Source organism: Schistocerca americana, chromosome 8 (genome assembly GCF_021461395.2).
Source record: "Schistocerca americana isolate TAMUIC-IGC-003095 chromosome 8, iqSchAmer2.1, whole genome shotgun sequence".
In the NCBI taxonomy this organism is placed as follows: domain Eukaryota; kingdom Metazoa; phylum Arthropoda; class Insecta; order Orthoptera; family Acrididae; genus Schistocerca; species Schistocerca americana.
In genome coordinates this window covers 11131689-11275867 of record NC_060126.1, presented here as the reverse complement: position 1 = coordinate 11275867, position 144179 = coordinate 11131689, and positions in this window count along the sequence as shown.

The window sequence follows — 144179 nt, the reverse complement described above, 5'->3', positions numbered from 1 at the left end:
CATATAAGAATGTAGCATTTTATTTCCATAGTGTAGTAAGTCTTTGTTTTCTCACAGCAGGGTGATCGCACTACAAGGCTGTAATTTTTTTTCCCCATCAAGTGGGCTTTTGGTGGAAATGACACACCACCAGCAGCATGTTGACCACGAGAGGGGGGGGGGGGGAAATGGGGGGGAGGCGAGCAGAAGAGGACAAGTTGTTCCTCTATTGGTATGTACTCAGGCTTTATAGTGTTTTAAAGAATATTCTTTCAAGTTCATATAAGAATGTAGCATTTTATTTCCAAAGTGTAGTAAATCTTTGTTTTCTCACAGCAGGGTGATCGCACTACAAGGCTGCAATTTTTATTTGCCCATCAAGTGGGCTTTTGGTGGAAATGACACACCACCAGCAGCATGTTGTCCACGAGAGGGGGGGTGGGATGGGGGGGCGAGCGGAAGAGGACAAGTTGTTCTTCTATTGGTCTGTACTCTGGCTTTATAGTGTTTTAAAGAATGTTCGTTCATGTTCATATAAGAATGTAGCATTTTATTTCCAAAGTGTAGTAAGTCTTTGTTTTCTCACAGCAGGGTGATCACACTACAAGGCTGTATTTTTTTTGCACATCAAGTGGGCTTTTGGTGGAAATGACACACCACCAGCAACGATTTGTCCACGAGAGGGGGGGTGGGATGGGGGGGCGAGCAGAAGAGGACAAGTTGTTCTTCTATTGGCATCTACTCAAGCTTTATAGTGTTTCAAAGAATGTTCGTTCAGGTTCATATAAGAATGTAGCATTTTATTTTCAAAGTGTAATAAATCTTTGTTTTCTCAGAGCAGGGTGATCGCACTACAAGGCTGCAATTTTTATTTGCCCATCAAGTGGGCTTCATGTGGAAATGACACACCACCAGCAGCATGTTGTCCAGGAGAGGTGGGGTGGGATAGGGGGGCGAGCACGAGAGGACAAGTTGTTCTTCTATTGGTATGTACTTAGGCTTTATAGTGTTATAAAGATTGTTCGTTCAAGTTCACATAATAACGTAGTATTTTATTTCCTAAGTGCAGTAAATCTTTGTTTTCTCAGAGCAGGGTGATCGCACTACAAGGCTGCAATTTTTATTTGCCCATCTAGTGGGCTTTTGGTGGAAATAACACACCAACAGCAACGATTTGTGCACGTGAGGGGAGGTGGGATGGGGGGGCGAGCAGAATAGGACAAGTTGTTCTTCTATTGGTATCTACTCAAGCTTTATAGTGTTTTAAAGAATGTTCGTTCAGGTTCATATAAGAATGTAGCATTTTATTTTCAAAGTGTAATAAATCTTTGTTTTCTCACAGCAGGGTGATCGCACTACAAGGCTGCAATTTTTATTTGCCCATCAAGTGGGCTTTATGTGGAAATGACACACCACCAGCAGCATGTTGCCCACGAGAGGTGGGGTGGGATAGGGGGGCGAGCACGAGAGGACAAGTTGTTCTTCTATTGGTATGTATTCAGGCTTTATAGTGTTTGAAAGAATGTTCATTCAAGTTCATATAAGAATGTAGCATTTTATTTCCAAAGTGTAGTAAGTCTTTGTTTTCCCACAACAGGGTGATCGCACTACAAGGCTGTAATTTTTTTTGCCCATCAAGTGGGCTTTTGGTGGAAATGACTCACCACCAGCAGCATGTTGGCCACGAGACGGAGGGTGGGGGGAAGGGGGGGGGGGAGGGCGGAAGTGGACAAGTTGTTGTTCTATTGGTATGTACTCAGGCTTTATGGTGTTTTAAAGAATGTTCATTCAAGTTCATATAATAACGTAGCATTTTCTTTCCTAAGTGCAGTAAATCTTTGTTTTCTCACAGCAGGGTGATCGCACTACAAGGCTGCAATATTTATTTGCCCATCAAGTGGGCTTTTTGTGGAAATGACACACCACCAGCAGCATGTTGTCCACGATAGGGGGGGTGCGATGGTGGGGCGAGCGGAAGAGGACAAGTTGTTCTTCTATTGGTCTGTACTCTGGCTTTATAGTGTTTTAAAGAATGTTCGTTCAAGTTCATATAAAAAAATAGCATTTTATATCCAAAGTGTAGTAAATCTTTGTTTTCTCACAGCAGGGTGATCGCACTACAAGGCTGCAATTTTTATTTGCCCATCAAGTGGGCTTTTGGTGGAAATGAGACACCACCAGCAGCATGTTGTCCACGAGAGGGGGTGTGGGATGGGGGGGCGAGCGGAAGAGGACAAGTTGTTCTTCTATTGGTATGTACTCAGGCTTTATAGGGTTTTAAGGAAAGTTCCTTCGAGTTCATATAAGAATGTAGCATCTTATTTCCAAAGTGTAGTAAGTCTTTGTTTTCTCACAGCAGCGCGATCGCACTACAAGGCTGTAATTTTTATTTACCCATCAAGTGGGCTTTTGGTGGAAATGACACACCACCAGCAGCGATTTGTCCACGAGAGGGGGGTTGGGATGGGGGGGCGAGCGGAAGAGGACAAGTTGTTTTTCTATTGCTATGTACTCAGGCTTAATAATGTTTTAAAGAATGTTCGTTCAAGTTCATATAAGAATGTAGCATTTTATTTCCAAAATGTAGTAAGTCATTGTTTTCTCACTGCAGGGTGATCTCAGTACAAGGCTGCAATTTTTATTTGCCCATCAAGTGGGCTTTTGGTGGAAATGACACACCACCAGCAGCATGTTTGCCACGAGAGGGGTGGTGTGGAGGGGGGGTGAGCGAGCGGAAGAGGACAAGTTGTTCTTCTATTTGTATGTACTAAGGCTTTATAGTGTTTTGAAGAATGTTCATTCGAGTTCATATAAGAATGTAGCATTTTATTTCCAAAGTGTAGTAAATCTTTGTTTTCTCACAGAAGGGTGATCGCACTACAAGGCTGCAATTTTTATTTGCCCATGTAGTGGGCTTTTGGTGGAAATGACACACCAGCAGCAGCATGATGTCCACACGAGTGTGGTGGGAGGGGGGGGGGGGGGGGGCGAGCGGAAGAAGACAAGTTGATCTTCTATTGGTATGTACTAAGGCTTTATAGGATTTTAAAGAATGTTCGTTCAAGTTCGTATAAGAATGTTGCATTTTATTTCCAAAGTGTAGTAAAATTTTGTTTTCTCACAGCAGGGTGATCGCACTACAAGGCTGCAATTTTTATTTGCCCATCAAGTGGGATTTTGGTGGAAATTTCACACCACCAGCAGCATGTTGTCCACGAGAGGGGGGGTGGGATGGGCGGGGGACCAGGAGAGGACAACTTGTTCTTCTAGTGGTATGTACTCAGGCTTTATAGTGTTTTAAAGAATGTTCGTTCAAGTTCATATAAGAATGTAGCATTTTATTTCCAAAGTGTAGTAAGTCATTGTTTTCTCAAAGCAGGGTGATTGCACTAGAAGGCTGCAATTTTTATTTGCCCATCAAGTGGGCTTTTAGTGGAAATGACACACCACCAGCAGCATGTTGTCCAAGGGAGGGGGGGTGGGATAGGGGGGCGAGTGGAAGACGAAAAGTTATTCTTCTATTGGTATGTACTCAGGGTGTATAGTATTTTAAAGAATGGTCGTTCAAGTTCATATAAGAATGTAGCATTTTAATCCAAAGTGTAGTAAATCATTGTTTTCTCACAACAGGGTGATCGCACTATAAGGCTGCAATTTTTATTTGCCCATCAAGTGGGCTTTTGGTGGAAATTACACACCACCAGCAGCATGTTGTCCGCGAGAGGGGGGGTGGGATAGGGGGGCGAGCACGAGAGGACAAGTTGTTCTTCTATTGGTATGTACTCAGGCTTAATAGTGTTTTATAGAATGTTCGTTCAAGTTCATATAAGAATGTAGCATTTTATTTCCAAAGTGTAGTAAATCTTTGTTTCCTCACAGCAGGGTAATCGCACTACAAGGCTGTAAATTTTATTTGCACATCAAGTGGGCTTTTGGAGGAAATGACACACCACCAGCAGCATGTAGTCCACGAGAGGGAGGGGGGGGGGGGGGAGGGGCGAGCGGAAGAGGACAAGTTGTTCCTCTATTAGTATGTACTCAGGCTTTATGGTGTTTTAAAGAATGTTCGTTCAATTTCATATAAGAATGTAGCATTTTATTTCCTAAGTGTAGTAAATCTTTGTTTCCTCACAGCAGGGTGATCGCACTACAAGGCTGCAATTTTGATTTGCCCATCAAGTGGGCTTCTGGTGGAAATGACACACCACCAGCTGCATGTTGTCCACGAGAGGGGGGGGGGGCGGGAATGGGGGGGGGCGAGCAGAAGATGACAAGTTGTTCTTTTATTGGTATGTACTCAGGCTTTACAGTGTTTTAAAGAAAGTTGGATCAAGTTCATATAAGAACGTAGCATTTTATTTCCAAAGTGCAGTAAATCTTTGTTTTCTCACAGCAAGGTGATCGCATTACAAGGCTTCAATTTTTATTTGCCCATCAAGTGGGCTTCTGGTGGAAATGACATACAACCAGCAGCATGTAGTCCACGAGAGGGAGGGGGGGGGGGGGGTGGGGGACGAGCGGAAGAGGACAAGTTGTTCCTCTATTGGTATGTACTCAGGCTTTATGGTGTTTTAAAGAATGTTCGTTGATTTTCATATAAGAATGTAGCATTTTATTTCCTAAGTGTAGTAAATCTTTGTTTTCTCACAGCAGGGTGATCGCACTACAAGGCTTCTATTTTTAATTGCCCATCAAGTGGGCTTTTGGTGGAAATGACACACCACCAGCTGCATGCTGACCACGAGAGGGGGGGGGGGGGGTAATGTAGGGGGGGGTGTGAGCGGAAGTGGACAAGATGTTGTTCTATTGGTATGTACTCAGGATTTACAGTGTTTTAAAGAAAGTTCGTTCATGTTCATATAATAATGTAGCATTTTATTTCCAAAGTGCAGTAAATCTTTGTTTTATCACAGCTAGGTGATCGCACTACAAGGCTGCAATTTTTATTTGCCCATCAAGTGGGCTTTTGGTGGAAATGACACACCACCAGCAGCATGTTGTCCGCGAGAGGAGGTGGGATGGGGGGGCGAGCAGGAGAGGACAAGTTGTTCTCCTATTGGTATCTACTCAGGCTTTATAGTGTTTGAAAGAATGTTCTTTCAAGTTCATATAAGAATGTAGCATTTTATTTCCAAAGTGCAGTAAATCTTAGTTTTCTCACAGCAAGGTGATCGCACTACAAGGCTGCAATTTTTATTTGCCCATTAAGTGGGCTTTTGGTGGAAATGACACACCACCAGCAGCATGTTGTCCGCGAGAGGGGGTGGGAGGGGGGGGCGAGCAGGAGAGGACAAGTTGTTCTCCTATTGGTATCTACTCGGGCTTTATAGTGTTTGAAAGAATGTTCTTTCAAGTTCATATAAGAATGTAGCATTTTATTTCCAAAGTGTAGTAAATCTTTGTTTTCTCACAGCAGGGTGATCGCACTACAAGGCTGCAATTTTTATTTGCCCATCAATAGGGCTTTTGGTGGAAATGACACACCACCAGCAGCATGTTGTCCACGAGAGGGGGGGTGGGATGGGGGGGCGTGCGGAAGAGGACAAGTTGTTCTTCTATTGGTATGTACTCAGGCTTTATCATGTTTTAAGGAATGTTTCTTCAAGTTCATATAAGAATGTTGCATTTTATTTCCAAAGTGTAGTAAGTCTTTGTTTTCTCACAACAGGGCGATCGCACTACAAGGCTGCAATTTTTATTTACCCATCAAGTGGGCTTTTGGTGAAAATGACACACCACCAGCAGCGATTGTCCACGAGAGGGGGGGTGAGATGGGGGGGCGATCGGAAGAGGACTAGTTGTTTTTCTATTGGTATGTACTCAGGCTTTATAGTGTTTTAAAGAATGTTCGTTCTAGTTCATATAAGAATGTAGCATTTTATTTCCAAAGTGTAGTAAATCATTGTTTTCTCACAGCAGGGTGATTTCAGTACAAGGCTGCAATTTTTATTTGCCCATCAAGTGGCCTTTTGGTGGAAATGACACACCACCAGCAGCATGTTGACCACGAGAGGGGGGGGGGGGGGATGGGGGGGCGAGCAGAAGAGGATAAGTTGTTGTTCTATTGGTAACTACTCAAGCTTTATAGTGTTTTAAAGAATCTTCGTTCAGGTTCATATAAGAATATAGCATTTTATTTCCAAAGTGTAATAAATCTTTGTTTTCTCACAGCAGGGTGATCGCACTACAAGGCTGCAATTTTTATTTGCCCATCAAATGGGCTTTTGGTGGAAATGACTCACCACCAGCAGCATGTTGTCCCACGAGAAGGAGGGGGTGGGTGGAAAGGGGGGATGGGGGGGGGGGCGGAAGTGGACAAGTTGTTGTTCAATTGGTATGTACTCAGGCTTTATGGTGTTTTAAAGAATGTTCGTTCAAGTTCATATAATAACGTAGCATTTTATTTCCTAAGTGCAGTAAATCTTTGTTTTCTCACAGCAGGGTGTTCGCACTACAAGGCTGCAATATTTATTTGCCCATCAAGTGGGCTTTTGGTGGAAATGACACACCACCAGCAGCATGTTGTCCATGAGAGAGGGGGGGTGCGACGGGGGTGCGAGCGGAAGAGGACAAGTTGTTCCTCTATTGGTTTGTACTCTGGCTTTATAGTGTTTTAAAGAATATTCTTTCAAGTTCATATAAGAATGTAGCATTTTATTTCCAAAGTGTAGTAAATCTTTGTTTTCGCACAGCAGGGTGATCGCACTACAAGGCCGCAATTTTTATTTGCCCATCAAGTGGGCTTTTGGAGGAAATGACACACCACCAGCAGCATGTTGTCCACCAGAGGGGTGGTGGGATGGGGGGGCGAGCGGAAGAGGACAAGTTGTTCTTCTATTGGTCTGTACTCTGGCTTTATAGTGTTTTAAAGAATGTTCGTTCAAGTTCATATAAGAATGTAGCATTTTATTTCCAAAGTGAAGTAAGTCTTTGTTTTCTCACAGCAGGGTGATCGCACCACAAGGCTGCAATATTTATTTGCCCATCAAGTGGGCTTCAGGTGGAAATGACGCACCATCAGCATCATGTTGTCCACGAGTGGCGAGGGGGGGGGGGGGGCGAGCGGTACAGGACAAGTTGTTCTTCTATTGGTATGTACTTAGGCTTTATAGTGTTTTAAAGAATGTTCGTTCAAGTTCATATATGAATGTAGCATTTTATTTCCAAAGTGTAGTAAGTCTTTGTTTTCTCACAGCAGGGTGATCACACTACAAGGCTGTATTTTTTTTGCACATCAAGTGGGCTTTTGGTGGAAATGACACACCACCAGCAACGATTTGTCCACGAGAGGGGTGGTGGGATGGGGGGGCGAGCAGAAGAGGACAAGTTGTTCTTCTATTGGCACCTACTCAAGCTTTATAGTGTTTTAAAGAATGTTCGTTCAGGTCCATATAGGAATGTAGCATTTTATTTTCAAAGTGTAATAAATCTTTGTTTTCTCAGAGCAGGGTGATCGCACTACAAGGCTGCAATTTTTATTTGCCCATCAAGTGGGCTTCATGTGGAAATGACACACCACCAGCAGCATGTTGTCCGGGAGAGGTGGGGTGGGATAGGGGGGCGAGCACAAGAGGACAAGTTGTTCTTCTATTGGTATGTACTCAGGCTTTATAGTGTTTTAAAGATTGTTCGTTCAAGTTCACATAATAACGTAGCATTTTATTTCCTAAGTGCAGTAAATCTTTGTTTTCTCAGAGCAGGGTGATCGCACTACAAGGCTGCAATTTTTATTTGCCCATCTAGTGGGCTTTTGGTGGAAATAACACACCAACAGCAACGATTTGTGCACGAGACTGGGGGTGGGATGGGGGGGCGAGCAGAAGTGGACAAGTTGTTCTTCTATTGGTATCTACTCAAGCTTTATAGTGTTTTAAAGAATGTTCGTTCAGGTTCATATAAGAATGTAGCATTTTATTTTCAAAGTGTAATAAATCTTTGTTTTCTCACAGCAGGGTGATCGCACTACAAGGCTGCAATTTTTATTTGCCCATAAAGTGGGCTTTATGTGGAAATAACACACCTCCAGCAGCATGTTGTCCACGAGAGGTGGGGTGGGACAGGGTGGCGAGCAAGAGAGGACAAGTTGTTCTTCTATTGGTATGTACTCAGGCTTTATAGTGTTTTAAAGAATGTTCGTTCAAGTTCATATAAGAATGTAGCATTTTATTTCCAAAGTGTAGTAAAGTGTAGTAAATCTTTGTTTCCTCACAGCAGAGTGATCGCTCTACAAGGCTGCAATTTTTATTTGCCCATCAAGTGGGCTTTTGGTGGAAATGACACACCACCAGCGGCATGTTTTCCACGAGAGGGGTGGTGGGGGGGGGGGGGGGGGGGGGGGAAAGGGGCGTGCAGAAGAGCACAAGTTGTTCTTTTATTGATATGTACTCAGGCTCTATAGTGTTTTAAAGAATGTTCGTTCAAATTCATATAAGAACGTGGCATTTTATTTCCAAAGTGCAGTTAATCTTTGTTTTCTCACAGCAGGGTGAACGCACTACAAGGCTGCAATTTCTATTTGCCCATCAAGAGGGCTTCTGGTGAAAATGACACACCACCAGCACCATGTTGTCCACGAGGGGGGGGGGGGGGGGGCAAGCGGAGGAGGACAAGTTGTTCTTCTATTGGTATGTATTCAGGCTTTATAGTGTTTGAAAGAATGTTCATTCAAGTTCATATAAGAATGTAGCATTTTATTTCCAAAGTGTAGTAAGTCTTTGTTTTCCCACAACAGGGTGATCGCACTACAAGGCTGTAATTTTTTTTGCCCATCAAGTGGGCTTTTGGTGGAAATGACTCACCACCAGCAGCATGTTGGCCACGAGGCGGAGGGTGGTGGGAAGGGGGGGGGGGAGGGCGGAAGTGGACAAGTTGTTGTTCTATTGGTATGTACTCAGGCTTTATGGTGTTCTAAAGAATGTTCATTCAAGTTCATATAATAACGTAGCATTTTATTTCCTAAGTGCAGTAAATCTTTGTTTTCTCACAGCAGGGTGATCGCACTACAAGGCTGCAATATTTATTTGCCCATCAAGTGGGCTTTTGGTGGAAATGACACACCACCATTAGCAAGTTGTCCACGAGAGGGGGGTGGGATGGGGGGGGCGGGCAGAAGAGGACAATTTGTTTTTCTATTGGTATGTACTCAGGCTTTATAGTGTTTGAAAGAATGTTCTTTCAAGTTCATATAAGAATGTAACATTTTATTTCCAAAGTGTAGTAAATCTTTGTTTTCTCACAGCAGGGTGATCGCTCTACAAGGCTGCAATTTTTATTTGCCCATCAAGTGGGCTTTTGGTGGAAATGACACACCACCAGCGGCATGTTTTCCACGAGAGGGGTGGGGGGGGGTGGGGGGAGGGGCGTGCAGAAGAGCACAAGTTGTTCTTTTATTGATATGTACTCAGGCTCTATAGTGTTTTAAAGAATGTTCGTTCAAATTCATATAAGAACGTGGCATTTTATTTCCAAAGTGCAGTTAATCTTTGTTTTCTCACAGCAGGGTGAACGCACTACAAGGCTGCAATTTCCATTTGCCCATCAAGAGGGCTTCTGGTGAAAATGACACACCACCAGCAGCATGTTGTCCACGAGGGGGGGGGGGGGGGCGAGCGGAGGAGGACAAGTTGTTCTTCTATTGGTATGTATTCAGGCTTTATAGTGTTTGAAAGAATGTTCATTCAAGTTCATATAAGAATGTAGCATTTTATTTCCAAAGTGTAGTAAGTCTTTGTTTTCCCACAACAGGGTGATCGCACTACAAGGCTGTAATTTTTTTTGCCCATCAAGTGGGCTTTTGGTGGAAATGACTCACCACCAGCAGCATGTTGGCCACGAGGCGGATGGTGGGGGGAAGGGGGGGGGGGGGAGGGCGGAAGTGGACAATTTGTTTTTCTATTGGTATGTACTCAGGCTTTATAGTGTTTTAAAGAATGTTTGTTCAAGTTCATATAAGAATGTAGCATTTTATTTCCAAAGTGTAGTAAATCTTTGTTTTCTCACAGCAGGGTGATCGCACTACAAGGCTGCAATTTTTATTTGCCCATCAAGTGGGCTTTTGGTGGAAATGAGACACCACCAGCAGCATGTTGTCCACGAGAGGGGGTGTGGGATGGGGGGGCGAGCCGAAGAGGACAAGTTGTTCTTCTATTGGTATGTACTAAGGCTTTATAGGGTTTTAAGGAAAGTTCCTTCAAGTTCATATAAGAATGTAGCATTTTATTTCCAAAGTGTAGTAAGTCTTTGTTTTCTCACAGCAGCGCGATCGCACTACAAGGCTGTAATTTTTATTTACCCATCAATTGGGCTTTTGGTGGAAATGACACACCACCAGCAGCGATTTGTCCACGAGAGGGGGGGTGGGATGGCGGACCGAGCGGAAGAGGACAAGTTGTTTTTCTATTGGAATGTACACAGGCTTAATAGTGTTTTAAAGAATGTTCGTTTAAGTTCATATAAGAATGTAGCATTTTGTTTCCAAAGTGTAGTAAATCATTGTTTTCTCACAGCAGGGTGATCTCAGTACAAGGCTGCAATTTTTATTTGCCCATCAAGTGGGCTTTTGGTGGAAATGACACACCACCAGCAGCATGTTTGCCACGAGAGGGGCGGTGTGGAGGGGGGGGGTGAGCGAGCGGAAGAGGACAAGTTGTTCTTCTATTTGTATGTACTAAGGCTTTATAGTGTTTTGAAGAATGTTCATTCGAGTTCATATAAGAATGTAGCATTTTATTTCCAAAGTGTAGTAAATCTTTGTTTTCTCACAGAAGGGTGATCGCACTACATGGCTGCAATTTTTATTTGCCCATGTAGTGGGCTTTTGGTGGAAATGACACACCAGCAGCAGCATGTTGTCCACGCGAGTATGGTGGGAGGGGGAGGGGGGGGGGGCGAGCGGAAGAAGACAAGTTGTTCTTCTATTGGTATGTACTAAGGCTTTATAGGGTTTTAAAGAATGTTCGTTCAAGTTCGTATAAGAATGTAGCATTTTATTTCCAAAGTGTAATAAAACTTTGTTTTCTCACAGCAGGGTGATCGCACTACAAGGCTGCAATTTTTATTTGCCCATCAAGTGGGCTTTTGGTGGAAATGTCACACCACCAGCAGCATGTTGTCCACGAGAGGGGGGGTGGGATGGGGGGGCGACCAGGAGAGGACAACTTGTTCTTCTAGTGGAATGTACTCAGGCTTTATAGTGTTTTAAAGAATGTTCGTTCAAGTTCATATAAGAATGTAGCATTTTATTTCCAAAGTGTAGTAGGTCATTGTTTTCTCAAAGCAGGGTGATTGCACTAGAAGGCTGCAATTTTTATTTGCCCATCAAGTGGGCTTTTAGTGGAAATGACACACCACCAGCAGCATGTTGTCCACGGGAGAGGGGGTGGGATAGGGGGGCGAGTGGAAGACGAAAAGTTATTCTTCTATTGGTATGTACTCAGGGTTTATAGTATTTTAAAGAATGGTCGTTCAAGTTCATATAAGAATGTAGCATTTTAATCCAAAGTGTAGTAAATCATTGTTTTCTCACAACAGAGTGTTCGCACTATAAGGCTGCAATTTTTATTTGCCCACCAAGTGGGCTTTTGGTGGAAATTACACACCACCAGCAGCATGTTGTCCACGAGAGGGGGGGTGGGATAGGGGGGCGAGCACAAGAGGACAAGTTGTTCTTCTATTGGTATGTACTCAGGCTTTATAGTGTTTTAAAGAATGTTCGTTCAAGTTCATATAAGAATGTAGCATTTTATTTTCAAAGTGTAGTAAATCTTTGTTTCCTCACAGCAGGGTGATCGCACTACAAGGCTGTAATTTTTATTTGCCCGTTAAGTGGAATTTTGGAGGTAATGACACACCACCAGCAGCATGTAGTCCACGAGAGGGAGAGGCGGGGGGGGGGGGGGGGGGGGGGGGGGGGGGGAGGGGCGAGCGGAAGAGGACAAGTTGTTCCTCTATTAGTATGTACTCAGGCTTTATGGTGTTTTAAAGAATGTTCGTTCAATTTCATATAAGAATGTAGCATTTTATTTCCTAAGTGTAGTAAATCTTTGTTTCCTCACAGCAGGGTGATCGCACTACAAGGCTGCAATTTTTATTTGCCCATCAAGTGGGCTTCTTGTGGAAATGACACACCACCAGCTGCATGTTGTCCACGAGTGGGGGGGGGGGGGCGGGAATGGGGGGGGGCGAGCAGAAGATGACAAGTTGTTCTTTTATTGGTATGTACTCAGGCTTTACAGTGTTTTAAAGAAAGTTCGTTCATGTTCATATAATAATGTAGCATTTTATTTCCAAAGTGTAGTAAATCTTTGTTTTATCACAGCTAGGTGATCGCACTACAAGGCTGCAATTTTTATTTGCCCATCAAGTGGGCTTTTGGTGGAAATGACACACCACCAGCAGCATGTTGTCCGCGAGAGGAGGTGGGATGGTGGGGCGAGCAGGAGAGGACAAGTTGTTCTCCTATTGGTATCTACTCAGGCTTTATAGTGTTTGAAAGAATGTTCTTTCAAGTTCATATAAGAATGTAGCATTTTATTTCCAAAGTGTAGTAAATCTTTGTTTTCTCACAGCAGGGTGATCGCACTACAAGGCTGCAATTTTTATTTGCCCATCAAGTGGGCTTTTGGTGGAAATGACACACCACCAGCAGCATGTTGTCCGCGAGAGGGGGTGGGAGGGGGGGGCGAGCAGGAGAGGACAACTTGTTCTCCTATTGGTATCTACTCGGGCTTTATAGTGTTTGAAAGAATGTTCTTTCAAGTTCATATAAGAATGTAGCATTTTATTTCCAAAGTGTGGTAAATCTTTGTTTTCTCACAGCAGGGTGATCGCACTACTAGGCTGCAATTTTTATTTTCCCATCAAGTGGGCTTCACGTGGAAATGACACAACACCAGTATCATGTTGTCCACAAGTGGTGGGGGGGGGGGGGGGGGCAGCGGAACAGGACAAGTTGTTGTTCTATTGGTATGTACTAAGGCTTTATAGTGTTTTAAAGAATGTTCGTTCAAGTTCGTATAAGAATGTAGCATTTTATTTCCAAAGTGTAGTAAAACTTTGTTTTCTCACAGCAGGGTGATCGCACTACAAGGCTGCAATTTTTATTTCCCATCAAGTGGGCTTTTGGTGGAAATGTCACACCACCAGCAGCATGTTGTCCACGAGAGGGGGGGTGGGATGGGGGGGGCGACCAGGAGAGGACAACTTGTTCTTCTAGTGGTATGTACTCAGGCTTTATAGTGTTTTAAAGTATGTTCGTTCAAGTTCATATAAGAATGTAGCATTTTATTTCCAAAGTGTAGTAAATCTTTGTTTCCTCACAGCAGGGTGATCGCACTACAAGGCTGCAATTTTTATTTGCCCATCAAGTGGGCTTTTGAAGGAAATGACACACCACCAGCAGCATGATGTCCACGAGAGGGAGGGTGTGGGGTAGGGGGGGGGGGGGGCGAGCAGAAGATGACAAGTTGTTCTTTTATTGGTATGTACTCAGGCTTTACAGTGTTTTAAAGAAAGTTCGATCAAGTTCATATAAGAATGTAGCATTTTATTTCCATAGTGCAGTACATCTTTGTTTTCTCTCAGCAAGGTGATCGCATTAGAAGGCTGCAATTTTTATTTGCCCATCAAGTGGGCTTCTGGTGGAAATGACACCCAACCAGCAGCGTGTAGTCCACGAAAGGATGGGGAGGGGGGGGGGGGCCGGAGGGGCGAGCGGAAGAGGACAAGTTGTTCCTCTATTGGTATGTACTCAGGCTTTATGGTGTTTTAAAGAATGTTCGTTCAATTTCATATAAGAATGTAGCATTTTATTTCCAAAGTGCAGTAAATCTTTGTTTTCTCACAGCAAGGAGATCGCATTACAAGGCTGCAATTTTTATTTGCCCATCAGGTGGGCTTCTGGTAGAAATGACACACCACCAGCTGCATGTTGTCCACGAGAGGGGATGGTGGGGATTGGGGGATGGGGGGCGAGCAGAAGTGGACAAGTTGTTGTTCTATTGGTATGTACTCAGGCTTTATAGTGTTTGAAAGAATGTTCCTTCAAGTTCATATAAGAATGTAGCATTTTATTTCCAAAGTGCAGTAAATATTTGTTTTCTCATATCAAGGTGATCGCACTACAAGGCTGCAATTTTTATTTGCCCATCAAGTGGGCTTTTGGTGGAAATGACACACCAACAGCAGCATGTTGTCCGCGAGAGGGGGTGGGATGGGGGGGCGAGCAGGAGAGGACAAGTTGTTCTCCTATTGGTATCTACTCAGGCTCCATAGTGTTTGAAAGAATGTTCTTTCAAGTTCATATAAGAATGTAGCATTTTATTTCCAAAGTGTAGTAAATCTTTGTTTTCTCACAGCAGGGTGATCGCACTACAAGGCTTCTATTTTTATTTGCCCATCAAGTGGGCTTTTGGTGGAAATGACACACCACCAGCTGCGTGCTGACCACGAGAGGGGGAGGGGGGGGGGGGAATGTAGGGTGGGGGGGTGAGCGGAAGTGGACAAGATGTTGTTCTATTGGTATGTACTCAGGATTTACAGTGTTTTAAAGAAAGTTCGTTCATGTTCATATAATAATGTAGCATTTTATTTCCAAAGTGCAGTAAATCTTTGTTTTATCACAGCTAGGTGATCGCACTACAAGGCTGCAATTTTTATTTGCCCATCAAGTGGGCTTCTGGTGGAAATGACACACCACCAGCAGCATGTTGTCCGCGAGAGGAGGTTCGATGGGGGGGCGAGCAGGAGAGGACAAGTTGTTCTCCTATTGGTATCTACTCAGGCTTTATAGTGTTTGAAAGAATGTTCTTTCAAGTTCATATAAGAATGTAGCATTTTATTTCCGAAGTGTAGTAAATCTTTGTTTTCTCACAGCAGGGTGATCGCACTACAAGGCTGCAATTTTTATTTGCCCATCAAGTGGGCCTTTGGTGGAAATAACACACCACCAGCAGCATGTTGTCCATGAGAAGGGGGTGGGATGGGGGGGACGAGCAGTATAGGACAAGTTGTTTTTCTATTGGTATGTACTCAGGCTTTATAGTGTTTGAAAGAATGTTCTTTCAAGTTCATATAAGAATGTAGCATTTTATTTCCAAAGTGCAGTAAATCTTAGTTTTCTCACAGCAAGGTGATCACACTACAAGGCTGCAATTTTTATTTGCCCATTAAGTGGGCTTTTGGTGGAAATGACACACCACCAGCAGCATGTTGTCCGCGAGAGGGGGTGGGAGGGGGGGGGCGAGCAGGAGAGGACAAGTTGTTCTCCTATTGGTATCTACTCGGGCTTTATAGTGTTTGAAAGAATGTTCTTTCAAGTTCATATAAGAATGTAGCATTTTATTTCCAAAGTGTAGTAAATCTTTGTTTTCTCACAGCAGGGTGATCGCACTACTAGGCTGCAATTTTTATTTGCCCATCAAGTGGGCTTCACGTGGAAATGACACAACACCAGCATCATGTTGTCCACAAGTGGTGGGGGGGGGGGGGGGGGGGCGAGCGGAACAGGACAAGTTGTCTTCTATTGGTATGTACTAAGGCTTTATAGTGTTTTGAAGAATGTTCATTCGAGTTCATATAAGAATGTAGCATTTTAATTCCAAAGTGTAGTAAATCTTTGTTTTCTCACAGAAGGGTGATCACACTACAAGGCTGCAATTTTTATTTGCCTATCTAGTGGGCTTTTGGTGGAAATGACACACCACCAGCAGCATGTTGTCCCCACGAGTGTGGGGGGGGGGGGGGGGGGGAGGGGACTGGGGCGAGCGGAAGAGGACAAGTTGTTGTTCTATTGGTATGTTCTAAGGCTTTATAGTGTTTTAAAGAATGTTCGTTCAAGTTCGTATAAGAATGTAGCATTTTATTTCCAAAGTGTAGTAAAACTTTGTTTTCTCACAGCAGGGTGATCGCACTACAATGCTGCAATTTTTATTTGCCCATCAAGTGGGCTTTTGGTGGAAATGTCACACCACCAGCAGCATGTTGTCCACGAGAGGGGGGGTGGGATGGGGGGGCGACCAGGAGAGGACAACTTGTTCTTCTAGTGGTATGTACTCAGGCTTTATAGTGTTTTAAAGAATGTTCGTTCAAGTTCATATAAGAATGTAGCATTTTATTTCCAAAGTGTAGTAAGTCCTTGTTTTCTCAAAGCAGGGTGGTTGCACTAGAAGGCTGCAATTTTTTTTTGCCCATCAAGTGGGCTTTTGGTGGAAATGACACACCACCAGCAGCATGTTGTCCACGGGAGGGGGGTGGGATAGGGGGGCGGGTGGAAGAGGACAAGTTGTTCCTCTATTGGTATGTACCCAGGCTTTATAGTGTTTTAAAGTATGTTCGTTCAAGTTCATATAAGAATGTAGCATTTTATTTCCAAAGTGTAGTAAATCTTTGTTTCCTCACAGCAGGGTGGTCGCACTACAAGGCTGCAATTTTTATTTGCCCATCAAGTGGGCTTTTGGAGGAAATGACACACCACCAGCAGCATGATGTCCACGAGAGGGAGGGTGTGGTGTAGGGGGGGGGGGGGGGGGGGGGGGCGAGCAGAAGATGACAAGTTGTTCTTTTATTGGTATGTACTCAGGCTTTACAGTGTTTTAAAGAAAGTTCGATCAAGTTCATATAAGAATGTAGCATTTTACTTCCATAGTGCAGTAAATCTTTGTTTTCTCTCAGCAAGGTGATCGCATTAGAAGGCTGCAATTTTTATTTGCCCATCAAGTGGGCTTCTGGTTGAAATGACACCCAACCAGCAGCGTGTAGTCCACGAGAGGATGGGGGTGGAAGGGGGGGCGGAGGGGCGAGTGGAAGAGGACAAGTTGTTCCTCTATTGGTATGTACTCAGGCTTTATGGTGTTTTAAAGAATGTTCGTTCAATTTCATATAAGAATGTAGCATTTTATTTCCAAAGTGGAGTAAATCTTTGTTTTCTCACAGCAAGGTGATCGCATTACAAGGCTGCAATTTTTATTTGCCCATCAAGTGGGCTTTTGGTGGAAATGACACACCACCAGCAGAATGTTGTCCGCGAGAGGAAGGGGGGGGGGGGGGGAGGGGCGAGCGGAAGAGGACAAGTTGTTCTTCTATTGGTATGTACTCAGGCTTTATAGTGTTTTAAAGATCGTTCGTTCAAGTTCATATAAGAATGTAGCATTTTATTTCCAAAGTGTAGTAAGTCTTTGTTTTCTCAAAGCAGGGTGGTTGCACTAGAAGGCTGCAATTTTTATTTGCCCATCAAGTGGGCTTTTGGTGGAAATGACACACCACCAGCTGCATGTTGTCCACGAGAGGGGATGGTGGGGATTGGGGGATGGGGGGCGAGCGGAAGTGGACAAGTTGTTGTTCTATTGGTATGTACTCAGGCTTTATAGTGTTTGAAAGAATGTTCCTTCAAGTTCATATAAGAATGTAGCATTTTATTTCCAAAGTGCAGTAAATCTTTGTTTTCTTATATCAAGGTGATCGCACTACAAGGCTGCAATTTTTATTTGCCCATCAAGTGGGCTTTTGGTGGAAATGACACACCACCAGCTGCATGCTGACCACGAGAGGGGGAGGGGGGGGGGAATGTAGGGTGGGGGGGTGAGCGGAAGTGGACAAGATGTTGTTCTATTGGTATGTACTCAGGATTTACAGTGTTTTAAAGAAAGTTCGTTCATGTTCATATAATAATGTAGCATTTTATTTCCAAAGTGCAGTAAATCTTTGTTTTATCACAGCTAGGTGATCGCACTACAAGGCTGCAATTTTTATTTGCCCATCAAGTGGGCTTTTGGTGGAAATGACACACCACCAGCAGCATGTTGTCCGCGAGAGGAGGTGGGATGGGGGGGCGAGCAGGAGAGGACAAGTTGTTCTCCTATTGGTATCTACTCAGGCTTTATAGTGTTTGAAAGAATGTTCTTTCAAGTTCATATAAGAATGTAGCATTTTATTTCCAAAGTGTAGTAAATCTTTGTTTTCTCACAGCAGGGTGATCGCACTACAAGGCTGCAATTTTTATTTGCCCATCAAGTGGGCTTTTGGTGGAAATAACACACCACCAGCAGCATGTTGTCCATGAGAAGGGGGTGGGATGGGGGGGACGAGCAGTATAGGACAAGTTGTTTTTCTATTGGTATGTACTCAGGCTTTATAGTGTCTGAAGGAATGTTCTTTCAAGTTCATATAAGAATGTAGCATTTTATATCCAAAGTGTAGTAAATCTTTGTTTTCTCACAGAAGGGTGATCACACTACAAGGCTGCAATTTTTATTTGCCTATCTAGTGGGCTTTTGGAGGAAATGACACACCACCAGCAGCATGATGTCCACGAGAGGGAGGGTGCGGTGAAGGGGGGGGGGGGGGGGGGGGCGAGCAGAAGATGACAAGTTGTTCTTTTATTGGTATGTACTCAGGCTTTACAGTGTTTTAAAGAAAGTTCGATCAAGTTCATATAAGAATGTAGCATTTTATTTCTATAGTGCAGTAAATCTTTGTTTTCTCACAGCAAGGTGATCACACTACAAGGCTGCAATTTTTATTTGCCCATTAAGTGGGCTTTTGGTGGAAATGACACACCACCAGCAGCATGTTGTCCGCGAGAGGGGGTGGGAGGGGGGGGGCGAGCAGGAGAGGACAAGTTGTTCTCCTATTGGTATCTACTCGGGCTTTATAGTGTTTGAAAGAATGTTCTTTCAAGTTCATATAAGAATGTAGCATTTTATTTCCAAAGTGTAGTAAATCTTTGTTTTCTCACAGCAGGGTGATCGCACTACTAGGCTGCAATTTTTATTTGCCTATCAAGTGGGCTTCACGTGGAAATGACACAACACCAGCATCATGTTGTCCACAAGTGGTGGGGGGGGGGGGGGGGGGGGCGAGCGGAACAGGACAAGTTGTCTTCTATTGGTATGTACTAAGGCTTTATAGTGTTTTGAAGAATGTTCATTCGAGTTCATATAAGAATGTAGCATTTTATTCCAAAGTGTAGTAAATCTTTGTTTTCTCACAGAAGGGTGATCACACTACAAGGCTGCAATTTTTATTTGCCTATCTAGTGGGCTTTTGGTGGAAATGACACACCACCAACAGCATGTTGTCCCCACGAGTGTGGGGGGGGGGGGGGGGGGGGAGGGGACTGGGGCGAGCGGAAGAGGACAAGTTGTTGTTCTATTGGTATGTTCTAAGGCTTTATAGTGTTTTAAAGAATGTTCGTTCAAGTTCGTATAAGAATGTAGCATTTTATTTCCAAAGTGTAGTAAAACTTTGTTTTCTCACAGCAGGGTGATCGCACTACAATGCTGCAATTTTTATTTGCCCATCAAGTGGGCTTTTGGTGGAAATGTCACACCACCAGCAGCATGTTGTCCACGAGAGGGGGGGTGGGATGGGGGGGCGACCAGGAGAGGACAACTTGTTCTTCTAGTGGTATGTACTCAGGCTTTATAGTGTTTTAAAGAATGTTCGTTCAAGTTCATATAAGAATGTAGCATTTTATTTCCAAAGTGTAGTAAGTCCTTGTTTTCTCAAAGCAGGGTGGTTGCACTAGAAGGCTGCAATTTTTTTTTGCCCATCAAGTGGGCTTTTGGTGGAAATGACACACCACCAGCAGCATGTTGTCCACGGGAGGGGGGTGGGATAGGGGGGCGAGTGGAAGAGGACAAGTTGTTCCTCTATTGGTATGTACCCAGGCTTTATAGTGTTTTAAAGTATGTTCGTTCAAGTTCATATAAGAATGTAGCATTTTATTTCCAAAGTGTAGTAAATCTTTGTTTCCTCACAGCAGGGTGGTCGCACTACAAGGCTGCAATTTTTATTTGCCCATCAAGTGGGCTTTTGGAGGAAATGACACACCACCAGCAGCATGATGTCCACGAGAGGGAGGGTGTGGTGTAGGGGGGGGGGGGGGGGGGGGCGAGCAGAAGATGACAAGTTGTTCTTTTATTGGTATGTACTCAGGCTTTACAGTGTTTTAAAGAAAGTTCGATCAAGTTCATATAAGAATGTAGCATTTTACTTCCATAGTGCAGTAAATCTTTGTTTTCTCTCAGCAAGGTGATCGCATTAGAAGGCTGCAATTTTTATTTGCCCATCAAGTGGGCTTCTGGTTGAAATGACACCCAACCAGCAGCGTGTAGTCCACGAGAGGATGGGGGTGGAAGGGGGGGCGGAGGGGCGAGTGGAAGAGGACAAGGTGTTCCTCTATTGGTATGTACTCAGGCTTTATGGTGTTTTAAAGAATGTTCGTTCAATTTCATATAAGAATGTAGCATTTTATTTCCAAAGTGGAGTAAATCTTTGTTTTCTCACAGCAAGGTGATCGCATTACAAGGCTGCAATTTTTATTTGCCCATCAAGTGGGCTTTTGGTGGAAATGACACACCACCAGCAGAATGTTGTCCGCGAGAGGAAGGGGGGGGGGGGGAGGGGCGAGCGGAAGAGGACAAGTTGTTCTTCTATTGGTATGTACTCAGGCTTTATAGTGTTTTAAAGATCGTTCGTTCAAGTTCATATAAGAATGTAGCATTTTATTTCCAAAGTGTAGTAAGTCTTTGTTTTCTCAAAGCAGGGTGGTTGCACTAGAAGGCTGCAATTTTTATTTGCCCATCAAGTGGGCTTTTGGTGGAAATGACACACCACCAGCTGCATGTTGTCCACGAGAGGGGATGGTGGGGATTGGGGGATGGGGGGCGAGCGGAAGTGGACAAGTTGTTGTTCTATTGGTATGTACTCAGGCTTTATAGTGTTTGAAAGAATGTTCCTTCAAGTTCATATAAGAATGTAGCATTTTATTTCCAAAGTGCAGTAAATCTTTGTTTTCTTATATCAAGGTGATCGCACTACAAGGCTGCAATTTTTATTTGCCCATCAAGTGGGCTTTTGGTGGAAATGACACACCACCAGCTGCATGCTGACCACGAGAGGGGGAGGGGGGGGGGAATGTAGGGTGGGGGGGTGAGCGGAAGTGGACAAGATGTTGTTCTATTGGTATGTACTCAGGATTTACAGTGTTTTAAAGAAAGTTCGTTCATGTTCATATAATAATGTAGCATTTTATTTCCAAAGTGCAGTAAATCTTTGTTTTATCACAGCTAGGTGATCGCACTACAAGGCTGCAATTTTTATTTGCCCATCAAGTGGGCTTTTGGTGGAAATGACACACCACCAGCAGCATGTTGTCCGCGAGAGGAGGTGGGATGGGGGGGCGAGCAGGAGAGGACAAGTTGTTCTCCTATTGGTATCTACTCAGGCTTTATAGTGTTTGAAAGAATGTTCTTTCAAGTTCATATAAGAATGTAGCATTTTATTTCCAAAGTGTAGTAAATCTTTGTTTTCTCACAGCAGGGTGATCGCACTACAAGGCTGCAATTTTTATTTGCCCATCAAGTGGGCTTTTGGTGGAAATAACACACCACCAGCAGCATGTTGTCCATGAGAAGGGGGTGGGATGGGGGGGACGAGCAGTATAGGACAAGTTGTTTTTCTATTGGTATGTACTCAGGCTTTATAGTGTCTGAAGGAATGTTCTTTCAAGTTCATATAAGAATGTAGCATTTTATATCCAAAGTGTAGTAAATCTTTGTTTTCTCACAGAAGGGTGATCACACTACAAGGCTGCAATTTTTATTTGCCTATCTAGTGGGCTTTTGGAGGAAATGACACACCACCAGCAGCATGATGTCCACGAGAGGGAGGGTGCGGTGAAGGGGGGGGGGGGGGGGGGGGGCGAGCAGAAGATGACAAGTTGTTCTTTTATTGGTATGTACTCAGGCTTTACAGTGTTTTAAAGAAAGTTCGATCAAGTTCATATAAGAATGTAGCATTTTATTTCTATAGTGCAGTAAATCTTTGTTTTCTCTCAGCAAGGTGATCGCATTAGAAGGCTGCAATTTTTATTTGCCCATCAAGTGGGCTTCTGGTGGAAATGACACCCAACCAGCAGCGTGTAGTCCACGAGAGGATGGGGGGGGGGGGGGGGGGGGCGGAGGGGCGAGTGGAAGAGGACAAGTTGTTCCTCGGTTGGTATGCACTCAGGCTTTATGGTGTTTTAAAGAATGTTCGTTCAATTTCATATAAGAATGTAGCATTTTATTTCCAAAGTGCAGTAAATCTTTGTTTTCTCACAGCAAGGTGATCGCATTACAAGGCTGCAATTTTTATTTGCCCATCAAGTGGGCTTTTGGTGGAAATGACACACCACCAGCAGAATGTTGTCCACGAGAGGAAGGGTGGGGGGGGAGGGGCGAGCGCAAGAGGACAAGTTGTTCTTCTATTGGTATGTACTCAGGCTTTATAGTGTTTTAAAGATCGTTCGTTCAAGTTCATATAAGAATGTAGCATTTTATTTCCAAAGTGTAGTAAGTCTTTGTTTTCTCAAAGCAGGGTGGTTGCACTAGAAGGCTGCAATTTTTATTTGCCCATCAAGTGGGCTTTTGGTGGAAATGACACACCACCAGCTGCATGCTGACCACGAGAGGGGGGGGGGAATGAAGGGGGGGGGGGGGGGGTGAGCGGAAGTGGACAAGTTGTTGTTCTATTGGTAAATACTCAGGCTTTACTGTGTTTTAAAGAAAGTTCGTTCAAGTTCATATAAGAATGTAGCATTTTATTTCCAAAGTGAAGTAAATCTTTGTTTTCTCACAGTAAGGTGATCGCACTACAAGGCTGCAATTTTTATTTGCCCATCAGGTGGGCTTCTGGTAGAAATGACACACCACCAGCTGCATGTTGTCCACGAGAGGGGATGGTGGGGATTGGGGGATGGGGGGCGAGCGGAAGTGGACAAGTTGTTGTTCTATTGGTATGTACTCAGGCTTTATAGTGTTTGAAAGAATGTTCCATCAAGTTCATATAAGAATGTAACATTTTATTTCCAAAGTGCAGTAAATCTTTGTTTTCTCATATCAAGGTGATCGCACTACAAGGCTGCAATTTTTATTTGCCCATCAAGTGGGCTTTTGGTGGAAATGACACACCACCAGCAGCATGTTGTTCGCGAGAGCTGGTGGGATGGGGGGGCGAGCAGGAGAGGACAAGTTGTTCTCCTATTGGTATCTACTCAGGCTCTATAGTGTTTGAAAGACTGTTCTTTCAAGTTCATATAAGAATGTAGCATTTTATTTCCAAAGTGTAGTAAATCTTTGTTTTCTCACAGCAGGGTGATCGCACTACAAGGCTGCAATTTTTATTTGCCCATCAAGTGGGCTTTTGGTGGAAATGACACACCACCAGCAGCATGTTATCCACGAGAAGGGGGTGGGATGGGGGGGCAAGCAGGATGGGACAAGTTGTTCTTCTATTGGTATGTACTCAGGGTTTATAGTTTTTATAAGAATGTTCTTTCAAGTTCATATAAGAATGTAGCATTTTATTTCCAAAGTGCAGTACATCTATGTTTTCTCACAGCAAGGTGATCGCACTACAAGGCTGCAATTTTTATTTGCCCATCAAGTGGGCTTTTGGTGGAAATGACACAACACCAGCAGCATGTTGTCCGCGAGAGGGGTGGGATGGGGGGGCGAGCAGGAGAGGACAAGTTGTTCTCCTATTGGTATCTACTCGGGCTTTATAGTGTTTGAAAGAATGTTCTTTCAAGTTCATATAAGAATGTAGCATTTTATTTCCAAAGTGTAGTAAATCTTTGTTTCTTCACAGCAGGGAGTTCGCACTACAAGGCTACAATTTTTATTTGCCCATCAAGTGGGCTTTTGTTGGAAATGACACACCACCAGCAGCATGTTGTCCACGAGAGGGGGGTGGGATGGGGGGGGCGAGCAGGATAGGACAAGTTGTTCATCTATTGGTATGTACTCAGGCCTTATAGTGTTTGAAAGAATGTTCTTTCAAGTTCATATAAGAATGTAGCATTTTATATCCAAAGTGTAGTAAATCTTTGTTTTCTCACAGCAGGGTGATCGCACTACAAGGCTGCAATTTTTATTTGCCCATCAAGTGGGCTTTTGGTGGAAATAACACACCACCAGCAGCATGTTGTCCACGAGAGGGGGGTGGGATGGGGGGGCGAGCAGAGTAGGACAAGTTGTTCTTCTATTGGTATGTACTCAGGCATTATAGTGTTTGAAAGAATGTTCTTTCAAGTTCATATAAGAATGTAGCATTTTATTTCCAAAGTGTAGTAAATCATTGTTTTCTCACAGCAGGGAGATGGCACTACAAGGCTGCAATTTTTATTTACCCATCTAGTGGGCTTTTGGTGGAAATGACACACCACCAGCAGCATGTTGTCCACGAGAGTGGGGTGGGATGGGGGGGCGAGCAGGAGAGGACAAGTTGTTCTTCTATTGGTATGTACTCAGGCTTTATAGTGTTTGAAAGAATGTTCTTTCAAGTTCATATAAGAATGTAGGATTATATTTCCAAAGTGTAGTAAATCTTTGTTTTCTCACAGCATGGTGGTCGCACTACAAGGCTGCAATACTTATTTGTCCATCAAGTGGGCTTTTGGTGGAAATGACACTCCACCAGCAGCATGTTGTCCACGAGAGGGGGGTGGGATGTGGGGGCGAGCAGGATAGGACAATTTGTTCTTCTATTGGTATGTACTCAGGCTTTATCGTGTTTGAAGGAATGTTCTTTCAAGTTCATATAAGAATGTAGCATTTTATTTCCAAAGTGTAGTAAATCTTTGTTTTCTCACAGCAGGGTGATCGCACTACAAGGCTGCAATTTTTGTTTGCCCATCAAGTGGGCTTTTGGAGGAAATGACACACCACCAGCAGCATGTTGTCCACGAGAGGGGGGTGGGATAGGGGGCGAGCAGGAGAGGACAAGTTATTCTTCTATTGGTATGTACACAGGCTTTATAGTGTTTGAAAGAAAGATGTTTCAAGTTCATATAATAATGTAGCATTTTATTTCCAAAGTGTAGTAAATCTTTGTTTTCCCACAGCAGGGTGATCGCACTACAAGGCTGCAATTTTTATTTGCCCATCAAGTGGGCTTTTGGTGGAAATGACACACCACCAGCAGCATGTAGTCCACGAGAGGGGGGTGGGATGGGGGGGCGAGCAGGAGAGGACAAGTTGTTCTTCTATTGGTATGTACTCAGGCTTTATAGTGTTTGAAAGAAAGTAGTTTCAAGTTCATATAAGAATATAGATTTTTATTTCCAAAGTGTAGTAAATCTTTGTTTTCTCACAGCAGGGTGATCGCACTACAAGGCTGCAATTTTTATTTGCCCATCAAGTGGGCTTTTGGTGGAAATGACACACCACCAGCAGCATGTTGTCCACGAAAGGGTGGTGCGGGGAGGGAGGGGGCGAGCGTAAGAGGACAAGTTGTTTTTCTATTGGTATGTACTAAGGCTTTATAGTGTTTTAAAGAATGTTCTTTCAAGTTCATATAAGAATGTAGCATTTTATTTCCGAAGTGTAGTAAATCTTTGTTTTCTCACAGCAGGGTGATCGCACTACAAGGCTGCAATTTTTATTTGCCCATCAAGTGGGCTTTTGGTGGAAATGTCACACCACCAGCAGCACGTTGTCCACGAGAGAGGGGTGGGATTGGGGGGCGAACAGGAGAGGACAAGTTGTTTTTCTATTGGTATGTACTCAAGTTTTATAGTTTTTGAAAGAATGTTCATTCAAGTTCATGTAAGAATGTAGCATTTTATTTACAAAGTGAAGTAAATCTTTGAATTCTCACAGCAGGGTGATCGCACTACAAGGCTGCAATTTTTATTTGCCCATCAAATGGGCTTTTGGTGGAAATTATACACCACCAGCAGCATGTTGTGCACGAGAAGGGGGTGGGATAGGGGCGCTAGCAGGATAGGACAAGTTGTTCTTCTATTGGTATGTACTCAGGCTTTATAGTGTTTGAAAGAATGTTCTTTAAAGTTCAAATAAGAATGTAGCATTTTATTTCCAAAGTGTAGTAAATCTTTGTTTTCTCACAGCAGGGTGATCGCACTACAAGGCTGCAATTTTTATTTGCCCATCAAGTGGGCTTTTGGTGGAAATGACACACCACCAGCAGCATTTTGTCCACGAGAGGGGGGTGCGATGGGGGGGCGAGCAGGAGAGGACAAGTTGTTCTTCTATTGGTATGTACTCAGGCTTTATAGTGTTTGAAAGAAAGTTCTTTCAAGTTCATATATGAATGTAGCATTTTATTTCCAAAGTGTAGTAAATCTTTGTTTTCTCACAGCAGGGTGATCGCACTACAAGGCTGCAATTTTTCTTTGCCCATCAAGTGGCCTTTTGGTGGAAATGACACACCACCAGCAGCATGTTGTCCACAATAGGGGGGTGGGATAGGGGGCGAGCAGGAGAGGACAAGTTATTCTTCTATTGGTATGTACTCAGGCTTTATAGTGTTTCAAAGAATGTTCTTTCACGTTCATATAAGAATGTAGCATTTTATTTCCAAAGTGTAGTAAATCTTTGTTTTCTCACAGCAGGGTGATCGCACTACAAGGCTGCAATTCTTATTTGTCCATCAAGTGGGCTTTTGGTGGAAATGACACACCACCAGCAGCATGTTGTCCACGAGAGGGGGGTGGGATGGGGGGGCGAGCAGGATAGGACAAGTTGTTCTTCTATTGGTATGTACTCAGGCTTTATAGTGTTTGGAAGAATGTTCTTTCAAGTTCATATAAGAATGTAGCATTTTATTTCCAAAGTGTAGTAAATCTTTGTTTTCTCACAGCATGGTGATCGCACTAGAAGGCTGCAATTTTTGTTTGCCCATCAAGTGGGCTTTTGGCGGAAATGACACACCACCAGCAGCATGTTGTCCACGAGAGCGAGGTGGGATGGGGGGGCGAGCAGGAGAGGACAAGTTGTTCTTCTATTGGTATGTACTCAGGCTTTATAGTGTTTGAAAGAATGTTCTTTCAAGTTCATATAAGAATGTAGCATTTTATTTCCAAAGTGTAGTAAATCTTTGTTTTCTCTCAGCAGGGTAGTCCCACTACAAGGCTGCAATTATTATTTGCCCATCAAGTGGGCTTTTGGTGGAAATGACACACTACCACCAGCATGTTGTCCAAGAGAGGGGGGTGGGATGGGGGGGGCAAGCAGGAGAGGACAAGTTGTTCTTCTATTGGTATGTACTCAGGCTTTATAGTGTTTGAAAGAATGTTCTTTCAAGTTCATATAAGAATGTAGCATTTTATTTCCAAAGTGTAGTAAATCTTTGTTTTCTCATGGCAGGGTGACCGCACTACAAGGCTGCAATTTTTATTTGCCCATCAAGTGGGCTTTTGGTGGAAATGACACACCACTAGCAGCATGTTGTCCACGAGAGGGGGGTGGGATGGGGGGTCGAGCGGGAGAGGACAAGTTGTTCTTCTATTGGTATGTACCCAGGCTTAATAGTGTTTGAAATAATTTTCTTTCAAGTTCAAATAAGAATGTAGCATTTTATTTCCAAAGTGTAGTAAATCTTTGTTTTCTCACAGCAGGGTGATCGCACTACAAGGCTGCAATTTTTATTTGCCCATCAAGTGGCCTTTTGGTGGAAATGACACACCACCAGCAGCATGTTGTCCACAATTGGGGGGTGGGATAGGGGGCGAGCAGGAGAGGACAAGTTATTCTTCCATTGGTATGTACACTGGCTTTATAGTGTTTCAAAGAATGTTCTTTCAAGTTCATATAAGAATGTAGCATTTTATTTCCAAAGTGTAGTAAATCTTTGTTTTCTCACAGCAGGGTGATCGCACTACAAGGCTGCAATTTTTATTTGCCCATCAAGTGGGTTTTGGTGGAAATGACACACCACCAGCAGCATGTTGTCCACGAGAGGGGAGTGGAATGGGGGGGCGAGCAGGAGAGGACAAGTTGTTCTTCTATTGGTATGTTCTCAGGCTTTATAGTGTTTGAAAGGATGTTCTTTCAAGTTCATATAAGAATGTAGCATTTTATTTCCAAAGTGTAGTAAATCTTTGTTTTATCACAGCAGGGTGATCGCACTACAAGGCTGCAATTTTTATTTGCCCATCAAGTGGGCTTTTGGTGGAAATGACACTCCACCAGCAGCATGTTGTCCACGAGAGGGGGGTGGGATGGGGGGGCGAGCAGGATAAGACAAGTTGTTCTTCTATTGGTATGTACTCAGGCTTTATAGTGTTTTAAAGAATGTTCGTTCAAGTTCATTTAAGAATGTAGCATATTATTTCCAAAGTGTAGTAAATCTTTGTTTCCTCACAGCAGGGTGATCGCACTACAAGGCTGCAATTTTTATTTGCCCATCAAGTGGGCTTTTAGAGGAAATGACACACCACCAGCAGCATGATGTCCACGAGAGGGTGGGTGTGGGGAATGAGGGGGGGGGGGGGGGGCGGGGCGAGCGGAAGAGGACATGTAGTTCTGTTATTAGTATGTACTCAGGGTTTATAGTGTTTTAAAGAATGTTTGTTCAATTTCATATAAGAATGTAGCATTTTATTTCCAAACTGTAGTAAATCTTTGTTTTCTCACAGCAAGGTGATCGCATTACAAGGCTGCAATTTTCGTTAAAGTTCATATAAGAATGTAGCATTTTATTTCCAAAGTGTAGTAAATCTTTGTTTTCTCACAGCAGGGTGATCGCACTACAAGGCTGCAATTCTTATTTGTCCATCAAGTTGGCTTTTGGTGGAAATGACACACCAACAGCAGCATGTTGTCCACGAGAGGGGGGTGGGATGGGGGGGCGAGCAGGAGAGGACAAGTTGTTCTTCTATTGGTATGTACTCAGGCTTTATAGTGTTTGAAAGAAAGTTCTTTCAAGTTCATATATGAATGTAGCATTTTATTTCCAAAGTGTAGTAAATCTTTGTTTTCTCACAGCAGGGTGATCGCACTACAAGGCTGCAATTTCTCTTTGCCCATCAAGTGGCCTTTTGGTGCAAATGACACACCACCAGCAGCATGTTGTCCACAATAGGGGGGTGGGATAGGGGGCGAGCAGGAGAGGACAAGTTATTCTTCTATTGGTATGTACTCAGGCTTTATAGTGTTTCAAAGAATGTTCTTTCACGTTCATATAAGAATGTAGCATTTTATTTCCAAAGTGTAGTAAATCTTTGTTTTCTCACAGCAGGGTGACCGCACTACAAGGCTGCAATTCTTATTTGTCCATCAAGTGGGCTTTTGGTGGAAATGACACACCACCAGCAGCATGTTGTCCACGAGAGGGGGGTGGGATGGGGGGGCGAGCAGGATAGGACAAGTTGTTCTTCTATTGGTATGTACTCAGGCTTTATAGTGTTTGAAAGAATGTTCTTTCAAGTTCATATAAGAATGTAGCATTTTATTTCCAAAGTGTAGTAAATCTTTGTTTTCTCACAGCATGGTGATCGCACTAGAAGGCTGCAATTTTTGTTTGCCCATCAAGTGGGCTTTTGGAGGAAATGACACACCACCAGCAGCATGTTGTCCACGAGAGCGAGGTGGGATGGGGGGGCGAGCAGGAGAGGACAAGTTGTTCTTCTATTGGTATGTACTCAGGCTTTATAGTGTCTGAAAGAATGTTCTTTCAAGTTCATATAAGAATGTAGCATTTTATTTCCAAAGTGTAGTAAATCTTTGTTTTCTCACAGCAGGGTAGTCCCACTACAAGGCTGCAATTATTATTTGCCCATCAAGTGGGCTTTTGGTGGAAATGACACACTACCACCAGCATGTTGTCCAAGAGAGGGGGGTGGGATGGGGGGGGCAAGCAGGAGAGGACAAGTTGTTCTTCTATTGGTATGTACTCAGGCTTTATAGTGTTTGAAAGAATGTTCTTTCAAGTTCATATAAGAATGTAGCATTTTATTTCCAAAGTGTAGTAAATCTTTGTTTTCTCATGGCAGGGTGACCGCACTACAAGGCTGCAATTTTTATTTGCCCATCAAGTGGGCTTTTGGTGGAAATGACACACCACTAGCAGCATGTTGTCCACGAGAGGGGGGTGGGATGGGGGGTCGAGCGGGAGAGGACAAGTTGTTCTTCTATTGGTATGTACCCAGGCTTAATAGTGTTTGAAATAATGTTCTTTCAAGTTCAAATAAGAATGTAGCATTTCATTTCCAAAGTGTAGTAAATCTTTGTTTTCTCACAGCAGGGTGATCGGACTACAAGGCTGCAATTTTTATTTGCCCATCAAGTGGCCTTTTGGTGGAAATGACACACCACCAGCAGCATGTTGTCCACAATTGGGTGGTGGGATAGGGGGCGAGCAGGAGAGGACAAGTTATTCTTCTATTGGTATGTACACTGGCTTTATAGTGTTTCAAAGAATGTTCTTTCAAGTTCATATAAGAATGTAGCATTTTATTTCCAAAGTGTAGTAAATCTTTGTTTTCTCACAGCAGGGTGATCGCACTACAAGGCTGCAATTTTTATTTGCCCATCAAGTGGGTTTTGGTGGAAATGACACACCACCAGCAGCATGTTGTCCACGAGAGGGGAGTGGAATGGGGGGGCGAGCAGGAGAGGACAAGTTGTTCTTCTATTGGTATGTTCTCAGGCTTTATAGTGTTTGAAAGGATGTTCTTTCAAGTTCATATAAGAATGTAGCATTTTATTTCCAAAGTGTAGTAAATCTTTGTTTTATCACAGCAGGGTGATCGCACTACAAGGCTGCAATTTTTATTTGCCCATCAAGTGGGCTTTTGGTGGAAATGACACTCCACCAGCAGCATGTTGTCCACGAGAGGGGGGTGGGATGGGGGGGCGAGCAGGATAAGACAAGTTGTTCTTCTATTGGTATGTACTCAGGCTTTATAGTGTTTTAAAGAATGTTCGTTCAAGTTCATTTAAGAATGTAGCATATTATTTCCAAAGTGTAGTAAATCTTTGTTTCCTCACAGCAGGGTGATCGCACTACAAGGCTGCAATTTTTATTTGCCCATCAAGTGGGCTTTTAGAGGAAATGACAAACCACCAGCAGCATGATGTCCACGAGAGGGTGGGTGTGAGGAATGGGGGGGGGGGGGGGGCGGGGCGAGCAAAAGAGGACATGTAGTTCTGTTATTAGTATGTACTCAGGGTTTATAGTGTTTTAAAGAATGTTTGTTCAATTTCATATAAGAATGTAGCATTTTATTTCCAAACTGTAGTAAATCTTTGTTTTCTCACAGCAAGGTGATCGCATTACAAGGCTGCAATTTTTATTTGCCCATCAAGTGGGCCTTTGGTGGAAATGACACACCACCACCAGAATGTTGTCCATGAGAGGGGGGGTGGGGGGGGACCGGCGAGCGGAAGAGGACAAGTTGTTCATCTATTGGTATGTACTCAGGCTTTATAGTGTTTTAAAGAATGTTCGTTCAAGTTCATATAAGAATGTAGCATTTTATTTCCAAAGTGTAGTAAATCTTTGTTTTCTCACAGCAGGGTGATCGCACTACAAGGCTGCAATTCTTATTTGTCCATCAAGTGGGCTTTTGGTGGAAATGACACACCACCAGCAGCATGTTGTCCACGAGAGGGGGGTGGGATGGGGGGGCGAGCAGGATAGGACAAGTTGTTCTTCTATTGGTATGTACTCAGGCTTTATAGTGTTTGAAAGAATGTTCTTTCAAGTTCATATAAGAATGTAGCATTTTATTTCCAAAGTGTAGTAAATCTTTGTTTTCTCACAGCATGGTGATCGCACTAGAAGGCTGCAATTTTTGTTTGCCCGTCAAGTGGGCTTTTGGAGGAAATGACACACCACCAGCAGCATGTTGTCCATGAGAGCGAGGTGGGATGGGGGGGCGAGCAGGAGAGGACAAGTTGTTCTTCTATTGGTATGTACTCAGGCTTTATAGTGTTTGAAAGAATGTTCTTTCAAGTTCATATAAGAATGTAGCATTTTATTTCCAAAGTGTAGTAAATCTTTGTTTTCTCACAGCAGGGTAGTCCCACTACAAGGCTGCAATTATTATTTGCCCATCAAGTGGGCTTTTGGTGGAAATGACACACTACCACCAGCATGTTGTCCAAGAGAGGGGGGTGGGATGGGGGGGGCGAGCAGGAGAGGACAAGTTGTTCTTCTATTGGTATGTACTCAGGCTTTATAGTGTTTGAAAGAATGTTCTTTCAAGTTCATATAAGAATGTAGCATTTAATTTCCAAAGTGTAGTAAATCTTTGTTTTATCACAGCAGGGTGATCGCACTACAAGGCTGCTATTTTTATTTGCCCATCAAGTGGGCTTTTGGTGGAAATGACACTCCACCAGCAGCGTGTTGTCCACGAGAGGGGGGTGGGATGGCGGGGCGAGCAGGATAGGACAAGTTGTTCTTCTATTGGTATGTACTCAGGCTTTATAGTGTTTTAAAGAATGTTCGTTCAAGTTCATTTAAGAATGTAGCATATTATTTCCAAAGTGTAGTAAATCTTTGTTTCCTCACAGCAGGGTGATCGCACTACAAGGCTGCAATTTTTATTTGCCCATCAAGTGGGCTTTTAGAGGAAATGACACACCACCAGCAGCATGATGTCCACGAGAGGGTGGGTGTGGGGAATGGGGGGGGGGGGGGGGGGGGCGGGGCGAGCGGAAGAGGACATGTAGTTCTGTTATTAGTATGTACTCAGGGTTTATAGTGTTTTAAAGAATGTTTGTTCAATTTCATATAAGAATGTAGCATTTTATTTCCAAACTGTAGTAAATCTTTGTTTCATCACAGCAGGGTGATCGCACTACAAGGCTGCAATTTTTATTTGCCCATCAAGTGGGCTTCTGGTGGAAATTGCACACCACCAGCTGCATGTTGTCCACGAGAGGGGGGGGGGGGTGGGAATAGGGGGGGGGGGCCAGCAGAAGATGACAAGTTGTTCTTTTATTGGTATGTACTCAGGCTTTACAGTGTTTTAAAGAAAGTTCGATCAAGTTCATATAAGAATGTAGCATTTTATTTCCAAAGTGCAGTAAATCTTTGTTTTCTCACAGCAAGGTGATCGCATTACAAGGCTGCAAATTTTATTTGCCCATCAAGTGGGCTTTTGGTGGAAATGACACACCACCAGCAGAATGTTGTCCATGAGAGTGTGGGTGGGGGGGGAGGGGCGAGCGGAAGAGGACAAGTTGTTCATCTGTTGGTATGTACTCAGGCTTTATAGTGTTTTAAAGAATGTTCGTTCAAGTTCATATAAGAATGTAGCATTTTATTTCCAAAGTGTAGTAAGTCTTTGTTTTCTCAAAGCAGGGTGGTTGCACTAGAAGGCTGCAATTTTTATTTGCCCATCAAGTGGGCTTCTGGTGGAAATGACAACCCACCAGCTGCATGTTGTCCACGAGAGGGGATGGGGGGGATTGTGGGATGGGGGGCGAGCCGAAGGGGACAAGTTGTTGTTCTATTGGTATGTACTCAGGCTTCATAGTGTTTGAAAGAATGTTCTTTCAAGTTCATATAAGAATGTAGCATTTTATTTCCAAAGTGCAGTAAATCTTTGTTTTCTCATAGCAAGGTGATCGCACTACAAGGCTGCAATTTTATTTGCCCATCAAGTAGGCTTTTGGTGGAAATGACACACCACCAGCAGCATGTTGTCCGCGAGAGGGGGTGGGATGGGGGGGGCGAGCAGGAGAGGACAAGTTGTTCTCCTATTGGTATCTACTCAGGCTTTATAGTGTTTGAAAGAATGTTCTTTCAAGTTCATATAAGAATGTAGCATTTTATTTCCAAAGAGTAGTAAATTTTTGTTTTCTCACAGCAGCGTGATCACACTACAAGGCTGCAATTTTTATTTGCCCATCAAGTGGGCTTTTGGTGGAAATGACACACCACCAGCAGCATGTTGTCCACGAGAAGGGGGTGGGATGGGGGGGCGAGCAGGATAGGACAAGTTATTCTTCTATTGGTATGTACTCAGGCTTTATAGTGTTTGAAAGAATGTTCTTTCAAGTTCATATAAGAATGTAGCATTTTATTTCCAAAGTGCAGTAAATCTTTGTTTTCTCACAGCAAGGTGATCGCACTACAAGGCTGCAATTTTTATTTGCCCATCAAGTGGGCTTTTGGTGGAAATGACACACCACCAGCAGCATGTTGTCCACGAGAGGGGGGTGGGATGGGGGGCGAGCAGGATAGGACAAGTTGTTCATCTATTGGTATGTACTCAGGCCTTATAGTGTTTGAAAGAATGTTCTTTCAAGTTCATATAAGAATGTAGCATTTTATTTACAAAGTGTAGTAAATCTTTGTTTTCTCACAGCAGGGTGATCGCACTACAAGGCTGCAATCTTTATTTGCCCATCAAGTGGGCTTTTGGTGGAAATGACACACCACCAGCAGCATGTTGTCCACGAGAGGGGGGTGGGATGGGGGGGCGAGCAGAGTAGGACAAGTTGTTCTTCCTATTGGTATGTACTCAGGCTTTATATTGTTTGAAAGAATGTTCTTTCAAGTTCATATAAGAATGTAGCATTTTATTTCCAAAGTGTAGTAAATCTTTGTTTTCTCACAGCAGGGTGATCGCACTACAAGGCTGCAATTTTTATTTGCCCATCAAGTGGGCTTTTGGTGGAAATGACACACCACCAGCAGCATGTTGTCCGCGAGAGGGGGTGGGATGGGGGGGCGAGCAGGAGAGGACAAGTTGTTCTCCTATTGGTATCTACTCGGGCTTTATAGTGTTTGAAAGATTGTTCTTTCAAGTATATATAAGAATGTAGCTTTTTATTTCCAAAGTGTAGTAAATCTTTGTTTTCTCACAGCAGGGTGTTCGCACTACATGGCTGCAATTTTTATTTGCCCATCAAGTGGGCTTTTGGTGGAAATGACACACCACCAGCAGAATGTTGTTCACGAGAGGGGGGTGGGATGGGGGAGCGAGCAGGGTAGGACAAGTTGTTCATCTATTGGTATGTACTCAGGCCTTATAGTGTTTGAAAGAATGTTCTTTCAAGTTCATATAAGAATGTAGCATTTTATTTCCAAAGTGTAGTAAATCATTGTTTTCTCACAGCAGGGTGATCGCACTACAAGGCTGCAATTTTTATTTGCCCATCAAGTGGGCTTTTGGTGGAAATGACACACCACCAGCAGCATGTTGTCCACGAGAGGGGGGTGGGATGGGGGGGCGAGCAGAGTAGGACAAGTTGTTCTTCTATTGGTATGTACTCAGGCTTTATAGTGTTTGAAAGAATGTTCTTTCAAGTTCATATAAGAATGTAGCATTTTATTTCCAAAGTGTAGTAAATTTTTGTTTTCTCACAGCAGGGTGATCGCACTACAAGGCTGCAATTTTTATTTACCCAACAAGTGGGCTTTTGGTGGAAATGACACACCACCAGCAGCATGTTGTCCACGAGAGGGGGGTGGGATGGGGGGGCGAGCAGGAGAGGACAAGTTGTTCTTCTATTGGTATGTACTCAGGCCTTATAGTGTTTTAAAGAATGTTCTTTCAAGTTCATATAAGAATGTAGCATTTTATTTCCAAAGTGTAGTAAATCTTTGTTTTCTCACAGCAGGGTGGTCGCACTACAAGGCTGCAATTTTTATTTGCCCATCAAGTGGGCTTTTGGTGGAAATGGCACACCACCAGCAGCATGTTGTCCACGAGAGGGGGGTGGGATGGGGGGGCGAGCAGGAGAGGACAAGTTGTTCTTCTATTGGTATGTACTCAGGCTTTACAGTGTTTGAAAGAATGTTCTTTCAAGTTCATATAAGAATGTAGCATTTTTTTTCCAAAATGTAGTAAATCTTTGTTTTCTCAGAGCAGGGGGATCGCACTAGAAGGCTGCAATTTTTATTTGCCCATCAAGTGGGCTTTTGGTGGAAATGACACACCACCAGCAGCATGTTGTCCACGAGAGGGGGGTGGGATGGGGGGGGGCGAGCAGGAGAGGACAAGTTGTTCTTCTATTGGTATGTACTCAGGCTTTATATTGCTTGAAAGAATGTTCTTTCAAGTTCATATAAGAATGTAGCATTTTATTTCCAAAGTGTAGTAAATCTTTGTTTTCTCACAGCAGGGTGATCGCACTACAAGGCTGCAATTTTTATTTGCCCATGAAGTGGCCCTTTGGTGGAAATGACACACCACCAGCAGCATGTTGTCCATGGGAGGGGGTGGGATGGGGGGGCGAGCAGGAGAGGACAAGTTGTTCTTCTAGTGGTATGTACTCAGGCTTTATAGTGTTTGAAAGAATGTTCTTTCAAGTTCAAATAAGAATGTAGCATTTTTTTCCAAAGTGTAGTAAATCTTTGTTTTATCACAGCAGGGTGATCGCACTACAAGGCTGCAATTTTTATTTGCCCATCAAGTGGGCTTTTGGTGGAAATGACACACCACCAGCAGCATGTTGTCCACGAGAGGGGGGTGGGATGGAGGGCCGAGCAGGATAGGACAAGTTGTTCTTCAATTGGTATGTACTCAGGCTTTATAGTGTTTTAAAGAATGTTCGTTCAAGTTCATATAAGATTGTAGCATTTTATTTCCAAAGTGTAGTAAATCTTTGTTTCCTCACAGCAGGGTGATGGCACTACAAGGCTGCAATTTTTATTTGCCCATCAAGTGGGCTTTTATAGGAAATGACACACCACCAGCAGCATGATGTCCACGAGAAGGAGGGTGGGGCGGAAGGGGGGGGGGGGCGGGGCGAGCGGAATAGGACATGTAGTTCTATTATTAGTATGTACTCAGGGTTTATAGTGTTTTAAAGAATGTTTGTTCAATTTCATATAAGAATGTAGCATTTTATTTCCAAAGTGTAGTAAATCTTTGTTTCCTCACAGCAGGGTGATCGCACTACAAGGCTGCAATTTTTATTTGCCCATCAAGTGGGCTTCTGGTGGAAATTGCACACCACGAGCTGCATGTTGTCCACGAGAGGGGGGGGGGGGGGGGATCTGGGGTGGGGGGGCCAGCAGAAAATGACAAGTTGTTCCTTTATTGGTATGTACTCAGGCTTTACAGTGTTTTAAAGAAATATCGATCAAGTTCATATAAGAATGTAGCATTTTATTTCCAAAGTGTAGTAAGTCTTTGTTTTCTCAAAGCAGGGTGGTTGCACTAGAAGGCTGGAATTTTAATTTGCCCATCAAGTGGGCTTCTGGTGGAAATGACACACCACCAGCTGCATGCTATCCACAAGAGGGGCTGGGGGGGATTGGGGGATGGGGGGCGAGCCGAAGGGGACAAGTTGTTGTTCTATTGGTATGTACTCAGGCTTTATAGTGTTTGAAAGAATGTTCATTCAAGTTCATATAAGAATGTAGCATTTTATTTCCAAAGTGTAGTAAATCTTTGTTTTCCCACAGCAGGGTGATCGCACTACAAGGCTGCAATTTTTATTTGCCCATCAAGTGGGCTTTTGGTGGAAATGACACACCACCAGCAGCATGTAGTCCACGAGAGGGGGGGGGATGGGGGGGCAAGCAGGAGAGGACAAGTTGTTCTTCTATTGGTATGTACTCAGGCTTTATAGTGTTTGAAAGAAAGTTGTCTCAAGTTCATATAAGAATATAGATTTTTATTTAGAAAGTGTAGTATATCTTTGTTTTCTCACAGCAGGGTGATCGCACTACAAGGCTGCAATTTTTATTTGCCCATCAAGTGGGCTTTTGGTGGAAATGAGACACTACCAGCAGCATGTTGTCCACGAGAAGGGGGTGGGATAGGGGGGCGAGCAGGATAGGACAAGTTGTTGTTCTATTGGTATGTACTCAGGCTTTATAGTGTTTGAAAGAATGTTCATTCAAGTTCATATAAGAATGTAGCATTTTATTTCCGAAGTGTAGTAAATCTTTGTTTTCTCATAGCAGGGTGATCGCACTACAAGGCTGCAATTTTTATTTGCCCATCAAGTGGGCTTTTGGTGGAAATGACACACCACCAGCAGCATGTTGTCCACGAGAGAGGGGTGGGATTGGGGGGCGAACAGGAGAGGACAAGTTGTTCTTCTATTGGTATGTACTCAAGTTTTATAGTGTTTGAAAGAATGTTCTTTCAAGTTCATATAAGAATGTAGCATTTTATTTACAAAGTGTAGTAAATCTTTGATTTCTCACAGCAGGGTGATCGCACTACAAGGCTCCAATTTTTATTTGCCCATCAAGTGGGCTTTTGGTGGAAATGAGACACTACCAGCAGCATGTTGTCCACGAGAAGGGGGTGGGATAGGGGGGCGAGCAGGATAGGACAAGTTGTTCTTCTATTGGTATGTACTCAGGCTTTATAGTGTTTGAAAGAATGTTCTTTCAAGTTCATATAAGAATGTAGCATTTTATTTCCAAAGTGTAGTAAATCTTTGTTTTCTCACAGCAGGGTGATCACACTACAAGGCTGCAATTTTTATTTGCCCATCAAGTGGGCTTTTGGTGGAAATGACACACCACCAGCAGCATGTTGTCCACGAGAGGGGGGTGGGATGGGGGGGCTAGCAGGAGAGGACAAGTTGTTCTTCTATTGGTATGTACTCAGGCTTTATAGTGTTTGAAAGAATGTTCTTTCAAGTTCATATAAGAATGTAGCATTTTATTTCCAAAGTGTAGTAAATCTTTGTTTTCTCACAGCAGGGTGGTCGCACTACAAGGCTGCAATTTTTATTTGCCCATCAAGTGGGCTTTTGGTGGAAATGACACACCACCAGCAGCATGTTGTAAACGAAAGGGTGGTGCGGGGGGGGGGGGGGGGGGCAACCAGGAGAGGACAAGTTGTTCTTCTATTGGTATGTACTCAGGCTTTATAGTGTTTGAAAGAATGTTCTTTCAAGTTCATATAAGAATGTAGCATTTTATTTCCAAAGTGTAGTAAATCTTTGTTTTCTCACAGCAGTTTGATCGCACTACAAGGCTGCAATTTTTATTTGCCCATCAAGTGGGCTTTTGGTGGAAATGACACACCACCAGCAGCATGTTGTCCACGAGAGGGGGGTGGGATGGGAGGGCGAGCAGGAAAGGACAAGTTGTTCTTCTATTGGTATGTACTCAGGCTTTATAGTGTTTGAAAGAATGTTCTTTCAAGTTCATAAAAGAATGTAGCATTTTATTTCCAAAGTGTAGTAAATCTTTGTTTTCTCGCAGCAGGGTGATCGCACTACAAGGCTGCAATTTTTATTTGCCCATCAAGTGGGCTTTTGGTGGAAATGACACACCACCAGCATCATGATGTCCACGTGAGGGGGGTGAGATGGGTGGGCGAGCAGGAGAGGACAAGTTGTTCTTCTATTGGTATGTACTCAGGCTTTATAGTGTTTGAAAGAATGGTCTTTCAAGTTCATATAAGAATGTAGCATTTTATTTCCAAAGTGTAGTAAATCGTTGTTTTATCACAGCAGGGTGATCGCACTACAAGGCTGCAATTTTTATTTGCCCATCAAGTGGGCTTTTGGTGGAAATGACACACCACCAGCAGCATGTTGTCCACGAGAGGAAGGTGGGATGGGGGGGCGAGCAGGAGAGGACAAGTTGTTCTTCTATTGGTATGTACACAGGCTTTATAGTGTTTGAAAGAATGTTCTTTCGAGTTCATATAAGAATGTGGCATTTTATTTCCAAAGTGTAGTAAATCTTTGTTTTCTCACAGCAGGGTGATCGCACTACAAGGCTGCAATTTTTATTTGCCCATCAAGTGGGCTTTTGGTGGAAATGACACACCACCAGCAGCATGTTGTCCACGAGAGGGGGGTGGGATGGGGGGCGAGCAGGAGAGGACAGGTTGTTCTTCTATTGGTATGTACTCAGGCTTTTTAGTGTTTGAAAGAATGTTGTTTCAAGTTCGTATAAGAATGTAGCATTTTATTTCCAAAGTGTAGTAAATCTTTGTTTTCTCACAGCAGGGTCATCGCACTACAAGGCTGCAATTTTTATTTGCCCATCAAGTGGGCTTTTGGTGGAAATGACACACCACCAGCAGCATGTTGTCCACAAAAGGGTGGTGCGGGGGGGGGGGGGGGCGAGCGTAAGAGGACAAGTTGTTCTTCTATTGGTATGTACTCAGGCTTTATAGTGTTTTAAAGAATGTTCTTTCAAGTTCATAAAAGTATGTAGCATTTTATTTCCAATGTGTAAAAAATCTTTGTTTTCTCACAGCAAGCTGATCGCACTACCAGGCTGCAATTTTTATTTGCCCATCAAGTGGGCTTTTGGTGGAAATGACACACCACCAGCTTCATGATGTCCACGAGAGGGGGGTGGGATGGGTGGGCGAGCAGGAGAGGACAAGTTGTTCTTCTATTGGTATGTACTCAGGCTTTATAGTGTTTGAAAGAATGTTCTTTCAAGTTCATATAAGAATGTAGCATTTTATTTCCAAAGTGTAGTAAATCTTTGTTTTCTCACAGCAGGATGATCGCACTACAAGGCTGCAATTTTTATTTGCCCATCAAGTGGGCTTTTGGTGGAAATGACAAACCACTAGCAGCATGTTGTCCACGAGAGGGGGTGGGATGGGGGGGAGAGCAGGAGAGGACAAGTTATTCTTCTATTGGTAAGTACTCAGGCTTTATATTGTTTGAAAGAATGTTCTTTCAAGTTCATATAAGAATGTAGCATTTTATTTCCAAAGTGTAGTAAATCATTGTTTTCTCACAGCAGGGTGATCGCACTACAAGGCTGCAATTTTTATTTGCCCATCAAGTGGGCTTTTGGTAGAAATGACACACCACCAGCAGCATGTTGTCCACGAGAGGGGGGTGGGATGGGGGGGCGAGCAGGAGAGGACAAGTTGTTCTTCTATTGGTATGTACTCATGCTTTATAGTGTTTGAAAGAATGTTCTTTCAAGTTCATATAAGAATGTGGCATTTTATTTCCAAAGTGTAGTAAAACTTTGTTTTATCACAGCAGGGTGATCGCACTACAAGTCTGCAATTTTTATTTGCCCATCAAGTGGGCTTTTGGTGGAAATGACACACCACCAGCAGCATGTTGTCCACGAGAGGGGGGTGGGATGGGGGGGCGAGCAGGAGAGGACAAGTTGTTCTTCTATTGGTATGTACACAGGCTTTATAGTGTTTTAAAGAATGTTCTTTCAAGTTCATATAAGAATGTGGCATTTTATTTCCAAAGTGTAGTAAATCTTTGTTTTCTCACAGCAGGGTGATTGCACTACAAGGATGCAATTTTTATTTGCCCATCAAGTGGGCTTTTGGTGGAAATGACACACCACCAGCAGCATGTTGTCCACGAGAGGGGGGTGGGATAGGGGGGCCAGCAGGAGAGGACAAGTTGTTCTTCTATTGGTAAGTACTCAGGCTTTATAGTGTTTCAAAGAATGTTCTTTCAAGTTCATATAAGAAAGTAGCAATTTATTTCCAAAGGGTAGTAAATCTTTGTTTTCTCACAGAAGGGTGATCGCACTACAAGGCTGCAATTTTTATTTGCCCATCAAGTGGGCTTTTGGTGGAAATGACACACCACCAGCAGCATGTTGTCCACGAGAGGGTGGTGAGAAAGGGGGGGGGGGGGGGGCGAGCGAAAGAGGACAAGTTGTTCTTCTATTGGTATGTACTAAGGCTTAATAGTGTTTTAAAAAATGTTCTTTCAAGTTCATATAAGAATGTAGCATTTCATTTCCAAAGTGTAGTAAATCTTTGTTTTCTCACAGCAGGGTGATCGCACTACAAGGCTGCTATTTTTATTTGCCCTTCAAGTGGGCTTTTGGTGGAAATGACACACCACCAGCAGCATGTGTCCACGAGAGGGGGGTGGGATGGGGGGGCGAGCAGGAGAGGACAAGTTGTTCTTCTATTGGTATGTACTCAGGCTTTATAGTGTTTGAAGAACGTTCTTTCAAGTTCATATAAGAATGTAGCATTTTGTTTCCAAAGTGTAGTAAATCTTTGTTTTCTCACAGCAGGGTGATCGCACTACAAGGCTGCAATTTTTATTTGCCCATCAAGTGGGCTTTTGGTGGAAATGACACACCACCAGCACAATGTTGTCCATGAGAGGGGGGTGGGATGGGGGGCGAGCAGAAGAGGACAGGTTGTACTTCAATTGGTATGTACTGAGGCTTTATAGTGTTTGAAAGAATGTTCTTTCAAGTTCATATAAGAATGTAGCATTTTATTTCCAAAATGTAGTAAACCTTTGTTTTCTCACAGCAACGTGATCGCACTAGAAGGCTGCAATTTTTATTTGCCCATCAAGTGGGCTTTTGGTGGAAATGACACACCACCAGCAGCATGTTGTCCACGAGAAGGGGTAGGATGGGGGGGCAAGCAGGTGAGGACATGTTGTTCTTCTATTGGTATGTACTCAGGTTTTATAGTGTTTGAAAGAATGTTCTTTCAAGTTCATATAAGAATGTAGCATTTTCTTTCCAAAGTGTAGTTATTCTTTGCTTTCTCACAGCAGGTTGATCGCACTACAAGGTTGCAATTTTTATTTGCCCATCAAGTGGGCTTTTGGTGGAAATGACACACCAGCAGCAGCATGTTGTCCACGAGAGGGTGGTTTGGAAGGGGGGGGGGGGGGCGAGCGTAAGAGGACAAGTTGTTCTTGTGTTGGTATGTACTAAGGCTTTATAGTGTTTTAAAGAATGTTCGTTCAAGTTCATATAAGAATGTAGCATTTTATTTCCAAAGTGTAGTAAATCTTTGTTTTCTCACAGCAGGGTGATCGCACTACAAGCTGCAATTTTTATTTGCCTAACAAGTGGGCTTTTGGTTAAAATGACACACCACCAGCAGCATGTTGTCCACGAGAGAGGGTGGGATGGGGGGGCGAGCAGGTGAGGACATGTTGTTCTTCTATTGGTATGTACTCAGGTTTTATAATGTTTGAAAGAATGTTCTTTCAAGTTCATATAAGAATGTAGCATTTTATTTCCAAAGTGTAGTAAATTTTTGTTTTCTCACAGCAGGGTGCTCGCACTACAAGGCTGCAATTTTTATTTGCCCATCAAGTGGGCTTTTGATGGATATGACACACCACCAGCAGCATGTTGTCAGCGAGAGGGGGGGTGGGATGTGGGGGCGAGCAGGAGAAGATAAGTTGTTCTTCTATTCGTATGTACTGAGGCTTTATAGTGTTTGAAAAAATGTTCGTCCAAGTTCATATAAGAATGTACCATTTTATTTCCAAAGTGTAGTCAATCTTTGTTTTCTCACAGCAGGGTGATCGCAATAGAAGGCTGCAAATTTTTATTTGCCCATCAAGTGGGCTTTTGGTGGAAATGACACACCACCAGCAGCATGTTGTCCACGAGAAGGGGTAGGATGGGGGGGCGAGCAGGTGAGGACATGTTGTTCTTCTATTGGTATGTACTCAGGTTTTATAATGTTTGAAAGAATGTTCTTTCAAGTTCATATAAGAATGCAGCATTTTATTTCCAAAGTGTAGTAAATCTTTGCTTTCTCACAGCAGGTTGATCGCACTACAAGGTTGCAATTTTTATTTGCCCATCAAGTGGGCTTTTGGTGGAAATGACACACCACCAGCAGCATGTTGTCCACGAGAGGGTGGTGTGGAAGGGGGGGGGGGGGGGCGAGCGTAAGAGGACAAGTTGTTCTTCTGTTGGTATGTACTAAGGCTTTATAGTGTTTTAAAGAATGTTCGTTCAAGTTCATATAAGAATGTAGCACTTTATTTTCAAAGTGTAGTAAATCTTTGTTTTCTCACAGCAGGGAGATCGCACTACAAGCTGCAATTTTTATTTGCCTATCAAGTGGGCTTTTGGTGGAAATGACACACCACCAGCAGCATGTTGTCCACGAGAGAGGGTGGGATGGGGGGGCGTGCAGGTGAGGACATGTTGTTCTTCTATTGGTATGTACTCAGGTTTTATAGTGTTTGAAAGAATGTTCTTTCAAGTTCATATATGAATGTAGCATTTCATTTCCAAAGTGTAGTAAATCTTTGCTTTCTCACAGCAGGGTTATCACACTACAAGGTTGCAATTTTTATTTGCCCATCAAGTGGGCTTTTGGTGTAAATGACACACCACCAGCAGCATGCTGTCCACGAGAGGGTGGCGTGGAAGGGGGGGGGGGGGGGGCGAGCGTAAGATGACAAGATGTTCTTCTATTGGTATGTAATAAAGCTTTATAGTGTTTTAAAGAAAGTTCGTTCAAGTTCATATAAGAATGTAGCATTTTATTTCCAAAGTGTAGTAAATTTTTGTTTTCTCACAGCAGGGTGCTCGCACTACAAGGCTGCAATTTTTATTTGCCCATCAAGTGGGCTTTTGATGGATATGACACACAACCAGCAGCATGTTGTCAGCGAGAGGGGGGTGGGATGGGGGGGCGAGCAGGAGAGGATAAGTTGTTCTTCTATTGGTATGTACTGAGGCTTTATAGTGTTTGAAAAAATGTTCGTCCAAGTTCATATAAGAATGTACCATTTTATTTCCAAAGTGTAGTAAATCTTTGTTTTCTCACAGCAGGGTGATCGCAATAGAAGGCTGCAATTTTTTATTTGCCCATCAAGTGGGCTTTTGGTGGAAATGACACACCACCAGCAGCATGTTGTCCACGAGAGGGGGACGGGGTGGGGGGGGGGAGCAGGAGAGGACAAGTTGTTCTTCAATTGCTATGTACTCAGGCTTTATAATGTTTGAAAGAATGTTCTTTCAAGTTCATATAAGAATGTAGCATTTTATTTCCAAAGTGTAGTAAATTTTTGTTTTCTCACAGCAGGGTGCTCGCACTACAAGGCTGCAATTTTTATTTGCCCATCAAGTGGGCTTTTGATGGATATGACACACCACCAGCAGCATGATGTCAGCGAGAGGGGGGTGGGATGTGGGGGCGAGCAGGAGAGGATAAGTTGTTCTTCTATTCGTATGTACTGAGGCTTTATAGTGTTTGAAAAAATGTTCGTCCAAGTTCATATAAGAATGTACCATTTTATTTCCAAAGTGTAGTAAATCTTTGTTTTCTCACAGCAGGGTGATCGCAATAGAAGGCTGCAATTTTTTATTTGCCCATCAAGTGGGCTTTTGGTGGAAATGACACACCACCAGCAGCATGTTGTCCACGAGAGGGGGACGGGGTGGGGGGGGGGGGAGCAGGAGAGGACAAGTTGTTCTTCAATTGCTATGTACTCAGGCTTTATAATGTTTGAAAGAATGTTCTTTCAAGTTCATATAAGAATGTAGCATTTTATTTCCAAAGTGTAGTAAATCTTTGTTTTCTCACAGCAGGGTGATCGCACTACAAGGCTGCAATTTTTATTTGCCTATCAAGTGGGCTTTTGGTGGAAATGACACACCACCAGCTGCATGTTGTCCACGAAAGGGTGGTGCGGGGAGGGGGGGTGCCGCGAGCGTAAGAGGACAAGTTGTTCTTCTATTGGTATGTACTAAGGCTTTATAGTGTTTTAAATAATGTTCTTTCAAGTTCATATAAGAATGTAGCATTTTATTTCCAAAGTGTAGTAAATCTTTGTTTTCTCACAGCAGGGTGATCGCACTACAAGGCTGCAATTTTTATTTGCCCATCAAGTGGGCTTTTGGTGGAAATGACACACCACCAGCAGCATGTTGTCCACGAGAGAGGGGTGGGATTGGGGGGCGAGCAGGAGAGGACAAGTTGTTCTTCTATTGGTATGTACTCAAGTTTTATAGTGTTTGAAAGAATGTTCTTTCAAGTTCATATAAGAATGTAGCATTTTATTTCCAAAGTGTAGTAAATCGTTGATTTCTCGCAGCAGGGTGATCGCACTACAAGGCTGCAATTTTTATTTGCCCATCAAGTGGGCTTTTGGTGGAAATGACACACCACCATCAGCACGTTGTCCACGAGAGGGGGATGGGATGGGGGGGCGAGCAGGAGAGGACAAGTTGTTCTTCTATTGGTATGTACTCAGGCTTTATAGTGTTTGAAAGAATGTTCTTTCAAGTTCATAAAAGAATGTAGCATTTTGTTTCCAAAGTGTAGTAAATCTTTGTTTTCTCACAGCAGGCTGATCGCACTACAAGGCTGCAATTTTTATTTGCCCATCAGGTCTGCTTTTGGTGGAAATGAAACACCACCAGCTTCATGATGTCCACGAGAGGGGGGTGGGATGGGTGGGCGAGCAGGAGAGGACAAGTTGTTCTTCAATTGCTATGTACTCAGGCTTTATAGTGTTTGAAAGAATGTTCTTTCAAGTTCATATAAGAATGTAGCATTTTATTTCCAAAGTGTAGTAAATCTTTGTTTTCTCACAGCAGGGTGCTTGCACTACAAGGCTGCAATTTTTATTTGCCCATCAAGTGGGCTTTTGATGGAAATGACACACCACCAGCCGCATGTTGTCAGTGGGAGGGGGGTGGGATGGGTGGGCGAGCAGGAGAGGACAAGTTGTTCTTCTATTGGTATGTACTCAGGCTTTATAGTGTTTGAAAGAATGTTCGTCCAAGTTCATATAAGAATGTAGCATTTTATTTCCAAAGTGTAGTAAATCTTTGTTTTCTCACAGCAGGGTGATCGCACTACATGGCTGCAATTTTTATTTGCCCATCAAGTGGGCTTTTGGTGGAAATGACACACCACCAGCAGCATGTTGTCCACGAGAGGGGGGTGGGGTGGGGGGGCGAGCAGGAGAGGACAAGTTGTTCTTCAATTGGTATGTACTCAGGCTTTATAATGTTTGAAAGAATGTTCTTTCAAGTTCATATAAGAATGCAGCATTTTATTTCCAAAGTGTAGTAAATCTTTGTTTTCTCACAGCAGGTCGATCGCACTACAAGGCTGCAATTTTTATTTGCCCATCAAGTGGGCTTTTGGTGGAAATGACACACCACCAGCAGCATGTTGTCCACGAAAGAGTGGTTTGGGGAGGGGGGGGGCAGCGTAAGAGGACAAGTTGTTCTTCTATTGGTATGTACCAAGGCTTTATAGTGTTTTAAAGAATGTTCTTTCAAGTTCATATAAGAATGTAGCATTTTATTTCCAAAGTGTAGTAAATCTTTGTTTTCTCACAGCAGGGTGATCGCACTACAAGGCTGCAATTTTTATTTGCCCATTAAGTGGGCTTTTGGTGGAAATGACACACCACCAGCACCATGTTGTCCATGAGAGGGGGGTGGGATGGGGGGGCGAGCAGGAGAGGACAAGTTATACTTCAATTGGTATGTACTCAGGCTTTATAGTGTTTCAAAGAATGTTCTTTCAAGTTCATATAAGAATGTAGCATTTTATTTCCAAAATGTAGTAAACCTTTGTTTTCTCACAGCAGGGTGATGGCACTACAAGGCTGCAATTTTTATTTGCCCATCAAGTGGGCTTTTGGTGGAAATGACACACCACCAGCAGCATGTTGTCCACGAGAAGGGGTAGGATGGGAGTGCGAGCAGGTGAGGACATGTTGTTCTTCTATTGGTATGTACTCAGGTTTTATAATGTTTGAAAGAATGTTCTTTCAAGTTCATATAAGAATGCAGCATTTTATTTCCAAAGTGTAGTAAGTCTTTGTTTTCTCACAGCAGGTTGATCGCACTACAAGGTTGCAATTTTTATTTGCCCATCAAGTGGGCTTCTGGTGGAAATGACACACCACCAGCAGCATGTTGTCCACGAGAGGGTGGTGTGGAAGGGGGGGGGGGGCGAGCGTAAGAGGACAAGTTGTTCTTCTGTTGGTATGTACTAAGGCTTTATAGTGTTTTAAAGAGTGTTCGTTCAAGTTCATATAAGAATGTAGCATTTTATTTCCAAAGTGTAGTAAATTTTTGTTTTCTCACAGCAGGGTGCTCGCACTACAAGGCTGCAATTTTTATTTGCCCATCAAGTGGGCTTTTGATGGATATGACACACAACCAGCAGCATGTTGTCAGCGAGAGGGGGGTGGGATGGGGGGGCGAGCAGGAGAGGATAAGTTGTTCTTCTATTGGTATGTACTGAGGCTTTATAGTGTTTGAAAAAATGTTCGTCCAAGTTCATATAAGAATGTACCATTTTATTTCCAAAGTGCAGTAAATCTTTGTTTTCTCACAGCAGGGTGATCGCAATAGAAGGCTGCAATTTTTTATTTGCCCATCAAGTGGGCTTTTGGTGGAAATGACACACCACCAGCAGCATGTTGTCAACGAGAGGGGGACGGGGTGGGGGGGGGGGGGGGAGCAGTAGAGGACAAGTTGTTCTTCTATTGGTATGTACACAGGCTTTATAGTGTTTTAAAGAATGTTCTTTCAAATTCATATAAGAATGTGGCATTTTATTTCCAAAGGGTAGTAAAACTTTGTTTTCTCACAGCAGGGTGATTGCACTACAAGGATGCAATTTTTATTTGCCCATCAAGTGGGCTTTTGGTGGAAATGACACACCACCAGCAGCATGTTGTCCACGAGAGGGAGGTGGGATGGGGGGGCCAGCAGGAGAGGACAAGTTGTTCTTCTATTGGTATGTACTCAGGCTTTATAGTGTTTCAAAGAATGTTCTTTCAAGTTCATATAAGAATGTGGCATTTTATTTCCAAAGGGTAGTAAATCTTTGTTTTCTGACAGCAGGGTGATCGCACTACAAGGCTGCAATTTTTATTTGCCCATCAAGTGGGCTTTTGGTGGAAATGACACACCACCAGCAGCATGGTGTCCAAGAGAGGGGGGTGGGATGGGGGGGCGAACAGGAGACGACAAGTTGTTCTTCTATTGGTATGTACTCAGGCTTTATAGTGTTTGAAAGAAAGTTCTTTCAAGTTCATATAAGAATATAGCATTTTATTTCCAAAGTGTAGTAAATCTTTGTTTTCTCACAGCAGGGTGATCGCACTACAAGGCTGCAATTTTTATTTGCCCATCAAGTGGGCTTTTGGTGGAAATGACACACCACCAGCAGCATGTTGTAAACGAGCGGGTGGTGTGGAAGGGGGGGGGGGGGGCGAGCGTAAGAGGACAAGTTGTTCTTCTATTGGTATGTACTAAGGCTTTATAGTGTTTTACAGAATGTTCTTTCAAGTTCATATAAGAATGTAGCATTTTATTTCCAAAGTGTAGTAAATCTTTGTTTTCTCACAGCAGGGTGCTTGCACTACAAGGCTGCAATTTTTATTTGCCCATCAAGTGGGCTTTTGATGGAAATGACACACCACCAGCAGCATGTTGTCAGTGAGAGGGGGGTGGGATGGGTGGGCGAGCAGGAGAGGACAAGTTGTTCTTCTATTGGTATGTACTCAGGCTTTATATTGTTTGAAAGAATGTTCGTCCAAGTTCATATAAGAATGTAGCATTTTATTTCCAAAGTGTAGTAAATCTTTGTTTTCTCACAGCAGGGTGATCGCACTACATGGCTGCAATTTTTATTTGCCCATCAAGTGGGCTTTTGGTGGAAATGACACACCACCAGCAGCATGTAGTCCACGAGAGGGGGGTGGGGTGGGGGGGCGAGCAGGAGAGGACAAGTTGTTCTTCAATTGGTATATACTCAGGCTTTATAATGTTTGAAAGAATGTTCTTTCAAGTTCATATAAGAATGCAACATTTTATTTCCAAAGTGTTGTAAATCTTTGTTTTCTCACAGCAGGTCGATCGCACTACAAGGCTGCAATTTTTATTTGCCCATCAAGTGGGCTTTTGGTGGAAATGACACACCACCAGCAGCATGTTGTCCACGAAAGAGTGGTTTGGGGAGGGGGGGGGGGGGGGGGGGGCAGCGTAAGAGGACAAGTTGTTCTTCTATTGGTATGTACTAAGGCTTTATAGTGTTTTAAAGAATGTTCTTTCAAGTTCATATAAGAATGTAGCATTTTATTTCCAAAGTGTAGTAAATCTTTGTTTTCTCACAGCAGGGTGATCGCACCACAAGGCTGCAATTTTTATTTGCCCATCAAGTGGGCTTTTGGTGGAAATGACACACCACCAGCAGCATGTTGTCCACGAGGGGGGGTGGGATGGGGGGGCGAGCAGGAGAGGACAAGTTGTTCTTCTATTGGTATGTACTCAGGCTTTATAGTGTTTGAAGAATGTTCTTTCAAGTTCATATAAGAATGTAGCATTTTATTTCCAAAGTGTAGTAAATCTTTGTTTTCTCACAGCAGGGTGATCGCACTACAAGGCTGCAATTTTTATTTGCCCATCAAGTGGGCTTTTGGTGGAAATGACACACCACCAGCACCATGTTGTCCATGAGAGGGGGGTGGGATGGCGGGGCGAGCAGGAGAGGACAAGTTGTACTTCAATTGGTATGTACTCAGGCTTTATAGTGTTTGAAAGAATGTTCTTTCAAGTTCATGTAAGAATGTAGCATTTTATTTCCAAAATGTAGTAAACCTTTTTTTTCTCACAGCAGGGTGATCGCACTACAAGGCTGCAATTTTTATTTGCCCATCAAGTGGGCTTTTGGTGGAAATGACACACCACCAGCAGCATGTTGTCCACGAGAAGGGGTAGGATGGGGGGGCGAGCAGGTGAGGACATGTTGTTCTTCTATTGGTATGTACTCAGGTTTTATAATGTTTGAAAGAATGTTCTTTCAAGTTCATATAAGAATGCAGCATTTTATTTCCAAAGTGTAGTAAATCTTTGCTTTCTCACAGCAGGTTGATCGCACTACAAGGTTGCAATTTTTATTTGCCCATCAAGTGGGCTTTTGGTGGAAATGACACACCACCAGCAGCATGTTGTCCACGAGAGGATGGTGTTGAAGGGCGGGGGGGGGGGGGGGGGGGGCGAGCATAAGAGGACAAGTTGTTCTTCTGTTGGTATGTACTAAGGCTTTATAGTGTTTTAAAGAGTGTTCGTTCAAGTTCATATAAGAATGTAGCATTTTATTTTCAAAGTGTAGTAAATCTTTGTTTTCTCACAGCAGGGAGATCGCACTACAAGCTGCAATTTTTATTTGCCTATCAAGTGGGCTTTTGGTGGAAATGACACACCACCAGCAGCATGTTGTCCACGAGAGAGGGTGGGATGGGGGGGCGGGCAGGTGAGGACAAGTTGTTCTTCTATTGGTATGTACTCAGGTTTTATAGTGTTTGAAAGAATGTTCTTTCAAGTTCATATAAGAATGTAGCATTTTATTTTCAAAGTGTAGTAAATCTTTGCTTTCTCACAGCAGGGTTATCACACTACAAGGTTGCAATTTTTATTTGCCCATCAAGTGGGCTTTTGGTGTAAATGACACACCACCAGCAGCATGCTGTCCACGAGAGGGTGGTGTGGAAGGGGGGGAGGGGGGGGCGAGCGTAAGATGACAAGATGTTCTTCTATTGGTATGTAATAAAGCTTTATAGTGTTTTAACGAAAGTTCGTTCAAGTTCATATAAGAATGTAGCATTTTATTTCCAAAGTGTAGTAAATTTATGTTTTCTCACAGCAGGGTGCTCGCACTACAAGGCTGCAATTTTTATTTGCCCATCAAGTGGGCTTTTGATGGATATGACACACAACCAGCAGCATGTTGTCAGCGAGAGGGGGGTGGGATGGGGGGGGCGAGCAGGAGAGGATAAGTTGTTCTTCTATTGGTATGTACTGAGGCTTTATAGTGTTTGAAAAAATGTTCGTCCAAGTTCATATAAGAATGTACCATTTTATTTCCAAAGTGTAGTAAATCTTTGTTTTCTCACAGCAGGGTGATCGCAATAGAAGGCTGCAATTTTTTATTTGCCCATCAAGTGGGCTTTTGGTGGAAATGACACACCACCAGCAGCATGTTGTCCACGAGAGGGTGACGGGGGGGGGGGGGGGGGGGGAGCAGGAGAGGACAAGTTGTTCTTCAATTGCTATGTACTCAGGCTTTATAATGTTTGAAAGAATGTTCTTTCAAGTTCATATAAGAATGTAGCATTTTATTTCCAAAGTGTAGTAAATCTTTGTTTTCTCACAGCAGGGTGATCGCACTACACGGCTGCAATTTTTATTTGCCCATCAAGTGGGCTTTTGGTGGAAATGACACACCACCAGCAGCATGTTGTCCATGAAAGGGTGGTGGGGGGCGGGGGGGGCGAGCGTAAGAGGACAAGTTGTTCTTCTATTGGTATGTACTAAGGCTTTATAGTGTTTTAAAGAATGTTCTTTCAAGTTCATATAAGAATGTAGCATTTTATTTCCAAAGTGTAGTAAATCTTTGTTTTCTCACAGCAGGGTGATCACACTACAAGGCTGCAATTTTTATTTGCCCATCAAGTGGGCTTTTGGTGGAAATGACACACCACCAGCAGCATGTTGTCCACGAGAGACGGGTGGGATTGGGGGGCGAGCAGGAGAGGACAAGTTGTTCTTCTATTGGTATGTACTCAAGTTTTATAGTGTTTGAAAGAATGTTCTTTCAAGTTCATATAAGAATGTAGCATTTTATTTCCAAAGTGTAGTAAATCTTTGATTTCTCACAGCAGGGTGATCGCACTACAAGGCTGCAATTTTTATTTGCCCATCAAGTGGGCTTTTGGTGGAAATGACACACCACCATCAGCACGTTGTCCACGAGAGGGGGATGGGATGGGGGGGCGAGCAGGAGAGGACAAGTTGTTCTTCTATTGGTATGTACTAAGGCCTTATAGTGTTTGAAAGAATATTCTTTCAAGTTCATATAAGAATGTAGCATTTTATTTCCAAAGAGTAGTAAATCTTTGCTTTCTCACAGCAGGGTGATCGCACTACAAGGCTGCAATTTTTATTTGCCCATCAAGTGGGCTTTTGGCGGAAATGACACACCGCCAGCAGCATGTTGTCCACGAGAGGGTGGTGTGGAAGGGGGGGGAGGGGGGGGGGGCGAGCGTAAGAGGACAAGTTGTTCTTCTATTGGTATGTACTAAGGCCTTATAGTGTTTGAAAGAATGTTCTTTCAAGTTCATATAAGAATGTAGCATTTTATTTCCAAAGTGTAGTAAATCTTTGTTTTTTCACAGCAGGGTGATCGCACTACAAGGCTGCAATTTTTATTTGCCCATCAAGTGGGCTTTTGGTGGAAATGACACACTGCCAGCAGCATGTTGCCCACGAGAGGGTGGTGTGGAGAGGGAGGGGGGGGAGGGGGGGGCGGGGCGAGCGTTAGAGGACAAGGTGTTCTTCTATTGGTATGTACTAAGGCTTTATAGTGTTTGAAAGAATGTTCTTTCAAGTTCATATAAGAATGTAGCATTTTATTTCCAAAAACGTAGTAAATCTTTGCTTTCTCACAGCAGGGTGACCGCACTACAAGGCTGCAATTTTTATTTGCCCATCAAGTGGGCTTTTGGTGGAAATGACACACCACCAGCAGCATGTTGTCCACGAGAGGGGGGTGGGGTGAGGGGGCGAGCAGGAGAGGACAAGTTGTTCTTCAATTGGTATGTACTCAGGCTTTATAATGTTTGAAAGAATGTTCTTTCAAGTTCATATAAGAATGCAGCATTTTATTTCCAAAGTGTAGTAAATCTTTGTTTTCTCACAGCAGGTCGATCGCACTACAAGGCTGCAATTTTTATTTGCCCATCAAGTGGGCTTTTGGTGGAAATGACACACCACCAGCAGCATGTTGTCCACGAAAGAGTGGTTTGGGGAAGGGGGGGGGGGGGCAGCGTAAGAGGACAAGTTGTTCTTCTATTGGTATGTACTAAGGCTTTATAGTGTTTTAAAGAATGTTCTTTCAAGTTCATATAAGAATGTAGCATTTTATTTCCAAAGTGTAGTAAATCTTTGTTTTCTCACAGCAGGGTGATCGCACTACAAGGCTGCAATTTTTATTTGCCCATCAAGTGGGCTTTTGGTGGAAATGACACACCACCAGCACCATGTTGTCCATGAGAGGGGGGTGGGATGGCGGGGCGAGCAGGAGAGGACAAGTTGTACTTCAATTGGTATGTACTCATGCTTTATAGTGTTTGAAAGAATGTTCTTTCAAGTTCATATAAGAATGTAGCATTTTATTTCCAAAATGTAGTAAACCTTTGTTTTCTCACAGCAGGGTGATCGCACTACAAGGCTGCAATTTTTATTTGCCCATCAAGTGGGCTTTTGGTGGAAATGACACACCACCAGCAGCATGTTGTCCACGAGAAGGGGTAGGATGGGGGGGCGAGCAGGTGAGGACATGTTGTTCTTCTATTGGTATGTACTCAGGTTTTATAATGTTTGAAAGAATGTTCTTTCAAGTTCATATAAGAATGCAGCACTTTATTTCCAAAGTGTAGTAAATCTTTGCTTTCTCACAGCAGGTTGATCGCACTACAAGGTTGCAATTTTTATTTGCCCATCAAGTGGGCTTTTGGTGGAAATGACACACCACCAGCAGCATGTTGTCCACGAGAGGATGGTGTTGAAGGGCGGGGGGGGGGGGGGGGGCGAGCGTAAGAGGACAAGTTGTTCTTCTGTTGGTATGTACTAAGGCTTTATAGTGTTTTAAAGAGTGTTCGTTCAAGTTCATATAAGAATGTAGCATTTTATTTTCAAAGTGTAGTAAATCTTTGTTTTCTCACAGCAGGGAGATCGCACTACAAGCTGCAATTTTTATTTGCCTATCAAGTGGGCTTTTGGTGGAAATGACACACCACCAGCAGCATGTTGTCCACGAGAGAGGGTGGGATGGGGGGGGCGAGCAGGTGAGGACATGTTGTCCTTCTATTGGTATGTACTCAGGTTTTATAGTGTTTGAAAGAATGTTCTTTCAAGTTCATATAAGAATGTAGCATTTTATTTTCAAAGTGTAGTTAATCTTTGCTTTCTCACAGCAGGGTTATCACACTACAAGGTTGCAATTTTTATTTGCCCATCAAGTGGGCTTTTGGTGTAAATGACACACCACCAGCAGCATGCTGTCCACGAGAGGGTGGTGTGGAATGGGGGGGGGGGGGGGGGGGGGGGCAGCGTAAGATGACAAGATGTTCTTCTATTGGTATGTACTAAGGCTTTATAGTGTTTTAAAGAATGTTCTTTCAAGTTCATATAAGAATGTAGCATTTTATTTCCAAAGTGTAGTAAATTTATGTTTTCTCACAGCAGGGTGCTCGCACTACAAGGCTGCAATTTTTATTTGCCCATCAAGTGGGCTTTTGATGGATATGACACACAACCAGCAGCATGTTGTCAGCGAGAGGGGGGTGGGATGGGGGGGGCGAGCAGGAGAGGATAAGTTGTTCTTCTATTGGTATGTACTGAGGCTTTATAGTGTTTGAAAAAATGTTCGTCCAAGTTCATATAAGAATGTACCATTTTATTTCCAAAGTGTAGTAAATCTTTGTTTTCTCACAGCAGGGTGATCGCAATAGAAGGCTGCAATTTTTTATTTGCCCATCAAGTGGGCTTTTGGTGGAAATGACACACCACCAGCAGCATGTTGTCCACGAGAGGGGGACGGGGTGGGGGGGGGGGGGGGGAGCAGGAGAGGACAAGTTGTTCTTCAATTGCTATGTACTCAGGCTTTATAATGTTTGAAAGAATGTTCTTTCAAGTTCATATAAGAATGTAGCATTTTATTTCCAAAGTGTAGTAAATCTTTGTTTTCTCACAGCAGGGTGATCGCACTACACGGCTGCAATTTTTATTTGCCCATCAAGTGGGCTTTTGGTGGAAATGACACACCACCAGCAGCATGTTGTCCACGAAAGGGTGGTGCGGGGGGGGGGGGGGGGCGAGCGTAAGAGGACAAGTTGTTCTTCTATTGGTATGTACTAAGGCTTTATAGTGTTTTAAAGAATGTTCTTTCAAGTTCATATAAGAATGTAGCATTTTATTTCCAAAGTGTAGTAAATCTTTGTTTTCTCACAGCAGGGTGATCACACTACAAGGCTGCAATTTTTATTTGCCCATCAAGTGGGCTTTTGGTGGAAATGACACACCACCAGCAGCATGTTGTCCACGAGAGAGGGGTGGGATTGGGGGGCGAGCAGGAGAGGACAAGTTGTTCTTCTATTGGTATGTACTCAAGTTTTATAGTGTTTGAAAGAATGTTCTTTCAAGTTCATATAAGAATGTAGCATTTTATTTCCAAAGTGTAGTAAATCTTTGATTTCTCACAGCAGGGTGATCGCACTACAAGGCTGCAATTTTTATTTGCCCATCAAGTGGGCTTTTGGTGGAAATGACACACCACCATCAGCACGTTGTCCACGAGAGGGGGATGGGATGGAGGGGCGAGCAGGAGAGGACAAGTTGTTCTACTATTGGCATGTACTCAGGCTTTATAGTGTTTGAAAGAATGTTCTTTCAAGTTCATAAAAGAATGTAGCATTTTATTTCCAAAGTGTAGTAAATCTTTGTTTTCTCACAGCAGGCTGATCGCACTACAAGGCTGCAATTTTTATTTGCCCATCAAGTGGGCTTTTGGTGGAAATGACACACCACCAGCTTCATGATGTCCACGAGAGGGGGGTGGGATGGGTGGGCGAGCAGGAGAGGACATGTTGTTCTTCTATTGGTATGTTCTCAGGCTTTATAGTGTTTGAAAGAATGTTCTTTCAAGTTCATATAAGAATGTAGCATTTTATTTCCAAAGTGTAGTAAATCTTTGTTTTCTCGCGGCAGGATGATCGCACTACAAGGCTGCAATTTTTATTTGCCCATCAAGTGGGCTTTTGGTGGAAATGACAAACCACCAGCAGCATGTTGCCCACGAGAGGGGGGTGGGATGGGGGGGAGAGCAGGAGAGGACAAGTTATTCTTCTATTGGTAAGTACTCAGGCTTTATATTGTTTGAAAGAATGTTCTTTCAGGTTGATATAAGAATGTAGCATTTTATTTACAAAGTGTAGTAAATCTTTGTTTTCTCACAGCAGGGTGATCGCACTACAAGGCTGCAATTTTTATTTGCCCATCAAGTGGGCTTTTGGTAGAAATGACACACCACCAGCAGCATGTTGTCCACGAGAGGGGGGTGGGGTATGGGGGCGAGCAGGAGAGGACAAGTTGTTCTTCAATTGGTATGTACTCAGGCTTTATAATGTTTGAAAGAATGTTCTTTCAAGTTCATATAAGAATGCAGCATTTTATTTCCAAAGTGTAGTAAGTCTTTGTTTTCTCACAGCAGGTCGATCGCACTACAAGGCTGCAATTTTTATTTGCCCATCAAGTGGGCTTTTGGTGGAAATGACACACCACCAGCAGCATGTTGTCCACGAAAGAGTGGTTTGGGGATGGGGGGGGGGGCAGCGTAAGAGGACAAGTTGTTCTTCTATTGGTATGTACTAAGGCTTTATAGTGTTTTAAAGAATGTTCTTTCAAGTTCATATAAGAATGTAGCATTTTATTTCCAAAGTGTAGTAAATCTTTGTTTTCTCACAGCAGGGTGATCGCACCACAAGGCTGCAATTTTTATTTGCCCATCAAGTGGGCTTTTGGTGGAAATGACACACCACCAGCAGCATGTTGTCCACGAGGGGGGGTGGGATGGGGGGGCGAGCAGGAGAGGACAAGTTGTTCTTCTATTGGTATGTACTCAGGCTTTATAGTGTTTGAAGAATGTTCTTTCAAGTTCATATAAGAATGTAGCATTTTATTTCCAAAGTGTAGTAAATCTTTGTTTTCTCACAGCAGGGTGATCGCACTACAAGGCTGCAATTTTTATTTGCCCATCAAGTGGGCTTTTGGTGGAAATGACACACCACCAGCACCATGTTGTCCATGAGAGGGGGGTGGGATGGCGGGGCGAGCAGGAGAGGACAAGTTGTACTTCAATTGGTATGTACTCAGGCTTTATAGTGTTTGAAAGAATGTTCTTTCAAGTTCATATAAGAATGTAGCATTTTATTTCCAAAATGTAGTAAACCTTTGTTTTCTCACAGCAGGGTGATCGCACTACAAGGCTGCAATTTTTATTTGCCCATCAAGTGGGCTTTTGGTGGAAATGACACACTACCAGCAGCATGTTGTCCACGAGAAGGGGTAGGATGGGGGGGCGAGCAGGTGAGGACATGTTGTTCTTCTATTGGTATGTACTCAGGTTTTATAATGTTTGCAAGAATGTTCTTTCAAGTTCATATAAGAATGCAGCATTTTATTTCCAAAGTGTAGTAAATCTTTGCTTTCTCACAGCAGGTTGATCGCACTACAAGGTTGCAATTTTTATTTGCCCATCAAGTGGGCTTTTGGTAGAAATGACACACCACCAGCAGCATGTTGTCCACGAGAGGGGAGTGGGATGGGGGGGCGAGCAGGAGAGGACAAGTTGTTCTTCTATTGGTATGTACTCAGGCTTTATAGTGTTTGAAAGAATGTTCTTTCAAGTTCATATAAGAATGTAGCATTTTATTTCCAAAGTGTAGTAAATCTTTGTTTTATCACAGCAGGGTGATCGCACTACAAGGCTGCAATTTTTATTTGCCCATCAAGTGGGCTTTTGGTGGAAATGACACACCACCAGCAGCATGTTGTCCACGAGAGGGGGGTGGGATGGGGGGGGGCGAGCAGGAGAGGACAAGTTGTTCTTCTATTGGTATGTACACAGGTCTATAGTGTTTCAAAGAATGTTCTTTCAAATTCATATAAGAATGTGGCATTTTATTTCCAAAGGGTAGTAAATCTTTGTTTTCTCACAGCAGGGTGATTGCACTACAAGGATGCAATTTTTATTTGCCCATCAAGTGGGCTTTTGGTGGAAATGACACACCACCAGCAGCATGTTGTCCATGAGAGGGGGGTGGGATGGGGGGGCCAGCAGGAGAGGACAAGTTGTTCTTCTATTGGTATGTACTCAGGCTTTATAGTGTTTCAAAGAATGTTCTTTCAAGTTCATATAAAAATGTGGCATTTTATTTCCAAAGGGTAGTAAATTTTTGTTTTCTGGCAGCAGGGTGATCGCACTACAAGGCTGCAATTTTTATTTGCCCATCAAGTGGGCTTTTGGTGGAAATGACACACCACCAGCAGCATGGTGTCCACGAGAGGGGGGTGGGATGGTGGGGCGAACAGTAGAGGACAAGTTGTTCTTCTATTGGTATGTACTCAGGCTTTATAGTGTTTGAAAGAAAGTTCTTTCAAGTTCATATAAGAATATAGCAATTTATTTCCAAAGTGTAGTAAATCTTTGATTTCTCACAGCAGGGTGATCGCACTACAAGGCTGCAATTTTTATTTGCCCATCAAGTGGGCTTCTGGTGGAAATGACACACCAACAGCAGCATGTTGTAAACGAGCGGGTGGTGTGGAAGGGGGGGGGGGGGCGAGCGTAAGAGGACAAGTTGTTCTTCTATTGGTATGTACTAAGGCTTTATAGTGTTTTAAAGAATGTTCGTTCAAGTTCATATAAGAATGTAGCATTTTATTACCAAAGTGTAGTAAATCTTTGTTTTCTCACAGCAGGGTGCTTGCACTACAAGGCTGCAATTTTTATTTGCCCATCAAGTGGGCTTTTGATGGAAATGACACACCACCAGCAGCATGTTGTCAGTGAGAGGTTGGTGGGATGTGTGGGCGAGCAGGAGAGGACAAATTGTTCTTCTATTGGTATGTACTCAGGCTTTATAGTGTTTGAAAGAATGTTCGTCCAAGTTCATATAAGAATGTAGCATTTTATTTCCAAAGTGTAGTAAATCTTTGTTTTCTCACAGCAGGGTGATCGCACTACATGGCTGCAATTTTTATTTGCCCATCAAGTGGGCTTTTGGTGGAAATGACACACCACCAGCAGCATGTTGTCCACGAGAGGTGGGTGGGGTGGGGGGGCGAGCAGGAGAGGACAAGTTGTTCTTCAATTGGTATGTACTCAGGCTTTATAATGTTTGAAAGAATGTTCTTTCAAGTTCATATAAGAATGCAGAATTTTATTTCCAAAGTGTAGTAAATCTTTGTTTTCTCACAGCAGGTCGATCGCACTACAAGGCTGCAATTTTTATTTGCCCATCAAGTGGGCTTTTGGTGGAAATGACACACCACCAGCAGCATGTTGTCCACGAAAGAGTGGTTTGGGGAGGGGGGGGGGCAGCGTAAGAGGACAAGTTGTTCTTCTATTGGTATGTACTAAGGCTTTATGGTGTTTTAAAGAAAGTTCTTTCAAGTTCATATAAGAATGTAGCATTTCATTTCCAAAGTGTAGTAAATCTTTGTTTTCTCACAGCAGGGTGATCGCACCACAAGGCTGCAATTTTTATTTGCCCATCAAGTGGGCTTTTGGTGGAAATGACACACCACCAGCAGCATGTTGTCCACGAGAGGGGGGTGGGATGGGGGGGCGAGCAGGAGAGGACAAGTTGTTCATCTATTGGTATGTACTCAGGCTTTATAGTGTTCGAAGAATGTTCCTTCAAGTTCATATAAGAATGTAGCATTTTATTTCCAAAGTGTAGTAAATCTTTGTTTTCTCACAGCAGGGTGATCGCACTACAAGGCTGCAATTTTTATTTGCCCATCAAGTGGGCATTTAGTGGAAATGACACACCACCAGCACCATGTTGTCCATGAAAGGGGTGTGGGATGGGGGGGCGAGCAGGAGATTACAAGTTGTTCTTCTATTGTTATATACTCAGGCTTTATAGTGTTTGAAAGAATGTTCTTTCAAGTTCATATAAGAATGTAGCATTTTATTTCCAAAGTGTAGTAAATCTTTGTTTTCTCACAGCAGGGTGATCGCACTACAAGGCTGCAATTTTTATTTGCCCATCAAGTGGGCTTTTGTTGGAAATGACACACCACCAGCAGCATGTTGTAAACGAGCGGATGGTGTGGAAGGGGGGGGGGCGAGCGTAAGAGGACAAGTTGTTCTTCTATTGGTATGTACTAAGGCTTTATAGTGTTTTAAAGAATGTTCGTTCAAGTTCATATAAGAATGTAGCATTTTATTTCCAAAGTGTAGTACATCTTTGTTTTCTCACAGCAGGGTGCTTGCACTACAAGGCTGCAATTCTAATTTGCCCATCAAGTGGGCTTTTGGTGGAAATGACACACCACCAGCAGCATGTTGTCCACGAGAGGGTGGTGTGGAAGGGGGGGGGGGGGGCGAGCGTTAGAGGACAAGTTGTTGTTCTATTGGTATGTACTCAGGCTTTATAGTGTTTGAAGAATGTTCGTTCAAGTTCATATAAGAATGTAGCATTTTATTTCCAAAGTGTAGTAAATCTTTGTTTTCTCACAGCAGGGTGATCGCACTACAAGGCTGCAATTTTTATTTGCCCATCAAGTGGGCTTTTGGTGGAAATGACACACCACCAGCAGCATGTTGTCCACGAGAGGGTGGTGTGGGAGGTGGGGGGGGGGGGGAGGGGCGAGCGTTAGAGGACAAGTTGTTCTTCTATTGGTATATACTCAGGCTTTATAGTGTTTGAAAGAATGTTCTTTCAAGTTCATATAAGAATGTAGCATTTTATTTCCAAAGTGTAGTAAATCTTTGTTTTCTCACAGCAGGGTGATCGCACTACAAGGCTGCAATTTTTATTTGCCCATCAAGTGGGCTTTTGGTGGAAATGACAAACCACCAGCAGCATGTTGCCCACGAGAGGGGGGTGGGATGGGGGGGAGAGCAGGAGAGGACAAGTTATTCTTCTATTGGTAAGTACTCAGGCTTTATATTGTTTGAAAGAATGTTCTTTCAGGTTGATATAAGAATGTAGCATTTTATTTACAAAGTGTAGTAAATCTTTGTTTTCTCACAGCAGGGTGATCGCACTACAAGGCTGCAATTTTTATTTGCCCATCAAGTGGGCTTTTGGTAGAAATGACACACCACCAGCAGCATGTTGTCCACGAGAGGGGGGTGGGATGGGGGGGCGAGCAGGAGAGGACAAGTTGTTCTTCAATTGGTATGTACTCAGGCTTTATAGTGTTTGAAAGAATGTTCTTTTAAGTTCATATAAGAATGTAGCATTTATTTCCAAAGTGTAGTAAATCTTTGTTTTATCACAGCAGGGTGATCGCACTACAAGGCTGCAATTTTTATTTGCCCATCAAGTGGGCTTTTGGTGGAAATGACACACCACCAGCAGCATGTTGTCCACGAGAGGGGGGTGGGATGGGGGGGCGAGCAGGAGAGGACAAGTTGTTCTTCTATTGGTATGTACACAGGCTTTATAGTGTTTTAAAGAATGTTCTTTCAAATTCATATAAGAATGTGGCATTTTATTTCCAAAGGGTAGTAAATCTTTGTTTTCTCACAGCAGGGTGATTGCACTACAGGGATGCAATTTTTATTTGCCCATCAAGTGGGCTTTTTGGTGGAAATGACACACCACCAGCAGCATGTTGTCCACGAGAGGGGGGTGGGATGGGGGGGCCAGCAGGAGAGGACAAGTTGTTCTTCTATTGGTATGTACTCAGGCTTTATAGTGTTTCAAAGAATGTTCTTTCAAGTTCATATAAAAATGTGGCATTTTATTTCCAAAGGGTAGTAAATCTTTGTTTTCTGACAGCAGGGTGGTCGCACTACAAGGCTGCAATTTTTATTTGCCCATCAAGTGGGCTTTTGGTGGAAATGACACACCACCAGCAGCATGGTGTCCACGAGAGGGGGGCGGGATGGGGGGGTGAACAGGAGAGGACAAGTTGTTCTTCTATTGGTATGTACTCAGGCTTTATAGTGTTTGAAAGAAAGTTCTTTCAAGTTCATATAAGAATATAGCATTTTATTTTTAAAAAGTGTAGTAAATCTTTGTTTTCTCACAGCAGGGTGATCGCACTACAAGGCTGCAATTTTTATTTGCCCATCAAGTGGGCTTCTGGTGGAAATGACACACCACCAGCAGCATGTTGTAAACGAGCGGGTGGTGTGGAAGGGGGGGGGGGGGGGGGGGGCGAGCGTAAGAGGACAAGTTGTTCTTCTATTGGTATGTACTAAGGCTTTATAGTGTTTTAAAGAATGTTCGTTCAAGTTCATATAAGAATGTAGCATTTTATTACCAAAGTGTAGTAAATCTTTGTTTTCTCACAGCAGGGTGCTTGCACTACAAGGCTGCAATTTTTATTTGCCCATCAAGTGGGCTTTTAATGGAAATGACACACCACCAGCAGCATGTTGTCAGTGAGAGTTTGGTGGGATGTGTGGGCGAGCAGGAGAGGACAAGTTGTTCTTCTATTGGTATGTACTCAGGCTTTATAGTGTTTGAAAGAATGTTCGTCCAAGTTCATATAAGAATGTAGCATTTTATTTCCAAAGTGTAGTAAATCTTTGTTTTCTCACAGCAGGGTGATCGCACTACATGGCTGCAATTTTTATTTGCCCATCAAGTGCGCTTTTGGTGGAAATGACACACCACCAGCAGCATGTTGTCCACGATAGGGGGGTGGGGTGGGGGGGCGAGCAGGAGAGGACAAGTTGTTCTTCAATTGGTATGTACTCAGGCTTTATAATGTTTGAAAGAATGTTCTTTCAAGTTCATATAAGAATGCAGAATTTTATTTCCAAAGTGTAGTAAATCTTTGTTTTCTCACAGCAGGTCGATCGCACTACAAGGCTGCAATTTTTATTTGCCCATCAAGTGGGCTTTTGGTGGAAATGACACACCACCAGCAGCATGTTGTCCACGAAAGAGTGGTTTGGGGAGGGGGGGGGGGGGGCAGCGTAAGAGGACAAGTTGTTCTTCTATTGGTATGTACTAAGGCTTTATGGTGTTTTAAAGAATGTTCTTTCAACTTCATATAAGAATGTAGCATTTCATTTTCAAAGTGTAGTATATCTTTGTTTTCTCACAGCAGGGTGATCGCACCACAAGGCTGCAATTTTTATTTGCCCATCAAGTGGGCTTTTGGTGGAAATGACACACCACCAGCAGCATGTTGTCCACGAGAGGGGGGTGGGATGGGGGGGCGAGCAGGAGAGGACAAGTTGTTCTTCTATTGGTATGTACTCAGGCTTTATAGTGTTTGAAGAATGTTCTTTCAAGTTCATATAAGAATGTAGCATTTTATTTCCAAAGTGTAGTAAATCTTTGTTTTCTCACAGCAGGGTGATCGCACTACAAGGCTGCAATTTTTATTTGCCCATCAAGTGGGCATTTGGTGGAAATGACACACCACCAGCACCATGTTGTCCATGAAAGGGGTGTGGGATGGGGGGGCGAGCAGGAGATTACAAGTTGTTCTTCTATTGTTATATACTCAGGCTTTATAGTGTTTGAAAGAATGTTCTTTCAAGTTCATATAAGAATGTAGCATTTTATTTCCAAAGTGTAGTAAATCTTTGTTTTCTCACAGCAGGGTGATCGCACTACAAGGCTGCAATTTTTATTTGCCCATCAAGTGGGCTTTTGGTGGCAATGACACACCACCAGCAGCATGTTGTCCACGAGAGGGTGGTGTTGAGTGGGGGGAGGGGGGGGCGGGGCGAGCGTTAGAGGTCAAGTTGTTCTTCTATTGGTATGTACTCAGGCTTTATTGTGTTTGAAAGAATGTTCTTTCAAGTTCATATAAGAATGTAGCATTTTTTTTCCAAGGTGTAGTAAATCTTTGTTTTCCCACAGCAGGGTGATCGCACTACAAGGCTGCAATTTTCATTTGCCCATCAAGTCTGCTTTTGGTGGAAATGACACACCACCAGCAGCATGTTGTCCACGAGAGGGTGGTGTGGAAGGGGGGGGGGGGGGGCGAGCGTTAGAGGGCAAGTTGTTCTTCTATTGGTATGTACTCAGGCTTTATAGTGTTTGAAAGAATGTACGTTCAAGTTCATATAAGAATGTAGCATTTTATTTCCAAAGTGTAGTAAATCTTTGTTTTCCCACAGCAGGGTGATCGCACTACAAGGCTGCAATTTTAATTTGCCCATCAAGTGGGCTTTTGGTGGAAATGACACACCACCAGCAGCATGTTGTCCACGAGAGGGTGGTGTGGGAGGTGGGGGGGGGAGGGGCGAGCGTTAGAGGACAAGTTGTTCTTCTATTGGTATGTACTCAGGCTTTATAGTGTTTGAAAGAATGTTCTTTCAAGTTCATATAAGAATGTAGCATTTTATTTCCAAAGTGTAGTAAATCTTTGTTTTCTCACAGCAGGGTGATCGCACTACAAGGCTGCAATTTTTATTTGCCCATCAAGTGGGCTTTTGGTGGAAATGACACACCACCAGCAGCATGTTGTCCACGAGAGGGTGGTGTGGAAGCGGGGGGGGGGGGAGGCGAGCGTTAGAGGACAAGTTGTTCTTCTGTTGGTATGTACTCAGGCTTTATAGTGTTTCAAAGAATGTTCGTTCAAGTTCATATAAGAATGTAGCATTTTATTTCCAAAGAGTAGTAAATCTTTGTTTTCTCACAGCAGGGTGATCGCACTACAAGGCTGCAAATTTTATTTGCCCATCAAGTGGGCTTTTGGTGGAAATGACACACCACCAGCAGCATGTTGTCCACGAGAGGGGGGTGGGATGGGGGGGCGAACAGGAGAGGGCAAGTTGTTCTTCTATTGGTGTGTACTCAGGCTTTATAGTGTTTGAAAGAAAGTTCTTTCAAGTTCATATAAGAATATAGCATTTTATTTCCAAAGTGTAGTAAATCTTTGTTTTCCCACAGCAGGGTGATCGCACTACAAGGCTGCAATTTTTATTTGCCCATCAAGTGGGCTTTTGGTGGAAATGACACACCACCAGCAGCATGTTGTCCACGAGAGGGTGGTGTGGAAGGGGGGGGGGGGGGGGCGGGCGTAAGAGGACAAGTTGTTCTTCTATTGGTATGTACTAAGACTTTATAGTGTTTTAAAGAATGTTCTTTCAAGTTCATATAAGAATGTAGCATTTTATTTCCAAAGTGTAGTAAATCTTTGTTTTCTCACAGCAGGGGGATCGCACCACAAGGCTGCAATTTTTATTTGCCTATCAAGTGGGCTTTTGGTGGAAATGACACACCACCAGCAGCATGTTGTCCACGAGAGGGGGGTGGGATGGGGGGGCGAGCAGGAGAGGACAAGTTGTTCTTCTATTGGTATGTACTCAGGCTTTATAGTGTTTGAAGAATGTTCTTTCAAGTTCATATAAGAATGTAGCATTTTATTTCCAAAGTGTAGTAAATCTTTGTTTTCTCACAGCAGGGTGATCGCACTACAAGGCTGCAATTTTTATTTGCCCATCAAGTGGGCATTTGGTGGAAATGACACACCACCAGCACCATGTTGTCCATGAAAGGGGTGTGGGATGGGGGGGCGAGCAGGAGATTACAAGTTGTTCTTCTATTGTTATATACTCAGGCTTTATAGTGTTTGAAAGAATGTTCTTTCAAGTTCATATAAGAATGTAGCATTTTATTTCCAAAGTGTAGTAAATCTTTGTTTTCTCACAGCAGGGTGATCGCACTACAAGGCTGCAATTTTTATTTGCCCATCAAGTGGGCTTTTGGTGGAAATGACATACCACCAGCAGCATGTTGTCCACGAGAGGGTGGTGTGGAAGGGGGGGGGGGGGGGCGAGCGTTAGAGGGCAAGTTGTTCTTCTATTGGTATGTACTCAGGCTTTATAGTGTTTGAAAGAATGTACGTTCAAGTTCATATAAGAATGTAGCATTTTATTTCCAGAGTATAGTAAATCTTTGTTTTCCCACAGCAGGGTGATCGCACTACAAGGCTGCAATTTTAATTTGCCCATCAAGTGGGCTTTTGGTGGAAATGACACACCACCAGCAGCATGTTGTCCACGAGAGGGTGGTGTGGAAGGGGGGGGGGGGGCGAGCGTTAGAGGACAAGTTGTTCTTCTATTGGTATGTACTCAGGCTTTATAGCGTTTGAAAGAATGTTCGTTCAAGTTCATATAAGAATGTAGCATTTTATTTCCAAAGTGTAGTAAATCTTTGTTTTCTCACAGCAGGGTGATCGCACTACAAGGCTGCAATTTTTATTTGCCCATCAAGTGGGCTTTTGGTGGAAATGACACACCACCAGCAGCATGTTGTCCACGAGAGGGTGGTGTGGGAGGTGGGGGGGGGAGGGGCGAGCGTTAGAGGACAAGTTGTTCTTCTATTGGTATGTACTCAGGCTTTATAGTGTTTGAAAGAATGTTCTTTCAAGTTCATATAAGAATGTAGCATTTTATTTCCAAAGTGTAGTAAATCTTTGTTTTCTCACAGCAGGGTGATCGCACTACAAGGCTGCAATTTTTATTTGCCCATCAAGTGGGCTTTTGGTGGAAATGACACACCACCAGCAGCATGTTGTCCACGAGTGGGTGGTGTGGAAGCGGGGGGGGGGGGGGGGGGGGGCGAGCGTTAGAGGACAAGTTGTTCTTCTGTTGGTATGTACTCAGGCTTTATAGTGTTTCAAAGAATGTCCGTTCAAGATCATATAAGAATGTAGCATTTTATTTCCAAAGAGTAGTAAATCTTTGTTTTCTCACAGCAGGGTGATCGCACTACAAGGCTGCAAATTTTATTTGCCCATCAAGTGGGCTTTTGGTGGAAATGACACACCACCAGCAGCATGTTGTCCACGAGAGGGGGGTGGGATGGGGGGGGCGAACAGGAGAGGGCAAGTTGTTCTTCTATTGGTGTGTACTCAGGCTTTATAGTGTTTGAAAGAAAGTTCTTTCAAGTTCATATAAGAATATAGCATTTTATTTCCAAAGTGTAGTAAATCTTTGTTTTCCCACAGCAGGGAGATCGCACTACAAGGCTGCAATTTTTATTTGCCCATCAAGTGGGCTTTTGGTGGAAATGACACACCACCAGCAGCATGTTGTCCACGAGAGGGTGGTGTGGAAGGGGGGGGGGGGGGCGGGCGTAAGAGGACAAGTTGTTCTTCTATTGGTATGTACTAAGACTTTATAGTGTTTTAAAGAATGTTCTTTCAAGTTCATATAAGAATGTAGCATTTTATTTCCAAAGTGTAGTAAATCTTTGTTTTCTCACAGCAGGGGGATCGCACTACAAGGCTGCAATTTTTATTTGCCCATCAAGTGGGCTTTTGGTGGAAATGACACACCACCAGCAGCATGTTGTACACGAGAGGGGGGTGGGATGGGGGGGCGAGCAGGAGAGGACAAGTTGTTCTTCTATTGGTATGTACTCAGGCTTTATAGTGTTTGAAGAATGTTCTTTCAAGTTCATATAAGAATGTAGCATTTTATTTCCAAAGTGTAGTATATCTTTGTTTTCTCACAGCAGGGTGATCGCACTACAAGTCTGCAATGTTTATTTGCCCATCAAGTGGGCTTTTGGTGTAAATGTCACACCACCAGTAGCATGTTGTCCACGAGAGGGTGTTGTGGAAGGGGGGGGGAAGGGGGCGAGCGTAAGAGGACAAGTTGTTCTTCTGTTGGTATGTACTAAGGTTTTATAGTGTTTTAAAGAATGTTCGTTCAAGTTCATATAAGAATGTAGCATTTTATTTCCAAAGTGTAGTAAATCTTTGTTTTCTCACAGCAGGGTGATCGCACTACAAGGCTGCAATTTTTATTTGCCCATCAAGTGGGGTTTTGGTGGAAATGACACACCACCAGCAGCGTGTTGCGCATGAGAAGGGGGTGGGATGGGGGGGCGAGCAGGAGAGGACAAGTTGTTCTTCTATTGGTATGTACTCACGCTTTATAGTGTTTGAAAGAATGTTCTTTCAAGTTCATATAAGAATGTAGCATTTTATTTCCAAAGTGTAGTAAATCTTTGTTTTCTCACAGCAGGGTGATCGCATTACAAGGCTGCAATTTTTATTTGCCCATCAGGTGGGCTTTTGGTGGAAATGACACACCACCAGCAGCATGTTGTCCACGAGAGAGGGGTGTGGAAGGGGGGCGGGGGGGGCGGGGCGAGTGTAAGAGGACAAGTTGTTCTTCTATTGGTATGTACTAAGGCTTTATAGTGTTTTAAAGAATGTTCGTTCAAGATCATATAAGAATGTAGCATTTTATTTCCAAAGTGTAGTAAATCTTTGTTTTCTCACAGCAGGTCGATCGCACTACAAGGCTGCAATTTTTATTTGCCCATCAAGTGGGCTTTTGGTGGAAATGACACACCACCAGCAGCATGTTGTCCACGAGAGGGGGGTGGGATGGGGGGGCGAACAGGAGAGGGCAAGTTGTTCTTCTATTGGTGTGTACTCAGGCTTTATAGTGTTTGAAAGAAAGTTCTTTCAAGTTCATATAAGAATATAGCATTTTATTTCCAAAGTGTAGTAAATCTTTGTTTTCCCACAGCAGGGAGATCGCACTACAAGGCTGCAATTTTTATTTGCCCATCAAGTGGGCTTTTGGTGGAAATGACACACCACCAGCAGCATGTTGTCCACGAGAGGGTGGTGTGGAAGGGGGGGGGGGGGGCGGGCGTAAGAGGACAAGTTGTTCTTCTATTGGTATGTACTAAGACTTTATAGTGTTTTAAAGAATGTTCTTTCAAGTTCATATAAGAATGTAGCATTTTATTTCCAAAGTGTAGTAAATCTTTGTTTTCTCACAGCAGGGGGATCGCACTACAAGGCTGCAATTTTTATTTGCCCATCAAGTGGGCTTTTGGTGGAAATGACACACCACCAGCAGCATGTTGTCCACGAGAGGGGGGTGGGATGGGGGGGGCGAGCAGGAGAGGACAAGTTGTTCTTCTATTGGTATGTACTCAGGCTTTATAGTGTTTGAAGAATGTTCTTTCAAGTTCATATAAGAATGTAGCATTTTATTTCCAAAGTGTAGTATATCTTTGTTTTCTCACAGCAGGGTGATCGCACTACAAGTCTGCAATGTTTATTTGCCCATCAAGTGGGCTTTTGGTGTAAATGTCACACCACCAGTAGCATGTTGTCCACGAGAGGGTGTTGTGGAAGGGGGGGGGAAGGGGGCGAGCGTAAGAGGACAAGTTGTTCTTCTGTTGGTATGTACTAAGGTTTTATAGTGTTTTAAAGAATGTTCGTTCAAGTTCATATAAGAATGTAGCATTTTATTTCCAAAGTGTAGTAAATCTTTGTTTTCTCACAGCAGGGTGATCGCACTACAAGGCTGCAATTTTTATTTGCCCATCAAGTGGGGTTTTGGTGGAAATGACACACCACCAGCAGCATGTTGCGCATGAGAAGGGGGTGGGATGGGGGGGCGAGCAGGAGAGGACAAGTTGTTCTTCTATTGGTATGTACTCACGCTTTATAGTGTTTGAAAGAATGTTCTTTCAAGTTCATATAAGAATGTAGCATTTTATTTCCAAAGTGTAGTAAATCTTTGTTTTCTCACAGCAGGGTGATCGCATTACAAGGCTGCAATTTTTATTTGCCCATCAGGTGGGCTTTTGGTGGAAATGACACACCACCAGCAGCATGTTGTCCACGAGAGAGGGGTGTGGAAGGGGGGCGGGGGGGGCGGGGCGAGTGTAAGAGGACAAGTTGTTCTTCTATTGGTATGTACTAAGGCTTTATAGTGTTTTAAAGAATGTTCGTTCAAGTTCATATAAGAATGTAGCATTTTATTTCCAAAGTGTAGTAAATCTTTGTTTTCTCACAGCAGGTCGATCGCACTACAAGGCTGCAATTTTTATTTGCCCATCAAGTGGGCTTTTGGTGGAAATGACACACCACCAGCAGCATGTTGTCCACGAAAGAGTGGTTTGAGGGGGGGGGGGGGGGGGCAGCGTAAGAGGACAAGTTGTTCTTCTATTGGTATGTACTAAGGCTTTATAGTGTTTTAAAGAATGTTCTTTCAAGTTCATATAATAGTGTAGCTTTTATTTCCAAAGTGTAGTAAATCTTTGTTTTCTCACAGCAGGGTGATCGCACTACAAGGCTGCAATTTTTATTTGCCCATCAAGTGGGCTTTTGGTGGAAATGACACACCACCAGCAGCATGTTGTCCACGAGAGGGGGGTGGGATGGGGGGGCGAGCAGGAGAGGACCAGTTGTTCTTCTATTGGTATGTACTCAGGCTTTATAGTGTTTGAAAGAATGTTCTTTCAAGTTCATATAAGAATGTAGCATTTTATTTCCAAAGTGTAGTAAATCTTAGTTTTCTCACAGCAGGGTGATCGCACTACAAGGCTGCAATTTTTATTTGCCCATCAAGTGGGCTTTTGGTGGAAATGACACACCACCAGCAGCATGTTGTCCACGAGAGGGGGGTGGGATGGGGGGGCGAGCAGGAGAAGACAAGTTGTTCTTCTATTGGTACGTACTCAGGCTTTATAGTGTTTGAAAGAATGTTCTTTCAAGTTCATATAAGAATGTAGCATTTTATTTCCAAAGTGTAGTAAATCTTTGTTTTCTCAGAACAGGATGATCGCACTACAAGGCTGCAATTTTTATTTGCCCATCAAGTGGGCTTTTGGTGGAAGTGACACACCACCAGCAGCATGTTGTCCACGAGAGGGAGGTGTGGAGAGGGGGGGGGGGGGGCGGGGCGAGCGTTAGAGGACAAGTTGTTCTTCTATTGGTATGGACTCAGGCTTTATAGTGTTTGAAAGAATGTTCTTTCAAGTTCATATAAGAATGTAGCATTTTATTTCCAAACTGTAGTAAATCTTTGTTTTCTCACAGCAGGGTGATCGCACTACAAGGCTGCAATTTTTATTTGCCCATCAAGTGGGCTTTTGGTGGAAATGACACACCACCAGCAGCATGTTGTCCACGAGAGGGTGGTGTGGAGAGGGGGGGTGGGGGCGGGGCGAGCGTTAGAGGACAAGTTGTTCTTCTATTGGTATGTACTCAGGCTTTATAGTGTTTGAAAGAATGTTCTTCCAAGTTCATATAAGAATGTAGCATTTTATTTCCAAAGTGTAGTAAATCTTTGTTTTCTCACAGCAGGGTGATCGCACTACAAGGCTGCAATTTTTATTTGCCCATCAAGTGGGCTTTTGGTGGAAATGACACACCACCAGCAGCATATTGTCCACAAGAGGGTGGCGTGGAGAGGGGGGGGGGGGGGCGGGGCGAGCGTTAGAGGACAAGTTGTTCTTCTATTGGTATGTACTCAGGCTTTATAGTGTTTGAAAGAATGTTCTTTCAAGTACATATAAGAATGTAGCATTTTATTTCCAAAGTGTAGTAAATCTTTGCTTTCTCACAGCAGGGTGATCGCACTACAATGCTGCAATTTATATTTGCCCATCAAGTGGGCTTTTGGTGGAAATGACACACCACCAGCAGCATGTTGTCCACGAGAGGGTGGTGTGGAAAGGGGGGGAGGGTGGGGGGGCGGGGCGAGCGTTAGAGGACAAGTTGTTCTTCTATTGGTATGTACTCAGGCTATATAGTGTTTGAAAGAATGTTCTTTCAAGTTCATATTATAATGTAGCATTTTATTTCCAAAGTGTATTAAATCTTTGCTTTCTCACAGCAGGGTGATCGCACTACAGGGTTGCAATTTTTATTTGCCCATCAAGTGGGCTTTTGGTGGAAATGACACACCACCAGCAGCATGTTGTCCACGAGATGGTGTTGTGGAGAGGGGGGGGGGGGGGGCGGGGCGAGCGTTAGAGGACAAGTTGTTCTTCTATTGGTATGTACTCAGGCTATATAGTGTTTGAAAGAATGTTCTTTCAAGTTCATATAAGAATGTAGCATTTTATTTCCAAAGTGTAGTAAATCTTTGCTTTCTCACAGCTGGGTGATCGCACTAGAAGGTTGCAATTTTTATTTGCCCATCAAGTGGGCTTTTGGTGGAAATGACACACCACCAGCAGCATGTTGTCTACGAGATGGTGGTGTGGAGAGGGGGGGGGGCGGGGCGAGCGTTAGAGGACAAGTTGTTCTTCTATTGGTATGTACTCAGGCTTTATAGTGTTTGAAAGAATGATCTTTCAAGTTCATATAAGAATGTAGCATTTTATTTCCAAAGTGTAGTAAATCTTTGCTTTCTCACAGCAGGGTGATCGCACTACAAGGTTGCAATTTTTATTTGCCCATCAAGTGGGCTTTTGGTGGAAATGACACACCACCAGCAGCGTGTTGTCCACGAGATGGAGGTGTGGAGAGGGGGGGAGGGGGGCGGGGGGTGCGTTAGAGGACAAGTTGTTCTTCAATTGGTATTTACTCAGGCTTTATAGTGTTTGAAAGAATGTTCTTTCAAGTTCATATAAGAATGTAGCATTTTATTTCCAAAGTGTAGTAAATCTTTGCTTTCTCACAGCAGGGTGATCGCATTACAAGGTTGCAATTTTTATTTGCCCATCAAGTGGGCTTTTGGTGGAAATGACACACCACCAGCAGCATGTTGTCCACGAGATGGTGGTGTGGAGAGGGGGGGGGGGCGGGGCGGGGCGAGCGTTAGAGGACAAGTTGTTCTTCTATTGGTATGTACTCAGGCTTTATAGTGTTTGAAAGAATGTTCTTTCAAGTTCATATAAGAATGTAGCATTTTATTTCCAAAGTGTAGTAAATCTTTGCTTTCTCACAGCAGGGTGATCGCACTACAACGTTGCAATTTTTATTTGCCCATCAAGTGGGCTTTTGGTGGAAATGACACACCACCACCAGCATGTTGTCCACGAGATGGTGGTTTGGTGAGGGGGGGGGGCGGGGCGAGCGTTAGAGGAGAAGTTGTTCTTCTATTGGTATGTACTCAGGCTTTATAGTGTTCTAAAGAATGTTCTTTCAAGTTCATATAAGAATGTAGCATTTTATTTCCAAAGTGTAGTAAATCTTTGCTTTCTCACAGGAGGGTGATCGCACTACAAGGTTGCAATTTTTATTTGCCCATCAAGTGGGCTTTTGGTGGAAATGACACACCACCAGCAGCATGTTGTCCACGAGATGGTGGTGTGGAGAGATGTGGGGGGGGGGGGGGGGGCGGGGCGAGCGTTAGAGGACAAGTTGTTCTTCTATTGGTATGTACTCAGGCTTTATAGTGTTTGAAAGAATGTTCTTTCAAGTTCATATAAGAATGTAGCATTTTATTTCCAAAGTGTAGTAAATCTTTGTTTTCTCACAGCAGGGTGATCGCACTACAAGGCTGCAATTTTTATTTGCCCATCAAGTGGGCTTTTGGTGGAAATGACACACCACCAGCAGCATGTTGTCCACGAGAGGGGGGTGTGGAAGGGGGGGGGGCGAGCGTAAGAGGACAAGTTGTTCTTCTGTTGGTATGTACTAAGGCTTTATAGTGTTTTAAAGAATGTTCGTTCAAGTTCATATAAGAATGTAGGATTTTATTTCCAAAGAGTAGTAAATCTTTGCTTTCTCACAGCAGGGTGATCACACTACAAGGCTGCAATTTTTAATTGCCCATCAAGTGGGCTTTTGGTGGAAATGACACACCACCAGCAGCATGTTGTCCACGAGAGGTTGGAGTGGAGGGGGGGGGGGGGGGGGCGAGCGTAAGAGGACAAGTTGTTCTTCTGTTGGTATGTACTAAGGCTTTATAGTGTTTGAAAGAATGTTCTTTCAAGTTCATATAAGAATGTAGCATTTTATTTCCAAAGTGTAGTAAATCTTTGTTTTCTCACAGCAGGGTGATCGCACTACAAGGCTGCAATTTTTATTTGCCCATCAAGTGGGATTTTGGTGGAAATGACACACCACCAGCAGCATGTTGTCCACGAGAGGGTGGTGTGGAGAGGGGGGGGGGGGCGGGGCGAGCGTTAGAGGACAAGTTGGTCTTCTATTGGTATGTACTCAGGCTTTATAGTGTTTGAAAGAATGTTCTTTCAAGTTCATATAAGAATGTAGCATTTTATTTCCAAAGTGTAGTAAATCTTTGTTTTCTCACAGCAGGGTGATCGCACTACAAGGCTGCAATTTTTATTTGCCCATCAAGTGGGATTTTGGTGGATATGACACACCACCAGCAGCATGTTGTCCACGAGAGGGTGATGTGTTGAGGGGGGGGGGGGGGGGGCGGGGCGAGCGTTAGAGGACAAGTTGTTCTTCTATTGGTATGTACTCAGGCTTTATAGTGTTTGAAAGAATGTTCGTTCAAGTTCATATAAGAATGTAGCATTTTATTTCCAAAGAGTAGTAAATCTTTGTTTTCTCACAGCAGGGTGATCGCACTACAAGGCTGCAATTTTTATTTGATCATCAAGTGGGATTTTGGTGGAAATGACACACCACCAGCAGCATGTTGTCCACGACATGGTGGTGTGGAGAGGGGGGGGGGGGCGGGCCGAGCGTCAGAGGACAAGTTGTTCTTCTATTGGTATGTACTAAGGCTTTATAGTGTTTGAAAGAATGTTCTTTCAAGTTCATATAAGAATGTAGCATTTTATTTCCAAAGTGTAGTAAATCTTTGTTTTCTCACAGCAGGGTGATCGCACTACAAGGCTGCAATTTTTATTTGCCCATCAAGTGGGATTTTGGTGGAAATGACACACCACCAGCAGCATGTTGTCCACGAGAGGGTGGTGTGGAGAGGGGGGGGGGGGCGGGGCGAGCGTTAGAGGACAAGTTGGTCTTCTATTGGTATGTACTCAGGCTTTATAGTGTTTGAAAGAATGTTCTTTCAAGTTCATATAAGAATGTAGCATTTTATTTCCAAAGTGTAGTAAATCTTTGTTTTCTCACAGCAGGGTGATCGCACTACAAGGCTGCAATTTTTATTTGCCCATCAAGTGGGATTTTGGTGGAAATGATACACCACCAGCAGCATGTTGTCCACGAGAGGGTGGTGTGGAGGGGGGGGGGGCGAGCGTAAGAGGACGAGTTGTTCTTCTGTTGGTATGTACTAAGGCTTTATAGTGTTTGAAAGAATGTTCTTTCAAGTTCATATAAGAATGTAGCATTTTATTTCCAAAGTGTAGTAAATCTTTGTTTTCTCACAGCAGGGTGATCGCACTACAAGGCTGCAATTTTTATTTGCCCATCAAGTGGGCTTTTGGTGGAAATGACACACCACCAGCAGCATGTTGTCCACGAGAGGGTGGTGTTGAGGGGGGGGGGGGGCGAGCGTAAGAGGACAAGTTGTTCTTCTGTTGGTATGTACTAAGGCTTTATAGTGTTTGAAAGAATGTTCTTTCAAGTTCATATAAGAATGTAGCATTTTATTTCCAAAGTGTAGTAAATCTTTGTTTTCTCACAGCAGGGTGATCGCACTACAAGGCTGCAATTTTTATTTGCCCATCAAGTGGGATTTTGGTGGAAATGACACACCACCAGCAGCATGTTGTCCACGAGAGGGTGGTGTGGAGAGGGAGGGGGGGGGGGGGCGGGGCGAGCGTTAGAGGACAAGTTGTTCTTCTATTGGTATGTACTCAGGCTTTATAGTGTTTGAAAGAATGTTCTTTCAAGTTCATATAAGAATGTAGCATTTTATTTCCAAAGTGTAGTAAATCTTTGTTTTCTCACAGCAGGGTGATCGCACTACATGGCTGCAATTTTTATTTGCCCATCAAGTGGGATTTTGGTGGAAATGACACACCACCAGCAGCATGTTGTCCACGAGAGGGTGGTGTGGAGAGGGGGGGGGGGGGGGGCGGGGCGAGCGTTAGAGGAAGGAGAAGTTGTTCTTCTATTGGTATGTACTCAGGCTAAATAGTGTTTGAAAGAATGTTCGTTCAAGTTCATATAAGAATGTAGCATTTTATTTACAAAGAGTAGTAAATCTTTGTTTTCTCACAGCAGGGTGATCGCACTACAAGGCTGCAAATTTTATTTGCCCATCAAGTGGGATTTTGGTGGAAATGACACACCACCAGCAGCATGTTGTCCACGAGAGGGTGGTGTGGAGAGGGGGGGGGGGGGCGGGGCGAGCGTTAGAGGACAAGTTGTTCTTCTATTGGTATGTACTAAGGCTTTATAGTGTTTGAAAGAATGTTCTTTCAAGTTCATATAAGAATGTAGCATTTTATTTCCAAAGTGTGGTAAATCTTTGTTTTCTCACAGCAGGGTGATCGCACTACAAGGCTGCAATTTTTATTTGCCCATCAAGTGGGATTTTGGTGGAAATGACACACCACCAGCAGCATGTTGTCCACGAGATGGTGGTGTGGAGAGGGGGGGGGGGGGCGGGGCGAGCGTTAGAGGACAAGTTGTTCTTCTATTGGTATGTACTCAGGCTTTATAGTGTTTGTAAGAATGTTCTTTCAAGTTCATATAAGAATGTAGCATTTTATTTCCAAAGTGTAGTAAATCTTTGATTTCTCACAGCAGGGTGATCGCACTACAAGGCTGCAATTTTTATTTGCCCATCAAGTGGGCTTTTGGTGGAAATGACACACCACCAGCAGCATGTTGTCCACGAGAGGGTGGTGTTGAGAGGGGGGGGGGGGGGGGCGTGCGTAAGAGAACAAGTTGTTCTGCTGTTGGTATGTACTAAGGCTTTATAGTGTTTTAAAGAATGTTCGTTCAAGTTCATATAAGAATGTAGCATTTTATTTCCAAAGAGTAGTAAATCTTTGCTTTCTCACAGCAGGGTGATCACACTACAAGGCTGCAATTTTTATTTGCCCATCAAGTGGGCTCTTGGTGGAAATGACACACCACCAGCAGCATGTTGTCCACGAGAGGGTGGTGTGGAGGGGGGTGGGGCAAGCGTAAGAGGACAAGTTGTTCTTCTGTTGGTATGTACTAAGGCTTTATAGTGTTTGAAAGAATGTTCTTTCAAGTTCATATAAGAATGTAGCATTTTATTTCCAAAGTGTAGTAAATCTTTGTTTTCTCACAGCAAGCAGGGTGATCGCACTACAAGGCTGCAATTTTTATTTGCCCATCAAGTGGGCTTTTGGCGGAAATGACACACCACCAGCAGCATGTTGTCCACGAGAGGGTGGTGTTGAGGGGGGGGGGGGGGCGAGCGTAAGAGGACAAGTTGTTCTTCTGTTGGTATGTACTAAGGCTTTATAGTGTTTGAAGGAATGTTCTTTCAAGTTCATATAAGAATGTAGCATTTTATTTCCAAAGTGTAGTAAATCTTTGTTTTCTCACAGCAGGGTGATCGCACTACAAGGCTGCAATTTTTATTTGCCCATCAAGTGGGATTTTGGTGGAAATGACACACCACCAGCAGCATGTTGTCCACGAGAGGGTGGTGTGGTGTGGGAGGGGGGGGGGGGGCGGGGCGAGCGTTAGAGGACAAGTTGTTCTTCTATTGGTATGTACTCAGGCTTTATAGTGTTTGAAAGAATGTTCTTTCAAGTTCATATAAGAATGTAGCATTTTATTTCCAAAGTGTAGTAAATCTTTGTTTTCTCACAGCAGGGTGATCGCACTACATGGCTGCAATTTTTATTTGCCCATCAAGTGGGATTTTGGTGGAAATGACACACCACCAGCAGCATGTTGTCCACGAGAGGGTGGTGTGGAGAGGGGGGAGGGGGGGCGGGGCGAGCGTTAGAGGAGAAGTTGTTCTTCTATTGGTATGTACTCAGGCTAAATAGTGTTTGAAAGAATGTTCGTTCAAGTTCATATAAGAATGTAGCATTTTATTTCCAAAGAGTAGTAAATCTTTGTTTTCTCACAGCAGGGTGATCGCACTACAAGGCTGCAAATTTTATTTGCCCATCAAGTGGGATTTTGGTGGAAATGACACACCACCAGCAGCATGTTGTCCACGAGTGGGTGGTGTGGAGAGGGGGGGGGGGGGGCGGGGCGAGCGTTAGAGGACAAGTTGTTCTTCTATTGGTATGTACTAAGGCTTTATAGTAATTGAAAGAATGTTCTTTCAAGTTCATATAAGAATGTAGCATTTTATTTCCAAAGTGTAGTAAATCTTTGTTTTCTCACAGCAGGGTGATCGCACTACAAGGCTGCAATTTTTATTTGCCCATCAAGTGGGATTTTGGTGGAAATGACACACCACCAGCAGCATGTTGTCCACGAGATGGTGGTGTGGAGAGGGGGGGGGGGGGCGGGGCGAGCGTTAGAGGACAAGTTGTTCTTCTATTGGTATGTACTCAGGCTTTATAGTGTTTGAAAGAATGTTCTTTCAAGTTCATATAAGAATGTAGCATTTTATTTCCAAAGTGTAGTAAATCTTTGTTTTCTCACAGCAGGGTGATCGCACTACAAGGCTGCAATTTTTATTTGCCTATCAAGTGGGATTTTGGTGGAAATGACACACCACCAGCAGCATGTTGTCCACGAGAGGGTGGTGTGGTGAGGGGGGGGGGGGGGCGGGGCGAGCGTTAGAGGACAAGTTGTTCTTCTATTGGTATGTACTCAGGCTTTATAGTGTTTGAAAGAATGTTCTTTCAAGTTTCATATAAGAATGTAGCATTTTATTTCCAAAGTGTAGTAAATCTTTGTTTTCTCAGAGCAGGGTGATCGCACCACAAGGCTGCAATTTTTATTTGCCCATCAAGTGGGCTTTTGGTGGAAACGACACACCACCAGCAGCATGTTGTCCACGAGAAGGTGGTGCAGAGAGGGGGGGGGGAGGGGCGAGCGTTAGAGGACAAGTTGTTCTTCTATTGGTATGTACTCAGGCTTTATAGTGTTTGTAAGAATGTTCTTTCAAGTTCATATAAGAATGTAGCATTTTATTTCCAAGTGTAGTAAATCTTTGTTTTCTCACAGCAGGGTGATCGCACTACAAGGCTGCAATTTTTATTTGCCCATCAAGTGGGCTTTCGGTGGAAATGACACACCACCAGCAGCATGTTGTCCACGAGAGGGTGGTGTTGAGAGGGGGGGGGGGGGGGGGGGGGGAGAGCGTGTTTGAAAGAATGTTCTTTCAAGTTCATATAAGAATGTAGCATTTTATTTCCAAAGTGTAGTAAATCTTTGCTTTCTCACAGCAGGGTGATCGCACTACAAGGTTGCAATTTTTATTTGCCCATCAAGTGGGCTTTTGGTGGAAATGACACACCACCAGCAGCACGTTGTCCACGAGATGGTGCTGTGGTGGAGGGGGGGGGGGGGGCGGGGCGAGCGTTAGTGGACAAGTTGTTCTTCTATTGGTATGTACTCAGGCTTTATAGTGTTTGAAAGAATGTTCTTTCAAGTTCATATAAGAATGTAGCATTTTATTTCCAAAGTGTAGTAAATCTTTGCTTTCTCACAGCAGGGTGATCGCACTACAAGGTTGCAATTTTTATTTGCCCATCAAGTGGGCTTTTGGTGGAAACGACACACCACCAGCAGCATGTTGTCCACGAGATGGTGGTGTGGTGAGGGGGGGGGGGGGCGGGGTGAGCGTTAGAGGACAAGTTGTTCTTCTATTGGTATGTACTCAGGCTTTATAGTGTTTGAAAGAATGTTCTTTCAAGTTCATATAAGAATGTAGCATTTTATTTCCAAAGTGTAGTAAATCTTTGCTTTCTCACAGCAGGGTGATCGCACTACAAGGTTGCAATTTTTATTTGCCCATCAAGTGGGCTTTTGGTGGAAATGACACACCACCAGCATCATGTTGTCCACGTGATGGTGGTGTGGAGAGGGGGGGTGGGGGGGGGGCGGGGCGAGCGTTAGAGGACAAGTTGTTCTTCTATTGGTATGTACTAAGGCTTTATAGCGTTTGAAAGAATGTTCTTTCAAGTTCATATAAGAATGTAGCATTTTATTTCCAAAGTGTAGTAAATCTTTGTTTTCTCACAGCAGGGTGATCGCACTACAAGGCTGCAATTTTTATTTGCCCATCAAGTGGGCTTTTGGTGGAAATGACACACCACCAGCAGCATGTTGTCCACGAGATTGGGGTGTGGTAGGGGGGGGGGGCCAGCGTAAGAGGACAAGTTGTTCTTCTGTTGGTATGTACTAAGGCTTTATAGTGTTTTAAAGAATGTTCGTTCAAGTTCATATAAGAATGTGGCATTTTATTTCCAAAGAGTAGTAAATCTTTGCTTTATCACAGCAGGGTGATCGCACTACAAGGCTGCAATTTTTATTTGCCCATCAAGTGGGCTTTTGGTGGAAATGACACACCACCAGCAGCATGTTGTCCACGAGAGGGTGGTGTGGAGGGGGGGGAGGGGGGCGAGCGTAAGAGGACAAGTTGTTCTTCTGTTGGTATGTACTAAGGCTTTATAGTGTTTGAAAGAATGTTCTTTCAAGTTCATATAAGAATGTAGCATTTTATTTCCAAAGTGCAGTAAATCTTTGTTTTCTCACAGCAGGGTGATCGCACTACAAGGCTGCAATTTTTATTTGCCCATCAAGTGGGATTTTGGTGGAAATGACACACCACCAGCAGCATGTTGTCCACGAGAGGGTGGTGTGGAGAGGGAGGGGGGGGGCGGGGCGAGCGTTAGAGGACAAGTTGTTCTTCTATTGGTATGTACTCAGGCTTTACAGTGTTTGAAAGAATGTTCTTTCAAGTTCATATAAGAATGTAGCATTTTATTTCCAAAGTGTAGTAAATCTTTGTTTTTGCACAGCAGGGTGATCGCACTACATGGCTGCAATTTTTATTTGCCCATCAAGTGGGATTTTGGTGGAAATGACACACCACCAGCAGCATGTTGTCCACGAGAGGGTGGTGTGGAGGGGGGTGGAAGGGGGGGCGGGGCGAGCGTTAGAGGACAAGTTGTTCTTCTATTGGTATGTACTCAGGCTTTATAGTGTTTGAAAGAATGTTCTTTCAAGTTCATATAAGAATGTAGCATTTTATTTCCAAAGTGTAGTAAATCTTTGTTTTCTCACAGCAGGGTGATCGCACTACAAGGCTGCAATTTTTATTTGCCCATCAAGTGGGATTTTGGTGGTAATGACACACCACCAGCAGCATGTTGTCCACGAGAGGGTGGTGTGGAGAGGGGGGGGGGGGGCGGGGCGAGCGTTAGAGGACAAGTTGTTCTTCTATTGGTATGTACTCGGGCTTTATAGTGTTTGAAAGAATGTTCGTTCAAGTTCATATAAGAATGTAGCATTTTATTTCCAAAGAGTAGTAAATCTTTGTTTTCTCACAGCAGGGTGATCACACTACAAGGCTGCAATTTTTATTTGCCCATCAAGTGGGATTTTGGTGGAAATGACACACCACCAGCAGCATGTTGTCCACGAGAGGGTGGTGTGGTGAGGGGGGGGGGGGGGGGCGGGGCGAGCGTTAGAGGACAAGTTGTTCTTCTATTGGTATGTACTAAGGCTTTATAGTGTGTGAAAGAATGTTCTTTCAAGTTCATATAAGAATGTAGCATTTTATTTCCAAAGTGTAGTAAATCTTTGTTTTCTCACAGCAGGGTTATCGCACTACAAGGCTGCAATTTTTATTTGCCCATCAAGTGGGATTTTGGTGGAAATGACACACCACCAGCAGCATGTTGTCCACGAGAGGGTGGTATGGAGAGGGGGGGGGGGGGGCGGGGCGAGCGTTAGAGGTTATGTTGTTCTTCTATTGGTATGTACTCAGGCTTTATAGTGTTTGAAAGAATGTTCTTTCAAGTTCATATAAGAATGTAGCATTTTATTTCCAAAGTGTAGTAAATCTTTGTTTTCTCACAGCAGGGTGATCGCACTACAAGGCTGCAATTTTTATTTGCCCATCAAGTGGGATTTTGGTGGAAATGACACACCACCAGCAGCATGTTGTCCACGAGAGGGAGGTGTGGAGAGGGGGGGGGGGGGGCGGGGCGAGCGTTAGAGGACAAGTTGTTCTTCTATTGGTATGTACTCAGGATTTATAGTGTTTGAAAGAATGTTCTTTCAAGTTCATATGAGAATGTAGCATTTTATTTCTAAAGTGTAGTAAATCTTTGTTTTCTCACAGCAGGGTGATCGCACTACAAGGCTGCAATTTTTATTTGCCCATCAAGTGGGCTTTTGGTGGAAATGACACACCACCAACAGCATGTTGTCCACGAGAGGGTGGTGTGGTGAGGGGGGGGGGGAGGGGCGAGCGTTAGAGGACAAGTTGTTCTTCTATTGGTATGTACTCAGGCTTTATAGTGTTTGTAAGAATGTTCTTTCAAGTTCATATAAGAATGTAGCATTTTATTTCCAAAGAGTAGTAAATCTTTGCTTTCTCACAGCAGGGTGATCGCACTACAAGGCTGCAATTTTTATTTGCCCATCAAGTGGGCTTTTGGTGGAAATGACACACCACCAGCAGCATGTTGTCCACGAGAGGGTGGTGTGGAAGGGGGGGGGGGGGGGGGGGGGGGGCGAGCGTAAGAGGACAAGGTGTTATTCTGTTGGTATGTACTAAGGCTTTATAGTGTTTTAAAGAATGTTCGTTCAAGTTCATATAAGAATGTAGCATTTTATTTCCAAAGAGTAGTAAATCTTTGCTTTCTCACAGCAGGGTGATCGCACTACAAGGCTGCAATTTTTACTTGCCCATCAAGTGGGCTTTTGGTGGAAATGACACACCACCAGCAGCATATTGTCCACGAGAGGGTGGTGCGGAGAGGGGGGGGGGGGCGGGGCAGGCGTTGAGGACAAGTTGTTCTTCTATTGGTATGCACTCAGGCTTTATAGTGTTTGAAATAATGTTCTTTCAAGTTCATATAAGAATGTAGCATTTTATTTCCAAAGTGTAGTAAATCTTTGTTTTCTCACAGCAGGGTGATCGCACTACAAGGCTGCAATTTTCATTTGCCCATCAAGTGGGCTTTTGGTGGAAATGACACACCACCACCAGCATGCTGTCCACGAGAGGGGGGTGGGATGGGGGGGCGGGCAGGTGAGGACAAGTTGTTCTTCTATTCGTATGTACTCAGGCTTTATAGTGTTTGAAAGAATGTTCTTTCAAGTTCATATAAGAATGTAGCATTTTATTTCCAAAGTGTAGTAAATCTTTGTTTTCTCACAGCAGGGTGATCGCACTACAAGGCTGCAATTTTTATTTGCCCATCAAGTGGGCTTTTGGGGGAAATGACACACCACCAGCAGCATGTTGTCCACGAGAGGGTGGTGTGGAAGGGGGGGGGGCGGGGCGAGCGTTAGAGGACAAGTTGTTCTTCTGTTGGTATGTACTAAAGCTTTATAGTGTTTGAAAGAATGTTCTTTCAAGTTCATATAAGAATGTAGCATTTTTTTTCCAAAGTGTAGTAAATCGTTGTTTTCTCACAGCAGGGTGATCGCACTATAAGGCTGCAATTTTTATTTGCCCATCAAGTGGGCTTTTGGTGGAAATGACACACCACCAGCAGCATGTTGTCCACTCCACGAGAGGGTGGTGTGGAGAGGGGGGGGGGGGGGGAGGCGGGGCGAGCGTTAGAGGACAAGTTGTTCTTCTATTGGTATGTACTCAGGCTTTATAGTGTTTGAAAGAATGTTCTTTCAAGTTCATATAAGAATGTAGCATTTTATTTCCAAAGTGTAGTAAATCTTTGTTTTCTCACAGCAGGGTGATCGCACTAAAAGGCTGCAATTTTTATTTGCCCATCAAGTGGGCTTTTGGTGGAAATGACACACCACCAGCAGCATGTTGTCCACGAGAGGGTGGTGTGGAAGGGGGGGGGGGGGGGGGGCGAGCGTAAGAGGACAAGTTGTTCTTCTGTTGGTATGTACTAAGGCTTTATAGTGTTTGAAGAATGTTCTTTCAAGTTCATATAAGAATGTAGCATTTTATTTCCAAAGTGTAGTAAATCTTTGTTTTCTCACAGCAGGGTGATCGCACTACAAGGCTGCAATTTTTATTTGCCCATCAAGTGGGCTTTTGGTGGAAATGACACACCACCAGCAGCATGTTGTCCACGAGAGGGTGGTGTGGAAGGGGGGGGGGGGGGGGCGAGCGTAAGAGGACAAGTTGTTCTTCTGTTGGTATGTACTGAGGGTTTATAGTGTTTGAAAGAATGTTCTTTCAAGTTCATATAAGAATGTAGCATTTTATTTCCAAAGTGTAGTAAATCTTTGTTTTCTCACAGCAGGGTGATCGCACTACAAGGCTGCAATTTTTATTTGCCCATCAAGTGGGCTTTTGGTGGAAATGACACACCACCAGCAGCATGTTGTCCACGAGAGGGTGGTGTGGAAGGGGGGGGGGGGGGGTGGGGGCGAGCGTAGGAGGACAAGTTGTTCTTCTGTTGGTATGTACTAAGGCTTTATAGTGTTTGAAGAATGTTCTTTCAAGTTCATATAAGAATGTAGCATTTTATTTCCAAAGTGTAGTAAATCTTTGTTTTCTCACAGCAGGGTGATCGCACTACAAGGCTGCAATTTTTATTTGCCCATCAAGTGGGCTTTTGGTGGAAATGACACACCACCAGCAGCATGTTGTCCACGAGAGGGTGGTGTGGAAGGGGGGGGGGGGCGAGCGTAGAGGACAAGTTGTTCGTCTGTTGGTATGTACTAAGGCTTTATCGTGTTTGAAGAATGTTCTTTCAAGTTCATATAAGAATGTAGCATTTTGTTTCCAAAGTGTAGTAAATCTTTGTTTTCTCACAGCAGGGTGATCGCACTACAAGGCTGCAATTTTTATTTGCCCATCAAGTGAGCTTTTGGTGGAAATGACACACCACCAGCAGAATGTTGTCCTCGAAAGGGTGGTGTGGAGAGGGGGTGGGGGGCGGGGCGAGCATAAGAGGACAAGTTGTTCTTCTGTTGGTATGTACTAAGGCTTTATAGTGTTTGAAGAATGTTCTTTCAAGTTCATATAAGAATGTAGCATTTTATTTCCAAAGTGTAGTAAATCTTTGTTTTCTCACAGCAGGGTGATCGCACTACAAGTCTGCAATTTTTATTTGCCCATCAAGTGGGCTTTTGGTGGAAACGACACACCACCAGCAGCATGTTGTCCACGAGAGGGTGGTGTGGAAGGGGGGGGGGGGGGCGAGCGTAAGAGGACAAGTTGTTCTTCTGTTGGTATGTACTAAGGCTTTATAGTGTTTGAAGAATGTTCTCTCAAGTTCATATAAGAATGTAGCATTTTATTTCCAAAGTGAAGTAAATCTTTGTTTTCTCACAGCAGGGTGATCGCACTACAAGGCTGCAATTTTTATTTGCCCATCAAGTGGGCTTTTGGTGGAAATAGACACCACCAGCAGCATGTTGTCCACGAGAGGGTGGTGTGGAGAGGGGGGGGGGGGGCGGGGCGAGCGTTAGAGGACAAGTTGTTCTTCTGTTGGTATGTACTAAGGCTTTATAGTGTTTGAAAGAATGTTCTTTCAAGTTCATATAAGAATGTAGCATTTTATTTCCAAAGTGTAGTAAATCTTTGTTTTCTCACAGCAGGGTGATCGCACTACAAGGCTGCAATTTTTATTTGCCCATCAAGTGGGCTTTTGGTGGAAATGACACACCACCAGCAGCATGTTGTCCACGAGAGGGTGGTGTGGAAGGGGGGGGGGGGGGGGGGGGCGAGCGTAAGAGGACAAGTTGTTCTTCTGTTGGTATGTACAAAGGCTTTATAGTGTTTGAAGAATGTTCTTTCAAGTTCATATAAGAATGTAGCATTTTATTTCCAAAGTGAAGTAAATCTTTGTTTTCTCACAGCAGGGTGATCGCACTATAAGGCTGCAATTTTTATTTGCCCATCAAGTGGGCTTTTGGTGGAAATGACACACCACCAGCAGCATGTTGTCCACGAGAGTGTGGTGTGGAAGGGGGCGGGGGGGGGGGGCGGGGGGGCGAGCGAAAGAGGACAAGTTGTTCTTCTGTTGGTATGTACTAAGGCTTTATAGTGTTTGAAGAATGTTCTTTCAAGTTCATATAAGAATGTAGCATTTTATTTCCAAAGTGTAGTAAATCTTTGTTTTCTCACAGCAGGGTGATCGCACTACAAGGCTGCAATTTTTATTTGCCCATCAAGTGGGCTTTTGGTAGAAATGACACACCACCAGCAGCATGTTGTCCACGAGAGTGTGGTGTGGAAGGGGGGGGGGGGGGCGAGCGTAAGAGGACAAGTTGTTCGTCTGTTGGTATGTACTAAGGCTTTATAGTGTTTGAAGAATGTTCTTTCAAGATCATATAAGAATGTAGCATTTTATTTCCAAAGTGTAGTAAATCTTTGTTTTCTAACAGCAGGGTGATCGCACTACAAGGCTGCAATTTTTATTTGCCCATCAAGTGAGCTTTTATTGGAAATGACACACCACCAGCAGAATGTTGTCCTCGAAAGGGTTGTGTGGCGAGGGGGGGGGGGGGCGGGGCGAGCGTAAGAGGACAAGTTGTTCTTCTGTTGGTATGTACTAAGGCTTTATAGTGTTTGAAGAATGTTCTTTCAAGTTCATATAAGAATGTAGCATTTTATTTCCAAAGTGTAGTAAATCTCTGTTTTCTCACAGCAGGGTGATTGCACTACAAGGCTGCCATTTTTATTTGCCCATCAAGTGGGCTTTTGGTGGAAATGACACACCACCAGCAGCATGTTGTCCACGAGAGGGTGGTGTGGAAGGGTGGGGGGGGGGGCGAGCGTAAGAGGACAAGTTGTTCTTCTGTTGGTATGTACTAAGGCTTTATAGTGTTTGAAGAATGTTCTTTCAAGTTCATATAAGAATGTAGCATTTTATTTCCAAAGTGTAGTAAATCTTTGTTTTCTCACAGCAGGGTGATCGCACTACAAGGCTGCAATTTTTATTTGCCCATCAAGTGGGCTTTTGGTGGAAATGACACACCACCAGCAGCATGTTGTCCACGAGAGGGTGGTGTGGAGAGGGGGTGGGGGCAGGGCGAGCGTTAGAGGACTAGTTGTTCTTCTGTTGGAATGTACTAAGGCTTTATAGTGTTTGAAGAATGTTCTTTCAAGTTCATATAAGAATGTAGCATTTTATTTCCAAAGTGTAGTAAATCTTTGTTTTCTCACAGCAGGGTGATCGCACTACAAGGCTGCAATTTTTATTTGCCCATCAAGTGGGCTTTTGGTGGAAATGACACACCACCAGCAGCATGTTGTCCACGAGAGGGTGGTGTGGAAGGGGGGGGGGGGGGCGAGCGTAAGAGGACAAGTTGTTCTTCTGTTGGTATGTACTAAGGCTTTATAGTGTTTGAAAGAATGTTCTTTCAAGTTCATATAAGAATGTAGCATTTTATTTCCAAAGTGTAGTAAATCTTTGTTTTCTCACAGCAGGGTGATCGCACTACAAGGCTGCAATTTTTATTTGCCCATCAAGTGGGCTTTTGGTGGAAATGACACACCACCAGCAGCATGTTGTCCACGAGAGGGTGGTTTGGAGAGGGGGGGGGGGGCGGGGCGAGCGTTAGAGGACAAGTTGTTTTTCTGTTGGTATGTACTAAGGCTTTATAGTGTTTGAAGAATGTTCCTTCAAGTTCATATAAGAATGTAGCATTTTATTTCCAAAGTGTAGTAAATCTTTGTTTTCTCACAGCAGGGTGATCGCACTACAAGGCTGCAATTTTTATTTGCCCATCAAGTGGGCTTTTGGTGGAAATGACACACCACCAGCAGCATGTTGTCCACGAGAGGGTGGTGTGGAGAGGGGGGGGGGGGGCGGGGCGAGCGTTAGAGGACAAGTTGTTCTTCTGTTGGTATGTACTAAGGCTTTATAGTGTTTGAAGAATGTTCTTTCAAGTTCATATAAGAATGTAGCATTTTATTTCCAAAGTGTAGTAAATCTTTGTTTTCTCACAGCAGGGTGATCGCACTACAAGGCTGCAATTTTTATTTGCCCATCAAGTGGGCTTTTGGTGGAAATGACACACCACCAGCAGCATGTTGTCCACGAGAGGGTGGTGTGGAAGGAGGGGGGGGGGTGGGGGCGAGCGTAAGAGGACAAGTTTTTCTTCTGTTGGTATGTACTAAGGCTTTATAGTGTTTGAAGAATGTTCTTTCAAGTTCATATAAGAATGTAGCATTTTATTTCCAAAGTGTAGTAAATCTTTGTTTTCTCACAGCAGGGTGATCGCACTACAAGGCTGCAATTTTTATTTGCCCATCAAGTGGGCTTTTGGTGGAAATGACACACCACCAGCAGCATGTTGTCCACGAGAGGGTGGTGTGGAGAGGGGGGGGGGCAGGGCGAGCGTTAGAGGACAAGTTGTTCTTCTGTTGGTATGTACTAAGGCTTTATAGTGTTTGAAGAATTTTCTTTCAAGTTCATATAAGAATGTAGCATTTTATTTCCAAAGTGTAGTAAATCTTTGTTTTCTCACAGTAGGGTGATCGCACTACAAGGCTGCAATTTTTATTTGCCCATCAAGTGGGCTTTTGGTGGAAATGACACACCACCAGCAGCATGTTGTCCACGAGAGGGTGGTGTGGAGAGGGGGGGGGGAGGGGCGGGGTGAGCGTTAGAGGACAAGTTGTTCTTCTATTGGTATGTACTAAGGCTTTATAGTGTTTTAAAGAATGTTCGTTCAAGTTCATATAAGAGTGTAGCATTTTATTTCCAAAGAGTAGTAAATCTTTGTTTTCTCACAGCAGGGTGATCGCACTACAAGGCTGCAATTTTTATTTGCCCATCAAGTGGGCTTTTGGTGGAAATGACTCACCACCAGCAGCATGTTGTCCACGAGAGGGTGGTGTGGCAGGGGGGGGGGGGGGGGGCGAGCGTAAGAGGACAAGTTGTTCTTCTGTTGGTATGTACTAAGGCTTTATAGTGTTTGAAAGAATGTTCTTTCAAGTTTATATAAGAATGTAGCATTTTATTTCCAAAGTGTAGTAAATCTTTGTTTTCTCACAGCAGGGTGATCGCACTACAAGGCTGCAATTTTTATTTGCCCATCAAGTGGGCTTTTGGTGGAAATGACACACCGCCAGCAGCATGTTGTCCACGAGAGGGTGGTGTGGAGAGGGGGGGGATGGCGGGGCGAGCGTTAGAGGACAAGTTGTTCTTCTGTTGGTATGTACTAAGGCTTTATAGTGTTTGAAGAATGTTCTTTCAAGTTCATATAAGAATGTAGCATTTTATTTCCAAAGTGTAGTAAATCTTTGTTTTCTCACAGCAGGGTGATCGCACTACAAGGCTGCAATTTTTATTTGCCCATCAAGTGGGCTTTTGGTGGAAATGACACACCACCAGCAGCATGTTGTCCACGAGAGGGTGGTGTGGCAGGGGGGGGGGGGGCGAGCGTAAGAGGACAAGTTGTTATTCTGTTGGTATGTACTAAGGCTTTATAGTGTTTGAAAGAATGTTCTTTCAAGTTCATATAAGAATGTAGCATTTTATTTCCAAAGTGTAGTAAATCTTTGTTTTCTCACAGTAGGGTGATCGCACTACAAGGCTGCAATTTTTATTTGCCCATCATGTGGGCTTTTGGTGGAAATGACACACCACCAGCAGCATGTTGTCCACGAGAGGGTGGTGCGGAGAGGGGGGGGGAGGGGCGGGGTGAGCGTTAGTGGACAAGTTGTTCTTCTATTGGTATGTACTAAGGCTTTATAGTGTTTTAAAGAATGTTCGTTCAAGTTCATATAAGAGTGTAGCATTTTATTTCCAAAGAGTAGTAAATCTTTGCTTTCTCACAGCAGGGTGATCGCACTACAAGGCTGCAATTTTTATTTGCCCATCAAGTGGGCTTTTGGTGGAAATGACACACCGCCAGCAGCATGTTGTCCACGAGAGGGTGGTGTGGAGAGGGGGGGGATGGCGGGGCGAGCGTTAGAGGACAAGTAGTTCATCTGTTGGTATGCACTAAGGCTTTATAGTGTTTGAAGAATGTTCTTTCAAGTTCATATAAGAATGTAGCATTTTATTTCCAAAGTGTAGTAAATCTTTGTTTTCTCACAGCAGGGTGATCGCACTACAAGGCTGCAATTTTTATTTGCCCATCAAGTGGGCTTTTGGTGGAAATGACACACCACCAGCAGCATGTTGTCCACGAGAGGGTGGTGTGGAGAGGGGGGGGGGCGGGGCGAGCGTTAGAGGAAAGTTGTTCTTCTGTTGGTATGTACTAAGGCTTTATAGTGTTTGAAGAATGTTCTTTCAAGTTCATATAAGAATGTAGCATTTTATTTCCAAAGTGTAGTAAATCTTTGTTTTCTCACAGCAGGGTGATCGCACTACAAGGCTGCAATTTTTATTTGCCCATCAAGTGGGCTTTTGGTGGAAATGACACACCGCCAGCAGCATGTTGTCCACGAGAGGGTGGTGTGGAAGGAGGCGGGGGGTGGGGGCGAGCGTAAGAGGACAAGTTTTTCTTCTGTTGGTATGTACTAAGGCTTTATAGTGTTTGAAGAATGTTCTTTCAAGTTCATATAAGAATGTAGCATTTTATTTCCAAAGTGTAGTAAATCTTTGTTTTCTCACAGCAGGGTGATCGCACTACAAGGCTGCAATTTTTATTTGCCCATCAAGTGGGCTTTTGGTGGAAATGACACACCACCAGCAGCATGTTGTCCACGAGAGGGTGGTGTGGAAGGAGGGGGGGGGTGGGGGCGAGCGTAAGAGGACAAGTTTTTCTTCTGTTGGTATGTACTAAGGCTTTATAGTGTTTGAAGAATGTTCTTTCAAGTTCATATAAGAATGTAGCATTTTATTTCCAAAGTGTAGTAAATCTTTGTTTTCTCACAGCAGGGTGATCGCACTACAAGGCTGCAATTTTTATTTGCCCATCAAGTGGGCTTTTGGTGGAAATGACACACCACCAGCAGCATGTTGTCCACGAGAGGGTGGTGTGGAGAGGGGGGGGGGGGCAGGGCGAGCGTTAGAGGACAAGTTGTTCTTCTGTTGGTATGTACTAAGGCTTTATAGTGTTTGAAGAATTTTCTTTCAAGTTCATATAAGAATGTAGCATTTTATTTCCAAAGTGTAGTAAATCTTTGTTTTCTCACAGTAGGGTGATCGCACTACAAGGCTGCAATTTTTATTTGCCCATCAAGTGGGCTTTTGGTGGAAATGACACACCACCAGCAGCATGTTGTCCACGAGAGGGTGGTGTGGAGAGGGGGGGGGGGAGGGGCGGGGTGAGCGTTAGAGGACAAGTTGTTCTTCTATTGGTATGTACTAAGGCTTTATAGTGTTTTAAAGAATGTTCGTTCAAGTTCATATAAGAGTGTAGCATTTTATTTCCAAAGAGTAGTAAATCTTTGCTTTCTCACGGCAGGGTGATCGCACTACAAGGCTGCAATTTTTATTTGCCCATCAAGTGGGCTTTTGGTGGAAATGACACACCACCAGCAACATGTTGTCCACGAGAGGGTGGTGTGGAGAGGGGGAGGGGGGGGGCGGGGCGAGCGTTAGAGGACAAGTTGTTCCTCTATTGGTATGTACTAAGGCTTTATAGTGTTTGAAAGAATGTTCTTTCAAGTTCATATAAGAATGTAGCATTTTATTTCCAAAGTGTAGTAAATCTTTGTTTTCTCACAGCAGGGTGATCGCACTACAAGGCTGCAATTTTTATTTGCCCATCAAGTGGGCTTTTGGTGGAAATGACTCACCACCAGCAGCATGTTGCCCAAGAGAATGTGGTGTGGCAGGGGGGGGGGGGGGGGGCGAGCGTAAGAGGACAAGTTGTTCTTCTGTTGGTATGTACTAAGGCTTTATAGTGTTTGAAAGAATGTTCTTTCAAGTTTATATAAGAATGTAGCATTTTATTTCCAAAGTGTAGTAAATCTTTGTTTTCTCACAGCAGGGTGATCGCACTACAAGGCTGCAATTTTTATTTGCCCATCAAGTGGGCTTTTGGTGGAAATGACACACCGCCAGCAGCATGTTGTCCACGAGAGGGTGGTGTGGAGAGGGGGGGGATGGCGGGGCGAGCGTTAGAGGACAAGTTGTTCTTCTGTTGGTATGTACTAAGGCTTTATAGTGTTTGAAGAATGTTCTTTCAAGTTCATATAAGAATGTAGCATTTTATTTCCAAAGTGTAGTAAATCTTTGTTTTCTCACAGCAGGGTGATCGCACTACAAGGCTGCAATTTTTATTTGCCCATCAAGTGGGCTTTTGGTGGAAATGACACACCACCAGCAGCATGTTGTCCACGAGAGGGTGGTGTGGCAGGGGGGGGCAGGGGGGGGGGGCGAGCGTAAGAGGACAAGTTGTTCTTCTGTTGGTATGTACTAAGGCTTTATAGTGTTTGAAAGAATGTTCTTTCAAGTTCATATAAGAATGTAGCATTTTATTTCCAAAGTGTAGTAAATCTTTGTTTTCTCACAGTAGGGTGATCGCACTACAAGGCTGCAATTTTTATTTGCCCATCAAGTGGGCTTTTGGTGGAAATGACACACCACCAGCAGCATGTTGTCCACGAGAGGGTGGTGCGGAGAGGGGGGGGGAGGGGCGGGGTGAGCGTTAGTGGACAAGTTGTTCTTCTATTGGTATGTACTAAGGCTTTATAGTGTTTTAAAGAATGTTCGTTCAAGTTCATATAAGAGTGTAGCATTTTATTTCCAAAGAGTAGTAAATCTTTGCTTTCTCACAGCAGGGTGATCGCACTACAAGGCTGCAATTTTTATTTGCCCATCAAGTGGGCTTTTGGTGGAAATGACACACCGCCAGCAGCATGTTGTCCACGAGAGGGTGGTGTGGAGAGGGGGGGGATGGCGGGGCGAGCGTTAGAGGACAAGTAGTTCATCTGTTGGTATGCACTAAGGCTTTATAGTGTTTGAAGAATGTTCTTTCAAGTTCATATAAGAATGTAGCATTTTATTTCCAAAGTGTAGTAAATCTTTGTTTTCTCACAGCAGGGTGATCGCACTACAAGGCTGCAATTTTTATTTGCCCATCAAGTGGGCTTTTGGTGGAAATGACACACCACCAGCAGCATGTTGTCCACGAGAGGGTGGTGTGGAGAGGGGGGGGGGGGCGGGGCGAGCGTTAGAGGAAAGTTGTTCTTCTGTTGGTATGTACTAAGGCTTTATAGTGTTTGAAGAATGTTCTTTCAAGTTCATATAAGAATGTAGCATTTTATTTCCAAAGTGTAGTAAATCTTTGTTTTCTCACAGCAGGGTGATCGCACTACAAGGCTGCAATTTTTATTTGCCCATCAAGTGGGCTTTTGGTGGAAATGACACACCGCCAGCAGCATGTTGTCCACGAGAGGGTGGTGTGGAAGGAGGCGGGGGGTGGGGGCGAGCGTAAGAGGACAAGTTTTTCTTCTGTTGGTATGTACTAAGGCTTTATAGTGTTTGAAGAATGTTCTTTCAAGTTCATATAAGAATGTAGCATTTTATTTCCAAAGTGTAGTAAATCTTTGTTTTCTCACAGTAGGGTGATCGCACTACAAGGCTGCAATTTTTATTTGCCCATCAAGTGGGCTTTTGGTGGAAATGACACACCACCAGCAGCATGTTGTCCACGAGAGGGTGGTGCGGAGAGGGGGGGGGAGGGGGCGGGGTGAGCGTAGTGGACAAGTTGTTCTTCTATTGGTATGTACTAAGGCTTTATAGTGTTTTAAAGAATGTTCGTTCAAGTTCATATAAGAGTGTAGCATTTTATTTCCAAAGAGTAGTAAATCTTTGCTTTCTCACAGCAGGGTGATCGCACTACAAGGCTGCAATTTTTATTTGCCCATCAAGTGGGCTTTTGGTGGAAATGACACACCGCCAACAGCATGTTGTCCACGAGAGGGTGGTGTGGAGAGGGGGGGGATGGCGGGGCGAGCGTTAGAGGACAAGTAGTTCATCTGTTGGTATGCACTAAGGCTTTATAGTGTTTGAAGAATGTTCTTTCAAGTTCATATAAGAATGTAGCATTTTATTTCCAAAGTGTAGTAAATCTTTGTTTTCTCACAGCAGGGTGATCGCACTACAAGGCTGCAATTTTTATTTGCCCATCAAGTGGGCTTTTGGTGGAAATGACACACCACCAGCAGCATGTTGTCCACGAGAGGGTTGTGTGGAGAGGGGGGGGGGGCGGGGCGAGCGTTAGAGGAAAGTTGTTCTTCTGTTGGTATGTACTAAGGCTTTATAGTGTTTGAAGAATGTTCTTTCAAGTTCATATAAGAATGTAGCATTTTATTTCCAAAGTGTAGTAAATCTTTGTTTTCTCACAGCAGGGTGATCGCACTACAAGGCTGCAATTTTTATTTGCCCATCAAGTGGGCTTTTGGTGGAAATGACACACCGCCAGCAGCATGTTGTCCACGAGAGGGTGGTGTGGAAGGAGGCGGGGGGTAGGGGCGAGCGTAAGAGGACAAGTTTTTCTTCTGTTGGTATGTACTAAGGCTTTATAGTGTTTGAAGAATGTTCTTTCAAGTTCATATAAGAATGTAGCATTTTATTTCCAAAGTGTAGTAAATCTTTGTTTTCTCACAGCAGGGTGATCGCACTACAAGGCTGCAATTTTTATTTGCCCATCAAGTGGGCTTTTGGTGGAAATGACACACCACCAGCAGCATGTTGTCCACGAGAGGGTGGTGTGGAAGGAGGGGGGGGGTGGGGGCGAGCGTAAGAGGACAAGTTTTTCTTCTGTTGGTATGTACTAAGGCTTTATAGTGTTTGAAGAATGTTCTTTCAAGTTCATATAAGAATGTAGCATTTTATTTCCAAAGTGTAGTAAATCTTTGTTTTCTCACAGCAGGGTGATCGCACTACAAGGCTGCAATTTTTATTTGCCCATCAAGTGGGCTTTTGGTGGAAATGACACACCACCAACAGCATGTTGTCCACGAGAGGGTGGTGTGGAGAGGGGGGGGGGGGCAGGGCGAGCGTTAGAGGACAAGTTGTTCGTCTGTTGGTATGTACTAAGGCTTTATAGTGTTTGAAGAATTTTCCTTCAAGTTCATATAAGAATGTAGCATTTTATTTCCAAAGTGTAGTAAATCTTTGTTTTCTCACAGTAGGGTGATCGCACTACAAGGCTGCAATTTTTATTTGCCCATCAAGTGGGCTTTTGGTGGAAATGACACACCACCAGCAGCATGTTGTCCACGAGAGGGTGGTGTGGAGAGGGGGGGGGGGAGGGGCGGGGTGAGCGTTAGAGGACAAGTTGTTCTTCTATTGGTATGTACTAAGGCTTTATAGTGTTTTAAAGAATGTTCGTTCAAGTTCATATAAGAGTGTAGCATTTTATTTCCAAAGAGTAGTAAATCTTTGCTTTCTCACAGCAGGGTGATCGCACTACAAGGCTGCAATTTTTATTTGCCCATCAAGTGGGCTTTTGGTGGAAATGACACACCACCAGCAACATGTTGTCCACGAGAGGGTGGTGTGGAGAGGGGGAGGGGGGGGGCGGGGCGAGCGTTAGAGGACAAGTTGTTCCTCTATTGGTATGCACTAAGGCTTTATAGTGTTTGAAAGAATGTTCTTTCAAGTTCATATAAGAATGTAGCATTTTATTTCCAAAGTGTAGTAAATCTTTGTTTTCTCACAGCAGGGTGATCGCACTACAAGGCTGCAATTTTTATTTGCCCATCAAGTGGGCTTTTGGTGGAAATGACTCACCACCAGCAGCATGTTGTCCACGAGAATGTGGTGCGGCAGGGGGGGGGGGGGGCGAGCGTAAGAGGACAAGTTGTTCTTCTGTTGGTATGTACTAAGGCTTTATAGTGTTTGAAAGAATGTTCTTTCAAGTTTATATAAGAATGTAGCATTTTATTTCCAAAGTGTAGTAAATCTTTGTTTTCTCACAGCAGGGTGATCGCACTACAAGGCTGCAATTTTTATTTGCCCATCAAGTGGGCTTTTGGTGGAAATGACACACCGCCAGCAGCATGTTGTCCACGAGAGGGTGGTGTGGAGAGGGGGGGGATGGCGGGGCGAGCGTTAGAGGACAAGTTGTTCTTCTGTTGGTATGTACTAAGGCTTTATAGTGTTTGAAGAATGTTCTTTCAAGTTCATATAAGAATGTAGCATTTTATTTCCAAAGTGTAGTAAATCTTTGTTTTCTCACAGCAGGGTGATCGCACTACAAGGCTGCAATTTTTATTTGCCCATCAAGTGGGCTTTTGGTGGAAATGACACACCACCAGCAGCATGTTGTCCACGAGAGGGTGGTGTGGCAGGGGGGGGGGGGGGGGGGGGCGAGCGTAAGAGGACAAGTTGTTCTTCTGTTGGTATGTACTAAGGCTTTATAGTGTTTGAAAGAATTTTCTTTCAAGTTCATATAAGAATGTAGCATTTTATTTCCAAAGTGTAGTAAATCTTTGTTTTCTCACAGTAGGGTGATCGCACTACAAGGCTGCAATTTTTATTTGCCCATCAAGTGGGCTTTTGGTGGAAATGACACACCACCAGCAGCATGTTGTCCACGAGAGGGTGGTGCGGAGAGGGGGGGGGAGGGGCGGGGTGAGCGTTAGTGGACAAGTTGTTCTTCTATTGGTATGTACTAAGGCTTTATAGTGTTTTAAAGAATGTTCGTTCAAGTTCATATAAGAGTGTAGCATTTTATTTCCAAAGAGTAGTAAATCTTTGCTTTCTCACAGCAGGGTGATCGCACTACAAGGCTGCAATTTTTATTTGCCCATCAAGTGGGCTTTTGGTGGAAATGACACACCGCCAGCAGCATGTTGTCCACGAGAGGGTGGTGTGGAGAGGGGGGGGATGGCGGGGCGAGCGTTAGAGGACAAGTAGTTCATCTGTTGGTATGCACTAAGGCTTTATAGTGTTTGAAGAATGTTCTTTCAAGTTCATATAAGAATGTAGCATTTTATTTCCAAAGTGTAGTAAATCTTTGTTTTCTCACAGCAGGGTGATCGCACTACAAGGCTGCAATTTTTATTTGCCCATCAAGTGGGCTTTTGGTGGAAATGACACACCACCAGCAGCATGTTGTCCACGAGAGGGTGGTGTGTAGAGGGGGGGGGGCGGGGCGAGCGTTAGAGGAAAGTTGTTCTTCTGTTGGTATGTACTAAGGCTTTATAGTGTTTGAAGAATGTTCTTTCAAGTTCATATAAGAATGTAGCATTTTATTTCCAAAGTGTAGTAAATCTTTGTTTTCTCACAGCAGGGTGATCGCACTACAAGGCTGCAATTTTTATTTGCCCATCAAGTGGGCTTTTGGTGGAAATGACACACCGCCAGCAGCATGTTGTCCACGAGAGGGTGGTGTGGAATGAGGCGGGGGGGTGGGGGCGAGCGTAAGAGGACAAGTTTTTCTTCTGTTGGTATGTACTAAGGCTTTATAGTGTTTGAAGAATGTTCTTTCAAGTTCATATAAGAATGTAGCATTTTATTTCCAAAGTGTAGTAAATCTTTGTTTTCTCACAGCAGGGTGATCGCACTACAAGGCTGCAATTTTTATTTGCCCATCAAGTGGGCTTTTGGTGGAAATGACACACCACCAGCAGCATGTTGTCCACGAGAGGGTGGTGTGGAGAGGGGGGGGGGGGCAGGGCGAGCGTTAGAGGACAAGTTGTTCTTCTGTTGGTATGTACTAAGGCTTTATAGTGTTTGAAGAATTTTCTTTCAAGTTCATATAAGAATGTAGCATTTTATTTCCAATGTGTAGTAAATCTTTGTTTTCTCACAGCAGGGTGAATGCATTACAAGGCTGCAATTTTTATTTGCCCATCAAGTGGGCTTTTGGTGGAAATGACTCACCACCAGCAGCATGTTGTCCACGAGAGGGTGGTGTGGCAGGGGGGGGGGGGGCGAGCGTAAGAGGACAAGTTGTTCTTCTGTTGGTATGTACTAAGGCTTTATAGTGTTTGAAAGAATGTTCTTTCAAGTTCATATAAGAATGTAGCATTTTATTTCCAAAGTGTAGTAAATCTTTGTTTTCTCACAGCAGGGTGATCGCACTACAAGGCTGCAATTTTTATTTGCCCATCAAGTGGGCTTTTGGTGGAAATGACACACCACCAGCAGCATGATGTCCACGAGAGGGTGGTGTCGAAGGGGGGGGGGGGCGAGCGAAAGAGGACAAGTTGTTCTTCTGTTGGTATGTACTAAGGCTTTATAGTGTTTGAAAGAATGTTCTTTCAAGTTTATATAAGAATGTAGCATTTTATTTCCAAAGTGTAGTAAATCTTTGTTTTCTCACAGCAGGGTGATCGCACTACAAGGCTGCAATTTTTATTTGCCCATCAAGTGGGCTTTTGGTGGAAATGACACACCACCAGCAGCATGTTGTCCAGGAGAGTGTGGTGTGGAAGGGGGGGGCGGGGTGGGGGCGAGCGTAAAAGGACAAGTTGTTCTTCTGTTGGTATGTACTAAGGGTTTATAGTGTTTGTAAGAATGTTCTTTCAAGTTCATATAAGAATGTAACATTTTATTTCCAAAGTGCAGTAAATCTTTGTTTTCTCACAGCAGGGTGATCGCACTACAAGGCTGCAATTTTTATTTGCCCATCAAGTGGGCTTTTGGTGGAAATGACACACCACCAGCAGCATGTTGTCCACGAGAGGGTGGTGTGGAAGGGGGGCGGGGGGCGAGCGTAAGAGGACAAGTTGTTCTTGTGTTGGTATGTACTACGGCTTTATAGTGTTTGAAAGAATGTTCTTTCAAGTTCATATAAGAATGTAGCATTTTATTTCCAAAGTGTAGTAAATCTTTGTTTTCTCACAGCGGGGTGATCGCACTACAAGGCTGCAATTTTTATTTGCCCATCAAGTGGGCTTTTGGTGAAAATGACACACCACCAGCAGCATGTTGTCCACGAGAGGGTGGTGTGAAAGGGGGGGGGGGGGGTTGGGGGCGAGCGTAAGAGGACAAGTTGTTCTTCTGTTGGTATGTACTAAGGTTTTATAGTGTTTTAAAGAATGTTCGTTCAAGTTTATATAAGAATGTAGCATTTTATTTCCAAAGAGTAGTAAATCTTTGCTTTCTCACAGCAGGGTGATCGCACTACAAGGCTGCAATTTTTATTTGCCCATCAAGTGGGCTTTTGGTGGAAATGACACACCACCAGCAGCATGTTGTCCTTGAGAGGGTGGTGTGGAAGGGGGGGGGGGGGGGCGAGCGTAAGAGGACAAGTTGTTCTTCTGTTGGTATGTACTAAGGCTTTATAGTGTTTGAAAGAATGTTCTTTCAAGTTCATATAAGAATGTAGCATTTTATTTCCAAAGTGTAGTAAATTTTTGTTTTCTCACAGCAGGGTGATCGCACTACAAGGCTGCAATTTTTATTTGCCCATCAAGTGGGCTTTTGGTGGAAATGACACACCACCAGCAGCATGTTGTCCACGAGAGGGTGGTGTAAAAGGGGGGGGGGGGCGAGCGTAAGAGGACAAGTTGTTCTTCTGTTGGTATGTACTAAGGCTTTATAGTGTTTGAAAGAATGTTCTTTCAAGTTCATATAAGAATGTAGAATTTTATTTCCAAAGTGTAGTAAATCTTTGTTTTCTCACAGCAGGGTGATCGCACTACAAGGCTGCAATTTTTATTTGCCCATCAAGTGGGCTTTTGGTGGAAATGACACACCAGCAGCAGCATGTTGTCCACGAGAGGGTGGTGTGGAAGGGGGGGGGGGGGGGGGGCGAGCGTAAGAGGACAAGTTGTTCTTCTGTTGGTATGTACTAAGGCTTTATAGTGTTAGAAGAATGTTCTTTCAAGTTCATATAAGAATGTAGCATTTTATTTCCAAAGTGTAGTAAATCTTTGTTTTCTCACAGCAGGGTGATCGCACTACAAGGCTGCAATTTTTATTTGCCCATCAAGTGGGCTTTTGGTGGAAATGACACACCACCAGCAGCATGTTGTCCACGAGAGGATGGTGTGGAGAGGGGGGGGGGCGGGGCGAGCGTTAGTGGACAAGTTGTTCTTCTGTTGGTGTGTACTAAGGCTTTATAGTGTTTGAAGAATGTTCTTCCAAGTTCATATAAGAATGTAGCATTTTATTATATTTAGATTAAAGTTCAGTCTTGATCACGTTATGTCTGTTTTAATGAGTAACCGGTTTCGGTTTTTTCTATAAAACCATCATCAGACCTGTGAATAAATTTTAAGAAATACTAGATACCAATTTTTAAATGAATGAAAAAGTCTAATGATGTCAAAATTTTTTTTTAACAAAATAAAATTAGTTATACCCATTGGCCCCTTGGGTTGGTAGGTGGAGCTCTCCTTGCTGCTGTGCAGTCAACTGATGGTTATGAGTTCTGAGCACGAGCTTAAATATGCAGAGGCTCCGCCTACTTCTTGTCACACTACTTCATAACTGCCAATCAGCGTTCATAATATGACGCCATCGTCAAAATATAAAAGTAGGAAATACACTAATAACATAAAATTGATTCATTTAAATATCTGATTAACAGATAATAGTTGTGTCTACAACTTATTTTTATTTTGGATAAAAACAGTGAATTACGATGTGTGATAGCTGTGCCCTCTATGGACAACCTTAATATTATTACAGTGCCAGTTACATCAAAGATGTAAAATCCTTGGCGTTGTGGTATATATCGATTCTACCAAGTCGCCTACATCACAATTGCATCTTTGTTGGATGCTGCAGAATCGTCTTGTTTTAACTGTAGTTTTTATGGCAATGTTCTTTATAGCATTAGGTTAGCAGCCAATAGTACGTTCCACATTATGTATATCTGAATAACTGATGAGACTGCTGATGCAGTATATTTTACATACATTACTTTTGCCATGGGTATAACTAATCTTATATTTTTAAAACAAAAGAGTAGATGCTTTTATTATAAAATTTCGTCAAAAAGGTCATAATAATATTTTTTGCGAAAATCTAATTGTTCATTGAGCAGCATTGATGATTTGGTTTTCAAATGAGCATATATCTCGATTTCTTCTAGGATATTCATAAGTAAGCCTTTATTTATTATGAAGTAGTGTGACAAGAAGTAGGCGGAGCCTCTGCATATTTGAGCTCGTGCTCAGAACTCATAACCATCAGTTGACTGCACAGCAGCAAGGAGAGCTCCACCTACCAACCCAAGGGGCCAATGGGTATAACTAATTTTATTTTGTTAAAAAAAAATTTTGACATCATTAGACTTTTTCATTCATTTAAAAATTGGTATCTAGTATTTCTTAAAATTTATTCACAGGTCTGATGATGGTTTTATAGAAAAAACCGAAACCGGTTACTCATTAAAACAGACATAACGTGATAAAGACTGAACTTTAATCTAAATATAACAATTTATTGATCACTGCATTCCAAAAATGTTTACCAAAATTTAGCATTTTATTTCCAAAGTGTAGTAAATCTTTGTTTTCTCACAGCAGGGTGATCGCACTACAAGGCTGCAATTTTTATTTGCCCATCAAGTGGGCTTTTGGTGGAAATTACACACCACCAGCAGCATGTTGTCCACGAGAGGGTGGTGTGGAGAGGGGGGGGTGGGGGGGTGGGGGCGAGCGTAAGAGGACAAGTTGTTCTTCTGTTGGTATGTACTAAGGCTTTATAGTGTTTGAAGAATGTTCTTTCAAGTTCATATAAGAATGTAGCATTTTATTTCCAAAGTGTAGTAAATCTTTGTTTTCTCACAGCAGGGTGATCGCACTACAAGGCTGCAATTTTTATTTGCCCATCAAGTGGGCTTTTGGTGGAAATGACACACCACCAGCAGCATGTTGACCACGAGAGGGTGGTGTGGAAGGGGGGGGGGGGGGCGGGGCGAGCGTAAGAGGACAAGTTGTTCTTCTGTTGGTATGTACTAAGGCTTTATAGTGTTTGAAAGAATGTTCTTTCAAGTTCATATAAGAATGTAGCATTTTATTTCCAAAGTGTAGTAAATCTTTGTTTTCTCACAGCAGGGTGATCGCACTACAAGGCTGCAATTTTTATTTGCCCATCAAGTGGGCTTTTGGTGGAAATGACACACCACCAGCAGCATGTTGTCCACGAGAGGGTGGTGTAAAAGGGGGGGGGGGGGGGGGCGAGCGTAAGAGGACAAGTTGTTCTTCTGTTGGTATGTACTAAGGCTTTATAGTGTTTGAAAGAATGTTCTTTCAAGTTCATATAAGAATGTAGCATTTTATTTCCAAAGTGTAGTAAATCTTTGTTTTCTCACAGCAGGGTGATCGCACTACAAGGCTGCAATTTTTATTTGCCCATCAAGTGGGCTTTTGGTGGAAATGACACACCAGCAGCAGCATGTTGTCCACGAGAGGGTGGTGTGGAAGGGGGGGGGGGGGGGGGCGAGCGTAAGAGGACAAGTTGTTCTTCTGTTGGTATGTACTAAGGCTTTATAGTGTTAGAAGAATGTTCTTTCAAGTTCATATAAGAATGTAGCATTTTATTTCCAAAGTGTAGTAAATCTTTGTTTTCTCACAGCAGGGTGATCGCACTACAAGGCTGCAATTTTTATTTGCCCATCAAGTGGGCTTTTGGTGGAAATGACACACCACCAGCAGCATGTTGTCCACGAGAGGATGGTGTGGAGAGGGATGGGGGGGGGGGGGCGAGCGTTAGAGGACAAGTTGTTCTTCTGTTGGTATGTACTAAGGCTTTATAGTGTTTGAAGAATGTTCTTCCAAGTTCATATAAGATTGTAGCATTTAATTTCCAAAGTGTAGTAAATCTTTGTTTTCTCACAGCAGGGTGATCGCACTACAAGGCTGCAATTTTTATTTGCCCATCAAGTGGGCTTTTGGTGGAAATTACACACCACCAGCAGCATGTTGTCCACGAGAGGGTGGTGTGGAGAGGGGGGGGTGGGGGGGTGGGGGCGAGCGTAAGAGGACAAGTTGTTCTTCTGTTGGTATGTACTAAGGCTTTATGGTGTTTGAAGAATGTTCTTTCAAGTTCGTATAAGAATGTAGCATTTTATTTCCAAAGTGTAGTAAATCTTTGTTTTCTCACAGCAGGGTGATCGCATTACAAGGCTGCAATTTTTATTTGCCCATCAAGTGGGCTTTTGGTGGAAATGACACACCACCAGCAGCATGTTGACCACGAGAGGGTGGTGTGGAAGGGGGGGGGGGGGCGGGGCGAGCGTAAGAGGACAAGTTGTTCTTCTGTTGGTATGTACTAAGGCTTTATAGTGTTTGAAAGAATGTTCTTTCAAGTTCATATAAGAATGTAGCATTTTATTTCCAAAGTGTAGTAAATCTTTGTTTTCTCACAGCAGGGTGATCGCACTACAAGGCTGCAATTTTTATTTGCCCATCAAGTGGGCTTTTGGTGGAAATGACACACCACCAGCAGCATGTTGTCCACGAGAGGGTGGTTTGGAGAGGGGGGGGGGCCGGGCGAGCGTTAGAGGACAAGTTGTTCTTCTGTTGGTATGTACTAAGGCTTTATAGTGTTTGAAGAATGTTCTTTCAAGTTCATATAAGAATGTAGCATTTTATTTCCAAAGTGTAGTAAATCTTTGTTTTCTCACAGCAGGGTGATCGCACTACAAGGCTGCAATTTTTATTTGCCCATCAATTGGGCTTTTGGTGGGAATGACACACCACCAGCAGCATGTTGTCCACGAGAGGGGGGTGTGGAGAGGGGGGGAGGCGGGGCGAGCGATAGAGGACATGTTGTTCTTCTGTTGGTATGTACTAAGGCTTTATAGTGTTTGAAAGAATGTTCTTTCAAGTTCATATAAGAATGTAGCATTTTATTTCCAAAGTGTAGTAAATCTTTGTTTTCCCACAGCAGGGTGATCGCACTACAAGGCTGCAATTTTTATTTGCCCATCAAGTGGGCTTTTGGTGGAAATGACACACCACCAGCAGCATGTTGTCCACGAGAGGGTGGTGTGGAGAGGGGGGGGGGGGGGGCGGGGCGAGCTTTAGAGGACAAGTTGTTCTTCTGTTGGTATGTACTAAGGCTTTATAGTGTTTGAAGAATGTTCTTTCAAGTTCAATAAGAATGTAGCATTTTATTTCCAAAGTGTAGTAAATCTTTGTTTTCTCACAGCAGGGTGATCGCACTACAAGGCTGCAATTTTTATTTGAACATCAAGTGGGCTTTTGGTGGGAATGACACACCACCAGCAGCATGTTGTCCACGAGAGGGGGGTGTGGAGAGCGGGGGGAGGCGGGGCGAGCGATAGAGGACATGTTGTTCTTCTGTTGGTATGTACTAAGGCTTTATAGTGTTTGAAGAATGTTCTTTCAAGTTCATATAAGAATGTAGCATTTTATTTCCAAAGTGTAGTAATCTTTGTTTTCTCACAGCAGGGTGATCGCACTACAAGGCTGCAAGTTTTATTTGCCCATCAAGTGGGCTTTTGGTGGAAATGGCACACCACCAGCAGCATGTTGTCCACGAGAGGGTGGTGTGGAAGGGGGGGGGGGGGCGAGCGTAAGAGGACAAGTTGTTCTTCTGTTGGTATGTACTAAGGCTTTATAGTGTTTGAAGAATGTTCTTTCAAGTTCATATAAGAATGTAGCATTTTATTTCCAAAGTGTAGTAAATCTTTGTTTTCTCACAGCAGGGTGATCGCACTACAAGGCTGCAATTTTTATTTGCCCATCAAGTGGGCTTTTGGTGGAAATGACACACCACCAGCAGCATGTTGTCCACGAGAAGGTGGTGTGGAGAGGGGGGGGTGGGGGGGTGGGGGCGAGCGTAAGAGGACAAGTTGTTCTTCTGTTGGTATGTACTAAGGCTTTATAGTGTTTGAAAGAATGTTCTTTCAAGTTCATATAAGAATGTAGCATTTTATTTCCAAAGTGTAGTAAATCTTTGGTTTCTCACAGCAGGGTGATCGCACTACAAGGCTGCAATTTTTATTTGCCCATCAAGTGGTCTTTTGGTGGAAATGACACACCACCAGCAGCATGTTGTCCACGAGAGGGTGGTGTGGAGAGGGGGGGGGCGGGACGAGCGTTAGAGGACAAGTTGTTCTTCTGTTGGTATGTACCAAGGCTTTATAGTGTTTGAAGAATGTTCTTTCAAGTTCATATAAGAATGTAGCATTTTATTTTTAAAGTGTAGTAAATCTTTGTTTTCTCACAGCAGGGTGATCGCACTACAAGGCTGCAATTTTTATTTGCCCATCAAGTGGTCTTTTGGTGGAAATGACACACCACCAGCAGCATGTTGTCCACGAGAGGGTGGTGTGGAAAGGGGGGGGGGGGGGGGGCGGGGCGAGCGTTAGAGGACAAGTTGTTCTTCTGTTGGTATGTACTAAGGCTTTATAGTGTTTGAAGAATGTTCTTTCAAGTTCATATAAGAATGTAGCATTTTATTTCCAAAGTGTAGTAAATCTTTGTTTTCTCACAGCAGGGTGATCGCACTACAAGGCTGCAATTTTTATTTGCCCATCAAGTGGGCTTTTGGTGGAAATGACACACCACCAGCAGCATGTTGTCCACGAGAGGGTGGTGTGGAAGGAGGGGGGGAGGGGGGGGTGGGGGCGAGCGTAAGAGGACAAGTTTTTCTTCTGTTGGTATGTACTAAGGCTTTATAGTGTATGAAGAATGTTCTTTCAAGTTCATATAAGAATGTAGCATTTTATTTCCAAAGTGTAGTAAATCTTTGTTTTCTCACAGCAGGGTGATCGCACTACAAGGCTGCAATTTTTATTTGCCCATCAAGTGGGCTTTTGGTGGAAATGACACACCGCCAGCAGCATGTTGTCCACGAGAGGGTGGTGTGGAGAGGGGGGGGGGGCAGGGCGGACGTTAGAGGACAAGTTGTTCTTCTGTTGGTATGTACTAAGGCTTTATAGTGTTTGAAGAATTTTCTTTCAAGTTCATATAAGAATGTAGCATTTTATTTCCAAAGTGTAGTAAATCTTTGTTTTCTCACAGTAGGGTGATCGCACTACAAGGCTGCAATTTTTGTTTGCCCATCAAGTGGGCTTTTGGTGGAAATGACACACCACCAGCAGCATGTTGTCCACGAGAGGGTGGTGTGGAGAGGGGGGGGGGAGGGGCGGGGTGAGCGTTAGAGGACAAGTTGTTCTTCTATTGGTATGTACTAAGGCTTTATAGTGTTTTAGAGAATGTTCGTTCAAGTTCATATAAGAGTGAAGCATTTTATTTCCAAAGAGTAGTAAATCTTTGCTTTCTCACAGCAGGGTGATCGCACTACAAGGCTGCAATTTTTATTTGCCCATCAAGTGGGCTTTTGGTGGAAATGACACACCACCAGCAACATGTTGTCCACGAGTGGGTGGTGTGGTGAGGGGGAGGGGGGGGGGGCGGGGCGAGCGTTAGAGGACAAGTTGTTCCTCTATTGGTATGTACTAAGGCTTTATAGTGTTTGAAAGAATTTTCTTTCAAGTTCATATAAGAATGTAGCATTTTATTTCCAAAGTGTAGTAAATCTTTGTTTTCTCACAGCAGGGTGATCGCACTACAAGGCTGCAATTTTTATTTGCCCATCAAGTGGGCTTTTGGTGGAAATGACTCACCACCACCAGCATGTTGTCCACGAGAGGGTGGTGTGGCAGGGGGGGGGGGGGGGGCGAGCGTAAGAGGACAAGTTGTTCTTCTGTTGGTATGTACTAAGGCTTTATAGTGTTTGAAAGAATGTTCTTTCAAGTTCATATAAGAATGTAGCATTTTATTTCCAAAGTGTAGTAAATCTTTGCTTTCTCACAGCAGGGTGATCGCACTACAAGGCTGCAATTTTTATTTGCCCATCAAGTGGGCTTTTGGTGGAAATGACACACCACCAGCAGCATGATGTCCACGAGAGGGTGGTGTGGAAGGGGGGGGGGGGCGAGCGTAAGAGGACAAGTTGTTCTTCTGTTGGTATGTACTAAGGCTTTATAGTGTTTGAAAGAATGTTCTTTCAAGTTTATATAAGAATGTAGCATTTTATTTCCAAAGTGTAGTAAATCTTTGATTTCTCACAGCAGGGTGATCGCACTACAAGGCTGCAATTTTTATTTGCCCATCAAGTGGGCTTTTGGTGGAAATGACACACCGCCAGCAGCATGTTGTCCATGAGAGGGTGGTGTGGAGAGGGGGGGGGGGGGCGGGGCGAGTGTTAGAGGACAAGTTGTTCTTCTGTTGGTATGTACTAAGGGTTTATAGTGTTTGAAGAATGTTCTTTCAAGTTCATATAAGAATGTAGCATTTTATTTCCAAAGTGTAGTAAATCTTTGTTTTCTCACAGCAGGGTGATCGCACTACAAGGCTGCAATTTTTATTTGCCCATCAAGTGGGCTTTTGGTGGAAATGACACACCACCAGCAGCATGTTGTGCACGAGAGGGTGGTGTGGAAGGGGGGGGGGGGGGTGGGGGCGAGCGTAAAAGGACAAGTTGTTCTTCTGTTGGTATGTACTAAGGGTTTATAGTGTTTGAAAGAATGTTCTTTCAAGTTCATATAAGAATGTAGCATTTAATTTCCAAAGTGTAGTAAATCTTTGTTTTCTCACAGCAGGGTGATCGCACTACAAGGCTGCAATTTTTATTTGCCCATCAAGTGGGCTTTTGGTGGAAATGACACACCACCAGCAGCATGTTGTGCACGAGAGGGTGGTGTGGAAGGGGGGGGGGGGGTTCGGGCGAGCGTAAAAGGACAAGTTGTTCTTCTGTTGGTATGTACTAAGGGTTTATAGTGTTTGAAAGAATGTTCTTTCAAGTTCATATAAGAATGTAGCATTTTATTTCCAAAGTGTAGTAAATCTTTGTTTTCTCACAGCAGGGTGATCGCACTACAAGGCTGCAATTTTTATTTGCCCATCAAGTGGGCTTTTGGTGGAAATGACACACCACCAGCAGCATGTTGTCCACGAGAGGGTGGTGTGGAAGGGGGGGGGGGGGGGCGAGCGTAAGAGGACAAGTTGTTCTTCTGTTGGTATGTACTAAGGCTTTATAGTGTTTGAAAGAATGTTCTTTCAAGTTCATATAAGAATGTAGCATTCTATTTCCAAAGTGTAGTAAATCTTTGTTTTCTCACAGCAGGGTGTTCGCACTACAGGGCTGCAATTTTTATTTGCCCATCAAGTGGGCTTTTGGTGGAAATGACACACCACCAGCAGCATGTTGTCCACGAGAGGGTGGTGTGGAGAGGGGGGGGGGGGGGGCGGGGCGAGCGTTAGAGGACAAGTTGTTCTTCTGTTGGTATGTACTAAGGCTTTATAGTGTTTGAAGAATGTTCTTTCAAGTTCATATAAGAATGTAGCATTTTATTTCCAAAGTGTAGTAAATCTTTGTTTTCTCACAGCAGGGTGATCGCACTACAAGGCTGCTATTTTTATTTGCATATCAAGTGGGCTTTTGGTGGAAATGACACACCACCAGCAGCATGTTGTCCACGAGAGGGTGGTGTGGAAGGAGGGGGGGGGGGGGGCGAGCGTAAGAGGACAAGTTGATCTTCTGTTGGTATGTACTAAGGCTTTATAGTGTTTGAAGAATGTTCTTTCAAGTTCATATAAGAATGTAGCATTTTATTTCCAAAGTGTAGTAAATCTTTGTTTTCTCACAGCAGGGTGATCGCACTACAAGGCTGCAATTTTTATTTGCCCATCAAGTGGGCTTTTGGTGGAAATGACACACCACCAGCAGCATGTTGTCCACGAGAGGGTGGTGTGGAGAGGGGGGGGGCAGGGCGGACGTTAGAGGACAAGTTGTTCTTCTGTTGGTATGTACTAAGGCTTTATAGTGTTTGAAGAATTTTCTTTCAAGTTCATATAAGAATGTAGCATTTTATTTCCAAAGTGTAGTAAATCTTTGTTTTCTCACAGTAGGGTGATCGCACTACAAGGCTGCAATTTTTATTTGCCCATCAAGTGGGCTTTTGGTGGAAATGACACACCACCAGCAGCATGTTGTCCACGAGAGGGTGGTGTGGCGAGGGGGGGGGAGTGGCGGGGTGAGCGTTAGAGGACAAGTTGTTCTTCTATTGGTATGTACTAAGGCTTTATAGTGTTTTAAAGAATGTTCGTTCAAGTTCATATAAGAGTGTAGCATTTTATTTCCAAAGAGTAGTAAATCTTTGCTTTCTCACAGCAGGGTGATCGCACTACAAGGCTGCAATTTTTATTTGCCCATCAAGTGGGCTTTTGGTGGAAATGACACACCACCAGCAACATGTTGTCCAGGAGTGGGTGGTGTGGTGAGGGGGAGGGGGGGGGGCGGGGCGAGCGTTAGAGGACAAGTTGTTCCTCTATTGGTATGTACTAAGGCTTTATAGTGTTTGAAAGAATTTTCTTTCTAGTTCATATAAGAATGTAGCATTTTATTTCCAAAGTGTAGTAAATCTTTGTTTTCTCACAGCAGGGTGATCGCACTACAAGGCTGCAATTTTTATTTGCCCATCAAGTGGGCTTTTGGTGGAAATGACTCACCACCAGCAGCATGTTGTCCACGAGAGGGTGGTGTGGCAGGGGGGGGGGGGGGGGGGGGCGAGCGTAAGAGGACAAGTTGTTCTTCTGTTGGTATGTACTAAGGCTTTATAGTGTTTGAAAGAATGTTCTTTCAAGTTCATATAAGAATGTAGCATTTTATTTCCAAAGTGTAGTAAATCTTTGTTTTCTCACAGCAGGGTGATCGCACTACAAGGCTGCAACTTTTATTTGCCCATCAAGTGGGCTTTTGGTGGAAATGACACACCACCAGCAGCATGATGTCCACGAGAGGGTGGTGTGGAAGGGGGGGGGGGGGGGGGCGAGCGTAAGAGGACAAGTTGTTCTTCTGTTGGTATGTACTAAGTCTTTATAGTGTTTGAAAGAATGTTCTTTCAAGTTTATATAAGAATGTAGCATTTTATTTCCAAAGTGTAGTAAATCTTTGATTTCTCACAGCAGGGTGATCGCACTACAAGGCTGCAATTTTTATTTGCCCATCAAGTGGGCTTTTGGTGGAAATGACACACCGCCAGCAGCATGTTGTCCATGAGAGGGTGGTGTGGAGAGGGGCGGGGGGGCGGGGTGAGTGTTAGAGGACAAGTTGTTCTTCTGTTGGTATGTACTAAGGCTTTATAGTGTTTGAAGAATGTTCTTTCAAGTTCATATAAGAATGTAGCATTTTATTTCCAAAGTGTAGTAAATCTTTGTTTTCTCACAGCAGGGTGTTCGCACTACAAGGCTGCAATTTTTATTTGCCCATCAAGTGGGCTTTTGGTGGAAATGACACACCACCAGCAGCATGTTGTCCACGAGAGGGTGGTGTGGAAGGGGGGGGGTGGGGGCGAGCGTAAGAGGACAAGTTGTTCTTCTGTTGGTATGTACTAAGGCTTTATAGTGTTTGAAGAATGTTCTTTCAAGTTCATATAAGAATGTAGCATTTTATTTCCAACGTGTAGTAAATCTTTGTTTTCTCACAGCAGGGTGATCGCACTACAAGGCTGCAATTTTTATTTGCCCATCAAGTGGGCTTTTGGTGGAAATGACACACCACCAGCAGCATGATGTCCACGAGAGGGCGGTGTGGAAGGCGGGGGGGGGGGGGCGAGCGTAAGAGGACAAGTTGTTCTTCTGTTGGTATGTACTAAGGCTTTATAGTGTTTGAAAGAATGTTCTTTCAAGTTCATATAAGAATGTAGCATTTTATTTCCAAAGTGTAGTAAATCTTTGTTTTCTCACAGCAGGGTGATCGCACTACAAGGCTGCAATTTTTATTTGCCCAACAAGTGGGCTTTTGGTGGAAATGACACACCGCCAGCAGCATGTTGTCCACGAGAGGGTGGTGTGGAGAGGGTGGGGATGGCGGGGCGAGCGTTAGAGGACAAGTTGTTCATCTGTTGGGATGTACTAAGGCTTTATAGTGTTTGAAGAATGTTCTTTCAAGTTCATATAAGAATGTAGCATTTTATTTCCAAAGTGTAGTAAATCTTTGTTTTCTCACAGCAGGGTGATCGCACTACAAGTCTGCAATTTTTATTTGCCCATTAAGTGGGCTTTTGGTGGAAATGACACACCACCAGCAGCATGTTGTCCAGGAGAGGGTGGTGTGGAAGGGGGGGGGGGGGGCGAGCGTAAGAGGACAAGTTGTTCTTCTGTTGGTATGTACTAAGGCTTTATAGTGTTTGAAAGAATGTTCTTTCAAGTTCATATAAGAATGTAGCATTTTATTTGCAAAGTGTAGTAAATCTTTGTTTTCTCACAGCAGGGTGATCGCACTACAAGGCTGCAATTTTTATTTGCCCATCAAGTGGGCTTTTGGTGGAAATGACACACCACCAGCAGCATGTTGTCCACGAGAGGGTGGTGTAAAATGGGGGGGGGGGGCGAGCGTAAGAGGACAAGTTGTTCTTCTGTTGGTATGTACTAAGGCTTTATAGTGTTTGAAAGAATGTTCTCTCAAGTTCATATAAGAATGTAGCATTTTATTTCCAAAGTGTAGTAAATCTTTGTTTTCTCACAGCAGGGTGATCGCACTACAAGGCTGCAATTTTTATTTGCCCATTAAGTGTTCTTTTGGTGGAAATGACACACCAGCAGCAGCATGTTGTCCACAAGAGGGTGGTGTGGAAGGGGGGGGGGGGGCGAGCGTAAGGGGACAAGTTGTTCTTCTGTTGGTATGTACTAAGGCTTTATAGTGTTAGAAGAATGTTCTTTCAAGTTCATATAAGAATGTAGCATTTTATTTCCAAAGTGTAGTAAATCTTTGTTTTCTCACAGCAGGGTGATCGCACTACAAGGCTGCAATTTTTATTTGCATATCAAGTGGGCTTTTGGTGGAAATGACACACCACCAGCAGCATGTTGTCCACGAGAGGGTGGTTTGGAGAGGGGGGGGGGGGGGGGGCGAGGCGAGCGTTAGAGGACAAGTTGTTCTTCTGTTGGTATGTACTAAGGCTTTATACTGTTTGAAGAATGTTCTTCCAAGTTCATATAAGAATGTAGCATTTTATTTCCAAAGTGTAGTAAATCTTTGTTTTCTCACAGCAGGGTGATCGCACTACAAGGCTGCAATTTTTATTTGCCCATCAAGTGGGCTTTTGGTGGAAATGACACACCACCAGCAGCATGTTGTCCACGAGAGGATGGTGTGGAAGGGGGGGGGGGGGGGGGGCGGAACGAGCGTAAGAGGACAAGTTGTTCTTCTGTTGGTATGTACTAAGGCTTTATAGTGTTTGAAAGAATGTTCTTTCAAGTTCATATAAGAATGTAGCATTTTATTTCCAAAGTGTAGTAAATCTTTGTTTTCTCACAGCAGGGTGATCGCACTACAAGGCTGCAATTTTTATTTGCCCATCAAGTGGGCTTTTGGTGGAAATGAAACACCACCAGCAGCATGTTGTCCACGAGAGGGTGGTGCGGAGAGGGGGGGGGGGGGGCGAGCGTTAGAGGACAAGTTGTTCTTCTGTTGGTATGTACTAAGGCTTTATAGTGTTTGAAGAATGTTCTTTCAAGTTCATATAAGAATGTAGCACTTTATTTCCAAAGTGTAGTAAATCTTTGTTTTCTCACAGCAGGGTGATCGCACTACAAGGCTGCAATTTTTATTTGCCCATCAAGTGGGCTTTTGGTGGGAATGACTAACCACCAGCAGCATGTTGTCCACGAGAGGGGAGTGTGGAGAGGGGGGGGGGGAGGGCGGGGCGAGCGATAGAGGACAAGTTGTTCTTCTGTTGGTATGTACTAAGGCTTTATAGTGTTTGAAGAATGTTCTTTCAAGTTCATATAAGAATGTAGCATTTTATTTCCAAAGTGTAGTAAATCTTTGTTTTCTCACACCAGGGTGATCGCACTACAAGGCTGCAATTTTTATTTGCCCATCAAGTGGGCTTTTGGTGGAAATGACACACCACCAGCAGCATGTTGTCCACGAGATGGTGGTGTGGAGAGGGGGGGGGGGGGCAGGGCGAGCGTTAGAGGACAAGTTGTTCTTCTGTTGGTATGTGCTAAGGCTTTATAGTGTTTGAAGAATGTTCCTTCAAGTTCATATAAGAATGTAGCATTTTATTTCCAAAGTGTTGTAAATCTTTGTTTTCTCACAGCAGGGTGATCGCACTACAAGGCTGCAATTTTTATTTGCCCATCAAGTGGGCTTTTGGTGGAAATGACACACCACCAGCAGCATGTTGTCCACGAGAGGGTGGTGTGGAGAGGGGGGGGGGCGGGGCGAGCGTTAGAGGACGAGTTGTTCTTCTGTTGGTATGTACTAAGGCTTTATAGTGTTTGAAGAATGTTCTTTCAAGTTCATATAAGAATGTAGCATTTTATTTCCAAAATGTAGTAATCTTTGTTTTCTCACAGCAGGGTGATCGCACTACAATTCTGCAAGTTTTATTTGCCCATCAAGTGGGCTTTTGGTGGAAATGGCACACCACCAGCAGCATGTTGTCCACGAGAGGGTGGTGTGGAAGGGGGGGGGGGGGGGCGAGCGTAAGAGGACAAGTTGTTCTTCTGTTGGTATGTACTAGGGCTTTATAGTGTTTGAAGAATGTTCTTTCAAGTTCATATAAGAATGTAGCATTTTATTTCCAAAGTGTAGTAAATCTTTGTTTTCTCACAGCAGGGTGATCGCACTACAAGGCTGCAATTTTTATTTGCCCATCAAGTGGGCTTTTGGTGGAAAAACACACCACCACCAGCATGTTGTCCACGAGAGTGTGGTGTGGAGAGGGGGGGGGGGGGGGGGGGAGCGGGGCGAGCGTTAGAGGACAAGTTGTTCTTCTGTTGGTATGTACTAAGGCTTTATAGTGTTTGGAGAATGTTCTTTCAAGTTCATATAAGAATGTAGCATTTTATTTCCAAAGTGTAGTAAATCTTTGTTTTCTCACAGTAGGGTGATCGCACTACAAGGCTGCAATTTATATTTGCCCATCAAGTGGGCTTTTTGGTGGAAATGACACACCACCAGCAGCATGTTGTCCACGAGAGGATGGTGTGGAAGGGGGGGGGGGGGGGCGAGCGTAAGAGGACAAGTTGTTCTTCTGTTGGTATGTACTAAGGCTTTATAGTGTTTGAAAGAATGTTCTTTCAAGTTCATATAAGAATGTAGCATTTTATTTCCAAAGTGTAGTAAATCTTTGTTTTCTCACAGAGGGTGATCGCACTACAAGGCTGCAATTTTTATTTGCCCATCAAGTGGGCTTTTGGTGGAAATGACACACCACCAGCAGCATGTTGTTCACGAGAGGGTGGTGTGGAAGGGGGGTTGTGGGGGCGAGCGTAAGAGGACAAGTTGTTCTTCTGTTGGTATGTACTAAGGCTTTATAGTGTTTTAAAGAATGTTCGTTCAAGTTCATATAAGAATGTAGCATTTTATTTCCAAAGAGTAGTAAATCTTTGCTTTCTCACAGCAGGGTGATCGCACTACAAGGCTGCAATTTTTATTTGCCCATCAAGTGGGCTTTTGGTGGAAATGACACACCACCAGCAGCATGTTGTCCACGAGTGGGTGGTGTCGAAGGGGGGGGGGGGGGGCGAGCGTAAGAGGACAAGTTGTTCTTCTGTTGGTATGTACTAAGGCTTTATAGTGTTTGAAAGAATGTTCTTTCAAGTTCATATAAGAATGTAGCATTTTATTTCCAAAGTGTAGTAAATCTTTGTTTTCTCACAGCAGGGTGATCGCACTACAAGGCTGCAATTTGTATTTGCCCATCAAGTGGGCTTTTGGTGGAAATGACACACCACCAGCAGCATGTTGTCCACGAGAGGGTGGTGTAAAATGGGGGGGGGGGGGGGGCTAGCGTAAGAGGACAAGTTGTTCTTCTGTTGGTATGTACTAAGGCTTTATAGTGTTTGAAAGAATGTTCTTTCAAGTTCATATAAGAATGTAGCATTTTATTTCCAAAGTGTAGTAAATCTTTGTTTTCCCACAGCAGGGTGATCGCACTACAAGGCTGCAATTTTTATTTGCCCATTAAGTGGGCTTTTGGTGGAAATGACACACCAGCTGCAGCATGTTGTCCACAAGAGGGTGGTGTGGAAGGGGGGGGGGGGGGGCGAGCGTAAGAGGACAAGTTGTTCTTCTGTTGGTATGTACTAAGGCTTTATAGTGTTAGAAGAATGTTCTTTCAAGTTCATATAAGAATGTAGCATTTTATTTCCAAAGTGTAGTAAATCTTTGTTTTCTCACAGCAGGGTGATCGCACTACAAGGCTGCAATTTTTGTTTGCCCATCAAGTGGGCTTTTGGTGGAAATGACACACCACCAGCAGCATGATGTCCACGAGAGGGTGGTGTGGAGAGGGGGGGGGGGGGCGGGGCGAGCGTTAGAGGACAAGTTGTTCTTCTGTTGGTATGTACTAAGGCTTTATAGTGTTTGAAGAATGTTCTTCCAAGTTCATATAAGAATGTAGCATTTTATTTCCAAAGTGTAGTAAATCTTTGTTTTCTCACAGCAGGGTGATCGCACTACAAGGCTGCAATTTTTATTTGCCCATCAAGTGGGCTTTTGGTGGAAATGACACACCACCAGCAGCTTGTTGTCCACGAGAGGTTGGAGTGGTGAGGGGGGGGGTGGGGGGGTGGGGGCGAGCGTAAGAGGACAAGTTGTTCTTCTGTTGGTATGTACTTAGGCTTCATAGTGTTTGAAGAATGTTCTTTCAAGTTCATATAAGAATGTAGCATTTTATTTCCAAAGTGTAGTAAATCTTTGTTTTCTCACAGCAGGGTGATCGCACTACAAGGCTGCAATTTTTATTTGCCCATCAAGTGGGCTTTTGGTGGAAATGACACACCACCAGCAGCATGTTGTCCACGAGAGGGTGGTGTGGAAGGGGGGGGGGGCGGGGCGAGCGTAAGAGGACAAGTTGTTCTTCTGTTGGTATGTACTAAGGCTTTATAGTGTTTGAAAGAATGTTCTTTCAAGTTCATATAAGAATGTAGCATTTTATTTTCAAAGTGTAGTAAATCTTTGTTTTCTCACAGCAATGTGATCGCACTACAAGGCTGCAATTTTTATTTGCCCATCAAGTGGGCTTTTGGTGGAAATGACACACCACCAGCAGCATGTTGTCCACGAGAGGGTGGTGTGGAGAGGGGGGGGGGGGGCGGGGCGAGCGTTAGAGGACAAGTTGTTCTTCTGTTGGTATGTACTAAGGCTTTATAGTGTTTGAAGAATGTTGTTTCAAGTTCATATAAGAATGTAGCATTTTATTTCCAAAGTGTAGTAAATCTTTGTTTTCTCACAGCAGGGTGATCGCACTACAAGGCTGCAATTTTTATTTGCCCATCAAGTGGGCTTTTGGTGGGAATGACTAACCACCAGCAGCATGTTGTCCACGAGAGGGGGGTGTGGAGGGGGGGGGGGGGGCGGGGCGAGCGATTGAGGACAAGTTGTTCTTCTGTTGGTATGTACTAAGGCTTTATAGTGTTTGAAGAATGTTCTTTCAAGTTCATATAAGAATGTAGCATTTTATTTCCAAAGTGTTGTAAATCTTTGTTTACTCACAGCAGGGTGATCGCACTACAAGGCTGCAATTTTTATTTGCCCATCAAGTGGGCTTTTGGTTGAAATGACACACCACCAGCACAATGTTGTCCATGAGTGGGTGGTGTGGAGAGGGGGGGGGGGGCGGGGCGAGCGTTAGAGGACAAGTTGTTCTTCTGTTGGTATGTACTAAGGCTTTATAGTGTTTGAAGAATGTTCTTTCAAGTTCATATAAGAATGTAGCATTTTACTTCCAAAGTGTAGTAATCTTTGTTTTCTCACAGCAGGGTGATCGCACTACAAGGCTGCAAGTTTAATTTGCCCATCAAGTGGGCTTTTGGTGGAAATGGCACACCACCAGCAGCATGTTGTCCACGAGAGGGTGGTGTGGAAGGGGGGGGGGGGGTGGGGCGAGCGTAAGAGGACAAGTTGTTCTTCTGTTGGTATGTACTAGGGCTTTATAGTGTTTGAAGAATGTTCTTTCAAGTTCATATAAGAATGTAGCATTTTATTTCCAAAGTGTAGTAAATCTTCGTTTTCTCACAGCAGGGTAATCGCACTACAAGGCTGCAATTTCTATTTGCCCATCAAGTGGGCTTTTGGTGGAAAAACACACCACCACCAGCATGTTGTCCACGAGAGGGTGGTGTGGAGAGGGGGGGGGGGGGGGGGGGGGGGAGCGGGGCGAGCGTTAGAGGACAAGTTGTTCTTCTGTTGGTATGTACTAAGGCTTTATAGTGTTTGGAGAATGTTCTTTCAAGTTCATATAAGAATGTAGCATTTTATTTCCAAAGTGTAGTAAATCTTTGTTTTCTCACAGTAGGGTGATCGCACTACAAGGCTGCAATTTATATTTGCCCATCAAGTGGGCTTTTTGGTGGAAATGACACACCACCAGCAGCATGTTGTCCACGAGAGGGTGATGTGGAGAGGTGGGGGGGGGGGGGGTGCGGCGAGCGTTAGAGGACAAGTTGTTCCTCTATTGGTATGTACTAAGGCTTTATAGTGTTTGAAAGAATGTTCTTTCAAGTTCATATAAGAATGTAGCATTTTATTTCCAAAGTGTAGTAAATCTTTCTTTTCTCACAGCAGGGTGATCGCACTACAAGGCTGCAATTTTTATTTGCCCATCAAGTGGGCTTTTGGTGGAAATGACACACCACCAGCAGCATGTTGTCCACGAGAGGGTGGTGTGGAGAGGGGGGGGGGGGGGCAGGGCGAGCGTTAGAGGACAAGTTGTTCTTCTGTTGGTATGTACTAAGGCTTTATAGTGTTTGAAGAATGTTCTTTCAAGTTCATATAAGAATGTAGCATTTTATTTCCAAAGAGTAGTAATCTTTGTTTTCTCACAGCAGGGTGATCGCACTACAAGGCTGTAAGTTTTATTTGCCCATCAAGTGGGCTTTTGGTGGAAATGGCACACCACCAGCAGCATGTTGTCCACGAAAGGGTGGTGTGGAAGGGGGGGGGGGGGTGGGGGCGAGCGTAAGAGGACAAGTTGTTCTTCTGTTGGTATGTACTAGGGCTTTATAGTGTTTGAAGAATGTTCTTTCAAGTTCATATAAGAATGTAGCATTTTATTTCCAAAGTGTAGTAAATCTTTGTTTTCTCACAGCAGGGTGATCGCACTACAAGGCTGCAATTTTTATTTGCCCATCAAGTGGGCTTTTGGTGGAAATGACACACCACCAGCAGCATGTTGTCCATGAGAGGGTGGTGTGGAGAGGGGGGGGGGGGAGCGGGGCGAGCATTAGAGGACAAGTTGTTCTTCTGTTGGTATGTACTAAGGCTTTGTAGTGTTTGGAGAATGTTCTTTCAAGTTCATATAAGAATGTAGCATTTTATTTCCAAAGTGTAGTAAATCTTTGTTTTCTCACAGCAGGGTGATCGCACTACAAGGCTGCAATTTATATTTGCCCATCAAGTGGGCTTTTTGGTGGAAATGACACACCACCAGCAGCATGTTGTCCACGAGAGGGTGATGTGGAGAGGTGGAGGGGGGGGGGGGGCACGGCGAGCGTTAGAGGACAAGTTGTTCCTCTATTGGTATGTACTAAGGCTTTATAGTGTTTGAAAGAATGTTCTTTCAAGTTCATATAAGAATGTAGCATTTTATTTCCAAAGTGTAGTAAATCTTTGTTTTCTCACAGCAGGGTGATCGCGCTACAAGGCTGCAATTTTTATTTGCCCATCAAGTGGGAATTTGGTGGAAATGACACACCACCAGCAGCATGTTGTCCACGAGAGGGTGGTGTGGAAGGGGGGGGGGGGGGCGAGCGTAAGAGGACAAGTTGTTCTTCTGTTGGTATGTACTAAGGCTTTATAGTGTTTGAAAGAATGTTCTTTCAAGTTCATATAAGAATGTAGCATTTTATTTCCAAAGTGTAGTAAATCTTTGTTTTCTCACAGCAGGGTGATCGCACTACAAGGCTGCTATTTTTATTTGCCCATCAAGTGGGCTTTTGGTGGAAATGAAACACCACCACCAGCATGATGTCCACGAGAGGGTGGTGTGGAAGGGGGGGGGGGGGGGGGCGGCGAGCGTAAGAGGACAAGTTGTTCTTCTGTTGGTATGTACTAAGGCTTTATAGTGTTTGAAGAATGTTGTTTCAAGTTCATATAAGAATGTAGCATTTTATTTCCAAAGTGTAGTAAATCTTTGTTTTCTCACAGCAGGGTGATCGCACTACAAGGCTGCAATTTTTATTTGCCCATCAAGTGGGCTTTTGGTGGGAATGACTAACCACCAGCAGCATGTTGTCCACGAGAGGGGGGTGTGGAGAAGGGGGGGGGGGGGCGGGGCGAGCGATAGAGGACAAGTTGTTCTTCTGTTGGTATGTACTAAGGCTTTATAGTGTTTGAAGAATGTTCTTTCAAGTTCATATAAGAATGTAGCATTTTATTTCCAAAGTGTTGTAAATCTTTGTTTTCTCACAGCAGGGTGATCGCACTACAAGGCTGCAATTTTTATTTGCCCATCAAGTGGGCTTTTGGTTGAAATGACACACCACCAGCAGCATGTTGTCCATGAGAGGGTGGTGTGGTGAGGGGGGGGGGGGGGGCGGGGCGAGCGTTAGAGGACAAGTTGTTCTTCTGTTGGTATGTACTAAGGCTTTATAGTGTTTGAAGAATGTTCTTTCAAGTTCATATAAGAATGTAGCATTTTACTTCCAAAGTGTAGTAATCTTTGTTTTCTCACAGCAGGGTGATCGCACTACAAGGCTGCAAGTTTTATTTGCCCATCAAGTGGGCTTTTGGTGGAAATGGCACACCACCAGCAGCATGTTGTCCACGAGAGGGTGGTGTGGAAGGGGGGGGGGGGGGTGGGGCGAGCGTAAGAGGACAAGTTGTTCTTCTGTTGGTATGTACTAGGGCTTTATAGTGTTTGAAAGAATGTTCTTTCAAGTTCATATAAGAATGTAGCATTTTATTTCCAAAGTGTAGTAAATCTTTGTTTTCTCACAGCAGGGTGATCGCACTACAAGGCTGCAATTTATATTTGCCATCAAGTGGGCTTTTTGGTGGAAATGACACACCACCAGCAGCATGTTGTCCACGAGAGGGTGATGTGGAGAGGTGGGGGGGGGGGGGGGGGTGCGGCGAGCGTTAGAGGACAAGTTGTTCCTCTATTGGTATGTACTAAGGCTTTATAGTGTTTGAAAGAATGTTCTTTCAAGTTCATATAAGAATGTAGCATTTTATTTCCAAAGTGTAGTAAATCTTTGTTTTCTCACAGCAGGGTGATCGCACTACAAGGCTGCAATTTTTATTTGCCCATCAAGTGGGCTTTTGGTGGAAATGACACACCACCAGCAGCATGTTGTCCACGAGAGGGTGGTGTGGAGAGGGGGGGGGGGGAGCAGGGCGAGCGTTAGAGGACAAGTTGTTCTTCTGTTGGTATGTACTAAGGCTTTATAGTGTTTGAAGAATGTTCTTTCAAGTTCATATAAGAATGTAGCATTTTATTTCCAAAGTGTAGTAATCTTTGTTTTCTCACAGCAGGGTGATCGCACTACAAGGCTGCAAGTTTTATTTGCCCATCAAGTGGGCTTTTGGTGGAAATGGCACACCACTAGCAGCATGTTGTCCACGAAAGGGTGCTGTGGAAGGGGGGGGAGTGGGGGCGAGCGTAAGAGGACAAGTTGTTCTTCTGTTGGTATGTACTAGGGCTTTATAGTGTTTGAAGAATGTTCTTTCAAGTTCATATAAGAATGTAGCATTTTATTTCCAAAGTGTAGTAAATCTTTGTTTTCTCACAGCAGGGTGATCGCACTACAAGGCTGTAATTTTTATTTGCCCATCAAGTGGGCTTTTGGTGGAAATGACACACCACCAGCAGCATGTTGTCCATGAGAGGGTGGTGTGGAGAGGGGGGGGGGGGGGAGCGGGGCGAGCATTAGAGGACAAGTTGTTCTTCTGTTGGTATGTACTAAGGCTTTATAGTGTTTGGAGAATGTTCTTTCAAGTTCATATAAGAATGTAGCATTTTATTTCCAAAGTGTAGTAAATCTTTGTTTTCTCACAGTAGGGTGATCGCACTACAAGGCTGCAATTTATATTTGCCCATCAAGTGGGCTTTTTGGTGGAAATGACACACCACCAGCAGCATGTTGTCCACGAGAGGGTGATGTGGAGAGGTGGAGGGGGGGGGGGGGGGCGCGGCGAGCGTTAGAGGACAAGTTGTTCCTCTATTGGTATGTACTAAGGCTTTATAGTGTTTGAAAGAATGTTCTTTCAAGTTCATATAAGAATGTAGCATTTTATTTCCAAAGTGTAGTAAATCTTTGTTTTCTCACAGCAGGGTGATCGCGCTACAAGGCTGCAATTTTTATTTGCCCATCAAGTGGGCTTTTGGTGGAAATGACACACCACCAGCAGCATGTTGTCCACGAGAGGGTGGTGCGGAAGGGGGGGGGGGGGGGGCGAGCGTAAGAGGACAAGTTGTTCTTCTGTTGGTATGTACTAAGGCTTTATAGTGTTTGAAAGAATGTTCTTTCAAGTTCATATAAGAATGTAGCATTTTATTTCCAAAGTGTAGTAAATCTTTGTTTTCTCACAGCAGGGTGATCGCACTACAAGGCTGCAATTTTTATTTGCCCATCAAGTGGGCTTTTGGTGGAAATGACACACCACCAGCAGCATGTTGTCCACGAGAGGGTGGTGTGGAAGGGGGGGGGGGGGGGGCGAGCGTAAGAGGACAAGTTGTTCTTCTTTTGGTATGTACTAAGGCTTTATAGTGTTTGAAAGAATGTTCTTTCAAGTTCATATAAGAATGTAGCATTTTATTTCCAAAGTGTAGTAAATCTTTGTTTTCTCACAGCATGGTGATCGCACTACAAGGCTGCTATTTTTATTTGCCCATCAAGTGGGCTTTTGGTGGAAATGAAACACCACCACCAGCATGATGTCCACGAGAGGGTGGTGTGGAAGGGGGGGGGGGGGGCGGCGAGCGTAAGAGGACAAGTTGTTCTTCTGTTGGTATGTACTAAGGCTTTATAGTGTTTGAAAGAATGTTCTTTCAAGTTCATATAAGAATGTAGCATTTTATTTCCAAAGTGTAGTAAATCTTTGTTTTCTCACAGCAGGGTGATCGCACTACAAGGCTGCAATTTTTATTTGCCCATCAAGTGGGCTTTTGGTGGAAATGACACACTGCCAGCAGCATGTTGTCCACGAGAGGGTGGTGTGGAGAGGGGGGGGGGGCGAGCGTTAGAGGACAAGTTGTTCTTCTGTTGGTATGTACTAAGGCTTTATAGTGTTTGAAGAATGTTCTTTCAAGTTCATATAAGAATGTAGCATTTTATTTCCAAAGTGTAGTAAATCTTTGTTTTCTCACAGGAGGGTGATCGCACTACAAGGCTGCAATTTTTATTTGCCCATCAAGTGGGCTTTTGGTGGAAATGACACACCACCAGCAGCATGTTGTCCACGAGAGGGTGGTGTGGGGAGGGGGGGGGTGGGGGGTGGGGGCGGGCGTAAGAGGACAAGTTGTTCTTCTGTTGGTATGTACTAGGGCTTTATAGTGTTTGAAAGAATGTTGTTTCAAGTTCATATAAGAATGTAGCATTTTATTTCCAAAGTGTAGTAAATCTTTGTTTTCTCACAGCAGGGTGATCGCACTACAAGGCTGCAATTTTTATTTGCCCATCAAGTGGGCTTTTGGTGGAAATGACACACCACCAGCAGCATGTTGTCCACGAGAGGGCGGTGTGGAAGGAGGGGGGGGGGGGGGGGGCGAGCGTAAGCGGACAAGTTGTTCTTCTGTTGGTGTGTACTAATGCTTTATAGTGTTTGAAAAATGTTCTTTCAAGTTCATATAAGAATGTAGCATTTTATTTCCAAAGTGTAGTAAATCTTTGTTTTCTCACAGCGGGGTGATCGCACTACAAGGCTGCAATTTTTATTTGCCCATCAAGTGGGCTTTTGGTTGAAATGACACACCACCAGCAGCATGTTGTCCACGAGAGGGTGGTGTGGAAGGGGGGGGGGGGGGGGGGGCAAGCGTTAGAGGACAAGTTGTTCTTCTGTTGGTATGTACTAAGGCTTTATAGTGTTTGAAGAATGTTCTTTCAAGTTCATATAAGAATGTAGCATTTTATTTCCAAAGTGTAGTAAATCTTTGTTTTCTCACAGCAGGGTGATCGCACTACAAGGCTGCAATTTTTATTTGCCCATCAAGTGGGCTTTTGGTGGAAATGACACACCGCCAGCAGCATGTTGTCCACGAGAGGGTGGTGTGGACAGGGGGGGGGGGGGGGGGGCGGGGCGAGCGTTAGAGGACAAGTTGTTCTTCTGTTGGTATGTACTAAGGCTTAATAGTGTTTGAAGAATGTTCTTTCAAGTTCATATAAGAATGTAGCATTTTATTTCCAAAGTGTAGTAAATCTTTGTTTTCTCACAGCAGGGTGATCGCACTACAAGGCTGCAATTTTTATTTGCCCATCAAGTGGGCTTTTGGTGGAAATGACCCACCGCCAGCAGCATGTTGTCCACGAGAGTGTGGTGTGGCGAGGGGGGGGGGGGCGGGGCGAGCGTTAGAGGACAAGATGTTCTTCTGTTGGTATGTACTAAGGCTTTATAGTGTTTGAAGAATGTTCTTTCAAGTTCATATAAGAATGTAGCATTTTATTTCCAAAGTGTAGTAAATCCTTGTTTTCTCACAGCAGGGTGATCGCACTACAAGGCTGCAATTTTTATTTGCCCATCAAGTGGGCTTTTGGTGGAAAAACACACCACCAGCAGCATGTTGTCCACGAGAGGGTGGTGTGGAGAGGGGGGGGGGGGGGGGGGGGGAGCGGGGCGAGCGTTAGAGGACAAGTTGTTCTTCTGTTGGTATGTACTAAGGCTTTATAGTGTTTGGAGAATGTTCTTTCAAGTTCATATAAGAATGTAGCATTTTATTTCCAAAGTGTAGTAAATCTTTGTTTTCTCACAGTAGGGTGATCGCACTACAAGGCTGCAATTTATATTTGCCCATCAAGTGGGCTTTTTGGTGGAAATGACACACCACCAGCAGCATGTTGTCCACGAGATGGTGATGTGGAGAGGTGAAGGGGGGGGGGGGGTGCGGCGAGCGTTAGAGGACAAGTTGTTCCTCTATTGGTATGTACTAAGGCTTTATAGTGTTTGAAAGAATGTTCTTTCAAGGTCATATAAGAATGTAGCATTTTATTTCCAAAGTGTAGTAAATCTTTGTTTTCTCACAGCAGGGTGATCGCACTACAAGGCTGCAATTTTTATTTGCCCATCAAGTGGGCTTTTGGTGGAAATGACACACCACCAGCAGCATGTTGTCCACGAGAGGGTGGTGTGGAGAGGGGGGGGGGGGGGGGCAGGGCGAGCGTTAGAGGACAAGTTGTTCTTCTGTTGGTATGTACTAAGGCTTTATAGTGTTTGAAGAATGTTCTTTCAAGTTCATATAAGAATGTAGCATTTTATTTCCAAAGTGTAGTAATCTTTGTTTTCTCACAGCAGGGTGATCGCACTACAAGGCTGCAAGTTTTATTTGCCCATCAAGTGGGCTTTTGGTGGAAATGGCACACCACCAGCAGCATGTTGTCCACGAAAGGGTTGTGTGGAAGGGGGGGGGGGGGGTGGGGGCGAGCGTAAGAAGTCAAGTTGTTCTTCTGTTGGTATGTACTAGGGCTTTATAGTGTTTGAAGAATGTTCTTTCAAGTTCATATAAGAATGTAGCATTTTATTTCCAAAGTGTAGTAAATCTTTGTTTTCTCACAGCAGGGTGATCGCACTACAAGGCTGCAATTTTTATTTGCCCATCAAGTGGGCTTTTGGTGGAAATGACACACCACCAGCAGCATGTTGTCCATGAGAGGGTGGTGTGGAGAGGGGGGGGGGGGGGGGGGAGCGGGGCGAGCATTAGAGGACAAGTTGTTCTTCTGTTGGTATGTACTAAGGCTTTATAGTGTTTGGAGAATGTTCTTTCAAGTTCATATAAGAATGGAGCATTTTATTTCCAAAGTGTAGTAAATCTTTGTTTTCTCACAGTAGGGTGATCGCACTACAAGGCTGCAATTTATATTTGCCCATCAAGTGGGCTTTTTGGTGGAAATGACACACCACCAGCAGCATGTTGTCCACGAGAGGGTGATGTGGAGAGGTGGAGGGGGGGGGGGGGGGGGGGGGGCGCGGCGAGCGTTAGAGGACAAGTTGTTCCTCTATTGGTATGTACTAAGGCTTTATAGTGTTTGAAAGAATGTTCTTTCAAGTTCATATAAGAATGTAGCATTTTATTTCCAAAGTGTAGTAAATCTTTGTTTTCTCACAGCAGGGTGATCGCGCTACAAGGCTGCAATTTTTATTTGCCCATCAAGTGGGCTTTTGGTGGAAATGACACACCACCAGCAGCATGTTGTCCACGAGAGGGTGGTGTGGAAGGGGGGGGGGGGGGCGAGCGTAAGAGGACAAGTTGTTCTTCTGTTGGTATGTACTAAGGCTTTATAGTGTTTGAAAGAATGTTCTTTCAAGTTCATATAAGAATGTAGCATTTTATTTCCAAAGTGTAGTAAATCTTTGTTTTCTCACAGCAGGGTGATCGCACTACAAGGCTGCAATTTTTATTTGCCCATCAAGTGGGCTTTTGGTGGAAATGACACACCACCAGCAGCATGTTGTCCACGAGAGGGTGGTGTGGAAGGGGGGGGGGGGGGCGAGCGTAAGAGGACAAGTTGTTCTTCTGTTGGTATGTACTAAGGCTTTATAGTGTTTGAAAGAATGTTCTTTCAAGTTCATATAAGAATGTAGCATTTTATTTCCAAAGTGTAGTAAATCTTTGTTTTCTCACAGCAGGGTGATCGCACTACAAGGCTGCTATTTTTATTTGCCCATCAAGTGGGCTTTTGGTGGAAATGAAACACCACCACCAGCATGATGTCCACGAGAGGGTGGTGTGGAAGGGGGGAGGGGGCGGCGAGCGTAAGAGGACAAGTTGTTCTTCTGTTGGTATGTACTAAGGCTTTATAGTGTTTGAAAGAATGTTCTTTCAAGTTCATATAAGAATGTAGCATTTTATTTCCAAAGTGTAGTAAATCTTTGTTATCTCACAGCAGGGTGATCGCACTACAAGGCTGCAATTTTTATTTGCCCATCAAGTGGGCTTTTGGTGGAAATGACACACCGCCAGCAGCATGTTGTCCACGAGAGGGTGGTGTGGAGAGGGGGGGGGGGGCGAGCGTTAGAGGACAAGTTGTTCTTCTGTTGGTATGTACTAAGGCTTTATAGTGTTTGAAGAATGTTCTTTCAAGTTCATATAAGAATGTAGCATTTTATTTCCAAAGTGTAGTAAATCTTTGTTTTCTCACAGCAGGGTGATCGCACTACAAGGCTGCAATTTTTATTTGCCCATCAAGTGGCCTTTTGGTGGAAATGACACACCACCAGCAGCATGTTGTCCACGAGAGGGTGGTGTGGGGAGGGGGGGTTGGGGGGTGGGGGCGAGCGTAAGAGGACAAGTTGTTCTTCTGTTGGTATGTACTAAGGCTTTATAGTGTTTGAAAGAATGTTGTTTCAAGTTCATATAAGAATGTAGCATTTTATTTCCAAAGTGTAGTAAATCTTTGTTTTCTCACAGCAGGGTGATCGCACTAGAAGGCTGCAATTTTTATTTGCCCATCAAGTGGGCTTTTGGTGGAAATGACACACCACCAGCAGCATGTTGTCCACGAGAGGGCGGTGTGGAAGGGGGGGGGGGGGGCGAGCGTAAGCGGACAAGTTGTTCTTCTGTTGGTGTGTACTAAGGCTTTATAGTGTTTGAAGAATGTTCTTTCAAGTTCATATAAGAATGTAGCATTTTATTTCCAAAGTGTAGTAAATCTTTGTTTTCTCACAGCGGGGTGATCGCACTACAAGGCTGCAATTTTTATTTGCCCATCAAGTGGGCTTTTGGTGGAAATGACACACCACCAGCAGCATGTTGTCCACGAGAGGGAGGTGTGGAAGGGGGGGGGGGGGGTGGGGGCGAGCATAAGAGGACAAGTTGTTCTTCTGTTGGTATGTACTAAGGCTTTATAGTGTTTTAAAGAATGTTCGTTCAAGTTCATATAAGAATGTAGCATTTTATTTCCAAAGTGTAGTAAATCTTTGTTTTCTCACAGCAGGGTGATCGCACTACAAGGCTGCAATTTTTATTTGCCCATCAAGTGGGCTTTTGGTGGAAATGACACACAGCCAGCAGCATGTTGTCCACGAGAGGGTGGTGTGGAGAGGGAGGGGGGGGGGGGCGGGGCAAGCGTTAGAGGACAACTTGTTCTTCTGTTGGTATGTACTAAGGCTTTATAGTGTTTGAAAAATGTTCTTTCAAGTTCATATAAGAATGTAGCATTTTATTTCCAAAGTGTAGTAAATCTTTGTTTTCTCACAGCAGGGTGATCGCACTACAAGGCTGCAATTTTTATTTGCCCATCAAGTGGGCTTTTGGTGGAAATGACACACCGCCAGCAGCATGTTGTCCACGAGAGGGTTGTGTGGACAGGGGGGGGGGAGGGGGCGGGGCGGGCGTTAGAGGACAAGTTGTTCTTCTGTTGGTATGTACTAAGGCTTTATAGTGTTTGAATAATGTTCTTTCAAGTTCATATAAGAATGTAGCATCTTATTTCCAAAGTGTAGTAAATCTTTGTTCTCTAACAGCAGGGTGATCGCACTAGAAGGCTGCAATTTTTATTTGCCCATCAAGTGGGCTTTTGGTGGAAATGACACACCGCCAGCAGCATGTTGTCCACGAGAGGGTGGTGTGGAGAGAGGGGGGGGGGGGCGGGGCGAGCGTTAGAGGACAAGTTGTTCTTCTGTTGGTATGTACTAAGGCTTTATAGTGTTTGAAGAATGTTCTTTCAAGTTCATATAAGAATGTAGCATTTTATTTCCAAAGTGTAGTAAATCTTTGTTTTCTCTCAGCAGGGTGATCGCACTACAAGGCTGCTACTTTTATTTGCCCATCAAGTGGGCTTTTGGTGGAAATGAAACACCACCACCAGCATGATGTCCACGAGAGGGTGGTGTGGAAGGGGGGAGGGGGCGGCGAGCGTAAGAGGACAAGTTGTTCTTCTGTTGGTATGTACTAAGGCTTTATAGTGTTTGAAAGAATGTTCTTTCAAGTTCATATAAGAATGTAGCATTTTATTTCCAAAGTGTAGTAAATCTTTGTTTTCTCACAGCAGGGTGATCGCACTACAAGGCTGCAATTTTTATTTGCCCATCAAGTGGGCTTTTGGTGGAAATGACACACCGCCAGCAGCATGTTGTCCACGAGAGGGTGGTGTGGAGAGGGGGGAGGGGGCGAGCGTTAGAGGACAAGTTGTTCTTCTGTTGGTATGTACTAAGGCTTTATAGTGTTTGAAGAATGTTCTTTCAAGTTCATATAAGAATGTAGCATTTTATTTCCAAAGTGTAGTAAATCTTTGTTTTCTCACAGCAGGGTGATCGCACTACAAGGCTGCAATTTTTATTTGCCCATCAAGTGGCCTTTTGGTGGAAATGACACACCACCAGCAGCATGTTGTCCACGAGAGTGTGGTGTGGGGAAGGGGGGGGGGGGGTGGGGGCGAGCGTAGGAGGACAAGTTGTTCTTCTGTTGGTATGTACTAAGGCTTTATAGTGTTTGAAAGAATGTTCTTTCAAGTTCATATAAGAATGTAGCATTTTATTTCCAAAGTGTAGTAAATCTTTGTTTTCTCACAGCAGGGTGATCGCACTACAAGGCTGCAATTTTTATTTGCCCATCAAGTGGGCTTTTGGTGGAAATGACACACCACCAGCAGCATGTTGTCCACGAGAGGGCGGTGTGGAAGGGGGGGGGGGGGCGAGCGTAAGCGGACAAGTTGTTCTTCTGTTGGTGTGTACTAAGGCTTTATAGTGTTTGAAGAATGTTCTTTCAAGTTCATATAAGAATGTAGCATTTTATTTCCAAAGTGTAGTAAATCTTTGTTTTCTCACAGCGGGGTGATCGCACTACAAGGCTGCAATTTTTATTTGCCCATCAAGTGGGCTTTTGGTGGAAATGACACACCACCAGCAGCATGTTGTCCACGAGAGGGTGGTGTGGAAGGGGGGGGGGGGTGGGGGCGAGCATAAGAGGACAAGTTGTTCTTCTGTTGGTATGTACTAAGGCTTTATAGTGTTTTAAAGAACGTTCGTTCAAGTTCATATAAGAATGTAGCATTTTATTTCCAAAGTGTAATAAATCTTTGTTTTCTCACAGCAGGGTGATCGCACTACAAGGCTGCAATTTTTATTTGCCCATCAAGTGGGGTTTTGGTGGAAATGACACACAGCCAGCAGCATGTTGTCCACGAGAGGGTGGTGTGGAGAGGGAGGGGGGGGGGCGGGGCAAGCGTTAGAGGACAACTTGTTCTTCTGTTGGTATGTACTAAGGCTTTATAGTGTTTGAAGAATGTTCTTTCAAGTTCATATAAGAATGTAGCATTTTATTTCCAAAGTGTAGTAAATCTTTGTTTTCTCACAGCAGGGTGATCGCACTACAAGGCTGCAATTTTTATTTGCCCATCAAGTGGGCTTTTGGTGGAAATGACACACCGCCAGCAGCATGTTGTCCACGAGAGGGTGGTGTGGACAGGGGGGGGGGGAGGGGGCGGGGCGAGCGTTAGAGGACAAGTTGTTCTTCTGTTGGTATGTACTAAGGCTTTATAGTGTTTGAATAATGTTCTTTCAAGTTCATATAAGAATGTAGCATCTTATTTCCAAAGTGTAGTAAATCTTTGTTTTCTCACAGCAGGGTGATCGCACTAGAAGGCTGCAATTTTTATTTGCCCATCAAGTGGGCTTTTGGTGGAAATGACACACCACCAGCAGCATGTTGTCCACGAGAGGGTGGTGTGGAAGCGGGGGGGGGGGGGGGGGGGGGGGGGCGAGCGTAAGAGGACAAGTTGTTCTTCTGTTGGTATGTACTAAGGCTTTATAGTGTTTGAAAGAATGTTCTTTCAAGTTCATATAAGAATGTAGCATTTTATTTCCAAAGTGTAGTAAATCTTTGTTTTCTCACAGCAGGGTGATCGCACTACAAGGCTGCAATTTTTATTTGCCCATCAAGTGGGCCTTTGGAGGAAATGACACACCGCCAGCAGCATGTTGTCCATGAGAGGGTGGTGTGGAGAGGGGGGGGGGGGCGGGGCAAGCGTTAGAGGACAAATTGTTCTTCTGTTGGTATGTACTAAGGCTTTATAGTGTTTGAACAATGTTCTTTCAAGTTCATATAAGAATGTAGCATTTTATTTACAAAGTGTAGTAAATCTTTGTTTTCTCACAGCAGGGTGATCGCACTACAAGGCTACAATTTTTATTTGCCCATCAAGTGGGCTTTTGGTGGAAATGACACACCACCAGCAGCATGTTTTCCACGAGAGGGTGGTGTGGAGAGGGGGGGGGGGGGGCCAGCGTTAGAGGACAAGTTGTTCTTCTGTTAGTATGTACTAATTTTTTATAGTGTTTGAAGAATGTTCTTTCAAGTTCATATAAGAATGTAGCATTTTATTTCCAAAGTGTAGTAAATCTTTGTTTGTCTCACAGCAGGGTGATCGCACTACAAGGCTGCAATTTTTATTTGCCCATCAAGTGGGCTTTTGGTGGAAATGACACACCGCCAGCAGCATGTTTTCCACGAGAGGGTGGTGTGGAGAGGGGGGGGGGGGCGAGCGTTAGAGGACAAGTTGTTCTTCTGTTGGTATGTACTAAGGCTTTATAGTGTTTGAAAGAATTTTCTTTCAAGTTCATATAAGAATGTAGCATTTTATTTCCAAAGTGTAGTAAATCTTTGTTTTCTCACAGCAGGGTGATCGCACAACAAGGCTGCAATTTTTATTTGCCCATCAAGTGGGCTTTTGATGGAAATGACACACCGCCAGCAGCATGTTGTCCACGAGAGGGTGGTGTGGAGGGGGGGGGGGGGGGCGAGCATTAGAGGACAAGTTGTTCTTCTGTTGGTATGTACTAAGGCTTTATAGTGTTTGAAAGAATGTTCTTTCAAGTTCATATAAGAATGTAGCATTTTATTTACAAAGTGTAGTAAATCTTTGTTTTCTCACAGCAGGGTGATCGCACTACAAGGCTGCAATTTTTATTTGCCCATCAAGTGGGCTTTTGGTGGAAATGACACACCGTCAGCAGCATGTTGTCCACGAGAGGGTGGTGTGGCGAGGGGGGGGGGGGGGCGAGCGTTAGAGGACAAGTTGTTCTTCTGTTGGTATGTACTAAGGCTTTATAGTGTTTGAAGAATGTTCTTTCAAGTTCATATAAGAATGTAGCATTTTATTTCCAAAGTGTAGTAAATCTTTGTTTTCTCACAGCAGGGTGATCGCACTACAAGGCTGCAATTTTTATTTGCCCATCAAGTGGGCTTTTGGTGGAAATGACACACCGCCAGCAGCATGTTGTCCACGAGAGGCTGGTGTGGAGAGGGGGGGGGGGGGGGGCGGGGTGAGCGTTAGAGGACAAGTTGTTCTTCTTTTGGTATGTACTAAGGCTTTATAGTGTTTGAAAGAATGTTCTTTCAAGTTCATATAAGAATGTAGCATTTTATTTCCAAAGTGTAGTAAATCTTTGCTTTCTCACAGCAGGGTGATCGCACTACAAGGCTGCAATTTTTATTTGCCCATCAAGTGGGCTTTTGGTGGAAATGACACACCACCAGCAGCATGTTGTCCACGAGAGTGTGGTGCGGTGAGGGGTAGGGGGGGGGGCAGGGCGAGCGTTAGGGGAGAAGTTGTTCTCCTATTGGTATGTACTAAGGCTTTATAGTGTTTGAAAGAATGTTCTTTCAAGTTCATATAAGAATGTAGCATTTTATTTCCAAAGTGTAGTAAATCTTTGTTTTCTCACAGCAGCTTGATCGCACTACAAGGCTACAATTTTTATTTGCCCATCAAGTGGGCTTTTGGTGGAAATGACACACCACCAGCAGCATGTTTTCCACGAGAGGGTGGTGTGGAGAGGGGGGGGGGGGGCGAGCGTTAGAGGACAAGTTGTTCTTCTGTTAGTATGTACTAAGGTTTTATAGTGTTTGAAGAATGTTCTTTCAAGTTCATATAAGAATGTAGCATTTTATTTCCAAAGTGTAGTAAATCTTTGTTTTCTCACAGCAGGGTGATCGCACTACAAGGCTGCAATTTTTATTTGCCCATCAAGTGGGCTTTTGGTGGAAATGACACACCGCCAGCAACATGTTGTCCACGAGAGGGTGGTGTGGAGAGGGGGGGGGGGGGGCGAGCGTTAGAGGACAAGTTGTTCCTCTGTTGGTATGTACTAAGGCTTTATAGTGTTTGAAAGAATTTTCTTTCAAGTTCATATAAGAATGTAGCATTTTATTTCCAAAGTGTAGTAAATCTTTGTTTTCTCACAGCAGGGTGATCGCACTACAAGGCTGCAATTTTTATTTGCCCATCAAGTGGGCTTTTGATGGAAATGACACACCGCCAGCAGCATGTTGTCCACGAGAGGGTGGTGTGGAGAGGGGGGGGGGCGAGCATTAGAGGACAAGTTGTTCTTCTGTTGGTATGTACTAAGGCTTTATAGCGTTTGAAAGAATGTTCTTTCAAGTTCATATAAGAATGTAGCATTTTATTTACAAAGTGTAGTAAATCTTTGTTTTCTCACAGCAGGGTGATCGCACTACAAGGCTGCAATTTTTATTTGCCCATCAAGTGGGCTTTTGGTGGAAATGACACACCGTCAGCAGCATGTTGTCCACGAGAGGGCGGTGTGGCGAGGGGGGGGGGGGCGAGCGTTAGAGGACAAGTTGTTCTTCTGTTGGTATGTACTAAGGCTTTATAGTGTTTGAAGAATGTTCTTTCAAGTTCATATAAGAATGTAGCATTTTATTTCCAAAGTGTAGTAAATCTTTGTTTTCTCACAGCAGGGTGATCGCACTACAAGGCTGCAATTTTTATTTGCCCATCAAGTGGGCTTTTGGTGGAAATGACACACCGCCAGCAGCATGTTGTCCACGAGAGGCTGGTGTGGAGAGGGGGGGGGGGGGGGGGGGGGCGAGCGTTAGAGGACAAGTTGTTCTTCTGTTGGTATGTACTAAGGCTTTATAGTGTTTGAAGAATGTTCTTTCAAGTTCATATAAGAATGTAGCATTTTATTTCCAAAGTGTAGTAAATCTTTGTTTTCTCACAGCAGGGTGATCGCACTACAAGGCTGCAATTTTTATTTGCCCATCAAGTGGGCTTTTGGTGGAAATGACACACCACCAGCAGCATGTTGTCCACGAGAGGGTGGTGTGGAAGGGGGGGGGGGGGGGCGGGGCGAGCGTAAGAGGACAAGTTGTTCTTCTGTTCGTATGTACTAAGGCTTTATAGTGTTTGAAAGAATCTTCTTTCAAGTTCATATAAGAATGTAGCATTTTATTTCCAAAGTGTAGTAAATCTTTGTTTTCTCACAGCAGGGTGATCGCACTACAAGGCTGCAATTTTTATTTGCCCATCAAGTGGGCTTTTGGTGGAAATGACACACCGCCAGCAGCATGTTGTCCACGAGAGGGTGGTGTGGAGAGGGGGGGGGGTGGGGCGAGCGTTAGAGGACAAATTGTTCTTCTGTTGGTATGTACTAAGGCTTTATAGTGTTTGAAGAATGTTCTTTCAAGTTCATATAAGAATGTAGCATTTTATTTCCAAAGTGTAGTAAATCTTTGTTTTCTCACAGCAGGGTGATCGCACTACAAGGCTGAATTTTTATTTGCCCATCAAGTGGGCTTTTGGTGGAAATGACACACCACCAGCAGCATGTTGTCCACGAGAGGGTGGTGTGGAAGGGGGGGGGGGGCGAGCGTGAGAGGACAAGTTGTTCTTCTGTTGGTATGTACTAAGGCTTTATAGTGTTTGAAAGAATGTTCTTTCAAGTTCATATAAGAATGTAGCATTTTATTTCCAAAGTGTAGTAAATCTTTGTTTTCTCACAGCAGGGTGATCGCACTACAAGGCTGCAATTTTTATTTGCCCATCAAGTGGGCTTTTGGTGGAAATGACACACCACCAGCAGCATGTTGTCCACGAGAGGGTGGTGTGGAAGGGGGGGGGGGGGTGGGGGCGAGCGTGAGAGGACAAGTTGTTCTTCTGTTGGTATGTACTAAGGCTTTATAGTGTTTGAAAGAATGTTCTTTCAAGTTCATATAAGAATGTAGCATTTTATTTCCAAAGTGTAGTAAATCTTTGTTTTCTCACAGCAGGGTGATCGCACTACAAGGCTGCAATTTATATTTGCCCATCAAGTGGGCTTTTGGTGGAAATGACACACCGCCAGCAGCATGTTGTCCACGAGAGGGTGGTGTGGTGAGAGGGGGGGGGGGCGAGCGTTAGAGGACAAGTTGTTCTTCTGTTGGCATGTACTAAGGCTTTATAATGTTTGAAGAATGTTCTTTCAAGTTCATATAAGAATGTAGCATTTTATTTCCAAAGTTTAGTAAATCTTTGCTTTCTCACAGCAGGGTGATCGCACTACAAGGCTGCAATTTTTATTTGCCCATCAAGTGGGCTTTTGGTGGAAATGACACACCGCCAGCAGCATGTTGTCCACGAGAGGGTAGTGCGGAGAGGGGGGGGGGGGGGGGGGACGGGGCGAGCGTTAGAGGACAAGTTGTTCTTCTGTTGGTATGTACTAAGGCTTTATAGTGTTTGAAGAATGTTCTTTCAAGTTCATATAAGAATGTAGCATTTTATTTCCAAAGTGTAGTAAATCTTTGTTTTCTCACAGCAGGGCGATCGCACTACAAGGCTGCAATTTTTATTTGCCCATCAAGTGGGCTTTTGGTGGAAATGACACACCGCCAGCAGCATGTTGTCCACGAGAGGGTGGTGTGGAGAGGGGGGGGGGGGGGGGCGAGCGTTAGAGGACAAGTTGTTCTTCTGTTGGTATTTACTAAGGCTTTATAGTGTTTGAAGAATGTTCTGTCAAGTTCATATAAGAATGTAGCATTTTATTTCCAAAGTGTAGTAAATCTTTGTTTTCTCACAGCAGGGTGATCGCACTACAAGGCTGCAATATTTATTTGCCCATCAAGTGGGCTTTTGGTGGAAATGACACACCACCAGCAGCATGTTGTCCACGAGAGGGTGGTGTGGAGAGGGGGGGGAGGGGCGGGGCGGGCATTAGAGGACAAGTTGTTCTTCTGTTGGTATGTACTAAGGCTTTATAGTGTTTGAAGAATGTTCTTTCAAGTTCATATAAGAATGTAGCATTTTATTTCCAAAGTGTAGTAAATCTTTGTTTTCTCACAGCAGGGTGATCGCACTACAAGGCTGCAATTTTTATTTGCCCATCAAGTGGGCTTTTGGTGGAAATGACACACCGCCAGCAGCATGTTGTCCACGAGAGGGTGGTGTGGAGAGGTGTGGGGGGGGGGGGGGGGGGCGGGGCGAGCGTTAGAGGACAAATTGTTCTTCTGTTGGTATATACTAAGGCTTTATAGTGTTTGAAGAATGTTCTTTCAAGTTCATATAAGAATGTAGCATTTTATTTCCAAAGTGTAGTAAATCTTTGTTTTCTCACAGCAGGGTGATCGCACTACAAGGCTGCAATTTTTATTTGCCCATCAAGTGGGCTTTTGGTGGAAATGACACACCACCAGCAGCATGTTGTCCACGAGAGGGTGGGGTGGAAGGGGGGGGGGGTGGGGGCGAGCGTAAGAGGACAAGTTGTTCTTCTGTTGGTATGTACTAAGGCTTTATAGTGTTTGAAAGAATGTTGTTTCAAGTTCATATAAGAATGTAGCATTTTATTTCCAAAGTGTAGTAAATCTTTGTTTTCTCACAGCAGGGTGATCGCACTACAAGGCTGCAATTTTTATTTGCCCATCAAGTGGGCTTTTGGTGTAAGTGACACACCGCCAGCAGCATGTTGTCCACGAGAGGGAGGTGTGGTGAGGTGGGGGGCGGGGGGGGGCGAGCGTTAGAGGACAAGTTGTTCTTCTGTTGGTATGTACTAAGGCTTTATAGTGTTTGAAGAATGTTCTTTCAAGTATATATAAGAATGTAGCATTTTATTTCCAAAGTGTAGTTAATCTTTGCTTTCTCACAGCAGGGTGATCGCACTACAAGGCTGCAATTTTTATTTGCCCATCAAGTGGGCTTTTGGTGGAAATGACACACCGCCAGCAGCATGTTGTCCACGAGAGGGTAGTGTGGAGAGGGGGGGGGGGGGGGGGGGGCGGGGCGAGCATTAGAGGACAAGTTGTTCTTCTGTTGGTATGTACTAAGGCTTTATAGTGTTTGAAGAATGTTCTTTCAAGTACATATAAGAATGTAGCATTTTATTTCCAAAGTGTAGTAAATCTTTGTTTTCTCACAGCAGGGTGATCGCACTACAAGGCTGCAATTTTTATTTGCCCATCAAGTGGGATTTTGGTGGAAATGACACACCGCCAGCAGCATGTTGTTCACGAGAGGGTGGTGTGGCGAGGGGGGGGGGGGGGCGGGGCGAGCGTTAGAGGACAAGTTGTTCACCTGTTGGTATGTACTAAGGCTTTATAGTGTTTGAAGAATGTTCTTTCAAGTTCATATAAGAATGTAGCATTTTATTTCCAAAGTGTAGTAAATCTTTGTTTTCTCACAGCAGGGTGATCGCACTACAAGGCTGCAATTTTTATTTGCCCATCAAGTGGGCTTTTGGTGGAAATGACACACCGCCAGCAGCATGTTGTCCACGAGAGGGTAGTGTGGAGAGGGGGGGGGGGGGGGGGCGGGGCGAGCATTAGAGGACAAGTTGTTCTTCTGTTGGTATGTACTAAGGCTTTATAGTGTTTGAAGAATGTTCTTTCAAGTTCATATAAGAATGTAGCATTTTATTTCCAAAGTGTAGTAAATCTTTGTTTTCTCACAGCAGGGTGATCGCACTACAAGGCTGCAATTTTTATTTGCCCATCAAGTGGGCTTTTGGTGGAAATGACACACCACCAGCAGCATGTTGTCCACGAGAGGGTGGTGTGGAAGGGGGGGGGGGGGGGCGGGGCGAGCGTAAGAGGACAAGTTGTTCTTCTGTTCGTATGTACTAAGGCTTTATAGTGTTTGAAAGAATCTTCTTTCAAGTTCATATAAGAATGTAGCATTTTATTTCCAAAGTGTAGTAAATCTTTGTTTTCTCACAGCAGGGTGATCGCACTACAAGGCTGCAATTTTTATTTGCCCATCAAGTGGGCTTTTGGTGGAAATGACACACCGCCAGCAGCATGTTGTCCACGAGAGGGTGGTGTGGAGAGGGGGGGGGGGGGGGGCGAGCGTTAGAGGACAAATTGTTCTTCTGTTGGTATGTACTAAGGCTTTATAGTGTTTGAAGAATGTTCTTTCAAGTTCATATAAGAATGTAGCATTTTATTTCCAAAGTGTAGTAAATCTTTGTTTTCTCACAGCAGGGTGATCGCACTACAAGGCTGAATTTTTATTTGCCCATCAAGTGGGCTTTTGGTGGAAATGACACACCACCAGCAGCATGTTGTCCACGAGAGGGTGGTGTGGAAGGGGGGGGGGGGGCGAGCGTGAGAGGACAAGTTGTTCTTCTGTTGGTATGTACTAAGGCTTTATAGTGTTTGAAAGAATGTTCTTTCAAGTTCATATAAGAATGTAGCATTTTATTTCCAAAGTGTAGTAAATCTTTGTTTTCTCACAGCAGGGTGATCGCACTACAAGGCTGCAATTTTTATTTGCCCATCAAGTGGGCTTTTGGTGGAAATGACACACCACCAGCAGCATGTTGTCCACGAGAGGGTGGTGTGGAAGGGGGGGGGGGGGGTGGGGGCGAGCGTGAGAGGACAAGTTGTTCTTCTGTTGGTATGTACTAAGGCTTTATAGTGTTTGAAAGAATGTTCTTTCAAGTTCATATAAGAATGTAGCATTTTATTTCCAAAGTGTAGTAAATCTTTGTTTTCTCACAGCAGGGTGATCGCACTACAAGGCTGCAATTTATATTTGCCCATCAAGTGGGCTTTTGGTGGAAATGACACACCGCCAGCAGCATGTTGTCCACGAGAGGGTGGTGTGGTGAGAGGGGGGGGGGGGCGAGCGTTAGAGGACAAGTTGTTCTTCTGTTGGCATGTACTAAGGCTTTATAATGTTTGAAGAATGTTCTTTCAAGTTCATATAAGAATGTAGCATTTTATTTCCAAAGTTTAGTAAATCTTTGCTTTCTCACAGCAGGGTGATCGCACTACAAGGCTGCAATTTTTATTTGCCCATCAAGTGGGCTTTTGGTGGAAATGACACACCGCCAGCAGCATGTTGTCCACGAGAGGGTAGTGCGGAGAGGGGGGGGGGGGGGGGGGACGGGGCGAGCGTTAGAGGACAAGTTGTTCTTCTGTTGGTATGTACTAAGGCTTTATAGTGTTTGAAGAATGTTCTTTCAAGTTCATATAAGAATGTAGCATTTTATTTCCAAAGTGTAGTAAATCTTTGTTTTCTCACAGCAGGGCGATCGCACTACAAGGCTGCAATTTTTATTTGCCCATCAAGTGGGCTTTTGGTGGAAATGACACACCGCCAGCAGCATGTTGTCCACGAGAGGGTGGTGTGGAGAGGGGGGGGGGGGGGGGCGAGCGTTAGAGGACAAGTTGTTCTTCTGTTGGTATTTACTAAGGCTTTATAGTGTTTGAAGAATGTTCTGTCAAGTTCATATAAGAATGTAGCATTTTATTTCCAAAGTGTAGTAAATCTTTGTTTTCTCACAGCAGGGTGATCGCACTACAAGGCTGCAATATTTATTTGCCCATCAAGTGGGCTTTTGGTGGAAATGACACACCACCAGCAGCATGTTGTCCACGAGAGGGTGGTGTGGAGAGGGGGGGGAGGGGCGGGGCGGGCATTAGAGGACAAGTTGTTCTTCTGTTGGTATGTACTAAGGCTTTATAGTGTTTGAAGAATGTTCTTTCAAGTTCATATAAGAATGTAGCATTTTATTTCCAAAGTGTAGTAAATCTTTGTTTTCTCACAGCAGGGTGATCGCACTACAAGGCTGCAATTTTTATTTGCCCATCAAGTGGGCTTTTGGTGGAAATGACACACCGCCAGCAGCATGTTGTCCACGAGAGGGTGGTGTGGAGAGGTGTGGGGGGGGGGGGGGGGGGGGCGGGGCGAGCGTTAGAGGACAAATTGTTCTTCTGTTGGTATATACTAAGGCTTTATAGTGTTTGAAGAATGTTCTTTCAAGTTCATATAAGAATGTAGCATTTTATTTCCAAAGTGTAGTAAATCTTTGTTTTCTCACAGCAGGGTGATCGCACTACAAGGCTGCAATTTTTATTTGCCCATCAAGTGGGCTTTTGGTGGAAATGACACACCACCAGCAGCATGTTGTCCACGAGAGGGTGGGGTGGAAGGGGGGGGGGGGTGGGGGCGAGCGTAAGAGGACAAGTTGTTCTTCTGTTGGTATGTACTAAGGCTTTATAGTGTTTGAAAGAATGTTGTTTCAAGTTCATATAAGAATGTAGCATTTTATTTCCAAAGTGTAGTAAATCTTTGTTTTCTCACAGCAGGGTGATCGCACTACAAGGCTGCAATTTTTATTTGCCCATCAAGTGGGCTTTTGGTGTAAGTGACACACCGCCAGCAGCATGTTGTCCACGAGAGGGAGGTGTGGTGAGGTGGGGGGCGGGGGGGGGCGAGCGTTAGAGGACAAGTTGTTCTTCTGTTGGTATGTACTAAGGCTTTATAGTGTTTGAAGAATGTTCTTTCAAGTATATATAAGAATGTAGCATTTTATTTCCAAAGTGTAGTTAATCTTTGCTTTCTCACAGCAGGGTGATCGCACTACAAGGCTGCAATTTTTATTTGCCCATCAAGTGGGCTTTTGGTGGAAATGACACACCGCCAGCAGCATGTTGTCCACGAGAGGGTAGTGTGGAGAGGGGGGGGGGGGGGGGGGGCGGGGCGAGCATTAGAGGACAAGTTGTTCTTCTGTTGGTATGTACTAAGGCTTTATAGTGTTTGAAGAATGTTCTTTCAAGTACATATAAGAATGTAGCATTTTATTTCCAAAGTGTAGTAAATCTTTGTTTTCTCACAGCAGGGTGATCGCACTACAAGGCTGCAATTTTTATTTGCCCATCAAGTGGGATTTTGGTGGAAATGACACACCGCCAGCAGCATGTTGTTCACGAGAGGGTGGTGTGGCGAGGGGGGGGGGGGGGCGGGGCGAGCGTTAGAGGACAAGTTGTTCACCTGTTGGTATGTACTAAGGCTTTATAGTGTTTGAAGAATGTTCTTTCAAGTTCATATAAGAATGTAGCATTTTATTTCCAAAGTGTAGTAAATCTTTGTTTTCTCACAGCAGGGTGATCGCACTACAAGGCTGCAATTTTTATTTGCCCATCAAGTGGGCTTTTGGTGGAAATGACACACCGCCAGCAGCATGTTGTCCACGAGAGGGTAGTGTGGAGAGGGGGGGGGGGGGGGGGGGGCGGGGCGAGCATTAGAGGACAAGTTGTTCTTATGTTGGTATGTACTAAGGCTTTATAGTGTTTGAAAGAATGTTCTTTCAAGTTCATATAAGAATGTAGCATTTTATTTCCAAAGTGTAGTAAATCTTTGTTTTCTCACAGCAGGGTGATCGCACTACAAGGCTGCAATTTTTATTTGCCCATCAAATGGGCTTTTGGTGGAAATGACACACCGCCAGCAGCATGTTGTCCACGAGAGGGTGGTGTGGAGATGGGCGGGGGGGGGGGGGGGGCGGGGCGAGCGTTAGAGGACAAATTGTTCTTCTGTTGGTATGTACTAGGGCTTTATAGTGTTTGAAGAATGTTCTTTCAAGTTCATATAAGAATGTAGCATTTTATTTCCAAAGTGTAGTAAATCTTTGTTTTCTCACAACAGGGTGATCGCACTACAAGGCTGCAATTTTTATTTGCCCATCAAGTGGGCTTTTGGTGGAAATGACACACCGCCAGCAGCATGTTGTCCACGAGAGGGTGGTGTGGAGAGGTGAGGGGGGGGGGGGGGGCGGGGCGAGCGTTAGAGGACAAATTGTTCTTTTGTTGGTATGTACTAAGGCTTTATAGTGTTTGAAGAATGTTCTTTCAAGTTCATATAAGAATGTAGCATTTTATTTCCAAAGTGTAGTAAATCTTTGTTTTCTCACAGCAGGGTGATCGCACTACAAGGCTGCAATTTTTATTTGCCCATCAAGTGGGCTTTTGGTGGAAATGACACACCACCAGCAGCATGTTGTCCACGAGAGGGTGGTGTGGAAGGGGGGGGGGGGGGGGGCGAGCGTAAGAGGACAAGTTGTTTTTCTGTTGGTATGTACTAAGGCTTTATAGTGTTTGAAAGAATGTTCTTTCAAGTTCATATAAGAATGTAGCATTTTATTTCCAAAGTGTAGTAAATCTTTGTTTTCTCACAGCAGGGTGATCGCACTACAAGGCTGCAATTTTTATTTGCCCATCAAGTGGGCTTTTGGTGGAAGTGACACACCGCCAGCAGCATGTTGTCCACGAGAGGGAGGTGTGGTGAGGGGGGGGGGGGGGGGTGGCGAGCGTTAGAGGACGAGTTGTTCTTCTGTTGGTATGTACTAAGGCTTTATAGTGTTTGAAGAATGTTCTTTCAAGTTCATATAAGAATGTAGCATTTTATTTCCAAAGTGTAGTAAATCTTTGCTTTCTCACAGCAGGGTGATCGCACTACAAGGCTGCAATTTTTATTTGCCCATCAAGTGGGCTTTTGGTGGAAATGACACACCGCCAGCAGCATGTTGTCCACGAGAGGGTAGTGTGGGAGGGGGGGGGGCGGGACGGGGCGAGCGTTAGAGGACAAGTTGTTCTTCTGTTGGTATGTACTAAGGCTTTATAGTGTTTGAAGAATGTTCTTTCAAGTTCATATAAGAATGTAGCATTTTATTTCCAAAGTGTAGTAAATCTTTGTTTTCTCACAGCAGGGTGATCGCACTACAAGGCTGCAACTTTTATTTGCCCATCAAGTGGGCTTTTGGTGGAAATGACACACCGCCAGCAGCATGTTGTCAACGAGAGGGTAGTGCGGAGAGGGGGGGGGGGGGGCGGGGCGAGCGTTAGAGGACAAGTTGTTCTTCTGTTGGTATGTACTAAGGCTTTATAGTGTTTGAAGAATGTTCTTTCAAGTTCATATAAGAATGTAGCATTTTATTTCCAAAGTGTAGTAAATCTTTGTTTTCTCACAGCAGGGTGATCGCACTACAAGGCTGCAATTTTTATTTGCCCATCAAGTGGGCTTTTGGTGGAAATGACACACCGCCAGCAGCATGTTGTCCACGAGAGGGTGGTGTGGCGAGGGGGGGGGGGGGGGGCGGGGCGAGCGTTAGAGGACAAGTTGTTCACCTGTTGGTATGTACTAAGGCTTTATAGTGTTTGAAGAATGTTCTTTCAAGTTCATATAAGAATGTAGCATTTTATTTCCAAAGTGTAGTAAATCTTTGTTTTCTCACAGCAGGGTGATCGCACTACAAGGCTGCAATTTTTATTTGCCCATCAAGTGGGCTTTTGGTGGAAATGACACACCGCCAGCAGCATGTTGTCCACGAGAGGGTGGTGTGGAGAGTAGGGGGGGGGGGGGGCGAGCATTAGAGGACAAATTGTTCTTATGTTGGTATGTACTAAGGCTTTATAGTGTTTGAAAGAATGTTCTTTCAAGTTCATATAAGAATGTAGCATTTTATTTCCAAAGTGTAGTAAATCTTTGTTTTCTCACAGCAGGGTGATCGCACTACAAGGCTGCAATTTTTATTTGCCCATCAAGTATGCTTTTGGTGGAAATGACACACCGCCAGCAGCATGTTGTCCACGAGAGGGTGGTGTGGAGATGGGCGGGGGGGGGGGGGGGGGGGGCGGGGCGAGCGTTAGAGGACAAGTTGTTCTTCTGTTGGTATTTACTAAGGCTTTATAGTGTTTGAAGAATGTTCTGTCAAGTTCATATAAGAATGTAGCATTTTATTTCCAACGTGTAGTAAATCTTTGTTTTCTCACAGCAGGGTGATCGCACTACAAGGCTGCAATTTTTATTTGCCCATCAAGTGGGCTTTTGGTGGAAATGACACACCACCAGCAGCATGTTGTCCACGAGAGGGTGGTGTGGAGAGGGGGGGGGGGGGAGCGTTAGAGGACAAGTTGTTCTTCTGTTGGTATTTACTAAGGCTTTATAGTGTTTGAAGAATGTTCTGTCAAGTTCATATAAGAATGTAGCATTTTATTTCCAAAGTGTAGTAAATCTTTGTTTTCTCACAGCAGGGTGATCGCACTACAAGGCTGCAATTTTTATTTGCCCATCAAGTGGGCTTTTGGTGGAAATGACACACCACCAGCAGCATGTTGTCCACGAGAGGGTGGTGGGGGAGGGGGGGGGAGGGGCGGGGCGGGCGTTAGAGGTCAAGTTGTTCTTCTGTTGGTATGTACTAAGGCTTTATAGTGTTTGAAGAATGTTCTTTCAACTTCATATAAGAATGTAGCATTTTATTTCCAAAGTGTAGTAAATCTTTGTTTTCTCACAGCAGGGTGATCGCACTACAAGGCTGCAATTTTTATTTGCCCATCAAGTGGGCTTTTGGTGGAAATGACACACCGCCAGCAGCATGTTGTCCACGAGAGGGTAGTGTGGGAGGGGGGGGGGGGACGGGGCGAGCGTTAGAGGACAAGTTGTTCTTCTGTTGGTATGTACTAAGGCTTTATAGTGTTTGAAGAATGTTCTTTCAAGTTCATATAAGAATGTAGCATTTTATTTCCAAAGTGTAGTAAATCTTTGTTTTCTCACAGCAGGGTGATCGCACTACAAGGCTGCAACTTTTATTTGCCCATCAAGTGGGCTTTTGGTGGAAATGACACACCGCCAGCAGCATGTTGTCCATGAGAGGGTAGTGTGGAGAGGGGGGGGGGGGGCGGGGCGAGCATTAGAGGACAAGTTGTTCTTATGTTGGTATGTACTAAGGCTTTATAGTGTTTGAAAGAATGTTCTTTCAAGTTCATATAAGAATGTAGCATTTTATTTCCAAAGTGTAGTAAATCTTTGTTTTCTCACAGCAGGGTGATCGCACTACAAGGCTGCAATTTTTATTTGCCCATCAAGTGGGCTTTTGGTGGAAATGACACACCGCCAGCAGCATGTTGTCCACGAGAGGGTGGTGTGGAGATGGGCGGGGGGGGGGGGGGGGCGGGGCGAGCGTTAGAGGACAAATTGTTCTTCTGTTGGTATGTACTAAGGCTTTATAGTGTTTGAAGAATGTTCTTTCAAGTTCATATAAGAATGTAGCATTTTATTTCCAAAGTGTAGTAAATCTTTGTTTTCTCACAGCAGGGTGATCGCACTACAAGGCTGCAATTTTTATTTGCCCATCAAGTGGGCTTTTGGTGGAAATGACACACCGCCAGCAGCATGTTGTCCACGAGAGGGTGGTGTGGAGAGGGGGGGGGGGAGCGTTAGAGGACAAGTTGTTCTTCTGTTGGTATTTACTAAGGCTTTATAGTGTTTGAAGAATGTTCTGTCAAGTTCATATAAGAATGTAGCATTTTATTTCCAAAGTGTAGTAAATCTTTGTTTTCTCACAGCAGGGTGATCGCACTACAAGGCTGCAATTTTTATTTGCCCATCAAGTGGGCTTTTGGTG